Here is a 144,179-nt window from a genome sequence, read left to right as displayed (position 1 = left end):
TGTGGATTTAGAAACAGAATTCCATAACTGGATTATGCCAATTTCTAGATGAAAAAGATAGCTATGATATATATTGTGCAAGGCTAGAACTTAAACAGAACAGACTTTCTGATGAGAGCTACTGGTAAAAAATATTAGATTCCTCAAAACTGCCAAGAAAAATAAATACAGAAAATCGAATGCAAATTTCAAAGTTATTAAAAAGAAAATCTTTTGCATCAAGTTGTAGATGCACTGTAGACATTTGTACAATAACCGACTGGAATCTCTGAAGCAAATATCTTGCCTCATAAAGGCTGTCTCACAACTCCGGAATCTGGATTGATCAGATCCCCGCTGAGTTACATCTAAGGACTCAGATCCTTTGTAGTCAAACTAGCCTTAGTAGAATTCATCTGGGCTCATATAATTCTGTTCTCTGGTGGCTGCTTTCTCAATTTGTCTATAATCTTGTGCTTTGGAATCATCTCTGGCCTTGAGAGATCGTTAATGTCATCTTCCATTAAGCCAAAGGGAAAAAATCATGGGATATACAGAATATTGAACATAGGTTCTAGTCATGAACATTTTTTTTTCATATTTCCACTCTATATCTTCTAATATGCAAGGCACTGAGGAAAATGGTGCTGGCTGGCACAGTAAATCAGTAGTAGCGCTGTACGCTATCATGGGAAATCTGGGTATGGTTCCTGGACCCTGCTGCTACTCGCTGGGCCAGCAGAAGCAGAAGTATTTGTTTTTTCAACTTGCCTTTAACAGAATATTCCCTTTCCTTAGGTTTGGCTGTGCCGCCCCACATAAGATTTCCGCAGAGCGCCCAGAAACAGCATTTGTTTATAAATGGTGGAAGGGAAGGGGCTGCTTGTCCCAGGCAGGCTCAGTGGGACAGAGCAGAGATGAATGTGCTTCAGTCAGCCAGGATGAGCTGGAGGCATTCAGAGCACATTTCAGGGAAAGGAAATCTTACACTCACTAGATAAAAAAAAAAACATCAACTCCCCAAAACCGAGAATAATGAGCTAGAGGAGGAATGTGAGGGCAAAGTGCTTTCTGAGAAAAATAAGATTCAGAAAGAACTAGCAATGTGAATGTACTTCCTCAATGAAGATAAAGAATAGTTCTGCTGAAATCCATTGGCAACTTTAAAACTTGATTTGACCAGCACTCCATCAGTAGAGAACTGAAACTCAGATTTCAAAGCAAATTCAGACACTTCTGTTATTAGGGCATATGTAATGCATTAAAGAATATGTTTAGAAGCTTGAACTCAGATGTGTCTAAACAGGAGCAGATTCATGTAATGAGAAAAAATACTGCCTAATATTGGAATGTAGGAGGAAGAACCATGGGAAAGACGTGATCATGGAAACTGCTACGGCGGAAGTGACTTATACCATCAAGCTCTCCCCCTAGCATTTCGATGTTATCCCAGCTCCTGCTCTGCCAAGCCTGCTTTTGATGTCTTCATTGGGCCAACCATAAAAATGAGCCCACAGATGAGGAGAGGAGAACAATGGACACGATGTAAGCTGGGAGTTGCTCTGAGGAATGTAGTCTTTCACCGCCGTTCCCGCTCCTCCTCTACTACAGATTATGCCTATGCCCCCTGTTGATGACATGGTTGGGCCAACCATAAGAGCAGACCTTCTGCAAGAGATGGATTGCCCTCAAAGGAAAGATACCAGGGAGGTTCATCCCTTTGGATGCTCTTTCAGAAGTGACTGGGAGGGTGAGCAAGGGATTAGGAACATTTTTGTGGATTGAATTTGAATGGCATGTCAATTGTTCAAACCACTTTTGAATGGAGGCGTGGGAAGGAGATAGATTTTTCTTTTTGTATCTAATATTTATGCTATTGTATTTGATGTTTTCTTATTGTATTTATGTATATGTTACTGTAAACCACCCTGGCTCCCTTTTGAAGGACTTATTTTCCTTCCCTGTTGTAGTACTGCAGATCTTTCTAAAGCTATGACTTGCTGACTTTTTTGTTATTGCTCATCCTTAAAGATTAATGGTACTTGTCCCATGCTTTTTTAAGTGCTTGAGAAAGAAAGGCTATATTAAAAGATGACATTAGAGGATTTCAGTGCACCTGGAAATGTTCAGCATGAGGTTTGCGATTTACAGATCGCAGCTCCTGGAAGAGGACTCCAGGGATCACAGTGAGTGATCCTGGCTTTGACCTCCTCAGCCCCAGCTTCCAGAGGCTCCCATACCCCTTGCAGCAGAAGAAAACCGGAGTTGTGCACCTAATGGTGCATCCACCTCAAACTTCCTTACTATACTCTATCCATTTACCTTGCTATACCTTATCTGTTTACTAGACCTTATCTGTTTATTATTTGGTTTTATATGTTTTGATTTTACATGATAATTATGTTTGGTAGGAGTAATTTGTCACAGATTTTATACATAAGGAATCTAATTCAAAATAAGAATCAATAAGTGGGTTTTTAGGACGATATAGATAGATTAATTGTAGTATGTTGAGGGTCATTGCCAGACACATATAATATAAATCCATAGACTAAAGGTGATTTAGGTTAGCTTTACATCCTTGCTCCCTTAGAAATTTTAAATCAATAACAAATCAACAAAATTATGATACAGGAAGTAGTCCAGCAGTGAGAGGGAGGCTTTCCAGTCTTTTGCTCTGCGTGCTACATCTAAGAATATCTCCCAGCTGTGAGAAGTCATATGTGTGCGCCAAGTGCAAAGAGCTCCAAGCCTTCAGAGAATGAGTCCGATCTCTGGAGGCTAGAGTGGCAGACCTGGAGAAACTAAGGGAGATGGAGAGGTATATAAAGGAGACCTTCAGGGACATAGTAGAGAAGTCCTACCTCCAATTTGGTTGCCCCTGTGCTGCTTTGGAGGAGAAAGGTCACCTGGAAGGAGAGTATCAGATTGATGAGGCAGGAAGCAATACTGTAGCTAGGACCTACCCTCAAGATGATATAATATCCTCTCACACCAAGGATAGGTCTGTAGGAGCACATACCCAAGAGGGAAGGGTTAGGATGGCTATTACAGTTGGTGATTCAATTATTAGGAAGGTTGCTAGCTGGGTGGCTGGTGGACGTGAGGATCACTTGGTAACTTGCTTTCCTGATGCAAAGATAGCAGACTTCACACCTCACATAGCTAGGATCTTAGATAGTGCTTGGGGAGGAACCGGCTGTCTTGGTACATATGAATACCAATAACATAGGAACGTGCAGGAGGGAAGTTCTGGAAGCCAAATTTAGGGGTTTAGGTAGAAAGCTGAAATCCAGAACCTCCAGAGTAGCATTCTTAGAAATGCTCCCTATTCCAAGTGCAGGACCCCAGAGGCAGACAGAGCTCCAGAGTCTCAATGGTGCAAGGAAGAGGGTTTTAGATTTCTTAGGAACTGAGCTTCATTTTGGGGAAGGAGGGACCTTTTCCAAAAGGATGGACTCCACCTTAACCAGAATGAAACCAGGCTGTTGGCACTAACCTTTAAAAAGGAGATAGCACAGCTTTTAAACTAGATGATGGGAGAAGACTATGATTCAGAATGATGTATCTTTGAAGGATACTAAGAGAACAGGGAAAATAGGGCATCCCAGTGGAGAGGTTGCAATAAATGCCAAAGGGGACCAGGTGCCTTTAAGTAAAGTACAGAAAGATTTCAAATTACCCCTGTCAACTGTTGAACAAGTTGTTAATACAAACAAGAAACATACTTTGAAATGCCTATATACAAATGCTAGAAGTCTAAAAAATAAGATGGGAAAGTTAGAGTGTATAGCATTGGATGAAGAGGTAGATATAATTGGCAACTCAGAGATCTGGTGGAAGGAGGATAACCAATGGAACACTGTGATACCAGGGTACAAATTATATTGAAATGATAGGATTGTAGCGATGTGGACCTTTGCACTGAGGGGGAGTTGACGCAACCTGCAGGGAGGAGTCCTGCAGGTCCCCACCATTCGCAGGCAAAGAGTCGGAGCAGAAGCCTAGCTGGAGTTTCATCACTACCAGTCCACATTCCCCTTAGGTTGAGCACTCAGGTGCCGGGATCAGCTGGACTTAGGCACAGGTCTCCGGTAGATGAATCCGAGGCGGAGCAAGGGAGGCTGGACAAGAGCGGAGAAGAACAGTGTCAGGTGCAGGCTGAGGTCAGGACAGGTAGCAATCTGACGGAGTCATAACCAGGTGGAAGGTCAGGGCAGGCAGCAGTCAAACAAAGTCATAGGTCAGGAAGGTCGCACCGGAGAATCAGGCCAAGGAAGCGCTGGAACCAGGTCCTACCTGGATCCGGCAACCAGCTGGAAGCGAGGAGGACCAGGCAGGAACCATGATGAAAGCAGGAAGCAAAAGTCCGGAGGGACTGCCAGAAGAGCCTCAGTAGCAGGGTAGCCAGCAACACAGTGGCAAGGTACCTGGTTGCCAAGGTGCAGAGGAAAGAGAGAGCTGCATCATTGATGGAGTGCCGCCGACCGTTCCCGCCACTGGCCCTTTAAATGTGGGGGAAATAGCCACACGCATGCTTAAGGAGGTAGGGCCTAGGTGCTGGAAGGAGAGGAGTCCTGAGCAGCAGCCCCAATGTCCTGCCACATCAAGGAACTAGAGGCTGGAGTGGTGCCATGCAGTTCCCTGCCATGCTCCACAGAGACAGCCATGTTGGGCCTGCCGCAGGTAGGAAGAACACGGTGGCACGAGACCATGCAGCCGGGCCCAACAGGGAGGTAGGAGCGACGGGCTGTGGGGTTAGCCTGCGGACCGCCATGCATAACAAGGAAGGATCAAATTGATGGATGGGTGGCATAATATGTTAAAGAGAGCATTGAGTCAAACAGGATAAAAGCTCTGCAGGAAACAAAATGCAATGTTGAATCTTTATGAATAGAAATTCCATATGAAAAAGGGAAGAAAATAGTAATGGGGATGTATTACCATCCACCTGGCCAGAATAAACTAATAGACAAAGAAATGCTAAAAAAAAGTTAGGGAAGTTAACAAAATCAGCAGCACAGTAATAATGGGCGATTTCAATTACCCCAGTATTAATTGGGAGAATGTTACATCAGGACATTCTAGAGAAGTAAAGTTCCTAGATGAAATAAATGACTGCTTCATGGAGCAGCTGGTACAAAAACCAACAAGAGGGGAAACTATTTTAGACCTAGTTCTTAGTAGAACACAGGATTTGGTGCAAGAGGTTACAGTGTTGGAGCCACTTGGCAATAGTGATCACAACTGTTGCATGTGCCGGCCATGGCAGGCCCGCGGCCAGGCCCTCTTACCCTCTTCTGCCTGTTCCAGCATCTGGCTCCACTTCCCTTGTGGCTGTGGGCTGCCGCCTTTGACCTCGGGCCACCCCCGGTGCTCCTGTCTCCACAGCGAACACCTGTGCTCTGCGGTGGGCTTCCCCGTGTGGTCCGCGGAGAGATGCCACCAGCCCGCAACGCACTCCTCCCTAGGTGCGCGCGCGCCCATCTCCTTTCCTTTTAAAGAGTCTGTGGCGGGAAACCAACCTGCGGCCCTGGATGATGACATCACTGGGCTTCGGTATATAAGGCCGGGCCCAGCCTCAGTTATTTGCCTTTGCCTCAGGTCTCCATGCTGGACATGTACTTCGTTGCCTCCTCTGGTGATTTCCTCATGTTCCTGGTTCCTGTTCCTTCCGTGTTCCTGATCCTGGTTTCGTTACTTCTCCTAGTTCCTGTGCCTTGTGTTTACTTTACTTGATTTACGGACTGACTTCTCCTGGACCCGACCTCTGCTTTGCCTGACCACGTTATTGATCTTCTCCTGGACCCGACCTCTACTTTGCCCGACCACTACTGATCATCTCCTGGATCTGACCTCTGCTTTGCCCAACCATGCTACTGATCATCTCCTGGACCTGACCTCTGCTTTGCCCGACCACGTTATTGATCATTTCCTGGACCTGACCTTGCCTTGCCACTGCTTTTTGCTTGCAACCTGCCCTGACTTCCACCTGTTCTATGATGCCCCTACAGTCTCTACTCTGGACTTGGCCTTTCAGGCTTCAGCCTGCTTTTACCTGGGCACCTCCTGTCTGACTCTCGTTCCTTTTGGCGCTCGGGTCTCCGGGACTTTGCCTCGTCTAGTACAGACTCTCCATTACTACCGTTTCTGGCCCCTGGCTGACATCCTCCTCATCTACCAGAAGATCTTGGACAGAGGCCCACCTAACTCCAGCCAGCCTCAGCACCCAAGGGCTCAACCTGCGGGGAATGAGGGCTGATATTGGTGAAGCTCCAGCTGGCCTCCCTCAGTCAGCCAGCTCTACCTACCGATGGTGGGGACCCGTAGGGCCTCCCCTAAGGGTAGCGTCAACCCCACCTCGGCCCAAGGGTCCACCTCCTGCACAACAACAACATTATCAAATTTGACTTAATAACTAGAGGGAATGCAAAAATGAAGTCTACTATGATAGCATTTAACTTTCAAAAAGGTGACTATGATAAAATGAGGAAAATGGTTAGGAAAAAACTGAAAGGAGCAACAGTAAAGATTAAGAGTTTAGCTCAGGCATGAATGTTGTGTAAAAATACCATCTTAGAAGCCCAGAACAGATATATTCCACACATTAGAAAAGATAGAAAGAAGACTACACAACTACCAGCAAGGTTGAAAGATGAGGTAAGAGAGGCTATGATATCTAAAAGAACATCTTTAAAGAAATAGAAAAGGGATCTGAATGAAAAAACTGGAAACAGCATAAGCACTGGCAAGTCAGATGCAAAGCACTGATAAGGCAAAGAGAGAATTTGAAAAGAAACTTTCCATGGAAGCAAAAACTCATAATAAAAACCTTTTTCAGGTACATTCGAGGCAAAAAGCCTGCAAGAGAGTCAGTTGGACCATTAGATGATCAAGGGATAAAAGGAGCACTTAGGGATGACAAAGCCATAGCAGAGAGACTAAATTAATTCTTTGCTTCAGTATTCACTGAGAAAGATGTAAGAGATATGCCCATGCCAGAAATGATATTCAAAGGTGATGATTCAGAGGAACTGAAACAAATCTCAGTGAACCTGGAAGATGTACTAGGGCAAATTGATAAACTAAAGAGTAGAAACTAACCTGGACCAGGTGGTATACATCTCAGAGTGCTGAAAGAACTGAGAAATGAAATTGTGAACCTGCTATTGGAAATTTGTAAATTATCAATAATATCATTTATGATACCTGAAGACTGGAAGGTTGCCAATGTAATACAACTTTTTTAACAGGGATCAAGGGGTGATCCAGGAAATTACAGAACCGTGAAACTGACGTCTGTGCCAGGCAAAATGGTAGAAACTATCATAAAGAACAAAATTGTTGAACATATAGATTAGCATATTTAATGAGACAAAGCCAACATGGATTTAACCAAGGAAGTCTTACCACATAAATTTGCTACATTTTGAGGGTATAAATAAACATATGGATAAAGGTGAGCCGGTTGATTACAATATAACAATCATAAAATCAAGATAATACAAAATGACATATACAAAAACTTGACAAACAAAACATTACATTCATATAAATATACCTAAAAATAGCATTTAAATTACTTAAAAATAAAATAAAAATAATTTCCAGAAAGCATTTGACAAAGTCTCTCATGAGAGACTTCTTAGGAAATTAAAAATTCATGGAATAGAGAGCAGTGTCCTATTGTGGATTGCCTACTGGTTAAAAGATAGAAAATAGAAAGTAGGGGTAAATGGTACATTTTCCCAATGGAAAAAGAGGAATAGTGGAGTTCCCCAGGGATCTGTTCTGGGACCGATGCTTTTTAATATATTTATAAATTACCTGGAAATGAGAACAAATTAAGCGATCAAATTTGACAATGGTACAAAATTATTCAAAGTTGTCAAATCACAAGAGAATTTTGAGAAATTGCAAGAGAACATAGCAAAACTGGGAGACTGGGCATGCAAATGACAAATTAAATTTAATGTAGAAAAGTGCAAAGTGATGCACTTAGGGAAGAGTAACCCAATGATAGTTACAAAATGCAAGGTTCCACATTAAGAGTCACCACTCAGGAAAAGGATCTACATTGAAATCTTTTGTTCAGTGTGCAGCAGCAGCCAAGAAAGCAAATAGAATGCTAGGGATTATTAGGAAAGGAATAGAGAATAAAAAAGAGAATATCCTAATGCCTCTGTATCGCTCCATGGAGCGACCTCTTCTTGAGTATTGTGTTCATTTCTGGTCACCACATCTGAAGAAAGATATCACAAAATTAGAAAAGGTACAAAGAAGGGAAACTAAGATGATAAAGGGGATGGAACAATTCCCCTATGAAGAAAGGCTAAAGAAGTTAGGACTCTAGCTTGGAGAAGAGACGGCTGAGGGGAAATATGATAGAGGTCTATAAAATAATGAGTGGAATGGAACAAGTAAATGTTAATCTGTTGTTCACTCCTTCAAAAAGTACAAAGACCAGGGGACACACAATGAAGTTACTGGGTAATACATTTAAAAATAATGAGTAAATAATTTTTTACTCACTGCATAATTAAGCTCTGGAATTCATTGCCAGAGGATGTGGTGAAAGCTAATAGTATAGCTGAGTTTATAAAAGGTTTGGACAAGCTTCTGGAGGAAAAGTCCATTAACAATTATTAAGGAAGAGTTGCAGAAATCCACTGCTTATTCTTGGGATAAGCAGCTTGGAATCTTTCTACCCCTTGGGATCCTGCCAGGTACTTGTGACCTGGCTTGGCCACTGTTGGAAACAGGATACTGAACTTGATGGATCCTTAGTCTGCCCCACTATGGCAAGCCTTATGTTCTTATGTTCCAAATTGTTAGCTAATTTCTTTCAGATCACAGTCCATCTAAATCCCCGGATAGAAGCATATTCAGATTTATTTCAAAAAATGGAACCCATCTATACCATAGATTCTCTTTGATCCTGGGCTTCACCCTTGGTTTCCAGTCTCTAAGGAAATCTCTTTTCCACTTCCATGCATTTTTTAATTTAATACCACTTTATCTCCTCTTTCACCATCTCCACTGGGAGGCTATTTCATGCATCCTCCACTGTGAGGGGAAAAAAATATTATCTTATGTTACTACCCTCATGCTATGACTCCAAATTCTAGAACAGGATTTCTTTTCCACCAATACATGCTTGCTTGTAAAGCCCTTACTATGAATTCCACTTTGATGCACTAAGAAAAGTGAGATCCCTTTAAGGCTTCAACATATCTTGCAGCAGTCACTGGGGGCAGGATCAGTCAGACTAAAAACTGCACTCCAGATACGACTAGTGGAGGGGAGCACTGAAGATGTGTCCACGTGGGAGTGACCACACTAGAGCCTTTTCAAAGTCCCTGCTCTCTCTCTCTCTCTCTCATCTCTTTAGCCCTAGCATGCCTCTCACCTCCACCTCTCCCCTTTGAACCCCAATCCAGAACTTCAAATCTAGCTGGCACCCCACAAGCACCCCACAGCACGCTTCATCTCTCTCACACAGGCTCACAAGCATTGCTTTCTTTCCTCCCATACTTAAGCATTCTCTGCCGCCAGGCCTGCCTATTTTTGCCTCAAGTGGGGTGGGCTCCTCTCGCGGTCCACCAGCCATCCTGATCGTAGGCCACAAGTGGAATGGGGTTCCCTCACAGCCCACCAGACCTTGTATGTTTCTCGGCCGCAAGCAGGATGGGCTCTGCTCACGGCCCACCGGGCCTTGTTCTTTCTCAGCCGTGAAGGGGGCTGGGCCCCACTCGCGGCCCACTGGCCAGCCTGATCCTCAGCCGTGAGTGGGATGAGCTTCACTCACAGCCCTCCAGGACATCCTCCATATTCTAAGTGCACAATATAAATTCTGCAAGGGAGGAGAATTCTGTGCAGAATTTCCTTCCCTGTTGTAGTGCTGCAGATCTTCCTAGAGCTCTGACTTTTTTCTTATTGCTCATGCTTAAAGATCTATGGTACTCATCCCATGCTTTTTTTTAAGTACTTGAGAAAGAAAAGATATATTAAAAGATATCATTACCAGAGAATTTCAGTGCACCTAGAAATGTTCAGAGTGAGGTTTGTGATTTACAGATTAAATTGTCTACTAATTTCTTTCAGATCACAGTCCACCTAAATCTCCAGATAGAAGTGCATTCAGATTTCTTTTAAAAAATACACCCATCTATAGATCCTTCTTGCTCTTTGGTTTCACCCTTGGTTTCCAGTCTCCAAGGAATCTCTTTTCCTCTTCCATGCATTTTTTAATTCAATACCAGTTTATCTCCTCTAGGTGTAGTGACACACACACACACACACACACACAAACTGAGACGATAATCACTGAGCTGAGCAAATTATATGATTTCAAGAAGAATCTATCCCTAGCAGACTGTTCTATTTTATAAAAATGATGTTGCTCCATATAAATTTATACTACTGTGTAGATCTGTTTTTGTCTTATTGTCTCAGTAAAAACTTATTTGTTGCAATAATTTGTTAGCATTGTTCCCCAATTATTGCATGTTTAAAGGAGCAAGCACTCAGGAGTTATACTGAATGTGCTCTCCTGTTTGCAACCAAATCCCATCCTGAAGGACTCGGAGAAAAGTTAAGTTGCTGTATTTTGTTTCTTCCCTCCTCCTAATAGACCTCTCTATATATCTTCCTCTGAAAAACCTGAATTGTGGAAGGATAACTTGTCTTCTACATGCACAACAAGTATAACAATTTTCAAAGCAGTCTCTGCAGGTAAAAAGAAACTTACCCACGTAAATCAGCTATCTGAATATTGCCCTCTCTCGAGGCAGCTAAAAGTCCGTATGTTGTTCCACAATCTGCTGGCTTTTAGCTCCACTGAGAGAAGATATTCCTGGGGATATGACAGGGCAGGAGAAGTATTTATTTATTTATATTTTTTTTATAGTCCGCTTTTCAGCACTTCAAAGTGTACATCAAGGTGTACTACATTCAGGTACTATAAGTATTTCTCTATCCCCACAAGGCTTACAATCTAATTTTGTGCTTGATGCAACAGAGGGTAAAGAGAACATGTAGATGGCATTTTGAGATCTCCATGCATACTTTTCTAGTAAAATTCCAACCAGACCGCATGTATGGGGTACCCCATAGCAAATCTCGAAGAGGAAGTACACGTAAACTTTTGCTTTAATAATCGATTGCACACAGCAGCGGTGAGAGTCATCCTAGGAAATTTGGGAATGTAAAAAGAAAGCTTTTCAAACTTTCAATCCAATCCCAAGACATATCAGAAAATGTTCAAATCTTTTTAAGGAATTTTTTAATGCAAGTTTGGTATGGATGTAATGCTGTTATATGCACAGCAATTGAAAGCGTTTTGCCAAGATTGCATTGTAGATATCAAAGGAAAGGAGATGCACGCGCGCGCGCCTAGGAAGGAGTGCGGTGCAGGCCGGCGGCATCTCTCCGCGGACCACGCGGGGAAGCCCGCCGCGGAGACAGGAGCACCGGGGGTGGCCCGAGATCGAAGCCATTTTCAAAGCCCAGAAATGTATTTAAATGGGGGAAATGTGTCAAACGTTTTTAGGCCAGTATTGGTAGAAGATCAGTATTTATTATATTTCAATATTTATTTTATTTCATCTTATGGCAATAACCATGAATAGAAAGTTCACTGATAGCAATACTGGCAGCCAGTGTTCAAAACAAATTGCTAACAGAGCGACTTATGTCATAAGAGTGCACTAAGAAGATGTGCTCTAAAAATCTGTGGTAATGATAGGCCTAGCTCACAAGCACTATAGAAAGCATGCAGTAAAAAGTAGTTATGTGGATTCATTTCAAACAATATAAGAAATAATGACATGAAAAAAATGTTTTGTTTACTTTTTTCGTTTTAGTGCAACCAAAATGAAACGAAGGACTTCCCACCACCTCCAGAACTTTTACAAATTGTACCATCCCTCTACCAAGGGGGGGGGGGGGGCTGCACACAAACCTTTTCTACCCCCTCTATCCCCTTCCTAGGTTGGCATACACAGTATCTCTCTTCCTTCTCCTTCCCCAGCAATTCTACATTCCTGAGATTGAATCTTAATCTGGACGCTGTTCATGTATTACCAGTGATGTCTCTACACAATATATTTGGGGAGCAAGATAGGTATGGAAGGGGAAAAGCCAAAATGACATTTTCACACATCATACCCACCCCATTTTCACAGCATGTCATCGTCCCCATCAACTCTAAAATAGCTGTAAATACAATACAGGAAAAAATCTCAAGGGCCTTCTCTGCATCAAAATCCCCCAGTTAGTTTCATCCACTCAGTAGAACTACTATTAAAATGATTTTATAGCATCATTCAACCACTTATTCTATATGGAAGTGAAGTTTGGATTCTATACAGGATAGGACATAATCTCAGTATAAATCCTGTACCTCCAGTTCTAAAACACACATTCCACATTCCCCAGCAATGGAGTTAGGACATTTCCCCCTATAATTTACCATACAAAATAAGTTTATAATTGCTTGGCAACTTCAAAATGTACATTTTATGATTCTATGACATACTATATATGTGTATGTTTTGAGGTTGCTTGTGGGTAGGTAGCTATGTATGTGAATAGGGGCTGTGGGATAGGTGATCTGTAAGTGTGGGGGGTGCAGGAAGGGGGGGTGTTGAATGTGTGAAGGGGTGTTTAGGAGGGGCAGAGTTATAAAATATCCCACACTCTCTTATACCGTCTCCAATCCACCCGACAGCCATGATCGCTCTCCCCAATCTCACACTTTCTCTCTCCTCCATACCCCCTAACATACTCCACCAGATTCAGACGATAGTCAACACTGGACCCTGACTTTTATGGTTAGGGTACTGATATGCAGACATTAGGTAAAAAGCACAGGATTGCTTCCACGGCCAAGTCCAAAATCAAAACACATGTCTGAATTATCAAGACAATGGGTTATGGGTTTGACAGTTGCTTAGGTTTGATTATAAATATTACTACTTTAACATAAGACTTGGGGGTAACTTACATGGAGCGGCAGTTACTACCCTTGAGAGAAACATGGGGGTAACCTGCACGGAACAGCAGTTACTACTGTAAGAAATTTTCTGGGCAGACTGGATAGACCATTTGGTCTTGTTCTGCCGTCGTTACTACGTTACCACCCTCTATTTGCTCTCCCTCCCCCATACACACCCCAATTTACTCTTCCTCCCCACTGCTCACACACCCCAGTCACTCACCAATCCCCCATGATGTCTGTCCACACATTCACCACCCTCTCTCCCCCACTTACCCCTCATGAATTCTCCCCTCCTCATTCATTCCCATGCTCTCCATCCATCCTATCCCTGATGAAATCACACAGCAGACAGTGCAATTGGCAGTCAGAGAGAGAGACTTCAGGGCAGAAAGAGGTGGTGGCTAAGAGTCACACATCATGACAAGCCATGGCGCCTTTGGTTCTTGGCCATGGTTTCTCTGCTTCTTCACCTTTGGGACCTAGAGATCTCTGTTGGCAATTTTTTTCCTTTCTCGGGTTCCTCTTCTTTGGCCAGCAGTAACCAGACTCTCCACAAGGCGAGTTTGGAAGAGTTTTTGTCCTGTAGACAGATGGATGGGCATACGGACATTGAACCTTGTAATATAATTCTTTCCAATATGCCTCATGTTGGAAAGCATACAAATGCAAATTGGCTTATAACTGGTGTTTTCCATGGGCAATCAGCTTAGCTGAGTCCTGCTTCTAAAGTACCATGTTGGAGAGAGATTCTTGGACTGGCAAAACAAAGCCAGTCATGGTTAACTACATTCTAATTGAAGACAGATTTTGTTATTTTGCATTTCATGTTACTTTGTGGTCCTTGAATACTCTACATTTGGAAGTTCTTTTTAAGCAGGCTGAAGGTACCTGAGACAAATGGGACTATTTCTATATCTTTCTGATACATTTTCCTGCTCTGCAATTGCATCTCTTTACACTTGATGATCGTCATCTCACCTGTTGTTACTGACACTGCTGTGAGCAATGCCATTCTTGTGTTTTTCTCCTTTAATACTTTCGGTTTTCTAGCATTTATTTATCAACTTGTTTATTTGTTCAAATTTCATTGCCCACCTTTTCCACAAAGCCTGAGGCAGGGTACAATAGAAGTGATAATATACATTTCTGCAAAAATATACAATAATAAAAATGATACAAACCATAACTGCAAATTATAGCTGCAAAAAATCCAAATGACAATAGCAAATGATGCACATCAATGAACAACATAACTCCAAAAGTGACAAAACAAATCATAACAATCTGCTAACCATGCACAAAAATATTCAGGAATTAGCACATTTCCATAATAAAGATAGGGCAAGCAACCAAACCAACCCACAAGTCAAACATTTTATTGGCTGGTATGGGAATGTCCGATGTGATCACAAACTCTTAATTCTCAGCAGTTTTGCCAATCATATGAATGCATTGCTAATGAAACTGTCAGTACCAAACAACTATTCTTGACTGTGTTTGGCGATACAGAAGGAAGTTTGTTTTGGCAGAAGTACTAAAAAGAGCGCAGTACATCTGAGAGGCCTAGATTGTAGCTAACATATCCTCGCTTAAGAATGAGTTTCATTCCTGTCATGGTATGCAGAAAACCAAACCCAGTGGGAGATAGTAACCCGACCTTTCCCAGGAGTGAGTATTGGGGGGGGAAGCTCAGTATAAAGCAAACTCTTGCAAAACATTTGCAAACCTTTGCCTACCGTGATGTACAACCAATTTCTTTTTATCAAGGAACTCTCACCAGCTCTGCTTCACTGGATGATACATTCTTTGTTTTCAGAAAATAGTTTATCAAGGAGGTTCTAGGATTCCTTTGCAACATAGGATTGACTGTGTATGGGTTGATCTTTCATCTCTCCTTTAAAGCCTCCCTACCTCTATCTTCAGACAGGGCGTGGAAACTCAGGCATCTCTTATGCAAGATTCTAATGAAAAGAACAAAAGGTATGGAAATGAACTGGACCCCAGAATTTCTTCTCAGGCAGCAAAACAAATATGTCTGGGCCTCCATGAGGCAACTTTGGGCAACATCCTGTAGAGACTTAGTCCTATGCATCCATACCTCATAATTTTGTGGAGTACAGACATTACTGATTTATGCTATGAAATGTGGTCAATTTCTCACAGCACCCATACTGCAAAAGGCTTGATGGGAAACAGTGATCTTGTAATTACTGTGGCAGTACTACCTGCTATTAAGAACATAAGAATTTGCCATGCTGGGTCAGACCAAGGGTCCATCAAGCCCAGCATCCTGTTTCCAACAGAGGCCAAACCAGGCCACAAGAACCTGGCAATTACCCAAACACTAAGAAGATCCCATGCTACTGATGCAATTAATAGCAGAGGCCATTCCCTAAGTCAACTTGATTAATAGCAGTTAAAGGACTTCTCCAAGAACTTATCCAAACCTTTTTTGAACCCAGCTACACTAACTGCACTGATAGGCAGTTCTAGGACAATTAGGAGGGATCAGAGAGTGAGAGAGGTTTGTCTCTTAGTCCAGAGGCTAATATTGTTATTATAAACCTTTATATTTGTATTAAAAATGTTTAAATAGATTTAGCACAATTTAGTGACTTAGAATACAAAAATACTATGCAGTCAATTTGTTTGAATTCATCAGTAGTTCATTTTCCTCCTCCACTAGACATTGGCTGTTACTGTTCCCAGTCAGGAAGCTCTGTTCCAAGCCGCAGTAATGTAATGTTTGAAATTAGTTTGTATTCATGTCAAAAAGAAACTTATTCAAGACTGCTATCACAGTTCAAGCAAGATCATTCATCAAACTGCCTCCATTACTGCAGCTATCTTCAAAATCTATGGAAATTTGAACAACAGTAAAGCTATTGACATAAGAAAGGAAGGATCAAGTGATTACTTTTGATGTAGCTAATATGCTGGGGCATTTGACTCGCACCCTTCACAGCTGGCGCAGAACTTACAAGAATACTTCTGGGGAAGCTGCCGCTGTCCTTGTCCTGTTGGCAGTGGGATCACATAGGTGGCATAGCAGAACTATGACATAATATAGCATGCTGTCATGTTAATTAATGTGATCGATAGAACAAAACTAAGAGGCAAAGTTAAAAACAAAGTCAATTTTAGGCCCCTGTGTTTCGATTCGGAGAAAAGCTATCTTGTAATTTCTTCTTCTGCCAATGGCTTCTTCCGGAAAGAAAGCATCATTAGTGAAATGACATATAATCCTTATTAGCAATTGACTAAAGTTGCAATTCATTTGAGAACAAGAGCATTACAGATTTTCATCTGAGTAGCCGCCCTTAAATTAAGCAGCGGGAGCTAAAGTGCATACTTTCCTCACAGAGGACAAGCTTCCGATGTCACTGCACATTGAAACTGAAAAGATTAAAGGAGGATCTTTGACCCCAAAAATGTGAATGTTGATAACCTAAAGATATCAGCCCAGGAATGGCCAACCTCTGGCTTTGGGAGCCATATTTGACTCATGTGCAAAATGTGGTTCTCAGGCTCCTGTCCCCTGGCAACCGAGTACTACTGCAGAGAACAGGAGGAGAGGGGCTGGAGTAGGGAGCACACACAGCAGAGAAAAGCCATTCCTTTCCCTGCACCAAACCTTCCGTCCTCACAGAGCTGCCAATTGCAGCAGAAACAGGAAGGAGGGACTGGAGCAAGGAGCAGAGATTTTGCTGCCAGGAGGATGCTTCTCTGTTGTGATGTCCAGAGGGAAGATACTGACATGAACACTGATGAAGGCCCAGCAGATCACAATGTTCCCAGAACTTGGGATTTAGTCAACAACAGAGGAGAGGAGGGAATCACCCCGAGCTCCAGTTAGGCCAGGATGTTTTTGGTGAGAGAAAGAGGTTGAATGCTGAAAGGGAGTGAATGCTTGGGGGGGCGGGGTCAATGTGAAAAGCGGTGATTGTTCTGAGAGATGAGGGATGCAATTGCTTGAGGGAAGAATGGTGCAAGAGGGGATGAATGCTTCTAGGGAAGTGGCATGTTGGAAGAGCTGAAAAGGGAAATGATTGCTGGAAGGAAGTGTGAAGGAGTTTGAATGCTCTTGGATAGCACAAGGAGAAGCTGAATGCTATGGGGAGCATGAGGAAGAAGTGAAAGTAATTTTCTTCCCCATCTTCCTGAAGTCAGCAGGACTCTCCATGGTCATGCTTGTTATGTTTTGTAGGGTTTGGGTGGACCCTTGGACACTGTGACAGCTGACCATGCCCATGGGGGGAAGTCCCATGAGGGGCCATGAGGGGCCACAGGTCAGGCTCAGCTGACATACAAACACAGATTATATCTTTTATTAGACAATTTATGAAGCCACCAGAGGTGGCGGTAGTGAGTAGAAGATGGAGCCCGGCTGGGCTAGTATTCCTCAGGGCGCTGGTACAGCGGTTTCTCCAGTAGCAGTGCTGTAGGAAGAAGAACTGAGAAAATGAGTACATTGAGATATTCACAGAGTCCCCAGTATGGAGAAGCCCCGAGATAGGGAGAGCTGGCCCTTGAGGAGCGAGTACCAGATCCCTGGGCACAGAGACTCATTGGCAAGTACTCACGCATCAGTTCCACGTAGGAGATGGCACTGGCGCTGGAACGGAGGCAGGCCCTCGAGGAGCGAGTATCTGGTTCTAGGGAAACAGCTCTGAGGTGTAGATGGTAGTAGTACTCACAGATAGTGTCTGTAGTGAATTCTTCCAAGTAGAAGAGGAGATGGACCCAGGCAGCGAGTCAGGGAACATGGGCCCTCGAGGAGCAAGTACCGGTTCCTGATAGCGACATGAAAGAAGCAAAGAGGCCCCCGAGGAGTGGGTACCTCTTTAACAGCAAAGAGTCCAAATAGAAGTTGGAGGTAGAGTAGCTGGGTACGGAGAGCGCATCCCATCCATAGGAAATCCCTTGCTAACTCAAAGGCTAGCAATAAACAACAGACTTAAATATCCAGGCAGCGTGACATCAGCACAGGGGGACACCCCTGAGGTTCGTGCCATAGAGGAAATAAGAATGAGGGCCGCGAGGCGCGCACGCCCTAAGGTACCTGAGGAGCATGGCGGAAGGCAGCGCCCAAGCCGATCCGGGGACGCTGGAGAGGATGGTGGATGTGTTATGTTGGGGCCACCGAGCCCCCACCATAACACATCCTATACCTGTCTAGTGGGGGGTGAGGGATGTTATGCTGAGGCTGCTGAAAGACAGGTGGGGAGTGGGAGGATTGGGAGTGAGAGAGGTAGATATTGGACAGAGCATGGAAGAGAAGGAGATGCTGGTCAAAGACTGGTGGGCACAGGGTGGGGAATTTGAGAGAAAGGGACAGGCTGAAGGGAGGATTGAGAGAGAGGTGTGGATAGAATGGTATTAAAGAGAGGTTTCGAACAGGGTGGAGGTATTGAGAGAGATAAAGATAGTATTAGGGATGAGAGGAAAGGGGAACCCCATTGAGAACTCTCCCCCCCCCCCCCCCCCCCCCATTCTCCCATGCTGGGCCATTGCTGAACCCAATGGCAGAGTGGACAAGGGTTGCTTTTGGCACCCCTTTACCCTTTGGTTTTAGGTGATTTCAGACTCAGACTCAAAAGGCCAGTGACATGTTCCCTCAGCTTGATGCCATGGGCAGTTTTGCCCTATTTGCTACCCTTTCTAACAGCCCTGCCCCTCAAAATGAGAGGGGGGGAGCACTACTGTCTCTTGGCAACATGAGACACTTTGGTAGTGTACATTCTGATTCTTTGGCTCTTGGTGTGTGAAAGCCATGCACTAGCCAGTGAAAATATCAGCAAGGTGGTATTATATCACAAGTAAATCCATGGGAAAGTCCTCAAAGGAAACCTAGTCATAAAATATCCCCAGGCCTAGCCCAGACCATGTAGATTTGCTAGCTAATCTCTTTTTAATTTGTTGTATAAACACATACCAGTGTAGAGACCCCTAAGTCTTCACTAGATGGCCTTGGCTCATTGCCCTTGGCTTAGCCAGCATAGAGGGTCATACCCTTCCAACAGCACCTCCCCTGAAGATTTGAAGAGGTGGTGAGCTCCTGGTGCATGAAGGGGGGCTATGTCAGAGGAAAGCATGGTCAGTTTGGTTTGGATTTTGGAGAGTGAGGAGTTGTTTTTGTTAACTCTGTTTTGAGTTAAAGCCTTCTGGCTCACTTAAGTGCTTTGGAGAGAAAGATTCCTTCCATTGCATTCTTGGCCTGTTAGGATGCGCTTCCAGTTTTTGGCAAAAAGAAGTTTGAGGATTTTTAGATTTTTTTTGACTGAGGTGAGAACCTGGACCTATTGGAGTAAGGACATTCCCAAATTCAGGAAAGACAATCTGCTGTACCCCTTTCACTGTCAGGGAAGACTCGGTGGAGAATCATTCCTTCAGAGGAAGTTCTTGGACATTGAAAGTGTTTTTTTCACCTTTTGATTTGTGAGGAAGTCCTTTCTCACACTGAAGCTGGGTTTCTACAGCCTTGCTTCTTCCAAATTCAGACCTTTCCCAGAGAGGACCATCAGGAGGAGTTTGGAGTGATGGAGAGAAGAAACAATATCTTGGAGAGCCACCACTGGATCTCTACCCTTTGGAACACAGGACACAGCCAGGGGTTGAAGAACTGGACTATTGTCGATCTCAGGTATGATTTTTCAGGAATAAGGGGATCCTCCTCACACCTAGGATTACCCTGCCCAACTGGGATAACTTATCCACTCACTCCAGGAGAGGTAAGCTCTATCCCAGGAGCCAGTACCAAGGACATTTACACAGAGATAGGAGAGAGGAGTTCAGTGAAAGAAGCCAATCTGAGCAGAGATGGACTTTGGACCAGTTATTTCAAATTGATTGGACTTTATGTTTACTGAAGAAATCACAGAAAACTTTAATTTGGAACATCTAAATCTGTATTCTGTCTTCTCCCTGCAGCACCATCATGGCAAGAAAGGAAAGGGGATTCCACTTACATGCCTGGGCCCTGAAGGACATCCTTCACCCCACTAGAAAGGGGGCAGCAAGGACTGGTGACAGTGAACATTTTGGAGTTAGCCAGGGGTTGCATTGTTTGTTTTGATTTTTATGGCCCCCTCCAGATTCAACGTGCACTCTGAACTGGGGTTGCACCAGGATAGAATACCTAGAAAGCGATCCTACATCCTGCTATGGGTATTTCATTAAACCTGTTAATACCGGTAGATTTACGGACCTATAACCATGCCACCTTTTCTGAAATCTACATAAACAGTGCTCATTAACTCAAAAAGGTCTGTGAACAGTAACGTGTGCACTGTTTCATATAGAAATAAATGCTGTCAATAATCTACATAAATGAAGAGGTGCTGAAGACATGCACATCTGCAGAGGTGGAAAGTTCCCTGGTGCCTAAACAGGGATGATTTTCCAAAAGATAAATAAATGTACCGGAACAAAAGCTGATGGCATGGGGGGGGGGGGGAGAGGAGGCTGAAGGTGCCTGTGCAGACTTTCTCTTCCCCCCCCCCCCCCACAACATTGTTTCTCCACCACCCAACTTCCAGAGCACCAGCCTAGCCCCACCATTCTTGCTTCTCTTTCTCTCCCCCCCCCCCCCCCCCCGTTTTCTCTTCCCCCACCATCATTTCCCTTCATTTCTGCTCACTGCTTGGCCACAGCTGCTACCCCTCCCCCCACTCTTCTGCTCTTCCTTCAGGCAGTGAGGGCGATGCTTCCCGGCCACGCCATGGCCTGCTTTTTGTTCCTCCTCTTAAGGGGCAGTGCCTGTTTCCATGGCTGCCATGAGCCACTTTCGTCTTTTGGAGGGGGGGTGGTGCCGGCTCCTGGGACTGCCATTGGCCCAGTTTTCTCTTCAGGATTTGAGATGCAGCCATGATCATCAGCCTGCTCACTTTATACCATGTGTTCCCCAGATCGCGTTTGGCAGGCCATCGATAAGCTTCTGGGGTCAATGACGTGACATAAACTGGCACAAAATCACCACGGTGCCTAAAATTGGTGTCTGGTGTCTGCCCAGGCCTGGAAATTGCTGCCTAGTTGCAGCTGGGCCCTGGCTGGAAGTAAAGACGCCAAAGCTGAGTTTGCCTAGGAGAGGAGTCATTTCCCCTGCTGTTCGGTCCTGGCCAGAACACTCACTTCCATTGTGGTGGCTACCAGCAAAGAGCCACTTCCACTTCAGCGAGTCTTGGCCCAGGAGGACTTGCCTCCACTGTGGCAGGCCCAGGCAAAGAGCTGCTTTCATTATGGTGGGCCACCACCATCAGGGACCAGGTCTTCACCAGGAATGGAAACACCACTATAGTCAAGCCCCAAGCCGGAAGGATCTGTCGCTGATCTAGACCCATGAAGAGAGGCCACTGCTATTGCCAGTCCAGGAGAAAAGTAATGATGAGGTAAAAAGGCCAGAGAGAGAGAGAGAGGAAGGGATGGAGGAAAGAATAAAGACAACATTTTTAAAAGTGAAATAACCAAAATAAAGTGTTTAAAGTGAAGTTAGCATGTGGCACATTTAAAACTAATCGGAGAAAGTTCTTTTTTACTCAATGCACAATTAAACTCTGGAATTTGTTGCCAGAAGACGTGGTTAGTGCAGTTAGTGTAGCTGGGTTTAAAAAAGGATTGGATAAGTTCTTGGAGGAGAAGTCCATTACCTGCTTCTATTAATTAAGTTGATTTAGAAAATAGCCACTGCTATTACTAGCAACGGTAACATGGAATAGACTTAGTTTTTGGGTACTTGCCAGGTTCTTATGGCCTGGATTGGCCGCTGTTGGAAACAGGATGCTGGGCTTGATGGACCCTTGGTGTGACCCAGTATGGCATGTTCTTATGTTAACCCCCAAAAAATGAAAACAAAAAAACAAAAAAAACCAAAATACAAATATAAAGGGTAAAATGAATGAAAACAGAGTAAAAACACGCAAAAAAATGTTGAGTAGGGCAGGAGAGGAATTTTCCCATGGCTTCTAAAAGATTTTGGCTGGCACCAAGTTCTTAGAAAATTCTACCACCACTGCACATGCGAGCTGGCCACACGGTTTGTGGCCCACAACAAAATATCGATACAATGGTTTAATGACTGAACTGCTGCCCAGGTTCAGGTGTTCTCAAAGGTAGCGTGTTCTGGTCAGTGTTACTAGTTTGTCACAAGGACAGATCTTTGGTTTTGTTCGTCATTTTGTTAACAACTTATTCCATTCTTTGAGCACAGCAACTATTTTTATTTTGATGAAAATTGGATTATCCTTTATTTTGAATTGACTTAGGGGTTGATTCATCCATTTCGAGCCCTGAAGGAGGCAAACAATTTGGGTAGGTAGATAAATATATTATATTTGTTATCCAAAGTGGGAGCAGAAGCTGCACAAGAGCTGAACAGGGATGACAAGGGCAAAATGAGCATATAATAAGACATTTTGTGTCTGCCCTGCTTAGAACCACAGAATGTATTAGCTCCTTTATTTCCTTATGTAATGATCCTCATTATCCCTGACCAGATATGCAAAGTTGCTCAGCTGACATTGATCTATTAAAAAAAAAAAAGGCAGGGAGACCACACTGGGCATGTGCAGGCCATGATGCAACATACTCTAAGAGCAAAAAGCCAAAACCCCTATCCATATTCTGTCTCTACATTGTCTCATTTGCATACCCTCTGAAACAATTATTTACCTTGGCTCTATTGGAATCAATGGGAAAAACCTCAGCATTTGCATACACTGAAAAATGGTTTATAAAAGCCACAAAATAAATTGCCAATGCCTTAGCAAACTGCAGAGCATAAGAAACTGCCGGCATGCAAAACCAGCATGTGTCCAAATTAAAAAATAAATCCCACTTGTTCTTTATTCTGCATCTGTCCCCTCAAGAGCTATCCTCTCTAGTAAGGGAAAGCATTCACAGGACACCAGCCACTTTCCTTTACGCATATCATGCAATCCTTGACTCCTGCATTGCCATCTTGGCTTCATAATCTTGCCGTTCCCTTCCACACTGGGCCACTGGTCACTGAAGCTTCAGATCTCACACGCAAGGATCCATCACTACATCACCTTCCCTGCCCCCCACCCCAGGAGTCCTGTCATACTAGAGAGAGCTCTGCCTTCAGAGATCCCACTTCTGCAAGCACCCTGCCACCTTCTACAACAGTTACAGTCTGTCTCCTTACTGTCTCTTTAGAAGGAAACAGCCAGTGGGAATGTAAAACCATACCTCTAGCTAACAAACTGCCCTCCCAGTTGACACTATAGTTAGTGCTTGCTAACAGCCAGTTAGTGTGCTCTAAGTCCTATTAGGGCTCACTAACTCCGAAATTCGAAAACTTGTTAGTTAATGCACATTAAGTCTCATTAGTGCGCAATAAGCCTGTAAATCAGAAAATTATAGTTACTGGGCAGTAAGTCCCATTAGTGCGCACTAACACGAAATACAAAATTCCACGGAATTTCATCAATTTGTTTTCGTTTCGGGCTGCCCCCGAAACACGACGAAATAGACAATTTTGTTGCCATGGTCTATTTTGTTTAAAATGAATGCACATCCCTAGTTTCTTTAATAGTAATCTCAGCCAAAAACAAATTGGGTACTGGACCAGCCTGAGATCAGTCATTCCCTGTCAAAAGTTGGCCAGACGCCTCTGTGGGGTGGCAAGGCTCCATAGTACTGCACAGTCACTGCGGATCACAAAGTGGATGGCTACTAGTTCTTTCTCTATTGGGTGAAAATATTTCTAACCGAACGAGTCAGACTGTGACTTTAGTGATGATTTCCCCAGTCTGTTTATTTACAGGCGTAACAATAATGACAGAGTCCAATCCACAGGCAAGTCACAGTTCATGAATATTACATCTGTCATCTGAAGTAATAGCAGCATGACATGCACAGTTCTGGCAGCATTTATTCTGGCTGAAGCTAGCACAACCTCCTCGCACACCGCCATGGAGTTGACCAAAGTAATACAGCGGTGAGGCTTTTAAATCTCTGTCTCCATGAGCCGAAGTATTGTCAGGCTCCTGAAATGTACCAGCTCAAACACAGTTCTCTCAACAAGAAACAGAAGTTGCTCTTAAGCAGAGGAAAAACATCTCCTGGGTTGTACTGCTTCGTTCTTCTTGGGGCTCGCCGGAAACCCCAGTCTCGGAGTAGAGTGGAAAGCTGAATTTTGTCATGAACTCTAAGATCTCATCCAGGAAGGTGTTCCGTCTTCAGCTTCTCCTGCAGACTCCCACACAGAAAAGAATTAGGGACTTCTAGAGGCTTCGCGGGCACAACCACCAAAAAGAAACTATTCTGCCTGTTGCCCAGAGGAAGCCCCAGGAAGTGGAGCTGCCTGCTCGCCACTTGTATTACATTTTTTGTGGGACTGCGCAGTTTTCCCTGCTTTCAGCTTTTGCTGAGGTTCAGCCTCCACCCATTCAACTTTATTTCCAGGTTAGTGGGCATAACCAGGAGGGCCCAGCGGCTGGCCTTGAAGGGGCGCACTAAAGAGATAAGGCCCTCTGAGAGCCCCGTGCAGAGCCAGATTATTTTATCACTGATTGTCCGCGGTTGGTGTTTAACTTGCCATCCTGGGAGGGAGTGGGTTTTTCTGACTCCATGAGTTGTAATGTAGAGGGGATGATTCCAGTTCATATGGGTTTAGGGTGGGGTTTTTTCTTTCTTTTTACAACATTCTAGTAATAGTCATTATCCTCCTTCCCCCCCTCATTATAGTGTATGATCCTCATATAATCTATGCTTTCAAGAAGCTGAGTTTGTGGCCCCAAAGATATGGAATAATCTTCTACCAGAAGAGACACTAGGGTTCCCAACTTTTAACCGTCAAATTTCCGAACACTTGGAGATGCTGTTATGTATCTTCTCTGATGGTGTTTATGCACATGCAACTTTAATCGCCGTACGTCACTATCAGAAAAATACAGAAACATGGAATACAATAACAGATAAGCACCCAATCTGACTCCCAGTTTACTTCCTGCTACTATGCCATAGGCCCCAGTTAATCTCTGACATTCCCCTCGCTTTTTTTGCAATTAATGATCCTCTGTACCTGTCCCCTGCTTTCATGTTCAATATTAATATTATTATTATTATATTCATATTTCACTTTTCATGACTGGTCAGCTACTTCAAAGCGGATTACATTCAGGTACTGTAGGTATTTCCCTATCCCCAGATAACACACAACCTAAGGCCTCATTTACTAAGCAGTTTTTCCATAGACATAGAATGGGAGAAAAGCTTTAGTAAATCAGGGCCTGAGTTTGTACCTGAGGCAATGGAAGGGGAAGTGTTAAATGATCTACGCTGGCTTCCTAACAAAGAAAGCAGTTTCTAAACTGATGGTTATTACGCATAAATTGCTTTGCGGGGAACATCCTTGTGTGGCTGCTCGTGCCCTGAAGTGGTATTCTCCACAGCGAGCCTTACGATCTGCAGGTTTGCGTCAGCTTGCTGTCCCTGTTAGCCAAGATTATAGATTACAGCAGACTAAAGTGGGATCTTTTTCTTTTGCAGGGCCCATCATTTGGAATGGTCTTCCAACTGAGATCAGGCAGGAGAAGGACATAATAAAATTCAGGAAAAGAGTAAAAAGTTTGTTTTTTAAGGAATCTTCTCTGTAAATGTTTGTCATGTTTTATATATGAAAGTTTTAATTTGCATATGCTGTGTTGTGTATGTTTTTATTTGTAACCCACAAAGGACAACATAGTTGGATTTAGCAGGAATATAAGACATTTTTAATACATAAATAAAGTGACTTGCCTCTGCTACCTCCAGTGGGAGTTTGTTCCATGCATCTACCACCAAGAAATATTTTTTAATACTACTCATGATCTAAACCTTTTGAACTTCAAACCAGTTTTCAAATGTCTTTTTTCCAAAACGTATGCATTAATCAGCCCAGGATCCTCTGATAAAATTATGGACTGAAGTCTATGTAAGTGACACGCAATAAACTTATCCAACACTTAAAGGTGAATTTTGAAAGCGCAACCCGCTGGGAGATATGAGCACAACTTGGGCCGGCGTGCACAGAGCAGATTTTAAAAGCCACCTGAGTACGCATATATCTCCCGCTGCACACACAAGGAAAATGTTTCCAAAAGGGGGTGGGGCATGGGTGTGGTTTGGGCGGGGCACGGGTGTTCCTGTATTTCACCTTGAAATTACCACATTAATACTTTCCTGCACGCACGGGGGTCCCCTGCTACGTATACTTCAACTATGGATAATATGCAAGTTATAAAATAAAGACAAATAGACAGATCACTGGGGTTTTAAGGATCGGGACTAATAGGGGAAAAGGGTAGCTATTAAACTAGGGGGGGTTTGGAAGTCCTATTCCTTACCTGGGTGAACTGGGAATGAACTGGGAAAATTGGTAATGATGTCAGCATGAGTGCCTTTTAAAATCCCCTCACGTGGTAGAAGCAGCATTTGTACACACGTATGCATCCATTTAAAATTGAGCACACATATACGCACATCCAGGCTATTTTATAACATGCACGCATATATGCATGCATGATAAAAAATGACTGTGTCCCAGGACGTGGGCCACCGAACACATGCACATGTGTGCCCGCGCACCTGTTTAAAAGTTACTGTCCCTTTGAATACAGAGTAGCTACCAAAGGGGGAATAGGGATAAGGGAGGTTGGGTAAGTCTAGGCAAGAGGTTGAAGGTGGATGTGTTCCCCTACTTTTAGAATTATTTTAAATTTAATTATATTTTAAAGTGTTTTTTTAGTGTTTTAATTTTATACTTTAATATTATTTTTTAGACTAATATATTACTGAAAGAATGTAAAATTTAAATTGACAAGTTTCTCATATATACTTTTTGAATTTGCTACTGCAAACTCCATGAATGTAAACCGCCGTCACATGTATTTGAAAGCCGGTATATAAAGTTGAATAAATAAAATAAAATAAATAAATAAAAGCACACATTGTATTGCATAATTGCAGGGAAGGATTGGATGCTAACCTGAAACTGAAGGGTTAAAATCAGGATATTGCCAAACATTTTATCCCTCCCTGTTTTTTCCGTACACTATCCCAAATATCTGTTCACTCCAGAAGAAAATCAGGACAGCTGACAAACTTAACTAGATGATTTGACTTGTTTCCACAAACATCTTAAGACATGTTTATTTATACAAGCTTTTAGTTGATGGAGATTAAAAAGAGCATGCAATTTTTTAGAATCTTCATTTTTATTGTTTTTAGCTAGTTTTGCCATTGTTAGTCATTATTATTATTTTCAGTGCTGTGCTGTGTTTATTAACTTCTTTCTAAATTGCATTGCGATTTGTATGTAATGTGATCCATACATTTTTATAATAAATGAATAAGGCTTGCACAAAGCACACCGGTTCTCACCAAACTGTTGGACAAGGGCGTAAAGAAATTGCATATCCTATTATCAGGCCTGACTCAAAATTCAAGGGAGCACCTGGTCACATTGCACAAGGGAGCTACACTCCTTCTCTTAATGCTGCTGTCTGAAATCACCAAAGAGCACAGGATGCAAGTTAGTTGTGCTTAGGCAGCACAAACAAACTTGGCTCCTTTTAAATGCTGGTAATGCACTGTCCTGCTCATGTAATAAGGGCTAGAATGGAAGCCAAGACCAGCATTTGCCCAGCAACTCCTAGCCTCCATCTACCCACATTCCTGCAGCTTGGTGATCTAAGACCAATACTGAGATGAGAAGGACTATTCCGGGTGGGTAACTACTCAAAACATAAGCTGTACCTGTAGGACATAATCAAGGACACTTGTTTGATCAGGACTATGCCCACTCCAGTGGTCTTTGGGCTAATCCAAAATTCTCCGAGGTTGGTATCCAAATACAAACTCAAAAGGTGGGAATCCTGTCAAAAGTCTGGGGAATTTACTGCCTGCCAAACAGAAATGGGGTATAAACTTATCCCAATTTTTGTTATCTTCAGCTACAAACTTCAGGGCCTAAAGTATTTACTAAAGTGGGAATGATTAACTCCGGTCCTCAAGAGCCACACACAGGCCAGGTTTTCATGAAATCCAAAATGAATATGCATGGGATAGGTTTGCACGCAATGCCTCCATTGTATGCAAATCTATCTCATGCATATTAATTGTGGATATGCTGAAAACCTGGCCTGTTTGTGGCTCTCAAGGACTGGAGTTAACCACTCCTGTGCTAAAGGATTTCTCCAATTTCATGTCTATGTAAAAAATGCTTAGTAAAAATAAGGCTCTTCTTTAACACCCCCTTCAAGGTGTGGTTAAACCGCTCCACTAGACCATCTGCCCGAGCTGTGTATGGACCAGATTCCTCAGGAGATGGATATGCACAGCATTCTTTGGGCTGGCAAACCCACCTGAGCAAACATTTTCAATAGCTTGGAGGCTATGATTTTAGCCAATACTGACCACAATGGGAAGCCCAAAGGTAGCAAGTGATGAAATCCACTATCACCATCAAGAGCTGACCCAGTGAAGAGAACATTTTGCTGGGTTGAAACGTTTTGAGGTGTAATACCTTATTCTGTGCACCATATATCTGAGTTCCTGGAAGACAGAAAGAGTAGGGTTGATAAATGTGAAAGGTACAAATATCTGGCAAAGTGTTTTGAAAGTTGATTACTTATTTGCTATTTAGGTCAGACTCTGAACTGTTATCTATTAAAAAGTGGGACCAAATAGGGAGCTACAAAAAAATCCATTTACCTGTCCAGGTTCTGTCTTCTTTTCTTTCTGTTAATCTATTTTAGCCTTCAACATTAGGCAGAACAAAATAAAATTGTGTTGTATTGATTTCAGCAGCTGGTTCTTTAGTCATTTACACACATTCCATTCTCCTACCTACAAGGGAGTTTCTTTTTTTATTGTGTACCCTAGCTCCTCCCCTACCTGAGGGAAACACTTTGGCAGGATGGGATTTACCCATTATTTAAGTTACCCTGCAGAGGGATGGGATTGCTGGGAAAGATGGTAGGGGATTATCTCAGGTTCACAGGAGAACTGCTATAACGCTATTAACTCCTTGGTGCCGTTAATAGACAGGGAGCTCCTGTGTTGCTCTGAGGTGAAAGGTTCACCTAACGGTGTTAAACTAAACAGAGGACAGTGGGAAGAATTTTGGAAGATGAAGGGACCAAAGCTCTACCCCTTTGCTGCCCATGACCATGCCCCAAGAAGTAAAAGCAGCCCAAAGGGGGAAGACAAAGAAGTGCACACCAGAAAGAGGAAGAAGCTGATTTGGAGAGAAAGAGAGGAAGTACTGAACTCTGAAGGATCAAATACAAAGAAAGTGCTTGACTGATCGGATGAAACTGACCCAGGCCAGAACATCTGTCCAAAAGGACACAGAGACAACCAGAAGGTTGAATTTCACAATATACATACTAGTCCATATGTTTCCCTCCTTTTCAGGGAAGTGCAAGATTGGAATTATGCTTTTTTTTTTTTTTTTTTTTAATACTTTTCTTGAATACTAATGTGCAAAATTATAGCTTCCTGCCAGGTTTAAAAGTAAGATAGAGTTTATTTATTTATTTATTTATTTATTTATTTATTGATTGTTTTTGTTATACCGAGTTTCATGATAGGCATCACATCAACCCGGTTTACAAATAACAAGGAGTGTAAAGCATAACGTAACGTAAAAAAAAATATTTTCAATAAGAACCTTGAACTTTAAATACAGTGAATCAGAAAAAGGGAGAGGGAAAGTTACAAAAAAAAAAACAAGGAAAATAAACTTGGGATGGAAGGGGAGAAATTTATTTACATGGTTTTCTTCCTCATCCTTCATTAAAATAGATCCAGTGCAGAGTCCATAAAAATACCATCATAAAATTACAATAAAATACAATACAAATGACATAAATGATTAAAACAAATACACTAAAATGCTTAAATATTCCTTTCATACTTTTAAGAGTCAGAATTGAAAGCCCTACTAAAATACAATGGGGCTGATGCAATATCAACACGTAGAAAGCGGGCACTCAATGCATAGCGCCCACTTTCTTAATGCAAGCCCAACCACCTCTCCTGGGGCCCCGATGTCATGTGTAAATGACCTACTGCAGTAAAAAGGATGTGCTAGGGAAAATTGTGCGCCCATAGCACGTCCTTGACATTCGGTGCCTAGGAGACATGGCTGGGCACCCATGCCTGATCTGCCCTAAGCTCCCTGCCCCCAAGGTCTGACCCGAAAGACTAAGCGGTCCGGGTCAGATCCGGGGGGGGTTCAGTACCTGGAGGTCCTTAGGAAAGCCCTTTGAAAATTCAAATCTTCTCCATTCGGTAGCCAGGAACCCCTGCTGGAGAACCTCCTCCGGCAGGGCTGTTCCCTTACATGTGACAGTGAATGGGCCAATTGGCAATAAGTGAAGGAGTGAATAAATTAATATTAAGTGCCCAACACTTTAATATTTATTTATTCACTCCTTCAGTTATTGGTCCCTTGACTGTCATATGTCAGTGAAAGGACCAATTACCTTTCAGAAGGCTGTTCTGAAAGGGGATTGGTTCTTGTCACTGACAAATGTCAATGAAAAGGACCAATAGGGAACAACCCTGCCGGAGGAGGTTCTGTTCAGGTACTAAACCCCCTGGATCTGACCCGGACCACTTGGCCCATTGGGCCAGACCTTGGAAGTGGTCAGAACATTTTCTTTTAGTTTGTTTTTTGTTTTTTTTACCTAACTCCTTTTAGTTCCTCCGACTTAATATCATCACAATATTAAGTTGGAGGAAGTACAGAAAAGCAGTATTTTCTGCACAACTTTTTGGGGTGCTCAGAAATTAATACCTGCCTGGAGCATAAGGGGATTAGGTTGCACCTACACAACCCGCATCCAACTGCGGGTTAAACAGTGCGCTCGGCTGAGCACACTGTATTGCATCAGCCCCATATCTTTAATGTCTTCCTGAGAAGCTTTTTCTGCTCTCATTTCGGCTGGTAATATATTCCACATGGAAGAGCCTACATAATAAAAAGTTCTAGCTCATGTGCTTTGCAATCTATGGGGGTTATTTTCTAAAGCGTTATCGCGTGCATTAGGGCCCTAAAGCACACGATAAGGCCATATCGCATGCGAAAAGGGCCTTTTCGCATGTGATATAATGCAAATTAGGGGGAGGGGAGGAATCGGGGCAGGGAAGAGCAGAGTTGGCGCTGTCTTCGTTGCCGGCGATAATGTTACTAATATTATCATCGGCAGTAGCGTGCCAAATAGCTCCACCTTTCACAGTGGCGCTATTCAGTGCGAAAGCCGGCAGCCGGCGCACCACCGTGGTGCGAAGGCTGCAGGCTTTCACAGGCCCCCGCCCCCCGTTTTCGCAGGCCTATATTTGCTAGCTGCTGGCATTTCTAATAGATAAGTTCCTGAAGATCTTAAAAGGCGAGCTGGCTCATACCAACATCACACATGGGCTGCACCACATTTGTCTTCAGAAGGCATTAACTTATGTATGATGACCATCCTTCTGAAATCAGATCTCCATTTTACAGGAAGTCAATGTAATGAACATAAAACCAGCGTGATACAGTCATAAAATTTTACTCCACAATAATTAGCCTGCCTGCGGCATGGTGAACCAACTGTAGTGCTTGAAGCAACTTTAATAGGAACCCAACAAGCAAGCTACTGCAGTAGTCCAAGTTGCCCAGTATTAAAGCCTGCAATACAGACCTAAACAAGGCCCAAGGAAGGTAATACCTAAGTTATTTCAGCAATTTCACCTTATAGAAAGATATTTTTACCAGATGCTGAACATGAACTCTAAATGTCAACTTGGAATCCAGATATAAACCTAGATTCCAAATCTCAGTTAGTAGAGGCAAGGCATGGTTAATCATAAACAATACTTACAACATCATTTCTTAGAATGCATATCCCCACCCACAATATTTGTGTCTTCTGGACATTTAAGACGAGTCCATTATCGGCCAGACAAAGAGCAGAGCAGAGCAAGGTATCAGAGACTGGTGACCTGAACAGCCTGTTGTTTCCCACTGCAGAAGCTGTCCTCTCTACCCCGGCATCGAGGACCTGAGTAGGGAATAGACTTCCGGTCCAGACCCAGAGAGCGTGGGTTGCTGCATGTCCCGTATGGTGAGAAACTGTGGGCTCCATTCTCTCTTTAGTGGGTTTGGAAGTTAAGGCTTCTAGGACTTCATATGCAGGTCTCTACTAGAAGAGGGGTTATGCTAGCATTAATTAATTGTAATCTGATAAGCACCGGATATCAAGCATGCTTTTGTGACTATTGTTTTTATTATTTTCTGTTTCCCTAATTGCTTATGTGTCCTAATGAAGTATTAAGCTTAGCCCTGTGTAATTTAGAAATATAGCGTTATTCAGACAAACAGATTGGCGAATTCTCTAAGCAGATGAACAGGAAAGGTCACTGGTTAATAGGAGGTAAATAAAGGGAGATGGGGTTGGAAATCCTAACTCTTCTCCCTACTGTGCAGTAGACAGAGGAGATGGTTGGTGGTAGAGAGTGGACTTCATTTGCAAGGCACAGTTTGTGGTCCAAAGAGCTGCATGTGGCTTGTGAGATGCCAGTTGGCCACGTCTGCTGTTCTCTGTTTCCTCCAACCCCAAATGAATCTGCAGGGTTCCCAGTAACATAGGACTAATATAATAGCAATTTTTTTCCTATAGTGATCCCCTCTCCAAAACCAATCTAATTACCCTGAGTGAGGGATACAGGTATTAATTAGGGAAGTAGCATTCATCTCCATAGGGGGAATGGTATTGGTGCAGGCATGACTTCATAGGTGGCCAGCTTTAAAATCAACAAGCAGCAGACCAAGGGATTTTGCTCCAAGGACTTCTTTTTATTCAAACATAAAAACAAATTCAATAGTGATCAAAAAGGAAGTGGAACTGTGAAGGGGGGAGGGGAGAAGGAAGAGGGGACGGAGAGCGAGATCATGGCCATGCATGACTTGTCAGAGGAGGTGAAGTCAGGACCTTTCTCCCAAACCCTTCCTCTTCCTTACCCCAATGATCCTCCATTCCTAGCCCCCGCCAGTGTTCAACCTCCAGCCATCCTTCGCTCACCAGAACTGATTAACACAGCTGGTTCTGCTCCACTTCCTCAGATCCCAGAGGTGCGCAATAGCATAAGAGCCAGGGCTGAAGCATTGACGATTGGCATTACTGCTCACAAGCCACAAACTTGGGCTAATTCAACCCACTTTTGGAAATCGAATGGCTGCTTTAGGATCACAACTCTTCCCTCTCCCCTCCTGTTTCCTGAAGGAGGGGAGGGGGCAGAACAACAGGGGAAGAGTGGCTGCTCTCTGCTCTGTCTATTTTAGACTCATCCCCCTCTTCTCTGCAGGCTGCCGGGAGGGGAGGGCTGGAGCAGGACACCCATGCTGCTCTTCCTCATTCCAGGCTGTTCTCCCACAAATTAAGCCCTGATAGGGATAATTTAACAACAAGCATAGTTTGTGTTAGTGACGTCCATTTTTCATACAATTCACATTAAGCTTCAGAAACAATTTCTTCTAATACATAGGTGCAAAACCACATTCCACTAAGACAGTTACTCACTATGGCCCATCACTTCTCTGTCCCTACTGCCGACCCAGAGCAGCTGGTCCGCAGTATATTTGCTTTGTCCCAATGGAAAAAAAGAACTCAAGTGGTCCATATTGAGGAAGCCAGGGAATTGGAAAAATTGCCCGGGTAAGTTTATCCAGATATTCGGCAGAACATACCAGAGTAAGAGTTCCACTAAAATCCACCGAGCTGAAGTTACCTAGGGTAATCTTAACCAGGAAAATTTAGGACAGTGATTTTTCTGACTAAACTTACCCAGCTATGTTTATCCAGTTATGCTGAATGTTGGTGCTACCTGGATAAATATTAGCCATGCCCCCAGAACATCTCCTGCCCTGTCTCCTTTATCCTATATTTTATCCAGGTAATTACTTACCCAATAAAAATTTTGCCAGTGAGAGGGGGTGGGAAATTCAAATCTCGGGGTTTGTCTGGGTAACTCAAAAGTTACCAGAGCAAATCCTTCTGAATATCAACCTCTGAGTACTCTACAACTCTGGAAGACTCTTTCTTGGGTTGCACATTCACTTGCTATATCCCTTGGTTACTTCCCATGGTACACTGGTGGCTTCTCCCTGAAATGCTTCTCGGAAGAACCTATCAGCTGGAGATCCTCACTTCAGCTCCTTTTAACCTGCAGACCTGAGGGTCAGATTCCTTACTTCAGTATAGTGTGCTGCCACTTAACCTTCTGACTTGGCTAGCTCCTTTCTTTTCTGATTTGCAGAAAACTGCTGTTTTAGTCTCCAGACTACTTCTGGAAGCAAATCTTACCCACATCTCCTACTTCTGGGCGAGGTCTCCTCCTTCTAATCCCATAAACCAGGATCCTCACTCCTTCCCAGCCTAGAGAGCTTCTGCTCTCACAACCTCTAGAAGAAGCTTCTCTCCTCTCCATGGCTTACTACACCAGTGCAAACTCTGGATCCAGCCATTCTTCCTCTTTGCCCGGCAGACCAGTCCAGACAAGTGGTGGAGGCATGTGTGGGAAATATGCGCTTGCCAGCAAGCCATTTCATCAGGGTTAAACACTAACTTCCCTTCTCCCTGACCTTTGCCTGAATAAAAGCATCACTTGTGCTTAAGCCTCTCTGCCTAGGAGAGGATACCTGACTTCATGTATTTCTCTGGCCTATAATTAATCCTGTTAGCCTGAAAGAAGGGCTGGGTTTTCCCTAGTCAGAGGCAGGACAAAGTCAGGAGGTATAGATTTCAGCAGCCAATGATATGATCCGTGCACACCCCCTGAGCCAAAGCCAATGGTGTAATGACTCTTCTGTTGCTATGGGAAAGTAGCCAATCATGTAATGACACATCATCTGCCTTTGTATGAATGTACAATAAAAGGAAGAGGCTCGGGAGGACAAACCCTCTTTGCCTTCTCTCTTCCTGCCTGCCATGAAAGCTGTCTGATGTGCCTCTTCATTACTGCTATATCTGGTGACCCGCGACAGTGATGATAAACTCCATGCTTATTTCGGCTGGTCATAGCTTAAAGGTACGTACCGTTCAACAGATTTGCAATCGTTAATATTTTTAAAAAAAGTACTTCTTTGTAATTTTTAAAAGTATTTCTCAGCAAGTTTGTTCCCCACACTCGTAAGAATGGGTAATGATTTGACTGTACAGCAGCGGCTACATGCCAGAAAGCTGCAGCAAATCATCAATAATCATTATTTCATCACCAGAAGAAAAATAGCGCAAGTCAGCCTGGGGGACTTAGAAAAATTAATAAGTGAAATAGCTTGCCGTTGCCCTTGGTATTCGATGGAGTCTGGAACTCTAAATACCCAGGAATGGATCTCAATCGGCAATTATCTTCATACGGCTCCCAGAGCTCCCATAAAGCTAAGATTAATCTGGCAAAAATGTACAGAAGCCATCGAACGCACAGAAAAAAAAAGGTTTAAAAACAGCAGTTTCAAACCATGTGCCTTTAGAAGCAGGCAGACATACCCTTCCCCCATCTTCTCAGTCTTCCTCAGAGACAGCAAATTCTTTGTATCCTCAGCTCCCCATACCTACACCCAAAGCACAAGCAATTCACACCTTCCCCATTTCTTCAGAAAAGCAACCCTTGAGAACAATAGAGCCACCACCTGGCCTGGGTGGGGCGATTAGCATTGAATTTCAGCAGAAACTGCAGAAAGAAAACCTTACAGAAACAGAATTATTAGAAGGACTTCAAGCCTTCCCCATCACAGAAAAGAACCATGAACAAAGGGGGACAGAAAATGAAATAGAACATCTGGGGACACACAATCACATGGCTCCTGAGGCTTCCTCTGCATCCACCTCAGAGAAAAGACCCCAGGAAATAGAAAACACTGAGGTCAGAAAAACTAGCCTTCCTCCATCTTGCCTGCAACCCCCTTCCCCCACCACAAAGGGGATTAAAGAGCTGGGTGTGGCAGCAAGTGCCATGTGCAGTGACTATGCCCACAGGTCTTCAAAGAAATCAGCGTATAAGACCTTGGGCCAGGCAGCTGCACTCCTGTGTTACAAGCAAAGAAAATATCAATATGAAAAAAAGGATTTAATTAGACTCCTGCGTTACAAGCAAAGAAAATATCAATATGAAAAAAAGGATTTAATTAGACTCATGCGTTACAAGCAAAGAAAATATCACTATGAAAAAATTGATTTAATTATACACTTCAATGACCTCTTGCAGACCAGATTAGGCAAAGTAACTGTGCAGACAGTACAAGTTTGGAAAGAATGGTTTCTACTGGTCTTCGATGTTCAGTTGCAGAGGGACTGCATGCTTAAGGAGTAGTTTCTATTTGAAATTCAGTTAAAAAAAATCTGCATACTTTGAGAGTATTTTCCCCCACAAAGTGAATGCTGAACCTTATGTTACAAACTGTACTGAAATTTGAATAATATACTGTATAAATTACATGTGAAAATTTCCCTTTTGCAAAGTTAATTTGGCTCACATTTAAAATGACTCCATTTCTCTGAGATTTAAGTTTATAAGCAATTGCTTGAATTGCCAGCGCACAGATTTTTAAAAAAAATAGTGTTTGTCTGCAAAGAATCAGCCAGCCATTGTCTGTGATCAATTGTTAAACAATGCTATCTTCAAGTTCCTATTGACTGAAGGATTAACTCCTTGGGTGCAGTTCTTTTCTTTTGAGAAACACTGCTCCTCCCCCCCCTTTTTCTGTAACTCTTGCTAGCCACTCATGGGGGAGGGAGGGAGAACTTTTGAAAAGAGAAAAAAAAAAAAACTGGACTTAGTCCTGCAGTTTCTCTCTAGTTTATATATGTTATAACTCAGACAGACTAATAGTAGTTACAGTCACTTTAGCATGCAGCAGACAGAGCTGAGCAAACAGCTTGTTTAATTTCCTATTCTAATAATTATAAGAAGAAATTCTATTCTGATATTCCACATTGAATTTAAGCTCAGAGTATTATTGATTGCAACCTGGAACAATAGTTGCAATCTATAAAGTAATGATGGGGTCTCCACTAGGAGGCGCTATGTTATTCTACAAGTTATATTATATTATTGTTTTAATAATTCTGTTGTATAATAGTTTTTATTTTTCAGACCTACAGACCTTCTGTATTAAGGACACTTCAGTTTTATTTTCTTTTTCACAAAATTTATACAGAATTCTGAACCTTATAATTTTTACTGACAGAGGTTGCTACATATAAAGCAATCCCTCTCAAACCTTTTCTTGTAAATCCAAATTGATTTTATTAAATTGAATGATAGAATTGATTTCTTCAAGGTTAAAAAAGTAAGAAGTTCACTTTAATCCTTACCTTAGTAATTTTTTGCTGTATGCCAGTTTTTAATATTTTCCAGATTGACGCTGCCATGAAGAGATGTGAAGATGAACACTTTGCAGTTTATTTTCAAACATTTTTCTAACACATTTTGACTTTTGACTTTTGATCCTTGATCTAATTTTGTTTTTGATAACTTTTTGATAAGATTTTTAGCTCATATTATGTGTTATCTGTTGTCTGTCTTGATGCAAGAAATATTTGCAGGATGGATGAATATGTGTCAGTTTTGTGTAAATTAATATTTCCAGGATGAATGAATATGAATATATGTCAGTCTTGTGTAGCATATGTTTAATGTAATCTCTAATATACTTGTCATTTGATTCAGCTTACAGCAAATGACTTTTCCTTTAAACGATTAATTTACATTTATTGCTAATTTACTGAATGAAAATTGATCACTGCATAAAAAATTCTTGATAATGGGGCTACCCTCTGTCCTGAAAACTGATAATGGCTCTGCTTTCTGCAGCCATTCCTTTACATGAATTTTGTCAATAATTGAACATTAAATACTTACTTGGCATCCCCTACAACACCACAGGGCAAGCCATTGTGGAGAGAGCAAATCATACCCTCAAGAGCTCTTGAAAACAAAAACAAAAAGGGGGGATTGCCCCTGGATTTTCCCCTAAGAAGGACTGGCTGAACAAGAACAAAGTATTGTTTTAAATTACTTTAAATCATCCAAACATATCAAATTTAAGACCACAGCCATGAGTAATCATTATGGGACTAGGGTTAGTCACCCACAGCCATCAGTTTTGTATAGAATATGTAATGTCTGGTACGGTCCCGTTCCCTTAAAATGGGGAACGAGGATATGTTTCTCTGCTTGCTTCCACAGGTATCAAGCCGTGGAAAGATGGAAAGGTATCCAGGTCTACAGGACCCGATCCCCAACTTCTCCCTGAGCCTCCACAGCCCTCAGAAGGACAGAGACCGGACTCCTTGCAAAAAGCAGCACCACATGACCTGGGGACAGATCAAGGCCCTATCCAACCAATCTGCACAACTCTTAGAACAGCAAGGCCTTGAGAAAACTCCAGAGAACTTATTAGCCGCTTTTCTTGCCTGAATGCCAACTCATTAACAATTGTGTTCTGCATCCTCATCCTTTGCCTTATTTCTCCAGCTATGGCGATTTCAGAACAAGGACTCTGACAGGACAACATGTACATCCTCGAATCAGAACTTTTCACACCTGTTGTATCGAACAGACTGTTGGATCTGCGCACACATGCCAACCCAAACCTGCGGAGAACGACTGATGCATGCTGTACCATTTAACCTTACAGTATGGACTAATTATCCTTTACAGAGAGGTTTTCATTAACTCTCCAGTTAATATTACCATACTACACATCGGCAGCCGTATTCAAGAGACTGCCGCTCTTTGTTGGGACTATGATACAGGGGATGGGAAGGAAATTCAGGTGGGAAATATCCATATTGTAACTGAACTTTTGTATTAATCACTGAACACTTACATAATTATACCACACATATGTATGCAATTGGCAGATTTCAGGATGTGCAGTGGGAGACCCAAGCAGGTACAGAAAGTATAGAGGGGATGAAGGATTTACCCTTTGTAGTTATATAGCCCAAATGATAACCAATGACATGTCCACTAATCTGTTAGGAAACATATGGATGTTATGTGGGCATAGAGCATATATGTACATTTCCCCAAGATGGAAAGACAGATGCACTTTAGGCTACATCCTCCCCTCATACTATGCAGTCAAAAATTTACCCAAAGCAAGGCTCCGTAACAAAAGGGAGGCGATAAATAATCCCATAGAAAAGTATACAGAAACTCAGATAGCTAGAAGCCTGTTTCCCCCAATGGGGACAGCTATGAATTACAGAGACTTACACATCCTAGCTAACTGGACGACTGCCTTATTTAATCAGACAGTCCATGCATTAAAAGTACTCACAACAGAAGTTTCTCAGATTAGAGAAGTAGCATTACAGAACAGCTATACCTTAGAAACCATTTTAGCCTTAAAGGGTGGTGTTTGTGCATTAATTGGATCTCATTGCTGTGTGTACATATCAGACTATAAAGCAAACCTTACACATACCATAGAGCAGATAGAAACCATGGTTGCTGATGCACCATTTTCAGACAGAATACCAACTTCTCCATGGGACTGGCTATGGTCCTGACTCCCTGATATTTCTGGTCTCAAAAGGGTGATTTCTATTATAATGACCATAATTGTCTTAACTATCTGCCTGTGATGCTGTATTCAGTGCATACCCAACCCTCATATCCATATTGAAACCTTGCTCTCAGCCCGAATACAAAGATGTCTTGTAAGATGCCTAATAGGGAATCATGAGCCCTGCAGAGTTGGCACACCACCTGCACCAGCTCTGGGTGATATGGAGATTCAGGAGCTCATCGACAGCTGGCACACCACGTCGAATTATAGCTTTCTTCTCTCCATAAACCCTCTTCCCCTATTTCCAGCCCATACCAAGACATAACAGATTTCAGTAAGGGTCTAAAGCTTTACTGAGCTGCCTAAACAAAAACAGAAAGGGTGAGATGTGGGAAATATGCGCTTGCCAGCAAGCCATTTCATCAGGGTTAAACACTAACTTCCCTTCTCCCTGACCTTTGCCTGAATAAAAGCATCACTTGTGCTTAAGCCTCTCTGCCTAGGAGAGGATACCTGACTTCATGTATTTCTCTGGCCTATAATTAATCCTGTTAGCCTGAAAGAAGGGCTGGGTTTTCCCTAGTCAGAGGCAGGACAAAGTCAGGAGGTATAGATTTCAGCAGCCAATGATATGATCCGTGCACACCCCCTGAGCCAAAGCCAATGGTGTAATGACTCTTCTGTTGCTATGGGAAAGTAGCCAATCATGTAATGACACATCATCTGCCTTTGTATGAATGTACAATAAAAGGAAGAGGCTCGGGAGGACAAACCCTCTTTGCCTCTTTGCCTTCTCTCTTCCTGCCTGCCATGAAAGCTGTCTGATGTGCCTCTTCATTACTGCTATAGCAGGGAACCTGTTCCCTTTTCTCTGATGTCAGCCCATATATTCTGGGATAGCAGGGTATTATGGCAGCAGTTCTCTGCCTCCAGCTAGCTGGTGGCTGTGCTGGGAGAGGAGAAAAAAAAAGAGAAAAGGGAAAGGAAAAGATTCAATGGCAAAGGGCGAGCTGGTAAAACTGTTCTTTCCTCCCGAACTCCAGTTCCTATGTATTATATTCATGGTCTGCATAGTGCTGGGCTAAAAAAAAAGGAAGCGAGAGCAAGGCAACAAGAAAGAAAATGCTGCAGAAGAAGCGACTGGAAAAAAATTCCGTGGAGCAATGGCAGAGAGGGGTAGAAAATGCCTAATTTGCAAGAGCCGCAAGCTCAGCTCAATGGCAGGCTCCTTCTGTGTGCGGGGGAGGCAGCGGAGGCCTCCAGAGAGAAACAGGTATGACAGGAGTATCAGAGGTAGGAGGCCAGATCAGAGGGGGCAAACATGATCAATCCCGAGTCCTCCCTATCCAGAATATCTTGTGCAGCTAGAAACCAAAAAGAGGGTCAAATCTGGGGCTCTCCCCACAATAGCTTCTCCCAACTCACTTAGCTCAGTCATCTTAGTGACAGTCCTCAGCCAGGGGCCATGCAACATGGATCTAGCTCAAGTACCTAAACTCCGAGTGGTACATTTACTTAGGATTAAAAGTGAAATTGTATTTACACATGTGTAATAACATACATTCAGTAAAGTACTGGCAGGGAAAGGCTAAGAAAAATACATTTTAAGACATTAAACAAAGATGAAATATATTTTCCAAGACAAGGCAAATAAAATGGATTTCTGTAAACTGCTTATCCTAACAAACTCTGTTTTGTAAATCAGATGGATAGAATGACTCAGTGGATGGGCACAGGCCACTTTCATGTCTAGGCTGCAAATATAAATCAAGTAGTAAAAATAATATTGTTAATAGCTGATGACCATTTTATAATTTATTACAGGAAAAAAGTAATCTATGCGACATAAAGTAAGTTGATAGTTTCATTAAAATTCTTAGTTGACAGGCATCCACATTGATAACAAAAAAAAATAAACAAAATTGTTACAGTGCACACAAGTTGGCAACGTTTGTAAACGGTCTAATGACTGAGTGCCTACAGCAGAGGAATGACTTTACCATTCCTAAGGAGCATTGTATTATCCCTGTCTCAGCTCTGTGGCTGAATTGAAGAGGACTTTAATATTTTGTTTGGTTTAAGTGTAATTGAAGTTTTTATATTATGATTTATTATCTATTTTTTCTGTTTTTTATATATCGTTTTGTTTTCTTGTATTTGTGTTGTATGTTGTATTTACTGTTTTTCTAAATCAGCCTGGTGTCTCCATGAATGGGCAGTATATAAGCTGAAGATATTATAGATGTTTGACTGAGGGCTGGATTTGGAGGTATGCAACCTGTGCTGCCACATGGGATCCTGGCACAACCAGGGTAAAATTAGCCCAGGTGAGCAGAGATCACCGGCTGGTAGCAATTGGAAGAAAAATCAGCACAGGGCCTATGAGCCAGCAGGCACTTACAGGACCAGCAGGCAGCCCTACCCCTCATACTGGTTTCTCTGTTCCCGAAGGAGAAAGAAGTGGAGCCACTGCTGGGCCTCTGAACTCCGCTAGCTCATAGGCCCTGTGCTGATTTTTCTTTTTTCTTCCCATTCCCACCTTTACCGCCTTAAACATTTCTACTGGGCCTAAGACAAGGAGCAAGCAAATGAAGAGAGCAATGGGAATGAGGACCCACGAAAGAACCATTGGATGGAGTAGGAGGAAGAGCCCGCATCTTCAGAGAGGGCCCCCCCCTGGAATTTTTAGAGGGGGGGAGAATTCCTACCCCACATAGAGTGCCACTAAGTTTAGGGCTGGCCCTGGCTGGACCAGTCTCATTTCATAGAAATACATAAGAACATAAGAACATAAGAAATTGCCATGCTGGGTCAGACCAAGGGTCCATCAAGCCCAGCATCCTGTTTCTAACAGAGGCCAAAACCAGGCCACAAGAACCTGGCAATTACCCAAACACTAAGAAGAACCCATGCTACTGATGCAATTAATAGCAGTGGCTATTCCCTAAGTAAAATTGATTAATAGCCATTAATGGACTTCTCCTCCAAGAACTTATCCAAACCTTTTTTGAACCCAGCTACACTAACTGCACTAACCACATCCTCTGGCAACAAATTCCAGAGCTTTATTGTGCGTTGAGTGAAAAAGAATTTTCTCCGATTAGTCTTAAATGTGCTACTTGCTAACTTCATGGAATGCCCCCTAGTCCTTCTATTATTCGAAAGTGAAAATAACTGAGTCACATCTACTCGTTCAAGACCTCTCATGATCTTAAAGACCTCTATCATATCCCCCCTCAGCCGTCTCTTCTCCAAGCTGAACAGCCCTAACCTCTTCAGCTTTTCCTCATAGGGAAGCTGTTCCATCCCCTTTATCATTTTGGTTGCCCTTCTCTGTACCTTCTCCATCGCAACTATATCTTTTTTGAGATGCGGCGACCAGAATTGTACACAGTATTCAAGGTGTGGTCTCACCATGGAGCGATACAGAGGCATTATGACATTTTCCGTTCTATTAACCATTCCCTTCCTAATAATTCCTAACATTCTATTTGCTTTTTTGACTGCTGCAGCACACTGAGCTGTGGTAGATAAATACAAATGTTTCCTAAGTAGATGGCAGTACAGCAGGGCAATGAGATATTCATGCTGGAGACTACGTCTTAATTCTTCACTAACGAAACAGACTTGGGGTTCTACTTTCAAAAGTCAGCAAGACATTAGCTAAGCTCTGCACCACCAGCTGCTTGCACATTTATATTTTGCTATATACGCATATCCAGCATAGCTCTCTGCTTCAACGGCAGGGGAGAAGAAAAACTGATACTTCACGCATATCCAGCATAGCTCTCTGCTTCAACGGCAGGGGAGAAGAAAAACTGATACTTCATGCATATCCAGCATAGCTCTCTGCTTCAACGGCAGGGGAGAAGAAAAACTGATACTTCACCCTTATCCAGCATAGCTCTCTGCTTCAACGGCAGGGGAGAAGAAAAACTGATACTTCACGCATCTCCAGCATAGCTCTCTGCTTCAACAGCAGGGGAGAAGAAAAAAGGATTCTGCACTCACAAAGCGGGGAGTAGCTGGCTTGTTACGGTGGTTACTACCCCAAACCAAATAAGCCTGATACTTCACTTTCAATGCATATCCTGCTTCAACGGCAGGGGAGAAGAAAAACTGATACTTCACGTATATCCAGCATAGCTCTCTGCTTCAACGGCAGGGGAGAAGAAAAACTGATACTACACGCATATCCAGCATAGCTCCCTGCTTCAACGGCAGGGGAGAAGAAAACAACCAATAAGGGCTGAATAACACAGTCTGGGTAAAACAAATAAGCATGGGTGTAGCTTGCTTATTGCGGCGGTTACTTCCCCTACTACCCATAACTAATCAAGCTTGATATTTCACTTGGTTGCAGCTCCATCACTGCTCTCTACATTAATGGTGGGGGTGGAAGGGAAATAGAACCAAAGAGCTAAGAGAAACAGATAAGTATGAGAAAAAAATGTGAAGCTTGCTGGGCAGACTGGATGGGCCATTTGGTCTTCTTCTGCCGTCATTTCTATGTTTCTATGTTTCTATGTTTCTATATGCACAATTCTATTAGTGTGTGTGCCTGTTTCAACTTGTAAATTATGCAAGTGGCAATAAAAATTTGCAAAATACACAAGGTAAATGCATGGATTGGTCAATTATTCAATTGTACCTTTTGCACATTTTTTTCTAAAGACCCCCTTGACCTACTGCCATACCCAAACAGGTTAAAGTTTTTGATGATAATATGAATAATTTTGCTTGTCTTATTATACGCATCTTTTCACTTTCCTGTGAGCCTAGAAACAACGCCAACGCTCTGTAAACACCTTTACAGAAGACAAGGCCCCCTTGGGCTCCAAAGAGGCAATAACTCTTTAATTTATTTGTATGAAATTCAAGACTAGCAGCCTACCTGCAATGCTGTTTGTCGGCAGCTTTACAAGAAAGACTAATGCTGATTTCCAATTTTGGGACACAGGCTAATAATATTTTGTTGGAAAAATAAGTAATGTGAAAAAAATGAACTAGAAACGGCAAGGCTTAAGGATCCCGGGGATTCAGCAATTCATTCTCTCTCTTTCTTTGCACCTCTCTCTCCCCCCCCCCCCCCCCCCCTACTTTGGACGATGTTATTGTTTAATATGGCACCTTCCCAAGCAGCCAGACCAGGACAGTTCATTTTTCATTGGTTTGAGTGGAGCTTCTCCACCAATCAGTCATTTGTAAGCCTTCTACACTCTCAATGTTTCTGCATCTGCTTCACAACAAATCTCTCTCTGGGGGCTTTTTTTTTTCCCCCTCCTTGCCAGGGTAGGATCTGGAAAAAAAAAAAAAAAAAAAGAAACCTTGGCCAAGCTCAACAAAACCACTGCTGCGTAATAGCAGTCCTTTTGCACACACAGATGGTCAGTCAGGAGAATGAGAGCTTTATAAGGCTGAGAGCATGCTGGCCTTTGGAATCCTGTCCTCCTGGACCTCTGCAGGGGTTTTTCATCACCAGAGTGGATAATAAGTCTGTCAGGCACCTCATACACATCAAACAGTTATTTAGAAAGGAAACTACTACAGTTATTAAATTCACTCCACATTGAGGACGTTTATACAGTATGTTATGTTAAAAATACTTTTTATTACTATGCATGTCTATGTCAACAGAAATGGACTGAAGAGATTATACACACGCACACGTATATGGAGGGTAATTTTCTAATAGCCCAGACAGGGCAGACTTCTGACCTAGTTTTCAAAGTAGGCTTACGCTTTCCCCAGCTCTGCTCCCGGGAACCCTCTTTTCAGTGCATGTAAAAGTAGGTGTGAAATCGCTTGCATGCGCACTTTTATACACATAACCATCGGGATCATTTTCAAAAACTCATTTATGTAAGTAAATGCTTTGAAAATTAGCCCCATAATGTTTGCCCATTAGAAGATGGCTGCAGTCTTATCTCTAAATAACTAACAGGGTCATTTATCAAATTGCCCAACGCCCACAATAAGGCCATAACTCAAGCAATAAGTAATACATTGCAAGATGCGCATGCACATTTTTTAAATTTAGTCAAAAGGAAGGAGTTTATGAAAATGAGGGGTGGTTAATGTTGCATGCAATAGTGTAATGTACGATTTAATGCTGGAAATAACTACACTTTTTTTCCTGGCATTATGCCTGTCTTGGGTGAGAGTGAGGGAGGGAGGGAGAGAGAGAGCGCGAGCACCTCTGGGGTGGCATATATATTAGTCAACTATTCATACCACTGTAGGAGGTAACACAAGGTGGGGTTTAGGTAGTGGTCTAGGGTTTGGGGGCAGTTTTACATACACAATCAGAGGTACAAACAGCACAGTACGCATCAGTGAAGATTTGATGTGATTTGGAGTGAGGAAAGTACACAAAGATGTGATTTGATAGCAGTTAGGAAGAGAGTGCATCAAACTAGGTCAAGAGTACAATGTGCAAATCTCATCTTTGTGTACCTTTCCTCACTCCAACTCACATCAAATATTCACTAATATGTATTCTGCTGTTTGTACCTCTGATTGTGCATGTAAAACTGCCCTCCAAATCCTAGACCACTATCTATACCCCACCTTGTGTTACCTCCTACAGTGGTATGAATAGTTCCTCTCTCTCGAGCTGAGCAGTTCCTAATGAGGAACGAACAGCGTTTATCAACTTGAAATGATAGAAGCACGCCATAGAGCAGAGTCTTTGAGACCTGAGAGAGCGTACAAAAAGAACGGACACATGCTCCCCTGATGAAGAAAGGACACCTTTTTGAAACACAGCTGTGTTGGGAGATAAGTCTTATATCATATTATAATCAGTCTGGTGTTTTCATGAACAGTTTTCAGTTAGAGATATAAATGACATTATTCTTTACCTACTAAGATATAAGGTTTAAGTGACACACTTCGATCATTCAAAAGCCTTTATAGGCAGAACTCATCAGTATGGTATTGACGTTTTCATGAACAATTTCTAAATAGAGATACCTTTTCATTGACTAGGTTACAAGATTCAAAGTGCTTAACAATAAGAACTTATTGGAAAACCTTTTATGGGCACCACCTAGAGAAAGGGTGAAGATTAATAGTTTTTAATGAAAAAAGATTAAAAAATAATAATAAAAAAATCTTTGCATAAAATAAATTGAGTTGGAGGGAGGTAAGTTAATGATTATATTTAAAGAAGAAGCAAGGCCGTGGAGGCATGCATTCAAGTATATGAAACTTACCTTTCCCCGCATTAAAATATTTCTCAAAAATATCGAGTTTGAACATTAATTTAAGATGTATAAGAATGACAACAAGAAGATGAGATTACTATTGGGAAACACAGATTAAACAAGTTGTTTGGTCTCATCTTAGTGGAGATTTTCAATCATTCACCTTCTTTAAATTTTAATGCTTTCAAAAATATTTTTGTAAATTTTTTTGTAAATGTTGCTTTATCTTTAAAATAGTCCTCCAGTCATGAAAAGACAGTCTCTTGAAGAATAGCCCTATTGGGCTATTTTATGTAAAAGCAAAATTCTTCAAGAGTCTGTCTTTTCATGACTGGAGGACTATTTTAAAGATAAAGCAAAAAAATTTACAAAAATATTTTTGAAAGCATTAAAATTTAAAGAAGGTGAATGATTGAAAAGACCAGTTGGTGTCTTTGAAAACAGTCACACAACGTCAGGCTTACTGACACCTTCTTAAGCTACTATATAAAAAATTGCTTGAGTTCCACTTTGTTATTTTTTGTTTTTGGTTGCGGTGGTTAACTAATGACTCCCTTTTGATAAGAGACTTCAATTACCCCAATATTGACTGGGTAAATGTATCATCGGGACACGCTAGAGAGATAAAGTTCCTGGATGGAACAAATGATAGCTTTATGGAGCAATTGGTTCAGGAACCAATAAGAGAGTGAGCAATTTTAGATCTAATTCTCAGTGGAGCACAAGATTTGGTGAGAGAGGTAATGGTGGTGGAGCCACTTGGCAATAGTGATCATAATATGATCAAATTTGAATTGTGACTGGAAGGGGGACAGTAAGCAAATCCACGGCTCTCGTGCTAAACTTTCAAAAGGAAAACTTTGATAAAATGAGAAAAATAGAAAAAAACTGAAAGGAGCAGCTACAAAAGTAAAAAGTGTGCAAGAGGCGTGGTCATCGTTAAAAAAAATACCATCCTAGAAGCACAATCCAGATGTATTCCACGCATTAAGAAAGGTGGAAAGCAGGCAAAACGATCACCGGCATGGTTAAAAGGGGAGGTGAAAGAAGCTATTTTAGCCAAAAGATCTTCATTCAAAAATTGGAAGAAGGATCCAACAGAGGAAAATAAGAAAATGCATAAACGTTGGCAAGTTAAATGTAAGACATTGATAAGACAAGCTAAGAGAGAATTTGGAAAGAAGTTGGCCATAGAGGCAAAAACTCACAGTAAAAACTTTTTTAAATATATCCGAAGCAGAAAGCCTGTGAGGGAGTCAGTTGGCCCGTTAGATGATCGAGGGGTTAAAGGGGCACTTAGAGAAGATAAGGCCATCGCGGAAAGATTAAATGATTTCTTTTCTTCGGTGTTTACTGAAGAGGATGTTGGGGAGGTACCCGTACTGGAGAAGGTTTTCATGGGTAATGATTCAGATGGACTGAAACAAATCACGGTGAATCTAGAAGATGTGGTAGACCTGACTGATAAACTGGACAGTAGTAAATTACCTGGACCAGATGGTATACACCCCAGAGTTCTGAAGGAACTAAAAAATTAAATTTCAGACCTATTAGTAAAAATTTGTAACCTATAATTAAAATCATCCATTGTACCTGAAGACTGGAGGATAGCTAATGTAACACCCATATTTAAAAAGGGCTCCAGGGGAGATCCAGGAAATTACAGACCGGTTAGCCTGACTTCAGTGCCAGGAAAAATAGTGGAAAGTGTTCTAAACATCAAAATCACAGAACATATAGAAAGACATGGTTTAATGGAACAAAGCCAGCATGGCTTTACCCAAGGCAAGTCTTGCCTCACAAATCTGCTTCACTTTTTTGAAGGAGTTAATAAACATGTGGATAAAGGTGAACCGGTAGATGTAATGTACTTGGATTTTCAGAAGGCATTTGACAAAGTTCCTCATGAGAGGCTTCTAGGAAAAGTAAAAAGTTATGGGAGAAGATCCAAGATGGCGCCTTGCTAGCAGGACGTGCAAGAGGTGAGCTCCCGAGCTGAAAGTTTTTTCCGCAAAAAAAATGCCTCATACTAAAAGAAAAGCGAGAATCAGGGTAGAGACCCCGACAGCCCAGACTCTCGCTTCAACTCAGCTATCGATTGGGAACTTCTTCTTGCCAAGCGGCGTTAATACCCCGGGAGAAGCGGCCGTTGTGAGCGCTGACGGTGAGCAAACGCCGACGCCACCAGGCCCAGACATCTCGTTGAGCCCCGGGGCTCCCTCTAAACCTTTGCCTCCCGGACTCATCACGCTCTCGGACTTGGGAACGGGAGTCAGGCCGGAGTTGCCAGGCTTACCAGACTCCTTCGAGGGAAGTCCGATGAGAGAGGAGGTGAGCCCAAAGAACGGAGGGGATGGACGCCCTCTGACTTCAACACCGGAGGAAGGCAAAGGACGTGCAGAGGCCTCAGGAGAGAGGCATGGAGCCTGCACGGAGAGAACAGTGAGTCAAAATTATTTTCAAGCGTTTCACAAACGTCCAGCATTACTTTGGAAAATGTATGGGCAGCCCTTGTTGATTTAAAATCATCTATTGAGATAACAAATAAAACGCTGATAGAAATGCAGAATCGCGTTACCCAGATTGATCCGATATTATCAGCGCATAAAGAAAAGCTCCAAGCCCTTGAAAATCGGGTGGAAATTGTTGAAAAAGCCCAGGTCGGGTTGATATACGGAGATAATGCAAACTCTAGGAAAATTGAGACACTGGAAAATCAAGCCAGATACAAAAATCTCAGGATATTAAACTTTCCTAGTATTAGATTGATATCCACTCATGAGATGTATAAAAAATATATATCAGAAGTTCTAATGTTAACCCCAACAGAAACACCAATAATGGAGAAGATTTTCTTTATAAGTCAAAGAAAAATGGAAAAGAAAGATCAAGAGGTGGAAATAGAAGAAAAACAGCAAGAAATGGAAAATATCACTGCATTTCTCGAACAGAGTATGACTGACCAAGTAGAACAACGGGGAACGTTATGTGTGAAATTCGCAAACATAGCTGATAGAGATAAAATATTGAGGTTATCTCTTAAAAATAGAGATAAAAAGTTTCTGGGCCAGAAAGTCTGGACATACCCTGACATAACCAAAACCACACAAATACGTAGGAAGAAATTTCTTTCAATGGGCCAAGAAGTGAAAACTCTTGGTGCTCAGTTTATGGTTTACTACCCCAGTAAATGTGTGGTTAAATTCCAAAGTGAGAGGTTTGTGTTTTTAGAACCGCTTGAATTACGAAAGTTTATTGATGCAAAATTACCTAGTGCTTGCTGAGATCAGTTATAGGGTATAGTTTAAATACACTGCTTACCTGCTATTGTTTTAGTTAAAAAATGCTTTGAATTTGCTCAAACTACATCTTGGATCTCCTATTACTTTATAAATGGAGTTAGTTTATGTTTTGTTCCAAACTATATTATCTCTTTGGAAAAGTTTGTATTATATATATTTCCTTGGTTAAAGAGTATAGTATAGTGTATGAATGGAAAATTTCCTGTATTATTATTTTTACCCAATCTGTGACATGCGGTATTGCTGTCTTGTATTTTGAAATGCATAATAAAATAAATAAATAAATAAAAAAAAGTCATGGGATAGGTGGCGATGTCCTTTTGTGGATTACAAACTGGCTAAAAGACAGGAAACAGAGAGTAGGAATAAATGGACAATTTTCTCAGTGGAAGGGAGTGGGCAGTGGAGTGCCTCAGGGATCTGTACTGGGACCCTTACTTTTCAATATATTTATAAATGATCTGGAAAGAAATACGATGAGTGAGGTAATCAAATTTGCAGATGATACAAAATTGTTCAGAGTAGTTAAATCACAAGCAGATTGTGATAAATTGCAGGAAGACCTTGTGAGGCTGGAAAATTGGGCATCTAAATGGCAGATGAAATTGAATGTGGACAAGTGCAAGGTGATGCATATAGGGAAAAATAACCCATGCTATAGTTACATAATGTTAGGTTCCATATTAGGTGCTACTACTCAAGAAAGAGATCTAGGCGTCATAGTGGATAACACATTGAAATCATTAGTTCAGTGTGCTGCGGCAGTCAAAAAAACAAACAGAATGTTGGGAATTATTAGAAAGCAAATGGTGAATAAAACGAAAAATGTCATAATGCCTCTGTATCGCTCCATGGTGAGACCACACCTTGAATATTGTGTATAATTCTGGTCGCCGCATCTCAAAAAAGATATAATTGAAATGGAGAAGGTACAGAGAAGGGCTACCAAAATGATAAAGGGAATGGAACAGCTCCCCTATGAGGAAAGACTAAAGAGGTTAGGACTTTTCAGCTTGGAGAAGAGACAGCTGAGGAGGGATATGATAGAGGTGTTTAAAATCATGAGAGGTCTAGAATGGGTAGATGTGAATCGTTTTTTTACTCTTTCGGATAATAGAAAGACTAGGGGGCACTCCATGAAGTTAGCATGGGGCACATTTAAAACTAATCGGAGAAAGTTCTTTTTTACTCAACGCACAATTAAACTCTGGAATTTGTTGCCAGAGGATGTGGTTAGTGCAGTTAGTATAGCTGTGTTTAAAAAAGGATTGGATAAGTTCTTGGAGGAGAAGTCCATTACCTGCTATAATTAAGTTGACTTAGATAATAACCACCGCTATTACTAGCAACGGTAACATGGAATAGGCTTAGTTTTTGGGTACTTGCCAGGTTCTTATGGCCTGGATTGGCCACTGTTGGAAACAGGATGTTGGGCTTGATGGACCCTTGGTCTGACCCAGTATGGCATGTTCTTATGGCCCTCAGTCTATTTAGTTAACAGTTTACGGCTTCTCCTCCAAAAACTTGTCCTAACCTTTTTTAAACCCAGCTATACTAACTGCCTTAACCTCATTCTCCAGTAATGAATTCCAGAGCTTAAATGTGCATTGAGTGAAAAAGAATTTTCTCCAATTTGTTTTGAATGTGCTAATCACTAACTTCAAGGAGTGTCCTCAAGTCTTTGTGAGGTCCATATTCAGTAGGTCAGTTAGAGGACAAGTTATCCGGTTAAAGTTAGCTGGATAACTTGTCCCATATATTCAGCCAGCCTAAAGTTATCTAGCTACAGCTGGATAACAAAAATCCTAACTGTCTATGTTTGAATATAGCTGGCTAGATTTTTTAGATCTCCAGCCTTGTGTGGCCAGATAAAGTGCTACTTAAATAGATATCTTTAAAAGATATGTGGCTAAGTATCTCTGTTACTACCAAACAAACTAATGGATCAGAGGGCCAATTCTCTCCCTTCCCCCCCTCCAAAAAGAAAAGTATGACACAAAGGCCCTATCAGGCTGCACTCTCCTAACCGGCCCTCCAAAACCTTTTTCAAGATTTATGAAGTGCCCAGTGTTGTATGCCAGGCCCCGGTCCCAATTCTCACTTAAACACAAGATTGGGCTGCCTCCCTCGCTTACCCCCCACCCACTCACAAAGAAGAATCATGGAGCCTGCCCCCCAATCCCCCTGCCCTTACCCATCCCCCCCCCCCCCCCATACCTTTTTTTCTGAGCTGGGAGCGAGGGCCTCTCTGCCTTGACCCCAGCACCTCCAGCACTGCTCTGACTGTTGCAATCTGCTAGAAGCAATTTTAAATAAATAAATAAATAAATAAATTCATCCCATCTTTAAAAAATATACTGCCATGGGCTGGCCCTGTGGTTATGCTTTTGTTGTGGGGAATCTGAGTTCATATCCTTCTTTTGACAGGGCCAGTCAGGGAATCATTTTCTAACCATCTTTCACCCTAGGATGTACCTTTTGTCTGCTCAATTTGATTATGAGTTCCCCTGTATGAAAAAAAAGAGTCAAAGGCTTTGTTGAAACTGATGTAGATCTCATTGACTGCTCTCTAATTTCCTAATCACCCAGTCAAAAAAAAAGCCCATCAGAGTTATTTGCCATAACTTCTTCCAGTAGATTCATACTGCCTCAGATCCTGTAATCTTTGGGCTTCAAAATATTCTACTATCCTTTCAGCTAGTAATGCCATGAATTTGCTTACAACCGAGGTTAATCCACTTTGCCTCCTCCCTAATCCCTCGCTGTCAGTCTCCTCTCTACTCCGGCTTTTGTGGAGAGGGACCATGTCTGTCTCCATCAGATCAGCCTGAACCAGTCCTGTCTCCAACAAGTTGTTTAAACCCTTGTTGTCAGCACAACCCTAAATTCTGTTAATAGCCAAGGGCGTGTCCTGTCTGGCCACCTTTCCTTGTCTAGTCTGGCTTTTGCTAGCTCCATCCAGAACGTCTCTCCCATTAGTGGGCTGAGGTTTACTTTATTTCTATTTGTGCTCCTGCCACTTATCCACATTCCCTCCCCATCTCAATTTTCCTTGTTACATGTAACTGCTATTTCCGCACTATTGTTCAAGTTTAAGTTTATTTTGCACTCCTGTTTCATGTGAACCAGCATGATGGGACTATTGTCTTGAATGTTGGTATATAAAAAACTTAAATAATTAAATAAATAAATAAATAAATAAATAAATAAATAAATAAATCTCCTGGCAATAAAGGATTTATTTGTAATTTATGCTTTTTCCCCTGTCCCCTTGCATACTCAGTATGCCTCCCTTTCACCTCTCAGCGTTAATGTCCCTCCCCTGCACTTACCTCTTTCATTGGCGTATCTTCAGCAATGACTGCCTCCGTGTTTTACTGCCTTTCTCCATTTTCACTTGCATTCTTCTCATTGCCTTCCCTGCATCCCTCTGCCTTTCTGTTTAGGACAAGGCCAGGATCTTTACGTTCACTTCCCTCAGTGTAACCACCACTCTTTAATGAGGTAGCCTCATTAAAGATGTTCTTTACCAGCTTTTAACCCAGCAATTTGCATTTGACTAGAAATTTGATCATTTTATAGCTGGGCTTTTCTCCTCTAAAATTATAAATGAATAAGAAAAATAGAATTTAGCAATGGGTTTATCCAATGGCTGCTAAGAAAGCACAATAGGAACGTTTTGGCTTTCAGCAGTGTTTCGTCATTGTACTGCGTCCTCTGTTGTTCCTCCTCAGCATATTTGCAATGCCGCAAATCAAATAAATATGGAGCACAGACGAACTAAAGCCCAAGCATCACTGTACGCTGTAGCTAGAACAGGCCAGCAGTTTTATAATTTTATTTATACATTAATGTGAGACTTTGAAAGAACAGAGCTCAGGTAGAAAAAAAAAAGTTATGTTTTTTGGAGAAATTTAAGCACAAGGTTAATTGAAAAGATAAGAAAATGTTGACATCATATGAAATGCCTGTTTAACTCAGGACGATGGGAATTCTTCACCCTATGGAACAATATTGTGGGATAGATCTATTAATGCTAAACTAGGAAGAACATTTTTTAAAAAATGAGTTTCTTGAAATTTATTGTATTCAGATCTGAGGAAAAACGATTCTTGTAAGTTCATAGTCCAGGAGACAACTGGAGACAAGGCTTGCTCCACTGTTCCTGATAAACTCATTTTATTAGAATAAAAGCATAAAAGAAAGAATGTGGCATCATCCACCAAATCTGGAAAACACAATCTCTTTTTTGGGTCCTCTACATTCCAAGCATTTATCTTTGTATTTTGGTATAAATGATCTGTTTTCAGACTAGAAAGACAAACGTCAGTCATTTTACCATGAATCTGCACCTCCTCATGCTTCCAGCTGTTTTTCAGATCAGGCAAATTTTGACCCATTTCATTCTTTCATCTCAAGCAAAGTTATTTCCAGCCCTGAGGAGGATTTGGATTTTTTTTTTTTAATAAATCTGAACCTTCTGGTGGGAAGCCATTATCAAGGATATTTAGGTTGGCTGCATCTTAAAGGTTCCATTCCTGAGCCCCATTGAGTGACAGGAAATAAATGGAATCCAATCAGGAGGCATTTGGATTGCCTTAAATGTTATGAAAACATAGAGATGCAGCTCAGGAAATCAGCTTTGCCATCTTGTAGCTGCCCATTGCAACTCAGCCAAGCATCAACTCATGCCATCTTTCATTCTAACCTCAAAAGGCAAAACACTGAAACCAGCGTAAGCCTCTCTTTGCTAGGTTGATCATATCCTACTTGCCAATGGAAAGAGTCTGCATTCGATTTGCAATATCCTTTTATGTCTTGGTCGTAAATTAAGGAATAGACTCCCTTTCAAATCATTTACACTAAAATTCAAGAATTCTGTGAAAGCTGTATTTCAATTAACTACTACCTACTGTATGTGCTACTGCTTAAGCCCAAAATACATACAGATATTAAATGGCTCTTGCCCTCCACCCTAGAATAAATAAGTAAAAAGCTATTACTTCTATATTTATCACTCTGCCAAGCAACACAATCTCTTTCTGTCCTCCCTGGTGAGTCTTGTGTGCGAAAATTCAAACGTTACATCTTTCTGCTGGAAAATGTAATTATACAGGTCTCATTAAACCAATCAATGACATAACTTGGGCAAGCCGTAGCTTCCGTACATCCCACCCCTCCCACCCCTCCCCGCCCTTAACCCCTGACCACAAAGATGTAAAGTAAGGTAAACAATTCTCTTTTATTGAGTGGAAGGAAACGGCCACAGCCAATCGACATTAGCTTAAACATCAACAACCAGCAATAATTTGAACAAGCTTAACATTCGCAGATAAGGCTGGCCTATGCCCCCACCGGTAAAACTACATGCTATTACCCACCCCTCCATTTGTTTGAGGCGGCAGACCTCCAGCCTTCCGCTCCGTGAAGGTGGTACACCAACCATTGGCAACCCGCTCCGTGAATGCCACTGTGGCCACTGCCGCTCCGGGCAGTGTGCTGCCACCTCATCCTACCCCTGGCCTTGCGGGCCACGCTTCTTTATTTATTTTTGCCAGGCCTTCATTGGGCCACCCCCAGACCGGCCATCATCTCGGTCTGTGCCATGCTTTGCGTATAGCCATCCCCAAGCGTTCCCCCTATGCAGAATCATTGGTGCTCAGCTCCTCCCCTTCCCCTTCCCCATCCCCCGACACCAAACACATCCCCCTATGCAATGAAACATTCCCCTATGCACCAGTGAGGGCCCTGCATCCGCTTGTTTTAGGCTGTGACAAATCCCCCCCCCCCCCCCCCCCCAACCCATGCCCTTTTGCGCTGAGGGGTGGTGGGAGGGTTGCTTTCCAGTCCTCTGTCGGCTAATGTGCCAACACTCCCTATCCCACCCCCTAATGTACCTTAGCTCAGAGACGCCTCCCTGTCTCATTGGCTCCTGGCAAGGGTTTAAATCGGCCAGGGTACCTCATTGGCCACCCATCCCCCCGCCCAGTCCCGGCTCCCCATTGGCTGCCAGTTCCCCCGCCCCCCTCTGCTCTGGCTGCAGCACACCTGCCCAGTTATGAGGCCCCTGCCTCGAGAGGCTGAGCCTCCTTAAAGGTAAGAACGATCTTTAAGCATTCAAAAGCTGAAAGTATATCTTTAAGAAAAGCTTCACTATGTGTTGCCTTTGCAGTGTTCAAAAGCACACATACCAAACAGGAATAATCATTCCTTTATTAATTAATGTCACAGATAAGGCATTCTTTTTTAGATTTAATTCCTTAAAGTACTCCTTTGCATTAGAGTCACAAATTTTAATTTAATTTAACCAGCTTTTCCAAAGGTTGCTCAAGGCAGCTTACTTGAATTCAGGTACAATAAGTCCCTACCCTAAAGAGCTTATGATCTAAGTAGGTGCCTGTGACATCAGAAGATAAAGTGATTTGCCCAAAGTCAAAAGGAATATTAGTGGGGGAAGCAAGATTTGAATCCTGGCTTCCCTGCTTCTCAGCCAATTGCTTTAACCACTAGGCCACGCCTACCTCACGTGCTTTGGACTCCTTTGGTTATATATCGGCTATGATGCCTCCACCAATATCATAAACATTGAATAGACCAACTAGTCATAAGTATGAATCATTTCTGATGCTCTTCCAAACATGATTGCTCTCAAGTGCTGTGGATTACTGCAGAGTAGCAGTTTAGGAAAAGTTATTAGCAATGAATTAACCATCAAAAAAAAAAAAAGGTGACATGACACAGGTGCTCATTTATTTATTTATTTATTTATTTTTGACATTTGCATGACCTCCTCCCTAGGGCACCTCACAGGAGCAAGCTTGAAAAGCAAGGTTGAAGTTAATAAAGGTAGGGGAGACAGAGAAACAGAAATGAAGTCATAAAAGCAAGGCGTTAGATATCGAGAGATGCAGTTTTGAAAAAAGTGGGCTTCTAACAGGGAGGAAGGAGCATTTTGGACTTCGGGGGAGGGGGACGGGGACGGGGCAGTTTGTTCCAAACAGAAAGGGCTAAGAGGGAGAAGGCACAGACACAGGAGGCGGTCTGCTTGGTGGAAGGGATGCTGAAGAGGGTGCACCACCAGGAGGAAAAAGAACAAGGGGCAGAATGGTACTGAAGGAAAGTAGACGGGTAGGCTGGGGGCCAGACCATGTGTACAATTATAGCTAAAAACTCAGTACCTTGAAGAGGAGCTTGCTATGAAGCCAGTGAAGAGAGACTATAACCGTGGAAACAGGGGAGTGATGGGACTGGCAATGTAAAGGTCAAGAGGCAGGAGTACTGGGAGTGGGCCATCAGTACAGTGTGGGCCATCCAAAGTTATGAAAATGATAACCTGAAGGGGAAAAAACAAAATCCTTTGAAATACGTTAAGAGCTGCGGTACAGCTTCTTATACTCTAAACAAGAAATCACCCCACACGCCATCAACGAAGGCCTTTTGCCTTTCGTTCGAAGCAAAGAGCGAGGAAACAACTCAAGAGTGCCCTGGATCGCTGCTAAAAACAAATCCTGGGTTTCCTTTTACTCCCCCCTCCCCTTCTTCCTGAAAGCATTAATGAAGCTGGCGACCTTTGACCTCTTCGTTGGGACAGAGAGCCAACCAGATTGACAGCTCTAATATCCCGGCAGCCCAAAGCCATGTTTGCGGACTGCTATAATGTGAGAACACACCGTGCGAGTCAGACCCTAAATCCCCCCACCCACGAGACTGGGTGGATTAAGTTTAACTAGCCTCTGACATTAAAAAGTCCACTCCTCTTGTCTTGATGCTAAAGGGCAAGAGAGGTCATTTGAACTAAATTACCTATTTAGGTTTATTAGGCCTTTGTCATTTTCCACCCGTTCTCACTCTCCCTTCTTTATAGTGGTTATTTGTTTCGCAGGCCACTTGAGGGAGGGGGGCTTACATTTAATTTCAGTAACCTGATGTCTTGCATTTCAGTAGCAAAAGGGTCAAAACGCTTTGCATTTCTGGAGCTATTTTAGGTAAAACTCTCATCACAGATTAAATTCATAATCTGTGGTTTTACGGCCAAGCTAGGGGCATTCGACGCAAGTTCCAAGTGTAACTTTCTTCAGTGCTTGAGAATCCAAAGAGATTTCGGGGTGATGCATTCTCTTATGCTACTAAAAGTAAAATCTATGGTGCGGAAGGAAGGCTTTAGTCCTCAATGTGGAGGAATTTAGAGATTTTATTTCTGCCCAAAACTACCAAAAATAAGATAGTGGTAGCAAGTGACTTTCCAAGGTATCTGCATTTATTTCCTTAAAAAAAAAAGAAAATCTATTATCCGATTTCTAAAATCAGAAAAATCCTTGCAAATTTGGGCACCTGGAAATATTTGACTTCCAAAATTTCACATTTAACTTAACCCATAGAAAGCAGAAAGTTCTTGAAATTGAAAACGATTCCTAAGTAAAACATCTGCACAATTGTTGACGCACAGGAGAGGACAGAGATTATTACATAAAAAGAAGTTTGAGACTAGGAGGCCAATGGACAGACGTGCATCTGTATTCACAAACATGATATCATGCAAAAGAACAGTAAGTATTTCTGAACTTTAACACTATTTACTGCTTTTACATGTGCAATTTTGCATTTACAAAAAGCCTGGCAAAAATATGCCAGATTGCAAAGGAGCTGAAGAATCATACAAATCAGCTCATTAGCAATTCTGCATATAGCTAAACTACACACGGAAAATCATGCAAGTTGGCGATTTTCTGTGAAACTTAACGACACCTTAGGGAGTTGTGGTTCCATTTTTCTGCAATAAAGTTCAGCACAAGAAAATCACTGCAAATCTCATTTGCATGTCCGGGCAATTTTAAGGTTGGTCACCTAAGTGCAAAGTCTGCAGATACTTTTTACCTATGGACTTTGCATCAGTTTTAAAAATGAAAGCAGGATCTAATTTGCGAGGGTAGTTTTTCTGGGAAATCTCTGCATATTTTTTGAAAATGCAGCAGTATGGGGTAGATTTTCAAAGGGTTATGCACGTAACTTAAGTGTGTAACCCCGAAAACCTGCCCCTGCGCGCGCCGAGACTATTTTACATAGGCTCAGTGGTGCACGTAAGCCCCAGGACACGCGTATGTCCCGGGGCTTTGAAAAAGGGGTGGGAAGGGGGCAAGGTCATGGGCGGGCGCTGGTCCAGGGACGTGGGCGTGGCACTGGTCCCGTGGCGGTCTGGGGTGGGACCGAGGCCTCCGGCACAGTGGTTGTGCCGGAGGTTTAGCGCCGGCAGCCGGCCAGCGCACACAAGTTACACCTGCCTCAGGCAGGCGTAAATACTGCAACAAAGGTAGGGGGGGATTTAGATAGGGCTGGGGGACAGGTTAGATGGGGAAGGGAGGAGAAGGTGGGGGGCGGAAGGAAAGTTCCCTCCGAGGCTGTTCTGATTTCGGAGCGGCCTCGGAGGGAACAGGGAAAGCCATCGGGGCTCCCCTAGGGCCCGGCGCGCGCAAGGTGCACAAGTGTGCACCCCCTTGCGTGCGCCGACCCTGGATTTTATAACATGCGCGCGGCTGCACACGCATGTTATAAAATCGGGCGTAGATTTGTGTGCGCCGGGTTGCACGCACACAAATCTGTGCCCGCGTGCATGTTATAAAATCTGGCCCTATGTGCATAATTCCAACTCCCTCCCCTACACCAGCTCTAGAAACGCCTCATTTCCCTGCAGGTTAAAGTATACACATTGCAGCCCTACATGTATAGTTTTACTCATATATAAAGGAGGAAATTTTCCAAAAGTACTTTTTACCCACAGAAAAGGCTTTGAAAATTGTCCTCTATGTAACTAGCCTGGTATCACAAGACACATTTGTCACAGTACTGGGATATTCCTGCGATCTTTGGTAAAGTTTGGTATGACTGAATCATGGCGGGTCCGTTTCAATAAAGAATTTATACTAGGCCGGCCAGACGACTCAGGCTCTGGTTGAAATCTGCTGTCTATCAGGACCAGCTGTGGTCAGATGCTGCGCAGAGGCAAATGCACTTGATCCCAAGGAGAGAGGGAAAACCAATGCTGCTACAGTGGGGGCCACTGCTAGCCATATCAAGCAACTCAGAGATGGTTCTAGAAGACACATGCCTCCAGCCCTCAAATTCCCTGCGCTACAAAGGCATGCCATTTAGGTTATAGCAGGGGAGAGGGAAGGGTTAACGAAAGGGATAAAAAGAAATTAACACTCCAGTGCACACTCAGAAAATATCTCAAAACAAACTAAGGGTATACAATGGAAAAATGTAGTTTTGTTTTTCATTTCAAGTTTCGTTATTTTTCATGTGTTGCTTATTTTGTTTCATTTATCCATAATAAAAACAAAAAAACCATGTCTGTTCCAGGGCCCCAGCCAACCAGGAAAAATTAATTACTCCCTCATCCTCCTCCCCTATCCCAGAGCCCTCTAACCCCTCCTTACCCATCTGTGGGTCACATGGCACCATTTTGAAAAACAGCAGCAAGCAGCTTTTCTTCAAACTGTAACAAGTGAAAAATGAATACAATTTAATTTGTTTTTCTTTTGTTTTGTTTCGAAAACAAAATAGGATATTTTGTTGAACTTTCTTATTTCATTTCAAATGAAAGCACATCCCTAAAAAAAACAAAATCAAAATAGTAATAGAACCTTGCATCAGTCATAGATAGGTAAATTTGCCAAATGGGCTCCTGTCAAAGGTTAATCCAATCTTGGCTTTACCCCAATGCAATTACAAAAGTGGCAGGACCCAAATTAGCTAGAAATCTATAAGCACTTTGACAGAGTGACCCTGTTTTCCCCCCCTTTAAACCTGTGTGGGATCAGGCATGGAGCCTGATCCACCTTAATCCAACAGAGGGAGAGCGCTCTGTGGTGGGACCCTGCTGGGACAGAGAGAGTCCTGTGGGAGGGATCAGCTAGGGAGCATAAGAGGGTAAGCCCAGCTGGGTTCAGGAAGTCCCTATGCCTCCAGGAGGAAGGCAGCTCCTGTAAAGTCCAAACCAGAAGGGTAAGCGTATACACTGACCAGAAGCAAGGCAGTCTACAGCCCGTGTGTGTGTAAGTGAATACTGCTAAGGTAGGCAGTCCACTGTTAAAGTATTGTGTTTGCTAAATACAGTTTATCTACATTAGAAAGGCTAGAGTCAGTGTGGCTCTCTATCTCCAGCCAGAGAAACACTGCTCAGTCTCCCACAGCACCAAACAACAGAAAATATAACATAAAATCATAAAATAAATATAGCTCTGCATTCACTGAGATGTAATCGTGCCAACTGCAAGTGTAATCATGTCATGGCCAGTGAATAATTATCTCATATCTTTTTTATGTCAAATAATCTCCTCAAAATCCAGTGTGCAAAAACTCCCAATCAACATCTCTCTAGAACCAAACTACCTCACTTTCTGGAAAAATAGCAAAGGCATGGTTATTTAACCAGCCCTTCCCTCAATTAGCTCACGAGGAAGAACAAAGTTTCCATACCCCTGGTCTTTATGTTAACTAGTATTTCCATTAATATACTTGTGTAACCCCTGTGTCAAGGGGCCAAATTCCTAGCTCTGGGGAGCAGTGGAGTAACTCACCCAGGGTGGGGCATACTTTCTCTGAGGGGGCTGGCAAGAAACACAGTCCATAAAGTCCAATGTCCACACTTCACTTGTGCTCCAAAAAGTAAATAATTTATTGTAAAATGTAAAAGACAAAGGGAGAAAACCAGCCTCTTGAAATCACATTTCATTGTCTTATTATTATTTACATCAGTTGTCATCTTGGTCAGATCACCAAGATCACAATTCAGCCCTTTACATTTCCCATGTGCTTCACTTGGAACTCCAGAACCCCTAGGGTTCTATGCTGTCCTCACACAATGTTCTCCTCTGGGGCAGTCTCTCTCACTTCTTTCACCCCACACTCTCACTCAACCAGTCTCTTCTTTAGGAGACCCTTAGGGGGTCCTGATGGTATTTCTTCTCTGACCATTCTACTCACGCTTCCGGAGCAGCTCCATGGTTTGTACACTCCCAGTCCTTTAGGACAGTGTCAGTTCCAAACCCTGTGATGAAATAACCAGCTCCAACATTCCCTAGGTCCAGCCTGTCTGCCATCGCCACAGTTCTTGCATCCAAATTCCAAACTTTGTCTTAATCAGTGAGGGCTTGTAATCCACACACTTGTACTTCTGTTCATCTCTAGGCTGTTGGAAATACCAGGCATTCCTCTTTTCACATCTCAGTTTGTAATCCACAACTTGTCTCTCCGCTCAATCTCAACCCACATTGTAGATCTTTTGTTGCACTTCTAGATATTTTTCCTCTTGGCATGCACCCTCCAGAGCCTCCTGTCCTGACTCCTTCCGCAGATAACCAGCCCTTTGTCCATATGCACACACTTTTTTTATATTGCACACAACTCTCATAACCATTGGCTAGCAGTCACACTTACTATTCACCAAACAGGCACACTCCTATTGGGGTCATCCCTTGAACCATCATTTGGAATTTTCCCCATTATAAAGAATGTTAAACTTTTAACCATTTAGAAAAGAATCACACAATACCAACCCCTTAGAGAAAGGGCTATCCATAGGTCTCTTCCTACTAGCTATCCTCTTTTAATATTTACTCTCTCAGATAATAGAAGGACCAGGGTGCACTCCATGAAGTTAGCAAGTAGCTCATTTAAAACAAATCAAAGGAGAAAATGAACTTTGGCCCTTTTTTCATGAGATGGTTATCTAAATTATATGACTCTCCCCAAGCTTGTGTCAAAGTAAACGGAGCATACTCTGATATGTTTCCCAGAGAGAGGGGAACAAGACAGGGATGCCCATTATCGCCACTATTATTTGCATTATTTTTAGAACCTTTGGCTATAAAAATCCACTCCTCCCTGTCCATAACAGGTATTGAAATGGGAGGCATAGATTACAAGATGTCTTTCTTTATTCGCCGACGACATCTTATTTACATTATTAAACCCGCTACACTCTCTTGCAAGAGCAGTGGATATATTAGCGGAATTCAGTTCAGTCTCTGGTTTTAAACTGAACCTTGACAAATCAGAGATTTTAAATGTCTCCTTACATCCCGAACAAATAGCTGAGCTAAAGCAGAGATTTCCCTTTAAATGGGCCACTCATAAAATAAAATCTTTAGGTGTTCTAATTAGCAAAAAAGTTGAGGAATTATTTCATTTAAATTATGCACCACTCACCTCTAAAATCTTTACTGATTTAGACAAATAGTCCAGAACTCAGTTAACTTGGAAGGGTAGAATAGCTGCAGTCAAGATGAGCATTCTCCCAAAATTCCTTTATCTATTTCAGACACTCCCAATTCATATATTTACTGCTGCACTTAAAAGCTGGCAAAAATAGCTGGTTGCTTTCATCTGGAAAAAGAAGCCCCCAGAGTAGGGAGAGGCATTCTATATAGTCACTAGAGATGTGAATCGTGTCCTCGATCGTCTTAACGATCGATTTCGGCTGGGAGGGGGAGGGAATCGTATCGTTGCCGTTTGGGTGTTTAGAATATCGTGAAAATCGTTAAAATCGTGAACCGGCACACTAAAACCCCCTAAAACCCACCCCCGACCCTTTAAATTAAATCCCCCACCCCCAAATGCCTTAAATTACCCTGGGGTCCAGCGGCGGTCCATAGCTAAATCGGGGGAAGGGGGAGGGCAGGAAAACCGGCACACTAAATCCCCCTAAAACCCACCCCCGACCCTTTAAATTAAATCCCCCCCCCCAAATGCCTTAAAGTACCGTGGGGTCCAGCGGCGGTCCGAAACGGGCCGAAAACCGGCACACTAAATCCCCCTAAAACCCACCCCGACCCTTTAAATTAAATCCCCCCCCCCCGAACCCCCCCAAATGCCTTAAAGTACCCTGGGGTCCAGCGGCGGTCCGAAACGGGCTCCTGCTGTTGAAGCGTGTTGTCTTCAGCCGGCGCCATTTTGCAAAATGGCCGCCGCAAAATGGCAGCGGCCATATTGCAAAATGGCGCCGGCTGAAGACAACACGCTTCAACAGCAGGAGCCCGTTTCGGACCGCCGCTGGACCCCAGGGTACTTTAAGGCATTTGGGGGGGTTCGGGAGGGGGGGGATTTAATTTAAAGGGTCGGGGGTGGGTTTTAGGGGGATTTAGTGTGCCGGTTTTCGGCCCGTTTCGGACCGCCGCTGGACCCCAGGGTACTTTAAGGCATTTGGGGGAGGATTTAATTTAAAGGGTCGGGGGTGGGTTTTAGGGGGATTTAGTGTGCCGGTTTTCCTGCCCTCCCCCTTCCCCCGATTTAGCTATGGACCGCCGCTGGACCCCAGGGTAATTTAAGGCATTTGGGGGGGTTCGGGAGGGTGGGGGATTTAATTTAAAGGGTCGGGGGTGGGTTTTAGGGGGTTTTAGTGTGCCGGTTTTCCTGCCCTCCCCCTTCCCCCGATTTACGATTTTTTGACGATAAATCAGGGGAATTGGTATTGTATCGTGGCCCTAACAATTTTTGACGATTTAAAATATATCGGACGATATTTTAAATCGTCAAAAAACGATTCACATCCCTAATAGTCACAAATTGCGGGAAGGTTTGGGAGTCCTGCATTTGGGATGGTATTTTGCGGCAGCACAAATCTGGGCAATCATAGATTGGAACAAAAAAGGAGAGCAGAAACGATGGGTAGATACTGAACAAACTATAGCAGGCAAAATGCCACTGTGGGCAACAACCTAGCAGCCGCAAAATACCTGGATATCCAGCAGTACAGTATCTCCAACCTTGGAAACCACAATGAAAGTATGGAAACAGTGGTGAATTAAATTGATGGGTAATAGGCAGCAATAAGCCGACAATCACTCAGCAGTGCATGGTTCGGAGAGAGGTATCTTCAAAGGATACTAATGATGCATTAGAATTAGGGCATCCTGACAGTGAGGTTCCAATAATAAGAAAAGTAGTCCAAGTGCCTGTAACTAAAAACTCACCTGAGCTAAAAAAAATTCTAACTTATCCCTATCAATTAAAAAGCAGAATGAAAATACAAACAAAATACAAACTTTGAAATGTTTGTATGCCAATGCCAGAAGTCTAAGAAGTAAGATGGGAGAATTAGAATGTATAGCAGTGAATGATGACATAGACTTAATTGGCATCTCGGAGACATGGTGGAAAGAGGATAACCAATGGGACAGTGCTATACTGGGGTACAAATTATATCGCAATGCCAGAGAGGAGCACCCGGGAGGAGGTGTGGCGCTTTACGTCCAGGCTGGCATGAGACTAAATACAAAATTGAATCTTTATGGGTAGAAATCCCTTGTGTGTCAGGGAAGACTATTGTGATAGGAGTATACTACCGTCCACCTGGTCAAGATGGTGAGACGGACAGTGAAATGCTAAGAGAAATTAGGGAAGCTAACCAAATTGGTAGTGCGGTAATAATGGGAGACTTCAATTACCCCAAATTTGACTGGGTAAATAAATCATCGGGACATGCTAGAGAGATAACGTTCCTGGATGGAATAAATGATAGCTTTATGGAGCAATTGGAACCGACGAGAGAGGGAGCAATTTTAGATCTAATTCTCAGTGGAGCACAGGACTTGGTGAGAGAGGTAACGGTGGTGGGGCCGTTTGGCAATAGTGATCATAATATGATCAAATTTGAATTAATGACTGAAAGGGGGACAGTGTGCAAATCCACGGCTCTCGTGCTAAACTTTCAAAAGGGAAACTTTGATAAAATGAGAAAAATTGTTAGAAAAAAAATGAAAGGAGCAGCTATTCTGAATATAAACACGGTCCTATTTCCAGAAAATTTGTTGCTGAATGTACCCATGGACTTCCCCAAAGCTGATTGGTTATTAGCACATCAAATCCTAACAGCAGCTAGCTGCGTGATAGCAGCACACTGGAAAAAATCTGAGGCACCACTCACCAGTATGCTTTTAGCTAAAGTGGATCAGATGTGCGAGCTTTACAAACTTACAGCACACAAACATAAACTCATTAAGTTCTCTGAGATTTGGCTTCCGTACCAAACGTGGAGGAAGAGATCATCACCTGACGTATGATTTAGTCTAATCGCCTGTCTATACGGTAACTCCCATAGACCCATTATTGTACTACATACCTCAGACTTCTCCAAAGTGGACAACTTGAATGACACTTTATGTTACATGATTTATGCATTCTTATATAACCTTAGGGGCGGATTTTCAGAGCCCTGCTCACCTAAATCCGCCCAAAACCGGGCGGATTTAGGCGAGTAGGGCCCTGCGCGCCGGTGAGCCTATTTTACATAGGCCTACCGGCGCGCGCAGAGCCCCGGGACTCGCGTAAGTCCCGGGGTTCTCCGAGGGGGGCGTGTTGGGGGCGTGTCGGGGGGGCGGGCCCGGTCGTTGCGGCATTTCGGGGGCATGTCGGCAGCATTTTGGGGCGGGTACGGGGGCGTGGCTACGGCCCGGGGCGGTCCGGGGGCGTGACCGCGCCCTCCGTACCCGCCCCCAGGTCGCGGCCCGGCGCGCAAGAGGCCCGCTGGCGCGCGGGGATTTACTTCTCCCTCCGGGAGGTGTAAATCCCCGGAGAAAGGTAAGGGGGGGGTGTAGACAGGGCCGGGCGGGTGGGTTAGATAGAGGAAGGGAGGGGAAGATGAGGGGAGGGCGTTAGAGGATTCCCTCCAAGGCCGCTCCGATTTCGGAGCGGCCTTGGAGGGAACGGGGGCAGGCAGCGCGGCTCGGCGCGCGCCGGCTATACAGAATTCATAGCCTTGCGCGCGCCAATCCAGGATTTTAGTGGATACGCGCGGCTCCGCACGTATCTACTAAAATCCAGCGTACTTTTGCTTGCGCCTGATGCGCCAGCAAAAGTACGCCTATTCGCGTTTTTTGAAAATCTACCCCTATATGTTTATATCTGTTTCACATATCATGCAGTATATGTGCCAAAAAATTTATCATCTCAAAAGTTATGTGAAAGTTGGATTATGTATTATGTTTTTGATGGTTAATAAAATACTATTCGCAAAAAAAAAAAAAAATCAAAGAATTTTTTTTTTATTCAGCACGTAGTTAAGCTCTGGAATTCATTGCCAGAGTATGTGGTTACAGCAGTTAGTGTAACTGGGTTTAAAAAAAGGTTTGGATAAGTTCCTAGAGGAAAAATCCATAAACTGCTATTATGGACTTGGATTGGCCACCTTTGGAAACAGGATACTGGGCTTGATGGACCCTTTGTCTGACCAGTATCATATGTTCTTATGTTACCTTAGAAAAGTGGTTCCCAACCCTGTCCTGGGGACCCCCCATCCAGTCGGGTTTTCAGGATATCCATAATGAATATGCATGAGAGAAAATTTGCATGCACTGCCTCCATAACATGCACATTTTCTCTCATGCATATTCATTGTGGATATCCTGAAAACCCGACTGGCTGGGGGGTCCCCAGGTCAGGGTTGGGAACCACTGCCTTAGAATGACCTCTTTGAACCAGAACATTTCCATTATAAAGTATAGGACAACCTTTTGAACTTCTCCATTAACCATAACTCAGTAACTTGAAAAGATAAGGCAGCTAAGTAGCATTGTTCTCACTTAAGAAGATGAGTTATCAGTAGCCCAAACCCCTTCTACCTCCACCAAAGCTAACGCTAAGGCCCTGTGAGGCATTGCTCTTCTAACCCCCCTGCCTCCTACACACACACACACACACACACTCACCTTTTTAAACATTTAAGTTGTGCCTGCATTAAACCCCGGTCCCAATTTTAACATAAATATGGGATCTGGTCACTTCCCCCTTCCCTCCCCCCACAAGGACAAATCAGGCCACCTGCCCCCCCATCCCCTGGACCCTCCCTGTCTCCCCCTAAACCTTGTTTATGCTAGCCAGGAGCGAGATACCCTCTGTCCCGCTCCCGGCGCCTCCAGCACTGCTCTGAAGAGAACGTTCATGTCTTTTACCCTGATTGGTCATTGTTAGCTGTTGTTTGCATGTTTTGAACTTCCTAATTGAACTTGTTCTGTTCTGCTTTCCTTTCTCTTTGTGCATTTCCCCCTTTCTATTGGTCCTTTGACCCAAGGCAGCCTGGGACAGTTTGCGCCCTTGTGAGATTTTTCAATTGGGAAAGGCTCTTCGCCAGCTAGCAGCTCCAGCTGAATCCTTTACTCACAAATCTGCTGATCAACGCATTGTCTTTTACCAGCTTGAGCTCTAGCTTCTATTACAGCTGCAGTTTGCTTCTTCTAAACTAAAGCTTCCAGAGAATATTTATCACAGCTGTGACAGTCTCCAGCGACTGTGCGGCTATCTTTTATTCTACCTCAAGTGACTGCTGTGTAGGTCTTCATTTTAATTAATGTTTGGTAATCAAGAACTGAGTCTATCTGGTATCTGAAGCTGGGACGAAAAGGTTAACCAGCTGTTTAAGAAGGCATAATGTGTTTTGGGGACAGCATAACGGTCACTGTAATGATGACTACATGAAAGAAGGAAAGGGGTTAAAAATTTAGAGAAAAAAACCCCATGTAGTTGCAAATGAAATCTTATGGTGCCTAGCCTCCATGAAGACTGGTTCTGATTGAACTGAAAGGCCAAAGGAGCAGGAAGAAACTCCCAGCTCATATAAAAAAAAATGGCAAAGTAAGAGGAAATAAAATATTTTTGGATAGGGTCAAAGATGAGAGTTTGATATAGCAAGAAATCCTCATTTTCCCAAGCTAAGCAAGTTTTCTATAGTGTCAAACGTATACCCATTGACAGGAATGGGAGCTGAGCAGTTGTGGCAGTGTGGAGTTATCCTTGCCTTAACCAGGTGTAAATATAGTCAAGTCCGAGTCAAAAGGATCTATCCCGAGAGGCAAGACTGTGGGAAAAGTGGAGGGTATTAATGGAGTATCCACTCCAGCATATCCCAAATATCAAGCTACAGGTCATTCCAGATCTCTTTGGTTTTAGATGAATGTCTGCTTTTAAGATATTTGATCTTTGTTTTTCTTTCCTGACAGTTAACCTCCAGAGGCAAGAACTGACTTGCATAAATTGAATTCATCATGTTTAGCCTTACTAGAAACGTCCACAACACTCATTGTTGACTTTAGTCTTAATAAGCCCTTGTATCCATCTGAGTACATTTTCAAAAAGAGTTCCGCATGAAAAAAAAAGTACAAGCAAACATAAGTAGCATGTAGTCATGTATACACTATTTATCAATGTTGAAAGTGCATGCATAACTATTTTTGGTTTCACATCTAGGGACATTCTAGGGTGGGATCAAGGAGTACACTCAGTAGTTGCTATTTTATATGAGATATACACATATAAATTATAAAACGTATTTGTACAATTTTACACCTGATAATTGACTAGCATAAGTGACATCAGTCTTGTCTGTTGTCTGCTATTTTTGGGTGGGAGGCCTGGGTGAACTGGTAGGGTTCAGGGTGAACTACTAGAAAGTGAACTGGAAATGAACTGGGTGACCTGATGGCTGGATCAGTGAATTGGTGATTTCAAGTAGACCTACAAGTATTTTCAAAGCGGTATACACACATATTTTATAAAATACATGCCTCTACCTATAAATCAGGGTTATTATGCGTGCATGTTATACACGCTTGAGATACATATTCAAAAGCCATTTAGAAGGATAATGGGAAATTTATCTGTCTAAATTGCTTAGCCGCACATTTAAAAGTCTTATCCAGCTAAATTCTAGCCAGATAACGAATTATCTGGCTAGAATTTAGCCTGGTAAGTCAGGGCCATTCCTGGGGTGGGAGGTAGGTATTCCAGGGAGAAGCAGAGCTAGCCATTTAACTGGCTAACTCTAGATGCACCATAGGGCAAGTCTAACGTTAGACAGATATCTGGCTAATTCTAACTTATCTGGGTATATTCTGCGAGTGGCTGCATGGCTGAATATCCCTGTTAAGTTAGCCGGATATGTGTATCCAGCTAACTTAAGCAACTCAGCGGATAAATACTTACCCTGCTTGTATTTATAAAATCAGTAGAGAAATTAATCATTTTCTTGCCTTGGAAATATTCACACATACTGAAATATACGCGCAAACTTTCAAAGCAAAAATACTAGGATGACTTCCATTATCTGAGATAACGATATGCAGACATAAGGGAAAAAGCACAGGTCTGCTTCTACAGCCAAGTCCTAAAGAAAAGGAAGAAAGAATGCTTGGGGGTAATTTGCTAGTGCGGCGGATACTACCCTTAACAAATAAGCCTTAATAGTTTTGATGCAACTCCAAAACTGCTCTCGTCTTCAACGGCAGGGGAATTGGATTTAAAGCGACCAATGAGGACCCCGACTTTTATGGTCTGGGGTTCTGATAAGCATGGGGGTAACCTGCACAGAGGAGCAGTTACTACCCTTAACAGAAGGCATGGATTGCTACCTTTAACCAATGAGTCTTGATACTTTTGATGTAACTGCTACATCGCTTTCTGCTTCAAAGGAAAGAGGTGGGGATGGAGGGAAAGAGGAATTTGGATTCAGAGACAACCAACATGAGCCATGACTTGTTTACAGTCTAGAGTACTGATGAGCAGGCATTAAGGAAAAAAACACAGGACTGCTTCTACGGCCAAGTCCGTAAGCAAAGCACGTCAAGCAGCACTGACTGATGCATGGGGGTAACCTGCACGGCGCGGCAGATACTACAATGGGAAGCTTGCTGGGCAGACTGGTCCTTTTCTACCATTGTTTCTATGTAAACCTCCAAACTTCTGCTTATGCACGCAAATGCAGTACTACAGACAGGTTTAAAACTTAGGCTCTTGTTATTAATTGATGGGAATATCTAGTTTATTTCAATATCTCTATAAAGAGCTTCAGTTGGATCCAGAGCTCAAGGTGGGCCTCTCCACCCTGCTTTCTAAAAAAACAAGAAAACCTCTCTTTCTGAGTGTAATTCCTCATGCCAAATTCCTACTTTACACGTATCAGTGTGATTTATCCACAGGGTTCTGATAAGGATCAGCACAGCACTGTCCCTATTTACTTGGAGTCATAATTTTGTGTGAGGTTAAACAAAAGGGACTTTCAAAAACAAGCACAGGTATCTTCCTAGAAATTAAATAACAGTAAGAGAATAAAGGGTAGATCTGATTCCCTACTGAAACTGTATGCAAGCATGCCTAACCAACACAGTAACATAGTAAATGTTAGCAGAAAAAGGCCCAGGTAGTCCATCCATACTGCTCAGCAAGTTCTTTTTTTTTTTTTCCTATGGTAGTAACTGCAGCTCTGTGCAGGTTACCCCAGTTATCATAGTCTACTACTCCCCCTCTTATGCAGCGTGACAATCTTCCCACTTTCAGTGGCTGAGTTACATTTGTACTATAGTTAGATGTTTTAAAGTTGATGTCACTGGGTGTTCACAAAAAGGAGCAGTATAAAGAAATATTCTCCTTTTTTTAGGGCACCTTACCAGGACTAAGGGGATTATTCCCACCAAAAGAGTCCATCAGGGGTAGAGGGGAAAGTCAGAGTTTTAAGATGAAGTAAATCAGGTGGAATAACCAGCAATGTATAAACAATTTTTAAAATTTAATGCATGAAAGCTAAATAGTAACACATAAATTATTTCAAATAAAATAGATAATTTACGCTATAAGAAACAATTTTTTTAATCTATTATAATTATTTATTTATTAGCTTTTATATACCGACATTCGTGGGTACATCGTGCCAGTTTACAATATAACTGAAGGAGGAAAATACAAAAAATGAGGGTGGGGGGAGGGGTGCAGCTAGGAAGAGAGAAGGGGAGAGAGAAGAGAGGGAAAATCAGGAAGAGGAGAATAGGAAGTACCTGATGGAAAATCAACCAAAGAACATAATAGGGTAGATTTTAAAAGCCCTGCGCGCCGGCGGGCCTATTTTGAATAGCACAAAGCCCCGGGACGCGCATAAGTCCCAGGGCTTTGCTTAGGGGGCATGTCGGGGGCGTGTCGGGGGGCATGTTGGGGTGATGTGGTTTTCGGGGCGTGTCCGGAGACGTGTCCAGGGTGTGACGGCGGTCCAGGGCGGGGCTGAGTGCTCAGGCACATTGGCCTGTGTTGGGGCAGGGAGCCGGCGACAGGTGTAACTCGACGAAATAAGGTAAGGGAGGGGGATTTAGTTAGGGCTGGGGGAGGGTTAGATAGGGGAAGGGAGGGAAAGGTGGGGAGGGACAAAAAAAAGTTCCCTCCGAGGCCGCTCCGATTTCGGAGCGGCCTCGGAGGAAACGGAGGCAGGCTGCACGGCTCAGCGCGTGCAGGCTGCAGATTTTGCACAGCCTTGCGTGCGCCGACCCCGGATTTTAAAAGATACGGGCGTACTTTTTTAAAATCTGCCCCAATATGTAACATTGCAAATTATACACTCAAAAAGGGACTGTGTATAACATTATACACTGTGGATAACCTTATACACTATATATAAATTATACACTCCAAAAAGCACTATATACAATAATATACATTATCTTTAACTAGTACATACAGAAGACACTATATATGACATTACAAATTATATGTTCAGAAAGGCAACTATATATAGTCTAGCAGGGGTTGCTATTGGGAAGGTAGGGTTTAAGGACAGGGGAAAGAGGTATATATCGGGTATAAAAGGGGGTAAATAAGGAGGTGCAGGGATATGAGAGACAAATCGGAGTATAATTAAAGGAATAAAGGGAAGGCTATAAGTACGGGAATGACAGGGCTCTTTCTCTGAAGAAGTAGAGGGAGCAGTCAGGGTAGGCCATTTTAAAGAGCCATGTTTTAACCCCTGTTTTGAATTTCCGAACGCATGGTTCTAGTCGGAGCTCAAGTGGCATAGTGTTCCAGAGGGAGGGGCCTGCAAAGGATAGGGCTCTTTCCCTGGTGGAAGCGTGGTGAGCACATTTAAGGGAAGGGGAGTGGAGGGTTCCTGAGAGTGCGGTTCTAGTAGGACGACTGGAGAAGCGGAATCGAAGAGCATCCTCAAGCCAGGATACATATATCCCCAAGCCAGGATACATATAATACATATGAAAAAAGAACTCTATGCTTTCCTCTTCTCTATATTTCTAAGTCCTATCACTACCGGAGCTTAGAGCAGAATACATCAAAGTCCCAAGCTTCTACTCAAGCTCACAGTCAGATAAGTATTAGCTGAATTTAGGGAGGTTCTTATTTCAGCTAATATACTTGTCTCTGTTATATGACTCACAGAATTGATTCTTTGTGTTGTTCTTCTGTCTCCCTAGTTAATAACAACTGAACAAATATGGACTTTGTAGCACTCCTGATAAGGTTGCGTCTCTTTCCTTTGTCTGTCTCTCTTGGTTTGTCTTTTTTTTTTTCTATTTCTTTTACTTTTCTTTCACTTCATTCTTTCAGTTTCCTTACTGTTGTCTGTCGTTGCTGATGGTGTTCGTGTTGGTGTCAGCATGTGCTCACACGGGTAGATTTCAAAAGGACTGTACATGCACCCATAAACGTGCCGCGCAAGATACAAGCTATTTTATAAAGTATACACGTAAGGGTGACATTTTTTTTTTATTTATGCATTTTTCAAATTCAAACATTAGTTTAATGAATACAGATATTGTAACTCTATAAAACAAGTAATAATCAACCCCAAATTGTATTATCTAATATTCTATAGTAATCACAGGAATGAAGATGAAACAAAGCAGTATTGAGGACAAATAAGGAGGACATCATTTCCCCTTATATGAAACAATTGAAAATTAAGAGTTTACATCTGGTTTAACTTCGTCATTGGCACTGATCCCATAGCAACAGTGTCTCGGGTGTGGGAATCACGGAGGAAGCACGGAGCTGTGATAATTCAAAGAATACATATTTTTTATTTAGGTAGACTATTTCACATTTACAAGGAAATTTTAATAACATTTTACCCCCCTTTGCTTCCACCTCTGATCTTAACTCAAGAAACTTCCTTCTCCTTTCTTGCGTCATCCTTGAGAAATCAGGATAAATCCATATTTTGTCTGCATGAAATGTTGCCATACGCTTCCACATGTAAAGTCGAAACACCGCCTCTCGATCAGAGGCAAAGGAAAAGGAGACATGTAATATGGATCTATTTGATATTACAGTGTCCAGGGTAGATTCAATTATTTCTGTCAAATTCAATAAATCTTCTCCTGGCTTGCTTCCTGATGGAATATTACCTCTTAAAGGCACATAATAGATTTTAGAGACAGCAGGTATTGCTTGCTGTGGCATTTTCAAAGTTTGTAAGAGGTGTTCCTTAAACATATTGGGGCAGATCTTCAAACCTGCGCGTGGGCGTAGATCTGTTCGCGCATGATATAAAATCCAGGGTCGGCACGCACAAGGGGGTGCACAATTGTGCAACTTGCACACGCCAAGCCGCACAGGCTTCCTCTGTTCCCTCCAAGTCCACTTCGAAATCAGAGCGGCCTCGGAGGGAACTTTCCTTCTGCCCCCACCTTCCCCTCCCTTCCCCTATCTAACCCGCCCCCCACCCTACCTAACCCCCCCCCCCTACCATTATCGTTGAAGTTACGCCTGCCTCTGGGCAGGCGTAACGGTACAGCGGCTGTTCCGGAGGCCTCGGTCCCGCCCCTGGAACACCCCGGGCCGGCACCCCGCCCACAGCCCCACCCCCAGAACGCCCATTTTTCGAAACACTGGGACATACGCGTGGCCCGGGGCTTGCGCGCGCGCCGAGCCTATGCAAAATAGGCTCAGCGCATGCAGGGGCAGATTTTCTCGGGTTACACGCGTAGCTTTTGAAAATCTGCCCCATTATATGGCGATATTAGATCATGTTTTGGGAAATTTAATATTCTGAGATTTCGATATTTTAACAAATTTTCTATCGCTTCAAACTTCTTATCGTATAATATGTCAGCTCTTGTAAATCTTTGTTGCCAACTTTCCATGTTTCCCATTCTCTTTTCCATCTGCTCCATTTTAATATCAGTTTTGGAAAGAGAAGCCTCAATATTAATGAAACGTTGTTTAGAATCCACTGTTACTTTTGTTAAATTTACAATTGCCGTCTCTAAAGATTTTATAGCTATCCAAAGAGAATCTAATGCAATCTTTGCTGGCTTATCAAAGTGTAAAAAACTGCTCTCTGCATGGCCGGATTCCAACTCTCCCACTGTAGCCTGGGTTCCTCCTCTCTTCTCCTCTATTTCTGTTTGTACTTTAAGAAAATCTGTAGGAATCTGGTGAGGCAGAGGAGGAGTACTCGGGGCCCCGGGGCTCAAAGATATTTTGGCCAGAAGGGCTGATAACCCACTCTATACCAGCACCTTCAGCGGCCATCTCCTCTGGTTTCAACCCAGATGTCGGCGTGAAAAAAGCAGGGATCCGAGGCTGAGAAGGCTCCGATAGAGGAGATGATGTCACCATCTCCCTTACTTTCACCTTCCATTTAGTATGAGGCATCCTGTTATTCAAATTTAGTAAGAAAAAAGGAAAAAGCCAGCGAATTGCTCTTTTTCACTCCTTCTCTCAATTCAAACCTCTACCTTCCTGAATGGAGGCCTCCGATAGAGAGGAATAGAAAAAAACAAAAAAGAGAAATAACACACTTTCCTGAAGTATGAAGTCCTTTTCCGAATTCCAAATTGAAGAAAAAGTCCAACAAAGCCGCACGCCCCTTTGGGGTGCGTGGTTTCGGCAATGCGCCAGGGGCGACTACGCGCTGCAGGGGGGCCGGTTTTAGATGGTCCTACCAGTCCCGCCCTGATGATGTCGGCATCACAGAAATAGTCGCTGTAGCCTTGTCGGGGGCCGAGAGGCTCCTCCTCACCCCAGGACGACCTCAGTTGAAACAGGTAAAGTTGAAAACCCACACTTCCTCTCTCCTCCACCTCTTAGAAGTGCCGCAGGGGGGCCGGTTTTAGATGGTCCTACTTGTCCCGCCCTGATGACGTTGGCTTCATGGAAATAGTCGCTGTTGCCTTGTTGGGGGCCGAGAAGCTCCTCCTCACCCCAGGACGACCTCAGTTGAAACAGTTAAAGTTGAAAACCAGCACTTCCTCTCTCTTCCACTCTTAGAAGTGCCATAGGGGGATAGGTTTTAGATGGTTCTATCGGTCCCGCCCTGATGACATCAGCATCGTGGAAATAGTCACTGTAGCCTTGTCGTAGGCCGAAAGGCTCTTCCTCACCCCAGGACGACCTCAGCTGAAACAGGTAAAGTTGAAAACCCGCACTTCCTCTCCTTTACAAAGGCAAACTGGGAGGGAACAGGGAAATAGGCCCTAATGTGTGGCTGCGCACATCTACTAAAATCCCCCACTTACATGCACGAGACGGCATTCGCGCTTTGATATAAAATCGGTGCATCCATATGTGTGCATGGCTCTTAAAATCTACCTTTGAAAAATACTCTTCATGTGTATATGTCTGGAGAGAGAGAGAGAGCCTCTTTATAGGGCTCAGCCTGACATTCGATACGTGCACCACTGTAAGGGGGCACTGATTTGGGGTGAGTTTTCAGAAGGTGGGTTCGAGTTTGGGGGTCGGTGTTACAGAAACATTCAGAGGTATTCATTGTAAAATTGACATCATTAAAGAATTTTAGTCCTAAGTGATGAAAAGGAGTTGATTTATACAATGCAGCTAGCAGAGACTGCAGTGTACAAATCAACTCCTCTTGTTGTAATTTTCATCGCTTCTAAGTTCTAAAATTCTTTAATGATGTTAATTTTACAATGAATTTCTCTGAATGTTTCTGTAACACACCTCCTCCCAAACCCCAACCCACTTTCCAAAAACTCACCCTGAATCAAAGTTTCCCCCTTACAGTGGTGCATATATTGAGTGTCAGGCTGAGCTCTATAAAGAGACTCTCATTCTCTCTCTCTCTCTCTCCCTCTCCCTCCCTCCCATTAGGGATTATGTGCATCAGTGCTGAATTAATCTGTCCCTTTTCCAGATACATAGATTAGTAGTTCACTCCTAATAACTATCACTTTTTAATAAACTCAAAAAGAAAGTCTACCTCCCTGTACCATCCCAGTCTTCCACAGCCTAAAGTATGGAGTTTACTGAGTAACTATTTCAAAAAACAAAATGTTTATTTAAGAAATGTATTTACCGCAAATCAAAATGACTAAGCAGTTTACAATAAACATTCATAGCGCATAATTAAAACATAAACATGACACATTTAAAACATAAAGGGGTAGATTTTATAACATGCTCGTGTGGCATACATGTGCGCACGCTACCCGGCACGCGCATATCTACACCCGATTTTATAACTTGCATGCGCAGGTGAACTTGAATGTTCAGCCCCAATCTCAAGTTCCTGCCCCTGTAACAGCTCCTGAGCTGTTTCTGCAAGAGGCAAACGCTCAGCTCTTCCCCAGCCTCAGAAAGAGCCCCCTGATCATTTCTGTTCCTGAAAGGGGCCCAAAAGCAGCAGAGGAAAATGCATGCACGGAGCTTCTGCTCAGGTCCCCCAGTAACATTTGAGGGACGCTTGCGTCCATTTCTCCCAGGAGGAGTGGGGGAATTAGAAGAAGAGAATGCCAGCAAGAATAGCTTTACAAGGCTATGATGAGGAGAATTATCAGATGCTCAACTCACAAGCCTTCTCACTTTTAATGATTTTAAACTTCCAAACCTCTTCGACTTAATGCTTGTACATAATGTTATCTCATGTTCGCACTAGTACATAATATAACAACCCTTAATTCTATGTTGAAAACTCAGCTAAGTGCTCTTCCTCTCGGTACATCCCTCAAATCCCTCCTCACAACGTACCCAACCCCCCACCCAACACCCCACCCCCCCCCACCACAAACCCACCCCCCCCCCCCCCCCCCCCCCCCCCCCCCTTCCCAGTTTAACATCAGTTTCACTGTAAAGCCATGTTGGCTGCATTCTTGTTTTATAGAAACCGATGTGATGTGTCTAACAAATGTCAGTATATAAAAATATTAAATAAATAAATAGATTTGTGCTTTTACCTGTTCTAATACTGCCGCACTAGCGAAGCTGTATCCACATAACCCCAGATATGGCTTCTGAATTTCCTGAGTCACCATGGTAGTCTTAGTTTTTCTGGGATACTTCGGCTGGTCCATTAAATTTAGGGGTGAACGGATGCTACCATTTGTTATAAAACAATTTTGTTCTTATTGCAGACGTCTGAAAGTGGTTTTTTCATTAGTAAAAATAATTTCCCAGTCCATCAAAATCTATATACGCCATTTCTATTTTAAAAGCCACTTTTTTGGCTGGTGGGAGACATTTACCATTGTCATTTAAAATTTGCAATTTTCATTTCCGAATCAATGCCTGGATTGGAGTCCTAAGAGTCCTTTGTGGGGCCCTTACAAAGTCTCACAAATCCACTTCTTCAATTCAGGAGTTCCTCCAATCCTCAAAGTTCCAACAAAGCCATGTGCCCCTTTGGCACGCGTGGCTTCGGCAGCGCGCCGGTGGCTCCTGCGCGCCGCAGGAGGGGCCAATTTTATTGGGCTTCCGAGACCCTTTAGTGATGTCACCAGCGTGACCCCACTCAGTGTCAGGGTCAGGGCAACATCCTCTCCCTCAAATGGTTCCAGAGGCAAAGAATTTAAAGGTAATAGTAGCAGTTCTTTCAGTTCTCCTCTCTCCTTTCCCCGAAGGTTTTACTGCAGGAGGGGCCGATTTTATAGGGCTTCTGGGACCCTTTAGTGACATCATCAGCATGACCCTACTCAGCATCAGGGTCAGAGCAACATCCTCTCCGTCAAATGGTTCCAGAGGCAAATAATTTAAAGGTAATAGTAGCAGTTCCTTTGGTTCTCCTCTTTCCTCTCTCCTCTCCTTTGTAAGTAACAATATTACTTTTAACTTCTCTCTCCTCAAGCCCCCCAATCCAGGGATTTAAAAGAATTAAAATATAGAGATCCATATGGAAGGAGATCCATATGGAAGGAGAATTTGAAATTGTTTTATGGTGACCACAATAAGATATGCTGCATACTAAAAGAAAGGCGCGGTTAAGGGAGATTCAAACATCGACTCCCTACATCTACAGGCTGAAACCATCTTTTTAAGCCCCGGCGCTCCTACAACTCCCTCCCCACCATGCATAAAATTTAAAAAATCTTGCTGGCCCTCTTATGTTGGATGAGGGTACAGAGGGCATAAATAATACCTTAAAAGAAGTTTTGAGGAGTGGAGACCTTCCCACTGGGGGTAGGAAGGAAACCAGGATTAAACCAGAGATTATTCTACATCAAAAGTCATCAGAGGTCACTATGGACACATTATGGTCTTCAAGTAAATCATTGAAACTGGCAATAATTAAACTATTTTATTTATTTATTTATATTCTTTTATATACCGAAGTATAGCTGAGTGCCTTCACCCTGGTTTACAGTGAAACAACTTCATACAGAGAACGAGTTATAAGTTGAAAGCAATTACAGATAATATACATATAACATCTCGGCAACTAACTCAGAATACTACCAATTTTCAACAGAGAATATTAAATGTGGAAAATACAGTTTCTATATGTAATAATAAAGTGGTCTTAAGTGAAGAAAGGTTGGAAAAGATAGAAACAATGCAAAAAACCTTGGTTAAATCTGAAGTAATCAATGAAAAGAAATTAGAATTTCTTGAGAACTCTTTAAGATATTCTAATCTTAGGTTTCTGAATTTTCCTATGCAGAATTTAACAACTGCTGCTGAAATGTTTAAGGAATATTTGCAATATATTTAAAAAAATGCCAAATCAATCATTACCGGCTTTAGCGAAAGCTTATTACCTACCTTTAAGATCTAATAGAGAAAATCAATCTGGAAATTTGCAACCAGAGGTGCCCATTAACGTGACTGAGGTAATAGAAACATCAATTGACACTGACATACCTACTAGGGGTACACTTCTTGTATCTTTTCTGTTCTCAGCTGAGAGAGATACTGTTCTCCAATTATTTCTCAGGCATCATCTTGAGAGGTTTCACGGACAACAGGTATGGATATATCCAGACCTCTCGAGGACAACCCAATTAAGAAGGAAAGAGTTTTTGAAGTTAAAACCCGAAATTCTTGCAAGGGGGGCTGGATTCATGCTGAAAATCCCCTGTAGGTGTGAATTAAAATATTTAGAACAGAAATGTGTTTTATGAGATATCCCAATTACAATCTTTCCTGGATTCTCATCCCCCCAAGTGTGGGAATTGGTTAAAGAGCAATATAAAAGGTCCTAGCTGTCTATCTATGAATACAATGAGAAAAGTGTTTAACTTTTTTCTATAAATGAGATTCCTTTAAATCGCTCATGTAAAAAATTGTTTTTCCCTGGTAATGCCTTGAGAAAATACAGAGAATGATCATTATTATTTTTGAAATATTTGTAATTATATTAGATTATTACAATATCTTTATACAAATATAATGTTTTGTCATTGTTTTAAAAAAAAAAAAAATTCCCTGGGTTCCAGGGCTTTTAGGCAGGGGAGATTAACTGCAAATTAAGCAGGATTCCCATCAGGGCTGGCATTGATTTTAGAAGTCACTCTGGAGATCAAACGGTAGGGACGGTCAGGTGGCTCGGGTCCCCTTACCTGGCTACCATCTTTAATTCACTCTTGTTTTCACCACCTCGTCTGGGAGGTAGCAAAACAAAAAAATATATATATGAACACCTGGGACCTTTCTCATCAGTGCTTTCGCATGGCGTGTGTTTACATCATGCTACCATTATAACATAAAGGGGGCAATAAGCAAACTGCCCGTGTTGGTGCAAACCCCACAGGAACTTTATACCCACAGGATTTGCACCAATAATCAAAGCTAAACTATGTAGGAAGCTTTGTTTTGATTATTGCCTCCATAAAAAATACCTGCAGAGATTTGCGCCTGCTTTCTCTTGCAGATAATTTTCCCTGTAAACATCCTTGGGCGCCCAACTATCTTGGGCACTGTCACGTGGGTAGCCAGATGGTAAGGCTATTGGGGTTTCCGCTTTTAAAGATGCTATGGAGATAGTTTGCACACCAGAGTGTCTTTACCAGAAAATAAGTCAAAATAGAACAATGATTTCAGAGGCACTTTTAGAATTAAATTAAAGGATTTTATTTTGCTGGCAAATGGATAATTTTCTAGGTTCTTCACCTCTAGAAACAAGTGTAATTATTAAACAAACAAACCTTTCAATAATGTCAATAATTTCAATAATAAATCATTTATATCTGATGCACAAAGGAAAACAATTTTTCATATGTGACTCACTCTAATTCTTAACAACGTCAGGTTCGTGATAGAGCAATATCAATTGCCGGCCCGAAGCTCTGGAACACATTACCTGTTCAGATAAGACTTCAAACAGAAAGTACAAAATTCAAGGCAGAACTTAAGACATGGCTTTTTAATTGTGCATACGCGGACGCAAATAGCTAATGACCTTTCCGTTCACTGTATTAGAAATTGAATGATTCTTCATCTTTTATATTTTTATAATTATTTTGTAATAGCTCCTGTCTTATTTTTATGATGTTATCTTTATATTAATTTTAATTATTTACTATTTATAATTATTTATGTACTCTTAATGGTTTATTGTATTTTCACTGCTTCCCTGTTATTTTATTGTAAACTGTTGTGAAGGTTCCTGACTGATGCGACAGTATATGAAACCAATAAACTAGAACTAAACTAGAACTAGAATAAAAATTGGTTCCTGTACAAAGATTGCTTCTTAATGAGAACAAATGTTGAATTTCAACTTTAATTCAAGAAATCTGATTCTTTGTATTAACTTGTTATTTATTTAATTTATTTAATTTATTTATTTAAAAATATTTCTATACCGTCTTTACAAACAGTGTTTAATCAAAACGGTTTACAAATATCAAATAAAAATAAAGATAAAAACTAATAAAACTAAAGGTAAGGATTACTTAAGGATAATTTAGTTATAAAAGATATAAAAATTACAAAAATTATTCATTAATATAAAGTAAAAATTAAAATAAAATAGGTAATTTAAACAAATCAGTAAACAAGTGAAAGAATCGAGATCAGGTGCCAAAGCTGGGAATATGATGCATTATTTGGTGGGTGGTATATGAAATGCAATTTGAAATAAATGTGTTTTTAATGATTTTTTGAATTGTTTGGAGTTGGATATGGATCTGATGGAGTCTGGTAATGAATTCCATAAAATGGGACCTATAACTGAAAAAGCTCTTTTTCTGGTGATGTCTAAACGGGCTTGTCGAGGTGATGGAATATCAAGAAGATTTTTGTCTAGTGATCTTAGGTGTCTGGTTGGTTTGTAAATGCGGAGGATGGAGCATAAAGTAACTGAGTTAGGGGTATGAATAAGAGAGTGTATAATGGATAGAATTTTAAACTGTATTCTATATTTGACTGGTAACCAATGTAAAGATTGAAGTATTGGGGTGATATGATTTTTTTTGAAGAATTTGTTAGGATACATGCTGCTGCATTTTGGATTAATTGAAGTGAATGAAGTGTGTTTTCTGGGAGACCTATGTATAGAGAATTACAGTAATCCAGTCCGGAGAAGATGAGTGATTGAAGAATAGTCCGAAAGTCATGAAAGAAAAGTAGGGGACGTAGACGTTTTAAGAGTTGAAGTTTGTAGAAGGAATTCCTAGTTAGTACAGATATATGTTGTTTTAAAGAAAGGTCTGTATTGATAGTTATGCCTAAGTTTTTTGCGGATTTTGATATGGGGATAGTTGTTCCATTGAATATAAGTTGAGAGGGGGGGCCTATAGATGAATCAGTTATTGATGAAAGATGAACTATTTCTGTTTTATTTGGATTTAATTTCAAATGGTTGTGGGAAAGCCAGGTATCGATGGTTGTGAGATATAATGATAATAAAGATAATGTATGGGACCAGGAGATGTTATATGGCACCATGAATTGTATATCGTCAGCATAGATTTTGAATTTTATGTTTAATGAGGCTAGTATGTGACAGAGAGGTAACAGATAGATATTGAAAAGAATAGGAGATAGAGAAGAACCCTGTGGAACACCTGATGCAATGGAGTATGTATCGGAGGAATGATTATTTATAGTAACTTGTTGAATACGGTCAGTTAGAAATGAGATGAACCAATGTAATACAGTGCCTGTAATACCTATAGATTTAAGAATGGAAATAAGGATTTGGTGATCAATGGTATCAAATGCTGCTGATATATCTAAGAAAACGATAATGTGATCTATGTAAGAGTCAAAAGCCCGAAATATAGAATCAAAAGAAGTCAGAAGAAGAGTCTCAGTGGAGTGGCCTTTACGAAATCCATGTTGATTTGTATGCTCTTTAGGCAATTCTGGAATTCTCCTGGTAAATATTAACAACTTTTATCTTTAATCTGTTTTAACTCAATGACTTTGACTTCTTGTGTGTTCATGTGTGTTGCACTAGTGCATTTTACCAAAATTGTGTCACAGTTCGTTGGTGCGCACTTAGGGGTAGATTTTAAAAGGTTGCAAGCGAGCGTACATGTGCGCACACTACCCAGCTTGTGATCGAGGAATAGCTCATGCTGCTTGATGGTGCAGACTGGACCTGATCTACCACTCTTGACCAAGAAGTCTCAGGATACTTAGGGGCGGATTTTAAAAGGCCCCAGCGCCGGCACGCCTATTTTGCATAGGCCGCCGGCGCGCTTAAAGCCCCGGGACGCGCGTAAGTCCCGGGGCTTTCGAAAAGGGGAGGGAGGAGATGTGTCCGGGGGCGTTCCCGAAACGACGCGACGTTTCGGGGGCGTGCCGCGGCATTTCGGGGGCGGGCCCGGGGGCGTGGCGCCGGCTCGGGGTCGTGGTCCAAAGGTAGTGAGGGGGTTTAGATAGGGCCAGGGGGTGGGTTAGGTAGGGGAAGGGATAGGAAGGTGGGGGGAGGGCGAAGAAAAGTTCCCTCCGAGGCCGCTCCGAAATCGGAGCGGCCTCGGAGGGAACAGGCAGGACGCGCTGGGCTCGGCGCGCACAGATTGCACAAATGTGCACCCCCTTGCACGCGCCGACCCCGGATTTTATAAGATACGCGCGGCTACGTGCGTATCTTATAAAATTGCCATACTGGATCAGAACATAAGAAATCCGACCCCGGATTTTATAAGATACACGCGGCTACGCGAGTATCTTATAAAATCCAGCGCTCTTTTGTTTGCGCCTGGTGTGCGAACAAAAGTACACGATCGCGCAATTTTTTAAAATCTACCCCTGTAATTCTAATCCTTTTCTGAGATAACGTAGTAGGTGAACCATTGTAAGAACATAAGAAATTGCCATACTGGATCAGACCAAGGGTCCATCAAGCCCAGCATCCTGTTTCCAACAGTGGCCAAACAAGGCTACAAATAGGTGGCAACTACCCAAACACTAAGGGGCAGATTTTTAAAAAATACGTGAGTGCGTACTTTTGTTCGCGCACCAGGCGCACCAGGCGCACCAGGCGCTGGATTTTATAAGATACGCGCGGCTACGTGCGTATCTTATAAAATCCAGCGCCTGGTGCGCCTGGTGCGCCTGGTGCGCGAACAAAAGTACGCACTCACGTATTTTTTAAAAATCTGCCCCTTAGTGTTTGGGTAGTTGCCACCTATTTGTAGCCTTGTTTGGCCACTGTTGGAAACAGGATGCTGGGCTTGATGGACCCTTGGTCTGATCCAGTATGGCAATTTCTTATGTTCTTACAATGGTTCACCTACTACGTTATCTCAGAAAAGGATTAGAATTACAGGGGTAGATTTTAAAAAATTGCGCGATCGCGTACTTTTGTTCGCACACCAGGCGCAAACAAAAGAGCGCTGGATTTTATAAGATACTCGCGTAGCCGCGTGTATCTTATAAAATCCGGGGTCGGCGCGCGCAAGGGGGTGCACATTTATGCAACCTGCGCGCGCCGAGCCCAGCGCGCGCTGCCTGTTCCCTCCAAGGCCGCTCCGATTTCAGAGGGAACTTTCCTTCGCCCTCCCCCCACCTTCCCCTCCCTTCCCCTCCCTTCCCCTGCCTAACCCCCCCTCCCCCGGCCCTATCTAAACCCCCACGGAGCGGGGCTGCTGGCACCGGCCAGCAGCCCCGCTCCGTGTTCCGGTCCCGGGGGCTGGTCTGGAGGCCGCGGCCACACCCCTGGAACACCCCCGGGCTGAAACCATGCCCGCGTCGCCGCCCCCGAACCGCCGCGTCACGCGTGTCGCCGCCCCCGAAACGCCGCGTCATTTTAGATGCACCCCCGACACGCCCCTTTTAGAAAGCCCCTGGACTTACGCACGTCCCGGGGCTTTACGCGCGCCGGCGGCCTATGCAGAATAGGTGCACCGGCGCGCGAGTGCCCTGCGCGCGTAAATCCAGAAGGATTTACGCGCGCAGGGCTTTTAAAATCTGCCCCACAATGAGCACACTTTCACACACTGTCTCAAACATCTCTGCTTGCCTGCAGCTTCTAACACACAGCTCTCTCTGTAGTTTCCACATGCTTTCTCTTAAACTGTAACACACATATCCCTGCCTCAGGCTCCATGTGCATTCTCTGCAATTTCTAACACAACCCTGCTTCAGATTTCCAGCAAAGCAGTTCTCCCTGCAGCCTCCAGGCACACAGATCTGCCTCAGTCTCTAGCACATAGCTGTCTCTGCCTCAGGCTCCAGTCAACTCTCTTGACAGTCTACACATGCATTCTGAGAAAATCCTCAGAAAGATCCTTACTCCTCTGAAGCCTCTTCATGAAATAGTTCGCATCTACTTTAACAAACCTTCTTATCCATCAAGAAACCTTTTAAAAACAACTTGACTAAGGAACACAGCTTTCAAAAGAATTTTTAATATGTTCAAAACATTCTTTTAAGGCAAATTAGTTCTTAAATCGTTCTGTGCTTGGCCTCAACTCAGTGTTATTATGTAGATCCATCTGCCTTGCATAGACCCTGGGATGGGCTAGTATTACCATGGCATTGGGATGGCAAAGAGTCTTTTTTTTTCTCTCTCTCATAGCTGGAAAATGAAACCAATAAGAAAACTCTACTTGCACAGTTCTAAATCACACCAAACTTTCAGGTTAGCTTCTGAATAAATGTAACAGTAGTCCTGTGTATGTTCATGACCATATTAGCTATTTTAGCATTTTTACAGCTAATTGTATTTTTAACAAACACAAAAAATTTTTCCAAAACCAAGGGTTAAATCCATATTTATATGATCTCACCTAGTAACCACTACCACCAAACTCCAGTTCCTGACAGGTTTTAGTCACCTTTAAAACTTTGATTTTCCTACAGGCACTGTGTAGGCAGCCTCTCGCTGACACCACTGTCCCAAGTCTGTGAGAATCCCTTGGCCTATACTGTAATCATGTTGGGGCTTTAATTACAGCCCTGACACTGTCTGCTAGTTTAAGCTGGCAGAGGCAGCATTCCCAGCACTGCTGCTGCAATGTGGCACCAGCCACGCCAAGTGGCATTCATCCACTCAACAATTTATTGCAGCACCTCTGGGCTCTTTCTGGCTGCCGGGAGCTTCCCAGGCTCCTGTGGCCTCAGCAAAAATAAGGCAGGTATTTTTAATTTTAATTTTATTTACCCCATTTATATTTTCCCCGGCTGACTGAAATATTGTCCCGACATTTACCTCAAACATCTCTTATTAAAAGGTACAAATGGCATCCTATACCTTAAGACCCCAACCATGTATGTTTGCAAATCAATTCCGTAGAGAAATTATTGTTCCTTAATTGGAACCACAAACAATGAGAAAAGAATTTCTCTGAAATTCAGTCTTCAGAGAAATTTTACATAAGTCAAATTAGCTCTTTCCATTACTAGATTAGTCCTCCCTATTTGGGATATGAAGTAAACAACTTCAATTCAGTAAATAATATAATTCTCACTTAGAAATGTAATACTACATTAATTATTGTATTGTATAAGTTATTTATTGTAACTTCTTGTTCTTTAACCCCCAGTTACTTCATCCAAGTTTATTCTCCTGTTCGATGTAATTGCACTCCGTCTTGCTTGTTTTAATGTTATAATGTAAACCGAATTGATATGTAACATTTGCTACATGAATTTCGGTATATAAAAATGTTAAATAAATAAATAAATAAATAAATAATTTTCCTTTATTTTCCCGTTGAGATCTACGGGAAATCCAGTTTCACTTTCCTCAATGCTAGCAACATCATCTCCATATCTTAATAGGAATTCATCATTTGTAGAAATGACTTCTGTTTCTTTTTCAGTGTCTGTTTCCTCTATTAACAGAAACAATATGTCTCTGTCTGCAGGATCCTCTATTTATTTATCTATTTTCTCAGTTGTCTCTTCTTCTATATCCAATACAGACATTCATAACAACTTAATATGATCTCAGTGTACTGTTTTGGAAATACCTTTCCTTTCAGATTTTATTATTACAGTATTCTCTTTAGACTTTATTTTCTCTATGACATAAATACTTTCACCCCATAGATAATCAGTCTTGCCCCTTCTCATGAATCTTCTGTTTCTCAGCAACAACCTATCTACAATCTGAAGTATCTGGTCTTTTGCTCGATGATCGTAGCATCTTTTCCTGGTGTTGCTCTTTCAAAGATCTGTTTGTGCTGCTGTTTCTCAAGCTTTATTTAGTCTGTAATGGTGATCCCTTACCCATGCATCCAGATTAGGAATGTCTTGCTCTTCTTCATCAGTAGGATTGTAAAAATCAGTGAGAAGTCTAGGGTCTCTACCAAACATTAAATAATGTGGAGAATATCCAGTTGATTCCCTCGCAGGCTTTCTGCTTCAGATATATTTTTTAAAGTTTTTATTATGAGTTTTTCCCTCTATGGCCAACTTCTTTTCAAATTCTCTCTTAGCCCGTCTTATCAATGCCAATGCTTGTGCTTTATCCTATTTTCTTCTGGTGGATCCTTCTTCCAGTTTTTGAATGAAGATCTTTTAGCTAAAATAGCCTCTTTCACCTCACTTTTTAGTCCAGCCTCTCCCCACCAGGGAATGTCTCTGAACAACATAGGCAAAATTACCATCATTATAAGAATGATGCGGGTAACTTTTCCAACCCCAATTTGCACAGGCTAAAATACTTTTTTTCTTACCTGTGAAAATGGGTTTGAAACTTGCTCTCTAAAAAAAAAAAAAGATTCTTCAAAAATGACATTAAAACAGTTTAGATGTCAAGTATGCCATTGTTATATTCTTTTCAGTACATACCTATTGTGCATATGTAAACATAGTCACAAGCACCTATTTAGTTGTGTTTTTTTTGCACTCACGTGAATCTCAAAATGTTATCTTTGATACATCATATAAACTTGTCAGCTGTCTCCATTCCTCCTGGTCAGACTGATCCAGGACAGATTTAACTCCCCTCATCTCCCCTTTGCAGGCGTGGGCTTAACATAAGAACATAAGATCCACCACACTGGGTCAGACCACGTGTCCATCAAGCCCAATATCCTGTTTCCAGGTCACATGTAGATAGATTCCATGGTGCTTATTAAGCCCAGGCATAATTTATGGCTTTCTCTAAGACCACCTGGCTAATAACACTATCTGACTTTAGCACATCCACCAGCAATGAATTCCAAAGCTTAATTGTGCACTGAGTAAAAATATATTTGTAACCCTACCCCAGTGCGCCTGTCCGGCACGGATGGGTACACAAACATATTTATTGCTCTTCGGGGCTGGAATCTCTCACCAGCTACTGCTCTCACATGTACTTCCTCTCCCAGTGCCAAATCCTTTGTAGGGGGGGAGGTAAACTTCCAGGGCCCGATGTAACAGGGTGACTTCTTTACACATTCCCTGATGTGTGACGTTTCCCCTGAGGAGGAGGGTGGTCCCTGACGTGAGTGCAGTGAGTGCAAAATAAATACTCTGGAGTCACTTTGGAAGTGTCCAAAATAAAAGTCCTGATGGTTAAAGTGCAGCAGCACAGAATTCTTTCCTCCAGTTATTACAGTCTCTCTCCCCTACCTATGCAGGACTCACTTGTATCAGGACATGGGAAAACAGCCACTCTCTTAGGTTAAGATGACGTGGAGCTCCCAGATGAGCAGGGTCTTTTAAGCTGGACAAAACCCTTTCCAAACCATCAAAAAATGGTACAGAGGCTATGGCACAGAGATTGAATCCTCTCCTTCTCTCCCCAGGGTGTGGATCACCAGATGAGTGTTCCCAATGACGTTGCTTTCCTTTACTCATCGTTAGCAGATCTTCTGGATCTCCTTCATTTCTACACAGTCTCTTTAGTTCTCTCACAGGATCCTTGATGATAAGAAGGATCCTCTTTGAAACAAGCAGCTCTCTTGCTTCAGACAAGAAGGAAAGGGGCAGCCAATCTTCTTCCTGGATCTTCTAACTCAAAATGTTCTTTCCCTCAAAAGGAACAGAATCTAAACAGCGAAGTCCCCCTCCTCACAGCAGGTCACCGCCACTTCAGGGGCTTGTCTTCCCTATTCCTGGGTGACCCACACACACACAGGGTTCCCCACTCCCTGTATACAAGACAGGCCCAGGTGACCAGTGAAGCTCCTTAATAAAAATCTCAGAATCCCTAAAATTATATCCAGAGGGGATCTTAACCGGCCAGGTGGTGGACTTGAAAAAGAAATCCCTCCTGGCCCTGGTCAGGACCCACAGGCTGGGCTAGCCTGCTTTTGCTGACTGGGCCTGGAAAAACAACAAATGTGAAACCTCTCTACACCTCTAGCTCTCTGATAATCTAAAGATTACTGCCTCCAGAGCTCACTATGGAGAGCTCCTAAATAGAATCTCAGGGGGCGGCCATTCCAGACCCCTCAAAGAGAGGCACTGCATTTGACTGGAACCTCCCTCTACTCTAACCTATTCTCTCTCTAGCTAAAACAAGGGCTCACCCAGGTCTTATTGGTGAGTCCCCGTCACATATTTTTTTCTGATTTGTTTTAAATGTGCTACTTAGTAATTTCATGTAGCTTCCGCTACTCTTTCATTTGTTGAAAGAGTAAATAACTAATTTGCATTTATCTGTTCCACTGCAATAATGATTTTATAGACCTCTGTCATATCTCCCCTCAGCAATATCTTCTCTAAGTTGAAAAGCCCTAACCTCTACTCTTTCCTCAAAGGAGAAGTTCCATCCAATTTATCATCTTGGTATCCCTTCTCTGTATCTTTTCTAGTTCTGCTACATCATTTTTGAAATACAGCGACCAGAATTATATACAATACTATAGCACTACAAAAGAATTATAAGAACATAATAATTGCCATTATAAGAACATAAGAATTGCCAATCCAGCTCACAAGTATCTGGAAAGATAAAGAGTAAATAGATCCCATGCTTCTATCACGCAGTGATAAGTAGTGGCTATTCCCTAAATCTACTTGATTAATAGCAGGTTATGGATTTCTCCTCCAAGAACTTGTCCAAAATTTTTTAAACACAGCTACTCTAATTTCCTTAACCATATCTTCTTACAATGATTTCCAGAGCTTAATTGAGTGAAAAATAATTTTCTCTGATTTGTTTTGAATGTGCTGCTTACTAACTTCAAGGAGTGTCCCTTAGTCTTTGTTTGTTTTCTTTGAAAGAGCAAATAACCGATTTAAATTTATCTGTTCTATTCCACTCATGATTTTATAGACTTTTATTATATCATCCTTCAGTCATCTCTTTTCCAAGCTGAACAGCCAAAACCTCAGGAAAAGCCATTTCATCCCTTTAGCATTTTGTTCGCCCTTCCCTGTACCTTTTCCCATGCAACTATATCATTTTTTAGATGTGGCGACTAGATCTGCACTCAGTAGTCCAGTGCAGCCTTACCATAAAGTGATACAGATGCATTATGACATTCTCCATTATATTCTCCATTCCTTTCCTAATAATCCCTAACATTGTTTGCCTTTTTGACCGCCACTGCACACTAAGCTGAGGATTTCAAAATATTTTCCACTATGATACCTAGATCCTTGGCCTGGGTAGTAAATCCTAATATGGAACCTAACATCGTGTAACTATAATTGGGTTACTTTTCCCCATGTGCATCACTTTGAACTTATCCACATTAAATTTCATCTGCATTTGAATGCCCAATCTTCCAGTCTCACAAGATCCTCCTGCAATTTTTCACAATCCACTTGTGATTTAACAACTCTGAATAATTTTGTGTCATCTGCAAATGTGATCACCTCACTCGTTGTTCCTCTTTCCAAAACATTTATAAATATATTAAAAAGCACTGGTCCCAGAACAGATCCCTGAGGCTCTCCACTGTTTTCCCTTCTCCACTGAGAAAACTGACCATTATTTTTCCCTATGAGCATCATTTTGCATTTGTCCACATTAAATTTTATCTGCCATTTGTATGTCCAGTCTCCCAGTCTTGTAAGGTCCTCCTGCAATTTCCCACAATCTGCTTGAGATTTAAAAACTTGGAATAATTTTGTGTCATCTACGAATCTGATTACTTCCCTCATCTCCTTTTCTAGATCATTTATGAATATGATAAGCAGCCCAGTACAGATCTCTAGGGCACTCCACTCCATTGAGAAAACTGACCATTTAGTCCTACTCTCTGTTTCCTGTCTCAGCTATCTAGCCTGCCCATCTTCAATTCGGTTTCTTTTTACCTAGCAATTCTTCCATAGGCCCAACCAATTCATTTTCAAAACTCTCAGCATCTACATGCTGACTGTGGGGACTGACTGCTTCCGGCAGGTTCCAGTGAATGATATAATAGTAATAAGAGGCGAGGCCTTGCTATGTCTTGGCTGAGTAACTTGTTGTTCATACGCAATTTTAGTTCTCCAGTCAGGGCAAAATTAATAACATTGTATACTCCCCATTTTAGAAGGAGACTCCTTTCTTTTTTTTTTCAAATAATGTGTTTTTCTGTCACCCTGATCTAATTATATATTTCAATGAGAGATTAAAATAGCTTCCTTTCTCTCTCACTAAATCTCCCTCGCTCTTTACAGCTTGCAGGTATTGTCGTACATGAGTATGTGAGCTGCAGGCAAGCGCTGCTAACAGAACTCCTTTAGCCACAGAATGGATAATTCAGACCCTTTTGGTCTGCAAATATGGTCCTAGTAAAGACTTTACATGCCAGGAAAGTCCTAATCACCCCGTTCCAGTACCAAAGGCCCCTCTCTGCGAGCAACACATGCCAACCAAAGAGGTTTCAAGCAGCCCCACAGAGTTTGCCATCTAATGTGTAAGTATTATCTGTTGCAACCACTCAGTCTGTCTTAAAGCAAATTTCCCAGGTTCAGGGAAATATCCTGAATTTTAAACCAAGTCAATTGTGAACAGCTCTGAGCGGCAACCCGGAACGCCAGTGCCTGTTACATACAAAGTTATACAGGTAGTGCCGACAGATGATTTGAATTTCAAGTTCAAGGCCAGAATAGGTCTGCTATCTACTTATTCTTCCAGATGTATTTTAATTTTATCTGTGATACCTTCAGACTCCTCTACAGTCTGTAGAGCACAGAGAAAAAGCACCTGTTAGAAATCAGTCAACTGAAAAGAGGCTTGTGGAAATTTGAGGTGGGAGGTTACAAACATTATCTGTCTCCTTCAGCACAAACATCCTCGGCTTGTGATAGAAAATGAAGAAACATGATCTACTGGGTGCAAGTCAGCACTTTTGTTGTAGCAAAGTATCGCATAACCCACTGTCACAAAATTGGCTTGCAAAGTGAGCATTTGACTTTAGTCTGCAATTGTCTTAGTTTCATGCTTCATTATTACAAAAAAGTACACTGTTTAGACAAATTAGATTTCAATGCATCTTTATATACATATGATCCTAAACTAACAATACGCTGTCTATGTTCAGCACTGAAAATGTACTTTAAGTTCTATGAATAATACCAGTAAAACAAATTGCAGTCCAATCCAGCATGAAGATTTTGTACCATGTTTTTTTTCAGTCTTTCCCCTTGAACCCTCTGCCCCCCTGGCCAAAAGCACTCCCTCAAGTTTGAAAACTGAAATAGTCTCATGTCCCCCCAATTGCCTAGCTCCAACGTTTGGGTGAGCTAGGTCCAGCCATTCAAAAGGGTGGACACATGCACAAAAACAGAAACTGCAACACCCACAGACATCAGTACAATCTGATAAGCCGCTCTTCATATCAAACTCTCTATAGCAGTGGTTCTCAACCCTGTCCTGGGGACCCCCCCCAGCCAGTCGGGTTTTCAGGATATCCACAATGAATACGCATGAGAGAAAATTTGCATGCACTGCCTCCATTGTAGATATCCTGAAAACCCAGCTGTCTGGGGGGGGTCCCCAGGACAGGATTGGGAACCATTGCTCTATGGCATAGCATTGAACAATACAACCTCAAACTCCTCCAACTTTTACAAAGCATGGCAGCTAGATTTTGGTAGGGGCCAAATCCATCGACCATGTTATGCCAATATTTTGTCAGTTAGATAGACTCCTGGTTGAGAGTGGAATAATATTTAAAACACTGGGAAAAAGTGGTGGACTGTGGTCTTTCTCTAAGAGGCTGAAACCAGGCTAGCTTTCTGTTTAGTACCAAGTAAAACATCGGGGAAGCTCCCCAAGAGAGAGAGAGAACTTTCACACACTGCAGTGCTCATCTATTTGGTTTGTCATCTAGCCAGCTCCACTATCAAGAGGGACTTCTTCATTTTCTTTCCCAGTACCTGCCAGCAAGGGTTTATGCTTGACTTCAGCTGCAAGGCTGAAGCAGTTAAGTTGAAATACTGAATTTGTGACAAAAGGCAAGGAAATAAACCTTCTCCCTCCTCTAAGATACTTTCTGTGCAAAGTTTAGATTACTTAACTCAGTCTCTTAGGGTGGTCCAGCCATGTGCTCTTGGCCTGGATATCTCTGGAAAGGAAGTCTCTCAGTCTCTCAGCTCAGGCTCCTCTGTCCCTTGTTGGGATTTTACATGTAGCTTGGCTATGAAGCAAGAACAGATGTCTGTCTCTCTATTTCCTCAGAGCGCAGACTTCTGTCTCTCCCTCTCAATAAATAGCTCTTCATTAGAAAAACTGATTGCAGGGCTGCCAGATGCACTCCTCTCTTCCTACCTCAACTCCTGCCCCCCCCACACACACACACACACACAGAGCCAGACAAATTTTGCCTTTTCTACCTTAAATAGTCTCCCAACATTCCTTTGGCTTCCTCCTCTGCTGTCTATGTAGTGCTGCGTTCTGGACAGGCTAAACAGTACAGCTCTTTTCCCAACTTATTAGCACTGTGAGTGCTGGATGCTTGCTCTTTCAGAACATTTGTCATTCACTGGAGGTCAAAAAGGGGGTTTTGACATATTTTTTTATGCCTTCATCTTGGCTGCGACTGTTTGCAGTCTCTGCAGGATAGAAAACCCTTTTTTGACAGGTCCAAAACACATCACTTAGATGTAGCTCAGTCTACATTGAAGGGCTCCAATACATGATAAGCCTGTGGGGGCAGAAACCTGGTTTATAGTAGCTTGCTACACATGTAAACCAGTTAGTCAGTGTAATTATAGAAGAAAGTAGTAGCTCAGATATGAATGTTATCATCCATCTAGGAACCAATGACCTCACTAGAAATGGTATTCATGCAATAAAAAAAAAGATATCCAAAATTTAGGGAAGAAGATTAGATAAATGGCAAAGACATTTGCCTTTTCAGAAGTATTACCTTTTCATGGATAGGGAAAGGAAAGGCTGAGCCATATAGATAATGTCAATTCCTGATTCATAACCTGGTGTAAAGAATGTAGTTTTGGATACTTTGGAAGCTGGGGCTGTGTATGAAGCAATAAAAGGCTATATGGTAAGGATGGCCTACATTTGTCGGTTCATTTAATATAAATTCGTACGATCATTGTGCAAGCAGCCTAATTATATCAAATTAAGACTGCATTTTTAGACTGCACATTTCTATATTTTTTGTGTATTTTTGTAATCCAATGCCCTTAAAAACTGAGTAAAGGGTGGATCATTATATAAAAAATGTAAAATCTCAAATAGGCCAAAATTCAATAATGGAAATACATAACTCAGTCCTTAAAATTTCACCCCAACACAGTGCCTTGTTTCATCGTGTTCTGCCACACCAAATTTTCATTAAAAGTCGCTAAAAAATGGAAGAAAAGACATTGTGTTTAAAGGAGAAATGGAAGTGATATCATATAATGTAATCATCAAAAAGTATACAGATGAAAATAGAAATTCACGCATGAAATCTCATATAAGGAAGTACCATTCAAGTAATTCATTTTAAACCAGCTGGCAATACTCTTCCCAAAGAAAAATTTAAAAATTTATTGTTAGGATTCGTGGGTTTCATGGACCCTTGGCCCGAGGTGGAGGTTGATGCTACCTGAGGGGTAGGGCTCCACAAGTCCTCACCGTCGGGAGGCGAGTCCAGCTGCAGCAGGGACAGGACTGTAGTTCAGTAGAGTGAGAACATCCTGGGACACTGCCACATGATCACAGGTACCTGCATTGAGATATATTGTGAGGCGCCCTGAGGAGCGGGACGGAGAGGCACAGTTCAAAGGAGTCACAGTACTTAGGCAGGACTGAAGATACGATGTACCAGAGAAGGAACCTCCAAAGCAGATGTGTGCTAGGCAGGCCCTGAGGAGCGGGGAGCGTGGAGACAGGATCTCTGAAGGAGTGATGCAGGGACTGTCCCGAGGGGCAGGACAGTGTAGCAACAGAGTTTCTGGTGTGATGACAAAGGGGCTGCCCTGAGGAGTGGGGAAGCACAAAGTGAAGTCTCTGATGTAGTGACGTAGGCTGAGGAGCGGGGAGCATAGAGTAAAGCCACTGGTGTAAGACGTCGAGGCAGCCCCGAGGAGCGGGGAAGCATAGAGTCAAAGTCTCCAGTGTGGTAAGGTAGAGACTGCCCCGAGGAGTGGGGAAGCATAGAGATGGGATCTCTGAAAGGCAGTGCTGAGGCTACCCCGAGTTGCAGGGAAGCAAATCGGCAGGATGTCTGGTGAGGAGCGCAGGATCTACCCCGAGGAGCGGGGAAGCCTAGAGACCAGGTCTCCCGAAGGAAGCGCAAGCAGGCCCCGGAGGAGTAGGTACCAGAGCCAGAGTCTAGATCAGCAGGTGGAGATCCAAGTCAGGAAGCACGGGTCTGGAGAGACAGGAACAAGCACCAGTGAGGCGAAGGAACTCGTTGCCAAATCAGTTTGCATAGGCCAAAGAAGGTGCTTAAATATCCCAAAGTAATGATGTCATCAGTCAGGGACGACCCAGAGTCGGAGCATGGGCCAGCGGTGTCCCAGCCGCCATGTACAGGAAGGAGGACCAGGAACAGTGCGGCAACAATGGGTAGCCAAAGCAGCATGGCAGGATGTGAGTTGGGTTGGCCACGGCCGCCCGCAGCTGACAGTCATAACAGTCATAACATTTATCCCCACTCCATATTGAAGGACGAACACATTCAAATACTACCCATTTTAGGTCTGCAAAGATATGTTGGTGTTGGAGACAATGGGAAACAATAGGTGCAGACCATTTAGAAGTCCACAAACAACTTCTATACTCAATGAGATATGCCAGAATACAATGTTTGGTGCATCCTATATAAAACAAGTTGCATGGGCATTGGATAATATAAACAATGCCTGATCACAAACAGTGAGACTACTAAGAGAAATAATGCATTCTACAGTTTTGCTACACATAGAACAATGGCCAGAAGCCCTTTGTCCCCTTTCCGTTGTGGGGACTACACGATCCTCATCAGGAAGGGAAGAATGGGCCACCCTGTTTCTGATGTTACTGCTGTGGGAAAAGGCAACCTGCGCAAACGTCTGAAAAACATGGTGAAGAGCCAATATATGCCAGTGTTTTGGGTTTTTTTAAAATACCAATGAAGCTATGAACATGGCTTTTACGGCATAAAACACGTCAAGTCCTGGTGCTTCTCTTTAGGTTTATACTGCAAGAGAAGAGACTGATTAGTAAAAAAGGCTCTTTTATAAGCCTTCCTGGTCACTGACCAAGGATATCCATAGGAGAAAAACCAGTGAACTATGTCAATGGCTTGTAACTTGTACTCTCCTACACACAAGCAAAGGTGTCTCAGTCGCAGGAACTGACTCACTGGAAGGCTGTTCTTAAGATTAGAAGGATGACAACTGCTGTACGTTAATAGATTGTTCCAGTCAGTGTCTTTGTGAAATAATGTGGTGAAAATTCTGGATCCTTGCTTAACAATAAGAATATCGTTATGGTTCATTTTTTGGAGTTGATTTCTTTTCATTCATTTGTTTAACTTCTACAAAAGTTACTATTATTATTATAGTTTATGATGGTTTTATATGTCCTGTTACAGAATAAAAGTGATTATATTAAAAAAAAAAAAAAAAAGAATATCCAAATAAGCAATCTGTGTACGGCCATAATGGATAAAAAAAAACAACTTCAAGTTAGTATCCAAACCATTCAACCAAAAATGGAACTGTAAAAATGTAGCTTCATCAGCCAGCAAAAAACCATCGGGGGACAGTACCCCCGATGCAATACAAGATGAAACATGGCACTGTTGTGTTCATGGACCTTTGGGCTGAGGCAGGATTGGCGCAACCTGCAGGGAGCAGCCCTGCAGGTTCCCACTGTCAGCAGGCAGACCCAGACAAAGCAGAGGCCCAGCTGGAGCTTCGCCTCTACCAGCCCTCGTTGAACCTTTGGGTGCCGAGGCTAGCAAGTCTTAGGTGGGGGCCTCTGCTGATGGTGGAGAGGTTCATCCTAGGGTAGCAGGTCAAAGCAGATGGAGGACAGGCATTTCTGGAGGCAGGCAGTGGTCAGTGGCAGGCAGCAGTCAAGTGTATCCGAGATCAGGCCGAGGTCACACCAGCTATCTATCCAAAAGGAAAAAAGGGACAGCAGGGCAGGAAGACAAGGAGAAGAACAGGCAGGCAACGAGGGAGAGGCTGAAGAACTGAAGACAAGGATGCTGGAACTGAAGAACTGAAGAAAAGGATGCTGGAAGCTACTCAGAGTAGTGGGACCTGTTGCTGAGGCAATGAAGTGGAAGACAAAAGGCCTCTTATTAGCCAGGCTGCATGAGAACATCAGAGCATACCGTGGGACTTTTCCTGCCATGGGCTCTTTAAATATCACAGCGTAGGGTGCGCCTAAGGGGCAGCATGGCAGTAGGGAGTCAGCAGCGTCCTGCCGCAAGGTAGGCCTGTGACATATTGCCAAGAAGAGGAGCAGCACCCTGCCGCACAGAGTGCTGGTGGAGTCGCCGCATCTGGGACCCAGCCCAAGAAGTGAAGGTGGCAGTTTCAGAGTTAGCCCATGGACCACCAAACACAACAGGCCCCATAATTGTGATGAAATATTAAGGACTGAGTTAAATATTTCCATCATTGAATTTTGACCTATTGGAGACTTTAAATTCTTTTTACTGCTTTACTCAGTTTTTAAGTGCATTGGATTACAAAAATGCACAAAAAATATATATAGTAATATGGACCTTATTCTAGAAACGTAGTCTTAATTTGATATCATTAGGCTGCTTACACAATGGTCATACAAAATTACATTAATTAAACTTTTAAAGTTTTCCAGGAAAATCTTTTGTATTGGTTATTCTGTTTTTCCCAGTTTATTATGGATTTGGGGCTTTTTGAGTGATCTAAATGTGTTGGTGACAGGAAAGAAGTTGCTAAGTGAGAAATTCAGATCATACATTATCAGGCATTTAAAATAGAGAGTGGGGGTCGCAGGAAGTGGCCCAGGAAATTGCCATGTCACCCCCAAGTGATACAGGAAGTGGGAGGAGAAAACAACAAAATCAATCAGCTCAAAAAAAGCAGAAAGGTTGCTTAGCAGGTGCAGCATAACAAGGGAGAAAATTTGGAAAGCTATGACCACAAATGCTCATAGTCTGGGCAATAAAATCCCAATCCTGCAGGACCTAATGGTGGAGGCAGACTTGGACATTGTTGCTGTCACAGAGACCTGGTTCACTGAGTCTCGTGACTGGAATACGGCCATCCAGGGAAATAGCTTGATAAGTAAGAACAGAGAGGACAGAAAAGGGGGAGGAGTAGCTCTTTATGTCAAAAAAGAATAGCCAAGCAACTGAAATGCAAGGGAATGTGGGGGTAGGGAAGAAGTATCATGGGCAGACCTGAAAAAAGAAGATGGGGGCATCCATTTATATTGGTGTGGCTTACAGGCCTCCGACTCAAACAGAAGAACTGGACAGAGATCTGGTCAAAGACATCCAAAAGGTAGGAAAGAAGGGAGAAGTTATGCTTGTTGGAGATTTTACTTTCCTGGATGTGGACTGGAGTATCACTACTGCTGAATTTACAAGAAGTAGAGAGATAGTGGATGCCCTTCAAGGGGCTCTGCTTAAACAAATGGTAATGGAATCAAGGAGGGAGAGTGTGATACTCGAGCCAGTGCTCACAAATGGGGCTGGGTAGTTGCCCACCTGGGTACAAGTGATCATCAAACAGTTTGATATCACAAATAGGATACAGATCGATCACACGAATATCCAAGTGTTGAATTTAAAAAATATGGACGTTGACAAAATGGGCATGTACCTGGAGGAAGACCTAGATGATTGGGAGAAAATGGGGGAGGTAGAACAACAGTGGGCCAAATTGAAAGGAGCTATTACAAAGGCAATAAATCATATGTTAGAAAAGTAAACAGAAGGAAAAGGAAAAAAAAACCAATCTTGTTCTCTAAGAAGGTGCCTGAAAAAATAAAGGCAAAAAGAACAGCGTTCAAGAAGTACAAATGATCCCAAAATGAAGAGCACAGGGATGAATACCTGGTGAAACTGAGGGAGAGGAAGAAAGTAATCAGGAAAGCCAAAGAAAGGATTGCCAAAGAGGTACGGCGAGGTGACAAAACATTTTTCAGATATTTCACAGAATGCAGGAAAACCAGAGGTGGTATAGTAAAATTGGAAGGTGACAAGGAGCAATTTGTGGAAAAAGACGAAGAAATAGCAGAAATATTAAACAAATACTTGGAGAAGGGCCATTGCTGATTGACAAGACCATGGATGGGAGCGGAGTAGATGTAATTCCATTTACAGAAGAGAATGCATGGGAAGAGTTAGGAAACCTGAAAGTGGACAAGGCCATAGGGCCGGATGAGCTACATCCTAGGATACTATGGGAGTTTGGAGCAGGGCGGCTCAAAGTAATCTGCTGCCTGAGGTGAAGGGTGAGATGCCCCCCCCCCCCAAGGTGTGGCCCAGTGCAAATCAGTGAAAGAGGAAGGGGAGGGGTCCCCTTAGAGTTTGGCCTTTTTGGTGATTTGAAATGTTGGGGAAGAGGGAGGTTGGGTCAAGATTCCCAGAGGAGCAGCAGAGAGTCAGTTCTAATATTTCTAAGAAGCTGGTAATCCTATTGTATTCCCAAGGACCTTACCACCTGCAGCCCACTATTCTCCAGCATCTATGTCCTGGAGAAGTAGGAAATGGGTGATGGTGAGAGTCTGAGTGCGATGTACTCTCTTGTATTTGTATTTATTAAAATATATTAATCGCTTAACACAAAATAGGTCTAAGAGATTTGCAGTAAAACACATAAAATTAATTAATAACATCACATACATAATAAAAAACATAACAATAAATAAAGATCATCCAATGACGGCACAGGGTAACCATAACATTGTTAAGGAGGCAGCAACCTTCAGAGGGAGTCAGAATTTTACAATAATTGTCAGATAGACAAACATCATCTGAACAGCATCTGTTAACGTAGGACTAGCCATAGGCCTGCTGTAACAGGAAACTTTTCAGTTGGCATCTGAATTTTTTTAAGTTATCTTGTATACGAAGATTGTAAGGTAATGAGTTCCACAAAGACGGAGCTGCTACTGAGAAAGTTGTTTCTCGAGTTGAGGATAAACGAGCAAGACCTACAGAAGGTATGTCTAATAATCCGCGTTGAGAGATTCTTAAATCACGGGTTGGCTTATATATTTTATTTATTTATTTATTTAATCATTTTTATATACCGGCATTCATTGTGGACATCGAGTCAGTTTACAGTAAACAGGTTAAGTTTGGAAAGTCACATTTTAACAGGGGAGTCAAAACTGGGAGAGGGGATAACGATAGGCAGCTAAGAAAAGACAGGGTAAACAAACAAGGTTCCTTGTTATCTTTAACAAGGAACAAAGTATTAGACCAGGAAGGAGAATCAGGACTAAGCAGTTTAAATGTGGTCATGGCAATTTTATACCAAATGCGTTCAAACATTGGCAACCATTTTAGACTATGTAGAGTAGGTGTAATATGATCAAAGCATTTTGTATTTGATATGAGTCTGGCAGCTGCATTTAGTTGCATTTAGTTGCAATGGTTGCAATAATCTACATGAGGAAAAATAATAGCACGTACGACAGTGTGGAAATCAGAATTATAAAGCAAATGGCGTAATCCAGAAATTAAACGTAATTTATAAAAACCCGTTTTGATAGTTGCTTTAATTTGAGGTTTAAATGATAACGTCGCGTCAAGAATGACGCCAAAACTTTTGATAGGATTATTGAGCAAAAAAGATAAATTGTCAAAAATAATTGTATCATTTTGAGGATCAGAGTGAGGTCGATGTAGCAAGAGAAACTCAGTTTTACCTGTATTGAATGATAGTTTATTCTGGTGTTGCCACTGTTTTATGGCTGACAAACATAATTGAAGATGATCTAATGGATTTTGCAAGGGGTTTGTACTTTAATGAAGAACTCTATATCATCGATGTAAGGGTCAATGCAAGGGTATTAGGTGACCTAGGCAAACCTTCAGTTTTGTTTCCCACCCCTTCCCATATACAATTAAAAATCATGCATTAATAATAGTTTACAGGAAAAATAACATTCAATGTACAGTCTTATGAGGTAAAACATCATTTATAGCTTATATAAATTTATATTTACTACTGGGCTGCCAATCACATAACCATGCAAAAAAAGAAAATTGGAACCCATATGGTATTAGGCCTATTTTAACAAGTGTTGGGTGTGGGCTTGCCCTCAGAAAGCCATGAGTAAACTGAACTACAATTACAAAATAAGAAACCTCCCATACCAAAACAGCACTTACTATTGACACTCACAGTAGCAACCATACCTATGAAAAGATAACGCTGCAAATATTACACCAAGCCCTAAAACAATTAGGAAAACAGAACAAGCAAAGCTGTTATAGATCCCTAAACAGAAATTTCATGCTAGCAGAATACCTCACCTCAGTTACATATGCACAACACAGACAGTCCATCATTACATACAGAGTAAAGAGATAATAAAGTATAAATAGAAACATGTGGACAAAAACTGAACTGGAAACCAAACAAGCCAGACTCCGTATGCAATGCAATAATGGAAAAACAGAAACATCACCATTCCTCATTAAACATCAAACATAAAATCAAGAAATACAAAATATCAAACATAATAGTAAAACCAAACTCATAAAATGACTAAATATGAGAGAGAATCCAAGATGGCATACTAGCACGGAGCTTGAGTGTCTTTTTTTCCTTTGCTGAATTTCCCCTTTCAATGCCGCATTCAGCTTGGAAACAGAGGGCGAGAGAGTGGGAAGCCTCTGCCGCTCTCCCCTTAATCCCTCCTATCAGTCCAATGGATACCCACGTCCGAAGAGGAGCTTTTGCCTTTCTTCCGGGAGTTGGTTCGCTGGAGGTGAATCGGGGGGAAGAGGAGCCTGACCACCTCCTTGAGCTGTCAACATCTCTGTCCCCAGAGGAGCGGCTTGCCCCTGGGAACCTGGCAGAAGCACAACAGCAGTCCCAGCAGCGAGACCGGCAGCTGCTGGAGGAAGTGGGCAGCAAACGTTCGAGTGCTGAGCCTGGGGGACTGCAGGAGGATGTTTCAGCATTTCAAAAAATCATCGTAGGAACAGGGGAGGTTGCTGGCAGTGCTACAGCTCAGCAGGATCGAGCAGATCGGGCTGATTCCCTACAATTTCATCCAGTGGAACTGGTAAGACCAGCTATGTTCAGCTTAGAGACTATATGGGAAGCTATTCAGACTGTGAATACAAACATAATGGTCCAAATTAATCCTCTTATTGGGAATGCCAAGATTGTGGAGTCTCAAAAGTGGAGAAAGAATGCAATGAAAATAAAAAAATGTTGGAAATTCTTACAATAAGATCTGAAAGTACTGTTGCTTTACAACAAGCTTTAACTAAAGAAAACCAGTCTTTCCAATTTAGGAAGAAATCTTCGATGTATTAACTTTCCTAAATTACCACACGTTCTTCCTATAGAAATGTGGAAAAGGTACCTACTGGAAATACTTAAAATCACCGAACAGACTCTCCCTTTAGTCTCAAGGGTATTTTATATTCCGCTCTTTAAGAAGAGTCCCTTGGATAAAGATGGCATGCAAGTCTTAACTCCAATAGAAACCTCAAAGCTGGACATCTCGGCTCTACTTGAAATATCTGAAGAGAATCTGGCTATACCAACTACACTAATTGTTTCTTTCCTGCTCGAATCAGACAGAGAATGGGTTTTGAAGAAGTATTTCAAACATCGGATGGAGCCCTTTCTAAATAATAGAGTACAATTATTTCCTGATTTGGCTAGGCCCACGCAGACGAGAAGGCATCAATTCCTCATAATGAAACCCCGAGTTTTAGAACCATGGGGGGTTTTCCTGCTTAAGTTTCCTTGTAAATGTGTGGTCAAAATGCTAAGGGCTTCTTATATTTTTTACTAGCCCTCTCAGTTATCATCTTTTCTGTCTGATAAACCAGGAATTCCCCCTTCATCCTCACCTGTTTAAAAAGCTGAACACATATGTTAGCAACTAAGCCGCAAAAAGAAAAATGTATAAAAGCTATCCTCAGAGCTAGTTTTTTCCTTATTTAGAATTGTAGTATATTATTCCACTGAGGTGTATTATTGGATCCTCTCATAAGTGGACTTTAGAAACATATATCCTGCTTATTGTCTTGAGTTAAATATTTTCTTTTGAATTGTATTAGTTATTTCTGTTGGATATATGTATTGCACTTCAAGATGTTTTCTTGGAATGTAATTTATGAAAATTCATAAATAAAGAATTTAAAAAAAAAGACTAAATATTTCAAAACAGCTGATGAATAGAATATACAGTGATTACAAACATAGAGCATTGTTTTTTAATTTTCCAGACATCAATAAAATATTTTGAAATAGCAGACATATCAAATACCCAAAAATTAGAACTAAGCTAAAACAAATCCCCTGCTCTCCATACCTAGGAATTTTAGATTCCAGTCACTCTGAGATTGTCATGGATTAGTCAGGGGTAGGAGGTATGCATAAACTTTCTCCTCTCCCTCATATATACACACTCTCTAATACACATGTTCATTCTCACACAAACTTCCTTAAATTCTCTCTCATGTACATGCTCACTGGCTCACATACTCTCTCTCTAAGATGTGCTCACTATGTTACAAACTCTCTCACACTCGCTCACACACATGCTCACAGGCTCATTCGCTCTCATGCACATGCTCACTGACTTACTGGCTCACACAAGTTTACTGACTCAGTCTTGATCACACACATGCTCACTGTCTCAATCACTCTCTTTTATGCTCACACACAAGCCTATCAGTCTAAATAGTCCATCTGCTCACACATGTTCATTGGCTCACTCATTCTCTCTCGTCTTCTGTTAAGGGTAGTAATTGCTACTCCATGCAGGTTACCCCCATGCTTATCAGTTCCCCAGACCATAAAAGTCAGGGCCCTCATTGGTTGATGTCTGAATCTAACTCCCCTTTTCCCCCTGCCATTGAAGCAGAGAGCAATATTGCAGTTGCATCAAAAGTATCAAGGTTTATTGGTTAAGGGTAGTAATCGCCGCTCCAGCAAATTACTCCCATGCACCCTTTTCTTCATTTCTATCCTTCATTTCTGTCCACAATCCAATAGGAGCACTGAGAAGAGAGGATCACCTTGCTGGTGGCTGAAAGGAATCAGTAAGTTTTGCTTGGGAATTTTCTTTTTTTATTGGGGAGAAGTAAACTATTGGGTATATTATTTAGTGTGTTTGTGCTTTTAATAGTCAGTAAGGCAGCTAATAAACAGCAGTAGAGTGTTTATTTTTAAAGTCAGTCAGTAAGGCAGCTAATAAGCAGATGTTATTGTGTTTGTATATTAAAAAAGAAGAAAAAAAGGTAGCCAGAAGCTAGAAATAAGCTAGGAGCAGTATATCCCTAAGTAGAAAGGTTGAAAAGTTCAGTTACTTACTTTGGAAAGGTGTTAAGGACCTGTGATTTGGTTTGATTAGGTACCAACATTTGTTAATCAAGACAGCAGTGAGTCACTCAGGCTGACTAACTGAAGTGATAAAGTTGTGTAATTGATTTGATCAGGTACCATCATTTGTTAGTTCACAAATAATATACCCATGTTTACAATTAAATATTTCAATTTTATTCCTTAATTATTTAAAACACATAAAGCATACCCTATTGTATCAAAACATTCATACCTCATTCATTCATCTAAACATCATACAATGTTAAAATTTGACAATACAATACTGTTACACTTTAACATCCAATACAAATATATTGCAACAGTCCCTAATTACAATGTAAACAATTTATTTCACAAACATTTTTGCAACAAGAGTTGCTGTTCTTTAATGTTCCCTAAACTTATATGGCTTACAATTCACTACTTATTTAACAGGTATCCCTTTTTGACCTAATTTAACAAATATCCCTTTTAAACTAATATTCCTTATTGATCTTGTTTAACAAATGTCCCGACAGGAAGCTCCTGTTTCACCCGTTGGTTTCTTCAGGAGATTTATTCATATGCTTACATCCAACGACTTCCATATAATGTCTTCTTAGACATACAACTCCACTTCCAAATCAAAGTTATTGGGGAACCCATATTTCAATCCTTACTTAGTATCCTCCATTTCCAATTCCTCTTAAGTAATTGTTCATTTCATTTTTGCCATCTCTTTTTTCTGAAAAACATTTCGTATTGTCTACACTTTGCTCACATATCCATGCCAAAAATTGTTTTCACCGAGCCATTCTAATTACTTCCATTTTCAACAAATACCACAACGATTTACCCTCCTTCCATCGGCGAAACAACGCCGCGACTGCTGAAAAGTCCTAACCTCTTTAGTCTTTCCTCGTAGGGGAGCTGTTCCATTCCCCTTGTCATTTTGGTCGCCCTTCTCTGTACCTTCTCCATCGCAACTATATCTTTTTTGAGATGCAGTGACCAGAATTGTACACAGTGTTCAAGGTGCAGTCTCACCATGGAGCAACACAGAGGCATTATGACATTTTCCGTTTTATTCACCACTCCCTTACTAATAATTCCCAACATTCTGTTTGCTTTTTTGACTGCCGCAGCACACTGAACCGATGATGTCAATGTGTTATCCACTATGACGCCTAGATCTCTTTAAGAACATAAGAACATAAGAAATTGCCATGCTGGGTCAGACCAAGGGTCCATCAAGCCCAGCATCCTGTTTCCAACAGAGGCCAAAACCAGGCCACAAGAACCTGGCAATTACCCAAACACTAAGAAGAACCCATGCTACTGATGCAGTTAATAGCAGTAGCTATTCCCTAAGTATAATTGATTAATAGCCATTAATTGACTTCTCTTCCAAGAACTTATCCAAACCTTTTTTGAACCCAGCTACACTAACTGCACTAACCACATCCTCTGGCAACAAATTCCAGAGCTTTATTGTGCGTTGAGTGAAAAAGAATTTTCTCCGATTAGTCTTAAATGTGCTACTTGCTAACCGTCTTCCCAGCGGGTACCACATGAGTGGCTACAAGAACCACTCTCCCGGGGTCAATGATATGACTGGGTTCGTCTGGCACATCCTGAGGGGAGAAGGATCGCAACAAGGCATCAGCCCGAGTGTTCTTCTCTCCTGGACGATACTTCAAAAGGAAGTCAAATCTGTTAAAGAACAGGGACCATCTGGCTTGACGGTGATTGAGTCGTTGAGCAGGTCTGAGGTACTCCAAATTCTTGTGATCAGTGTACACTTCTATTTGATGTTGTGCGCCTTCTAGCCAAGGACACCACTCCTCAAAGGCCAGCTTGATTGCAAGTAACTCTTTGTCTCCGATTCCATAATTTCTTTTGGCAGGCGAGAACCGCCTTGAGAAGAAGGAGCAAGGATGGAGCACATTAGATTCACTATACTGGCTTAAAACTGCCCCCATGCCAACGTCTGATGCGTCAACCTCAACGATGAATGGGCGATGTGGGTCAGAAAGGCTGATATGGCTTCTGGAGACCAGTTGGTGGGATTGGCTCCCTTTTTGGTCATAGCAGTTAGAGGGACTGTCAATGATGAGTAGTTTTTTATAAAGGAACGATAGTAATTGGTGAAGACCAAGAAGCAGTGCAGTGCCTTCAGGCCTGTATGTTGGGGCCATTCCCGAATACTTTCTAATCTCTTGGGGTCCATCTGAAATCCATTCTTAGAAACAATGTAACCCAGGAAGGGTACAGACTCCTTGTGGAATTCATACTTTTCAAGCTTTGCGTATAGGTGGTACTCACACAGGCGTCTTAAAATTTTCTTGATATCCTCCTGATGAGTTTGCAGATCTTGAGAGAAGATCAGTATATTATCGAGATATACTACTACGCATTGATATAGTAAGACCCGTAAAATGTCGTTCATCATATTTTGAAAGTCTGCAGGTGTGTTACTCATACCGAAGGGCATGAGGAGATATTCGAAGTGTCCATCGTGGGTGTTAAAAGCAGTCTTCCATTCGTCTCCATCGCGAATACGCACCAAGTTGTAAGCTCCTTTAAAGTCCAGTTTGGAGAATATCTTGGCTCCTTGGAGCCTGTCGAACAGTTCAGATATTAAGGGCAGGGGATACCAGTCCTTGATGGTAATCTTATTCAGACCCCTGTAATCGATGCAGGGACATAAGATGCCATCTTTGTTCCCTACAAAAAAGAAGCCTGCACCAGCAGGGGATTTGGAAGGTCTGATGAATCCCTTCTTTGTATGTAGGCAGACATAGCCTTATTCTCAGCTACAGAAAGAAGGTAAACTCTTCCTTTGGGAGGTTCCGAAGGGAGTTTCAGGTTTATAGCGCAGTCAAAAACCCTGTGCGGTGGAAGTATATCTGCTGCTTGTTTTGAGAAAACATCCTGGAAAGAGGCATATTGTGGAGGAAAGCCAGATAACGATGGTGTAGTGGGCATGCACATGAGTGAGGCACCAACCATGACAGTCAGGCCCCCACCGGGTCAATTCCAACGTGGCCCAATTAAATTGTGGCATATGATCTTGTAGCCAAGGCAGTCCAAGTACTACCGGGAGCATGGCCTTTTCCAATACGAGAAATGAGATGGATTCAGAGTGTAGAGCTCCGGTGCGCAAGGTGCTTAAAGAAATTTCTCCAGGAAGTGGTTCCCCATGGATAGAGGACAATAGCAATGGCTTAGCTATTGGTGTGATAGGAATCCGCAGATGTTCTACTAAGCGTTTCAAAATAAAATTACCTCCAGCTCCAGAGTCAATGAGAGCGAGAGTCTGAAATTCAAGACCTCTGCAGAGCAGAGAGACTGGTAAAGATAATGGAGGAGTAGGAGAGGTGAGCCCTAGGAGAAGTCCTCCTGCAAATCCTAGGCCTGTCAGTTTAAGAACATAAGAAATTGCCATGCTGGGTCAGACCAAGGGTCCATCAAGCCCAGCATCCTGTTTCCAACAGAGGCCAAACCAGGCCACAAGAACCTGGCAATTACCCAAACACTAAGAAGATCCCCTGCTACTGATGCAATTAATAGCAGTGGCTATTCCCTAAGTAAATTTGATTAATAGCCGTTAATGGACTTCTCCTCCAAGAACTTATCCAAACCTTTTTTGAACCCAGCTACACTAACTGCAGTAACCACATCCTCTGTCAACAAATTCCAGAGCTTTATTGTGTGTTGAGTGAAAAAGAATTTTCGTCGATTAGTCTTAAATGTGCTACTTGCTAACTTCATGGAATGCCCCCTGGTCCTTCTATTATTCGAAAGTGTAAATAACCGATTCACATCTACTCGTTCAAGACCTCTCATGATCTTAAAGACCTCTATCATATCCACCCTCAGGCGTCTCTTCTCCAAGCTGAACAGCCCTAACCAGCCTTTCCTCATAGGGGAGCTGTTCCATCCCCTTTATCATTTTGGTTGCCCTTCTCTGTACCTTCTCCATCGCAACTATATCTTTTTTTAGATGCGGCGACCAGAATTGTACACAGTATTCCAGGTGCGGTCTCACCATGGAGCGATATAGAGGCATTATGACATTTTCCGTTGTATTAACCATTCCCTTCCTAATAATTCCTAACATTCTGTTTGCTTTTTTGACTGCTGCAGCACACTGAGCTGACGATTTTGTCATTCACAGGAGAGTACACATGGGTTTTGATGTACTTTTATATTCCTTCACCTTGGTTGTGATGATTTGCAGTCTCTGCAGGATTGAAAGCCCCTTTTTGACAGGTCCAAAACACATCACTCAGATCCAGATGCAGCTCAGTCCACATTCTAAGACTCCAACATATGATAAGGTCATGAGGCAGGAACCAGGTTTGTAGTAGCTTGCTATACATAAAACATCAGTCATAATATTAAAAACATACTAATAGAATAAATATGTCAAAACAGCTGACAAACATCCAAAAATTTAAAAAGTACATAAATTTGTTATAATATTTCCAAAACACCAATAAAATATTTCAAAAGAGCAGATAAATAATAACCCCCAAAATTTAAAATAATGGAATTAAAAACTCTCTAATTCTCCATATGATACAATAAATAAATAAATACCTGAGATCTTCTGATTTCCATTCACCCAAAGATTGTCATGGATTTGGGGGAAGGGGCCTGCACAAATGTTATCCTCTTTTTCTCCACTTCACATACATAGGTGCTCTCTCTTTCTCATACAATTGCTCACACACACATAGGCTTTGTCTCTCATACACACACTAAGGTCTCTCTCTCATACACACGCAAGCGCTTTCTTTCATGCACACATGCAGACTCTCTCTCACTCTCATGCACATGCAAGCTCTCACAGGTACACAAAGGTACTCTCTCTCTCTTGCACACATATGCAGGTTGTCATATTCACGCAGGCATTCTTTCATACACACGCAGGCGCTTTCTCTCTTACATGTAAATGCAGGTGCTCTCTCTCATATACAGGCAAGTTGTCTCGTATACACATGCAGGATCTCATATGCACATACTGACACTCACTTTCATACACACAAACAGGCTTTCTCTTTCACACACACATACACAGTCATTATTCTAAAGATTTTCTTTATTCATAAGTAATATACATAGTATCTGTGACAAAAGCAACATGAAAAGAATGTGCTGGAAAATGGCTAGTACACCATGGAAAGTTACTGCGATATGTGAAAGTCTGCCAAAGGCCAATGTCAAAATTCAAGCCTAGCTGTAGGTTAATCCTGTATGTTGCTAGCAGTGGCATATTGAAAGATAAGTAATTGCTTGATTTGGAATATTAATATTACTACCCTTAATATAAGGCTTGGGGGTAATAGCATGGAGTCGCAGGTACTACCCTTAACATGGAGATAACCATAAGAAACATTCTGGGCAAACTGGATGGACCAGATGGTCTTTTTCTGCTGTCATTACTATATTACTATGAATTTGCACATAGCTACTTAGAGAAATGCTTCCTTATAGTAACCAGTTAAAGAAATGTTTTGCTAAATGACTTAGTCATTGGTGTAAAGATTAGAGCTGTCAATCTATTTAGATCCTGGTATCAGTGAGCAATCTTTGAGAGATCTGTTCTTGTTCCATTGCATGGTAATCTGTTATTCTCTCTCCATAAGATGTATCTTATTCTTTTATTATTTGCTGTTCTGAATAAAAGGATTTTTTTTCCGCAAGCTGTCTAAGCATTTTATTTCAGCCCATAACAGCATCCCATCCAGCCCCATCGCATTATCTACTTAGCAACTCACGAATTCACTTTTCTGAAAATTGATTGATGATTACGGTATTTTGGTTCATTGATCATTTCATGAGCAGCTCAGTTTCTTTCATTAGTTATAGAATGAAAAAAAAAAAGTATTTGTTCATTCATTACATTTGTTTTTTGTTTTAGTTTGAAATCAATGGGGGAAGGCCTCTTTGACTTCACCATAAATGAAAGACTAGGGCCTATTAGCGAGGCCCAGACCCAACACCAGGATGCAACCCAAGGCCATATCCTGTCACTGAGGCCTAAGCCCAGATCCAATGCCGGGGCGTTGAGGCCAGAGCCTAGGCTGGGCTTTCTTGATCCAGAGACTACAAATCATAGGAGGACATGCCGCAGTGAAGTTATTGTGGCACCTTCCTCTAGAGCAGACAGTGTCACCCACTCTTCTCAACCCTCAAAACCTCCAGTACCACATCACGGCCCACTCTTTTCCACTGAATGCCACATGCGTGATTATCTATCAGTTGGTAAGATGTTGTACGTGTGCACTCAGTGCAAAGAGCTCATAGCCCTCACAGAATAAGTCCAATCTCTGGAGTCTAGAGTGGCTGGGGCTTGGGCTGATGGTAATCAGGCTGTGCTATGGCTTGGGGGAAGGGCTCATCCAGGAGGACAGGCTGTACTGGGGCTGTGCTGAGGCTTCTGGGGAGCGAGTGCAAGCTATTCTGGGGCTCCAACTGAGCTACAGGGGTGGACGGCTGTTCTGAGGATGGAGGGGAGGGAAATAAATAAGCGCATCCAGGAAGTTTCCATGGGTGGTTCTCCTGCTTCTGGGGCTGGGGCTTAGGGTATAACCTGGGCTGGGGCTGAGGGTGGGGACTGTGCTGCCCTTGAGACTATGAGGGAAAAGGGCATGTTGTGATGGTGCTGAGTAAGTTATACCAGGGTTAGAGCATGAGGGCAGGCTGTGCTGGGGGTATAGTAATTCATAGAGTCCACCAGAGAATTTCCATGGGTGTCAGCTAGTTTCTTTTAATTTTGTTTAGAGCTAATTTTGCACTTATTTGTCTAAGGTCACAAACAAATACAGTTAAACACAGATATACAAAAAAAACAACCCTTTTAGTTTATGAAAAGTGGTTTTGTATCTATTAAGTATGTATTCTATAAAGAGCCCTGTTGCTTTGGCTACTAAAAATAATTACTTGAAGGATTTGCTATGGTATTACTAATTAATCTCCCTGTACTTTATGTAATTGTTCAGTTTTCACAAATGTCTAAATTGATCTAAATTACTGTTTCTCTGCCAACCAATGTCAAGCTATTCTGTGTAGTCCAAACCTCTTATTAGTAGGTTGATCTTTAAAGTTAGAATGGGAAGGGGGGGGGGGTTTATAATACCCAGCAAACAAAAACGCAATGTAAAAATCCCTTTTTCAAAAATAAACCAAACAAACAAAATTTTAAAAAATTATCTTCCCTTCAAAATAAGAATTCAGCAGTTGAAAATCAAGCTAGAAAAATTACCTGTGTTGTAATTGAGCTCCTCCAAGATTTCAGATCTTTCTTTGCTTGGCTGACTTATATACAGAACTCAGGCCCTGATATAATTAACACTAACAAAGGTAACAAGCTGTTTTCAACTCCCAAGGCTTTGAATAAACCTTTCCTTTAAACTACTAAATCTAAAGGCAGAAGAGAATAAAACCTACAGCAAGGCAGCCCTTTCCTTTCTACCTTCCTCCTCCCTCTACTAAAAGGAAGGGAGACTGAATTGGAAATGAGAAGGAAGAATAGAGTGAAAAAAGGACTGAGGAGCAAATTGGAAAGGGTGGAGGAAGAGAGGAGTAGAAATCAGGGTACATGCTGGAGTGGAAATATGCTTGCTTGCCCTGGGCAATAATGCGCCTAATAACGGCTCTGAATGAAATTGTTTTTAAGAGCTTTTAATACTATAGAAAGATTTAAGAGAAGGATTTCTTTAATAAAACTGTTTAGTAAGAAGAACCGCTCAAGCAAGAAATGCTATTTCAATATTGTTTGGAATGTATTGTTGTGATTGAGGGACCTCTAGTGGGCACCAAGGAATTCCTTTCAAAAGGACAAAAATAAATTTGCAACTACTGGAGTTGAGGGTTGCAGTTCATTGTTTAGACATTATATTGTGAATTTTAAAAGAGTTGCGCACGTAAAAATGAGCACGTGCGTGTAGCGCTTATTAGTATTAGTGCTATGTTATGACAATCAAACCTACCATGCAGGAATGGTGCGCAAATAAAATTGCTCATATAAAAAAGGGGCGGGCTAGGGGCATTCCAGGTCACTACCAACATTTATGCGTACAAGGGGCTATTTTAAAAACTGCAAATTTGACACGCTTATGGCTCTTACCTGCGCATATTTACACCTGCTAATTATCAGGTGTAAGTCAGAATATAATTATGGGTAAATACTGACTGAGTGAAGGGTCTGGGTAAACTGGAGAGAGTGCAGGTTGAAGAATCAGGGGTTCTTGATGACCTAGAGATAGACTGGGAAAACTGGTGGACTAATTGGTAAAACTGGTAATTTCCTTCATGCATGCACATTATGAAATGTGATAATTTTCATGCATAACAGCCAAGTGCTATGGAAAGTACACAAGTTACATTTCCTCAAGCACAAATATGTGTGCAAAGCAGATATCCACTACTTATCCAGATAAGTCTTAAAAATTGCTAAATAGCCGGATAAATAAGATAGCCGGATAAGTCTTCAAATGCTAGTTATCCATCTATCTTACTTCTATGCCTATGTAGCACTTTTCTTTTACTTACCTCACTATTTAACTTAGCCAGATAAGTCACCACAGCACTACTTAGCTATATATTTGTTACCACTAAAATCAAAACTTATGTGGCTGTTTAAAATACATGTCGCATATTTTCTGATGTGCAAACATGTTGTTTGTAGACTTGTGTGTATTATATAAAATGCGTGTCTAGGTAATCTTTGGTCTCCCTAATTATGTAAACGCTAAATCACGCTTACAAGTTATCATGAGGACGGCTCCTTGCCTCCCTCCTATTCTCTCTTGTATATTGTACTCTATCTTCGTTCTCCCTTTCTTATTTCCTACTCCCAGTTAAGGCATCCTTGTTATAATGTAACTTTATACTCCTTCAAATTGTCTCTTGTTGATTGGTTGGTTATAGTTTCTGCTTAGTTCGATGTAAACCGAGTTGATTTGATTTGTATCAAGAAAGTCGGTATATAAAAGCCTTTATTAATAATAATAATAATAATAATAATAATAATAAAAGGAGTGTACCAATTGATTGGGGAGGTTCTGTGTAGAAATTAGTGAGAGAGGTTTGGCTTTTGCTCCCCCTTGTGGGAACAGCAGAACGTATGTCCTAGCTGTTTATCATCCCAAAGCAGCATCTATCTTGTGGATTTTTAGTTACCATTTCAAGCTAACAGGAGCCCTTTCTCTCCTGCTTGCTAGCTTTTCCTAATTTATGGGAAAAGGACTAAGGAGTTTTCCCATTAAGGAGTCAGCCACCCGTTGACTAGTCTATCCAGTTTTTAAGCTTGCTTTGGACTCTTTTAAGCCAATTTTGAGAATTCCCTTTGAGAGCCAGTCCCCCTTGTTGCAGTGGATTGGGACGTCCCTATATTCGAGGTTGGATTTGGGGTAAGGAAAAGTAACATAGCAACATATTAATGACAGCAGAAATGGACCAAATGGTCCATCCAGTCTGCCCAGAAAGTTTCCTATGATAGTAACAGCCACTCCATGCAGGTTACCCCAAGCTTCCCTTGAATAACATTCAGTTTGTCATTGCATCTCACATTAGGAGCCTTGGTGTATGGTTGGATTCAAATTTATCATTTCATGAACATGTTACGTCAGTAATTAAGAATGTTTTTTTTAATTTAATTTTATTGATTTCAAAATTAGTTACAAAGCATTAACATCTTTGTATAGAAATAAAAGAAACAAAGAACAACAGAAAAAAACATGAAGAAAATATATATATATTTATACAGTCCACAAATCAAATGAAAGGGGAGGAATATTTTAAGGAACCCAACAATGGAAACATTAAAATAGAAAACAAAAACAGAAAGGGCAATAGCATGTCAGTCCTATCCCTGATATGCTTAAGATATAGTACTCTCTAAGGGAGAGGAGGTGGATAACACTCTTTTTTGAGAATCCAGAAACAATTTAAGTTGTTCAGGAACAAAAAATATAAATATATCATTATTTAACTTAATGATACATTTACAGGGATACCTTAATTGAAAAGATTCTCCAAGGGACTGGGATTCCTGGCGCAATATCAGGAAAGCCTTTTCTCCTGTCTTGAGTGGCTTTTGCTAAGTCGGGAACAATTTCAACAAACTGACCCATGAAATTGACTCCCATATTTTGGAAATATTACGCATAACTAAACCTAGATCCTGCTCATATATAAATGAGACCAACAGTGTAGCTCTTTCAAAGATCTCCGTAGTAGAAGATTCTAGGAACTCCGTTAAGTTCTCAAAATCCACTTGGTGTTGCACCTCAGCCTCTCTTGATCTTGAAAATGGAAGAAAATATACTTTGTTGAATGAGGGAATATCTTCTGAAGGAATTTTAAGTATCTCAGTCATATATTTATGAAGTGTAACACGAGACTGCTCTCCCATTATCCTAGGAAAGTTCAGAAGTCTTAAGTTTAGACGTCTTAGACGATTTTCAACAAATTCAACTTTCCTATTTAAAGCCATACGTTCCTGAATTATTAATGACTGCACATTCTGGGCATCTTTCACTTTTTCTTCAGATTCTGGATCCTGTTTGAGTGATCTGTAAATTGGAAGTTATGTTCCAGTGTCAGAGCGTCCAGCTTTAGAGATAACTGAGTTATTTAAGAAGAACAACCCTGAAATGCAGGGCCCAATGGAGCCACTATTTCCCAAAGAAAGTCTAATGTACCACGGCTGGCTTAGGAGGTGGGGGTAACAAAGGCAGATGATCCGAAGTCAGAGCTGATACCAGAGAAGGCTGCACATTCAATTTTGAATTCAAAATAAGCTCACTTCTACCAGAATGGACAAGGCAGGGAGTAGCAGTGACGGCCTCCAAACCCACATTCGCTGTCATCAGAGTTGGAAGTCCGACCGTGTCCTCCGCGGCAGCTCCCTCAGTAGCAGGTCCCACACTAACCAAAGTCGGGCCTGCAAGCACCGTATCCGGAGGGAGGGAGGGATAAAATGCCGATGGTGTCCTTAAGGCCAGGGGGCTTAAGGAATCTCCCTAGATGAAGCGGAGGCTCCTCTTCCAAGTCCATCAGTAGGGACCGCCACTCCCAATGGGTAGGTTGTAGCGAGTTCACGGATGGTACGCTGCCCGGGGGGGGAGAGAGGATGCCAGAGCTCCGGGCGAGGTGAACTAAAACTACCGATTTGCCACCATCTTGACGCCTCCCCAAGAATGTTTTTTTAAACTGAGGTTACTTCATGGTCTAAAAACTTGCTTGAACCAAGTGATTTTAGGTTAGTGGTTCAAGCATCAATATTTCCCACCATCAATTACTGCAATGTCATATACCTCAAACTTCCTGAATCAACTATGAAACCCCTTCAGCTTCTTCTTAATTCAACTGCATGTCTAATTAGCGGAGTTAAATGCTGTGCCCACATAACCCCTACTTTAATAGAATTTCAATGGCTTTCAGTACATTTCAGATTTCATTCAAAAATATTAGCTATGACTCATAAACTATTAATTAGTTCATCTTTTCCTTGGGCTAATTCATTGCTGCGTATTTATCAACCATCGAGGAGCCTCAAGAAAGAGGCACGCTCGTGGTTCCCTCAATTAAAACAGCTAGACTAACATCTACATGAAAATGTGCCTTTTCAGTAGCTGCACCTAATTTATGGAACTCCATACCCACATCTTTGAGACTGGAAGAATGTCCCAAGAAATTTAAAATTGCTTTAAAGTTACTTTCCTGAAGCAAGCATTTAATTAAGAGGTGTCCAGATATATTTAATAGCGACTACGGTTTCATGCATGTAGCATAGCTGCAGGGAGCAATTTGGCTCAAGTCATCAGCCCTATAAGCCTTCTTGATTTGGCAGGTATTTTGTCTTATTTTAAGCTGGTTAAGAATGTCTGGTGATGATTTTAGATTGTTTTATGTTATTTGTTATTTTATTTGTTACTTGTAATTATTGTGTATGTTATTATGTAAATCGCTGTCGGGCGGATTTTCAAAGCCCTGCTCGCGTAAATCCGCGAGCAGGGCGCGCGCCGGCTGCCCAAAATCGGCAGCCTTGCGCGCGCCGATTCAGGATTTTAGAATCCAGTGTACTTTTATTTGCGCCTGCTGCGCAAACAAAAGTACGCGATCGCGCAGTTTTTCAAAATCTACCCCTTAGAGCTCAAGCACAAAGCTATCAAAAAAATTGTAATAAACAAACTAACAAGGGTAGCAACTGCTGCTCCATGCAGCTATCCCCAAGCCTTATGATAACCCAATAAGATATACTGCTAGCAGCATTTTTACTGGGTGATGATTCTTCTTGAAAATTCTGACAGTGCTGCTTGACATGCTTTGCTTATGGACTTGACCGTAGAAGCAGTCCTGTGTATTTCTCCTTTATGTCTGTGTTCTCCAGACCATAAAAGTCAGGGCCCATGTTGGTTGTCTCTGAATCCAGTCCCTCTCTCTCTCCTTCAGAGGAGAAACCTGACAGTGACTTGATACAGAGGAAGTATATTTTGAAGTTCCTGTCTTTTTGCACTATCTCCTCGGTTTGGATGCAAGGAAGATTTATTCCACCCTTTCTACTTCTTGCTTGATTTTTCCCCTTTTTGGATTCAAAGACTATTTTTGATCCACTTGGAGCTGATGGCCTTTGGTACTCGGGACTCAGTGGAGTCTTCCATTCTATAAGAAACAGAGGTGTGGAGGAATTTCAACTGGAGGAGGGGATCTCATCAAAGGACACTAAAGGAAGGAGCCGAAAGGATACAAAGTCAAGATCTTTGTTGCTGCTATATGGACTATTAGCTAAAGGAAGAATAAGGTGCCCACCCAGTGCTGCCTAAGGAATTAACCGTCTCAAGAGGATTTAGGAAGAGAAAAAATCTGGGACTAAGTTTCTGATAAATTATTCTGACCCCCATCAATGGGAAGAGCTGGGGAAATAAATCAGGAGTTAAATGAAGACTGATGTAACTTCAATTCTGATAAATCTGAGATAATTGAAGTACTTGGGAGAAGAGAAGGAAATTAAGGATTAAAGAAGTGTTTCCAGTAAAAGCAGGGACTTTACTAACAAAGTGGGTCACAAGTTCATTAAACTTTTCTGCTGTCTTAATATTTATTGTCTTCAACCAAGAACTGAATTGAAGACGTAAATATTATTCAGTCTTCTAGTCAACCACCAGTAAAGAAGTTGCAGACCACCATTCTTCCCCTGTCTGTTTATTGGATGCAGAGACGGTATTTATTATCAGCGCTGTGTATAAACTTGGAGAAAGGCTGGTCTTGCAAAGAGCAGGGTAGAAGTACGATGGTTCATTCCCGCACTGGAATCCTGGGACTCAGAGAGTAAAATTATCTGCTGGGGTGAAGGCGAGCTTGAGAGACGGTGAAGTAGTGTTGTGCACAAAGGGTCCATCTCTTTTCTTTTTCCTCGGTGTCCCAGGTGCAAGTAAAAAAAGGATCCATCCTATACAGGGATTCCACGTGTGAATGCATGTGCGCATCCATATGACTGCATATATGTGCACGTTCGCGCATGGTACTTTGTGGTAATGGTAAAGAATGCCTTAAGGTATGGCTGTATCTCTCCATCCATCTCTCTGTCTGCAAATCTGTCTAAACATAAGTTGGCTGGCAAAGTGACTAAACAGCACAGACATGCAGGCAGGACCGAGAGAAGCACAGAGGCAGATTATGCTTATGCAGACCATGGAAATGATAGATGCAAGGCTGAGGTCACAGAACAGGAATTAGCCCGGAGGAAGATAATTAAAGGTATTTGCAACTGCATTCAGCCGTGATATAACAGCATTTACAAAAGAAACACTTTTGGAATTGGAACGTCTTTTCAACAACTTGTTGTTTTCTACTTTTGATTTTCAGTGTTCTATCAATAAAACAGCTAATGTACTAAGCCACATTAAAACCAGCCTTTACCTCACTTTAATGAATGATTTTAACACAGGTGTGTTATCTCCTGCAAAACACTACATTAAAAGCTTGATGTATTAACACAGTGTTTTGTGACTTATAATGTTGATGTGTAACTTTCGGTGGTAACACATTGGCATTACCAGCAGCAGCTATCACAAGGCCCATTGTAAGCTGCAATCTGCCTCACACATCCACCCATCCCTGGACTGAAGAATAAGGCCTTTCTGGGCTGCATGAAACCCACTCCCCCCATCCATATTTCCCTTCTTCAAGAACATCCTTGCCTATTCTCAAGAGCAGATCTCCTGCTTGGGTACTCTCCTATTTCACCATGCAAAATGGCATGAGCTAACCTCCTGCTGTTCTTTGGTTCAGAGGGGAAGTAGTTGCTGTGGTGAGACAGCCTATAAGACCTTATTATTCACTCTAGGGTGGGAAGGGACATTACAATTCACATCGGACAATGCAGAAACTTAACTGCACTTTGCATTACTGAGTGGTTAGTGAAAATGGATTCGCATTTAACCTCATTTTAATTGTAACCCTTGCTTCATTTCGTAGACTGAATAATGGGCTGCACAAGTCCCAGGGCTTAAGTTCATCATCCTGGATCTCTCATCTTTCTCTTGTTCATTAGACTTACAGCCCTGGATGCTGGGCTTCTACCAGCGGGGTGGCCCTAGGTGCCGTGGTGGGGATTCTGTATATTGTCATTCACTCTGAAACACTCTTCCAATACAGTTCTGAGGGTACTCACATAGGAAAGGGGTCTCAATAAGTTGAATCACTTGGAGAAACACAGCCAGCAGTCCAGTGGTGGTGTTGAACAAAAAATAGGTTTACTGCAACTTAATAAAACAGAATCCATGCCAGAATTTAAAGAATCATTAACATAAAAAGAATAACAACTCCTAAGGTTGCAGTTTCATTGTCCATAGTGCTTCTCCCCTTAACTCTTCTCCTCTGATCTGAATCAAATGTCAAATATGCTTTCCCCTTGAAAGGTGGGAAAATTCTTATCTCTCAAAATCGTAAATAAGAGGTAAAAATAGAAAAACCCTTCTTACTTCAAAACTGGATGCAAAACTTCTAAGCCAGTAGCCTCTGTCCCTCTATTAACTTGTCACAGAGGTGAAATAACTGGAAATCCAGCCCTTCCAACAAGGGTATACTGGCCTTCCTATTGGGAACTGGTCAAGATCACAAAAAATCCCAGTCTAGTCACAAATTGGTGAACTGTGAGACGTACCAGGAACTCCACTTCCAAAAATCACCTTCCTCAGTTCCAAACACTCTAACTTCTAGGTCAAGATGAATCTCCTCCTAGGCATGTTCACTCAGTATATAAAGGGCAAGACCAATCCCAAAAGGAGGCTAGACAAAAGATAAGGGAGGATTCAAAAATGCAAAAATTCCCAACAAAATTGTCAAAAGAGAAATGTTTAATGAAGGTTACGAAGCCACCGTCACATAATATTAATGAGTCATTGTGTATGCACTTACATATTGCACAACTTGTTAATATTTTTATTGCATTAGTCCACTTTAACTTAGAATTAATATGGACTAATACAAAGTACATTAATGCTAACCCAACAGTAGCATATATTAAAGACATATTAATGCATGTTTAATGCATATTACTGCTGTGTTAACCATGATGCACTTTAGTATATTGGCTCCTAAAAGTGTATTCAAAGACTTGGAAAGGCATTTAGATTTAAAAAATTAAAAAATTCCTCCATGTCTCTAAGGCCTAGATTTATCAAAATGTAGTAAATATTGCATGCGATAGGAAAAGGGGCATGTTTTATGGTAATAGCCTATTTATCACAATGTGTGGTATCTTAGCACATATTACTGCAAAGTGTGTTAACTTTTTGCACTAATACCTACATAATTGCATTTCTCTACCTGCAAAGTGCTCATTTCACCACGGGGGGGGAGGGAGAGAGAGAGAGAGAGAGAGAGAGAGAGAGAGAGAGAGACTGGCCATAATGTTATCCCCAGAGGTAGGTATTTGTATCCCTATGTTAGGCCCACCGAGTAACTTGAGGTGGGGTTTAGGTATGAGTATAGGGGGTTTGGGGCCACCTTGACATTCTATGTGACACGTACGAACACAACAGTGGTCTCTTGTGAAGATCTGATGGCCTTCAGAGTGAGGAAACTCACTCCAAGATGAGATTTGGGCAATATTCTCTCCATCAAGCTAGGTTGAGAGAACACTGCACTCCGAAGGTCATCAAATCTTCACAAGAGACCACTGTTCTGTTTGTACGTGTCACATAGAATGTCAAGGTGGCCCCTACACTCATACCTAAATCCCACCTCGAGTTACTAGGTGGGCCTACCATAGGGATATAAATACCTACCTCTGGGGATGACATCATGGCCAGGTTCTCTCTCTCTCTCTCTCTCTCACAAAAATGGTCCTCCCAGTGTTCATATGCAGGAAATACAAGTCTGACACAATTCAGATAATGTTATCGCAATGTGCACTAACTTAGCTCTTTGCATAGCTAATTATTGCAATAAACTGAATTTTTGCATAAACCACGCCCCTTTTGCTATCGCATGCGGTACTTACCGCATTTTGATAAATCTAGGCCATTGACGGGTGCTATTTGTTTTTAAATGGAATGCATTTAGTGTGTGTGTGAGATAGATTTTAATTGTCTAGATAGGTGGTGAAGTATAAATTGTTTAAATAAATGTATAAAAATTATATTATAAAGTATACATTTTCTCTGTGTGTATTGTTGACTAAGATAGGCAGAGAAATTTTGTGATTCTACCCTTTACATTGTGCTACCGAAGAAAGAGGAGGCACGGTGGGGCCACAGAAAATACCATCTTGTCATGGCCCAAAGATTGAAGTTGCTCAGTGAGGCTGCAGCTCAAAGAAAAATGGGACTGCAACGGAGCCCATTCCATCACGACCCTAAGAAAGAGAAGGGCTGCAGCCTAAAGGAAAAGGAGGTCCGGCAGGGCTGCAGCAGGAGAGGGAGGCTCTGAGATTGTATGAATGTCATGTATGCCTGGGATAGATCCCGTGTGTGAGAGAGAGAGAGGAAGAGAGTGAGAGCCTATATGCATATATGTATGTTTGTCAGAATGTGAGAGTCTGTATACATGTGCAGATGTGTGAGAGAGCCTGCATGCATGTGTAAGTGTGTGGGTGTGTGAGAAAGCTTGTGTGTAAGTGTAAATGAATGCAAAACTTGGTCTACCCCAAGATAAGTAACAACTCTCCTACAATCTCATCCTGTCTAACGTTCATACTCCTATTACTGAATGTTCAATCTCTGTCAAAAAAATCCCACTAATAAATGATCTTTTAGAGGATTTAATTCCATCTAGTTTCTGCAATTCTGAAACCTAGCCCAATGATCCTAAATCAAATTGATTATCCCAACTACGATGTTTTTCACTTCCCCAGACCTAAGCGTAAAGGTGGGGGTCTACTAATAATCAGTAAAAAAGAACTCAAACTTAAACCTTATAAAGTAGAGATGACCTCTCCCTAAGAGGTAGAAATACTAAAATCACCACAACTAAATTTAGGAATGGTCTATTGCCCCCCTGGAACATTTCAAAAGACTGCTCACCACTAAAGAATTATTCACCAAAGCATTTCCTTCACCTGACACTGCTAGAATCTACTTACATGTAGACAGAACACCTAAAACTGTTACGACTGGGCACAGGTCTCATGTTGTGAACACCACTATGAGGAGTGTCTCGGGGTGGAGAGAGACAGTAGTGTCTAGTACTGGCTGGTGCAGGCAGGAATGAGAGAACCCTATGGTAATTCTGAAGGTGGAATGGACAGATGGAGTATAACACAGGCTGGCAATATCTGATACTAGATGCATGGAAGTATGGGTGAGCTTTAGTACTGGATCAGCATGAAGGTATGTATGAGAGTGACTGCAAGTAAAAGTGAACTGGAACTGGAACTGGGTGCTGGTAAGGCTGAATACTGAAAGCATGCAGGTAAGGGTGAAACTGACTGGAGGTATATGTGATTAGACTGAGGGAACCTAAGGAGACAAGACAGACAGACAACCCAGGACAACCCTACACTGGACATGAAACACATAAACCTGAAGGCAACAAGGCAAGAAGGAGACCCGAAGGTCTAACACAAGGCCAGACAAGGCAGAGACCCTAAGGCCACACATACACACAGCGAGGAATGGCAGAAGGCCCCGAAGGCCACACACACACACACCGCAAAGCAGAAGGCCCGTAGACCACACGCACACAGTAATACTGAGGGCCCGAAGGCTACACACACACGGCAGGACTGAGGGCCCGAAGGCCACACACACACACGGCAGAACTGAGGGCCCGAAGGCCACACACACACAGCTGGACTGAGGGCCCGAAGGCCACACACACACGGCGGGGCTGAGGGCCCGAAAGCCACACACAGATGGCAGGGCAGAGGGCCCGTAGGCCACACACAGCAGGCAGAAGGCCCGTAGGCCACACACAGAGTAAGCAAGGCAAGACAATGCAGGGTAGAAGGCCCAAAGGCCAAACACAGAGTAAGCAAGGCAAGGCAATGCAGGGTAGAAGGCCCGAAGACCATACACAGAGTAGGCAAGGCAACGCAGGATAGAAGGCTCGAAGGCCAAACACAGAGTAGGCAAGGCAAGGCAACGCAGGGTAGAAGGCCCAAAGGCCATACACAGAGTAAGCAAGGAAGGCTAGAGCAGGGAGCCCAGGCGAGCTCGATGCTGAAGCCCCGATGGAACTGCTAGACAGGGTTATAAAGGAAAGTCTGGGGTATAGAGTAGACAGGAAGGAAGGAGTGGGCCAGCCAGAAGAACATGCTTGTGGGGGACCTCTGGTGGTGAGGCGGCTGCATAGCAGCCATAGCCATAACAAAAACTACAGCAAGTGAAATCTTTTTAGATGCAATGGAAGCAATGGGATGGTCACAAGTCGTAACAAACCCCCATTCATAAAGCTGGACATATCCTTGACCTAATATTTGCCAATCACAAAAATTGTATCATCAAAACATCCCACAGAATTTTGCCCTGGTCTGCCCATCAATTATAAAAGCAAATTTAACCCTCCTCAACACAAAACAAACAAATTTAAAGAACAATCAAACTTTCACCTTTCAGAAAAAAGATTGAACCTGAAGTACTTGAAAAATCAATTAAAAATAAGCTAATTGATTTTAATCAAGCCAATGCCTCCTCAGCTTTTGACTCTTAGGATAAAATCATCAATCAGATAGCAGATACCCTAAGCCCAGTGCAGATAAAGACATTCCAAAAAGAATGGAATAGCTCAAAACAAAAGAAACCACAGAACAGCGAAGAGCTTAGATGCACTAAACAGACGCTGAGAAAAACAGAGAAACAATGGCGAGATTTAATTCTAAATTACTCTTCAAAACCATCAAAAATGTAATCAAGGACCCATTTTCCTCCATCTCAAGTAACTACTACTTTTCAAAGAATTGCTGCAACAAATTTGCGACTTCTTTGTTAGAAAAAATCAATAGGCTAAAAACACAATTCTCCACTTTCTTGCCAACAAAAGAAACTGAAGAAAAACATGAGGCAAAATGGAATACATTCGACATGGTATCTAAACTCGAAATCAACCAAATCATTACAAAAATTAAGCCTGCTATCCAACCACTGGACCCAATCCCAGCAAGTTCCATAAAAATAGTACACAATGTAATAACTCCAACAATCACAGCCATAATTAACCACTCACTATCAGAAGCAGTGTTTAAACCAATCCAAAAAAATACATCTGGCAAAATTGACAATTGGGACAACTATCGACCAATATCCAACTTGCCTGATATCGCAAGGGTCCTAGAAAAAGCAGTGTTATCTAATTAGAAAACCACCTAGAAGACAATAATATTCTATATCCAAACCAATTCAGGTTCAGAAAAAAATCATTCCAACAGAAACTATACTCATTTCTTTAATGGACCCTGTACTACAAAGGTTTGACAATAATGAATCTTACATACTGGTACTAATTGACTTAACAGCAGCCTTCGACACTGTGGACCATACCCTGTTATGCCATCAGTTGAGAAAAATTAGAATAGTCAGAAATGTTCTCAAATGGTTCTCTTCCTTCCTAGCAGATAGGACATTCCAAGTCAAACTGGACAATCACACATCTGACACCTTCCCAATCGATACTGGAATCCCCCAAGGTTCAGCACTCTAGGCAGCACTATTCAACATTTACATGCTGCCTCTGTGTAGATTACTAGGAGAACTAGGAATCAATTTCTTCTTACACACAGATAACATACAGTTCTACATTCCATTCGCCAAATCATTTGAAAAAACTGTTTCAACACTATCAACATACATAAAAGCAGATCAAGAACATTCTCAACTGAAACTAACTCCAAACAAAAAAAAACCTGAAATCATGTGGTTAAGGAAAAACTCCTACATTGTCAAACCACCACCGCTTGACCTGAGTAATTTCAACATCACACTCTCTGATCAAGTATGGGACCTAGGAATACAGATCGATGAGAACTTGACAATGAAAAAACACATAAACAAATTAATAAAATCAGGTCAGAGGCAGGCGGAGTTCAATCAGGGTCACGGTCCAGGCTGTGGTCAAGACAGGCAGGCAGAGAATAATCAGCATCAAAGCCAGTCCAACAACTGAAAGCAGAAGATGATCTCGTTTTGTAGATAGCAACAAAAAATAAAATGAGATTAGTCGTCTATGATGAAGGGATTCCTTTATTGAGAGTACAAAACTTAAAATAAAATTGCCCTTGCCCGACTCAGGCCGAGTTTCGCCCTAATACTGGGCTGCGTCAGGGGCTGTAAAACAATAAAATATAAAATCCATAAATATAAATGAAGATAGTTAATGACACATATACTAATAAAATAATGTAAGAACATATATTCCATAGTAACACCAATACAATGCATATAAAAATCATAAAAAATATAAGACGCACTCCCAGAAAAGACAAGATAGTGAAAGAAAGTGATAAAGCAAGAAGAAGGAGAGAAAAAGCAAAAAAAAAAAAAAAACTTTTAAATAATTTGTATTACCTGATGGGTTAAAATCAAAGTGAACAAACATCAAGGTCACAGTGCTCCTGTAATGACTCTATTATGATTGATTTCTCTGATGGTTGATATTATAACCAAAGCAAAAAATGAATAAATAACACAATATACTCTGACAAAACAACACTTTTAACATTCAGAAATCTGCAACCTCCAAAGTAAGGGCTGGATTTTCAAAAGGTTACATGCGCCGGGCCTATTTTCAAAAGGCCCAGCGACGTGCAAGCCCCGGGACGCGTGTAAGTCCCGGGGCTTGCAAAAAGGGGCAGGGAGGGGGCGGGGCAGGGTGGTCCGGGGGACGGAGGAGGGTCAGAGGCTCCTGGCACAGTGGCCATTTACCGCTGTGTCAGGTATCGCTCGCCAGCAGTTGGCCGGCGCAAGCAACTTATTTCAGCCCCAGGGCTGAAGTAAGTTTTAAAACAAAAGAAAAAAAAAAGAAAAAGGGAAGGGAAGGGAAGGTGGGGTGGAGGAGTAGGGAAGTTCCCTTCAAGGCCGCTCCGATTTCGGAGCAGCCTGGGAGAGAACCGGGAAAGGCAGCGCAGCTTAGCGCGGACTTGGCACGTGCAAGGTGCACAACGGTGCACCCCCTTGCACGCATCGACCCCCGATTTTATAAAATCGGGGGTACATGTGTGCGCGCCGGGTTGCGCACGTACGTCTGAAAATCTACCCCTAAGTGAATTGCCAAGTATACTGCGGCACTATTTTTCGATAGTGTGGAGCAATATATTTTGTCTTGTACATTGAGCTATGGTGATAAAATGTTATGGTTACTTATGCTACTGTTTGAGGGGAGTTGTGGTGAGCAATACATTTTGAAGGAAAAATGGTACAGCACTTTCCTTTAAGACTATCAGGGTTGTCCTGGAAAGTGTTACCATCCTTAAGTCTAACTAAGAATGTGTAAACAGGTCAAAAGCAGAGTTGAACCAGGCCGCGTTTGATCAAAAATATATGGATTCATTGTGAGGAACTTTTTTTTTTTTTTTTTGCTGTGAATCTCGGCAAAATCTGTTCAAATCCATAGCAGAGCCATGTAAATGAATTGGTCCATGAAAATCTGAAGCAGACCGCATGGACGGCAGTGGATTTTTCCCACAGCTTGCCCTTTCAAAAAAATTTTTGAAAAAGCTTTGCTAATTAAACCGAGCTCAAGAATTTTGCTGAATTATCAAATTGGTTTGTAAACCTCAAAAAGTTTGTATGGATATGAATGTAATGGGCCAAATTTTAAAAGGTGCGCACGGGCCCGATTTTATAACATGCGCGCAAGGGGGTGCACAATTGTGCAACTTGCACGCCCCAAGCCGCACAGCCTTCCTTCATTCCCTCTGCCTCCCCCCACCTTCCCCTCCCTTCCCCTACCTAACCCGCCCCCCCCCAGCCCTACCTAGAACCCCCCCTTACCATTGTTGGATAAGTTGTGCGCACCAGCTGACGGCCGGCCCGCAATGCTGGGCACAGCAGAAAATGGCCGCTGTGCCTGGAGGCTCCAACTACACCCCCACCCTGCCCCCTGGACTGCCCCAGACCACCCAAGCCCCGCCCCTTTTTGCAAGCCCCGGGACATACGCGCGTCCCGGGGCTTGCGCGCAGGGGCAGATTTTCTCGGGTTACGTGCGTATGTTACGCTCGTAGCCTTTGAAAATCTGCCCCAATATTATTGGCATCTTCAAGCTGGTAAGAAGTTTCAAATACTGCAATATTCAATGACACCAGTTTGATCAAGGGTGCAGAGTACCAGAATTACATAATGGGCATGGACAAATTGTGCCTTATATTGAAGGGAAGGGGTTGACTTTGGTTTTGTAGCTCTCAAATTTTCATGAATTTATTTCTGGTTTTGAAAAAGAACCCACATATACTTTCATTTTACATTTATTTCACCATTTAATACTTTTTAAATAATAGCATCAACTGTTGTGGATGGGCTGAGTACCCGATCATCAGAAGAGAGCATGAGCCCTTGAGCCACAGCACAACCCCAGGGCAAAGCTCCAAGGTACACACCGTGGGTAGGCAAGCGCATCTGGGCACGGGCTAGACAAGGCTTGGAGCACTGGAGCACTCGGAGACTTGGAACACTTGGAGACTCCGCTGAACCTGCACGTACAGGAGTGAGACCCAGTAACGCAATGCTGGTCTCTGGGGTAGCCCTCTGGCCACTCGAAAGCCCTTGTGGACCAGCCACTTGGGAACAACTTGTACATCAGGACAGATGGAGGTCGAGGACAGAAGATGACTCTGGAAACAAGGACTAGATGACGGCACTGAAGATAGACGAAGGCACTGAAGACTTGGGACTTAAACGAAGACTCAGGTTCAGGACTCAGGTTCAGGTTTCTAGTTTCTAGTTTATTAGATTTTATATACCGTCGTATCAGAATATCCATCACGACAGTTTACAAGATTCAGACTCAGACACAGGTTCAGGTTTAGGATTCACACTCAGGTTCAGGATTCAGGTTCAGATTCTGGTAGAGTCCTGCGCCATTGCAAGCCCTACACAACCTGAGAGCTGGTCATGGACCAAGGCAAAACAGGCTCTGGGCTTGAGACTTGGACATGGACAGAAGCTGGACAAGGAACTCCGAAGACCAGGATCAAGATTTGGGGACTCAGGATCAGGAACTCAGGACCAGGGATGGGACCCCGGCGTTTAAAAGCAAGGGACTTCCGGAGACTTAACCAGCGAAGAAGGCAGGCCTTGTACCACTAGGCACCATATACAACCCGTGGGCTTGTCGTGGACCATGACGCTGATACGCCTGGAAGAGTGGATGATAGAGAAGACCAGAAAGGCAGAACTTGAAGATGAGAACTGGAACTTCAGAAACTTAACATCAGGACCAAGACACAGGGACCGTCGAGAGACCAGGAACATGGAACGAAGAACATAAAGGCCTTGAAGAAGTAATGACTGGAACAGGAAGAATTCCAGGAGCGAGAAGCTGGAACTGGAACTCCAGGAGCAAGCAACTCCTTTCACAGGCAATCAGGTATTGGCAGAGAAGCCATTTATAGGGCTGCAGGCATGACAAGGTGAAGACGTCATCAGGAAGGACCACGGAGCTTTTCCCATCGCAGGCCCTTTAAATTGGACAGAGAGGCGCATGGGCAGGCCTAGAGAAGAACGCCAGCAGGAGCAGAATGGAAGTTGGCGACCCTCATGCCGTGAGGCAGCAGTGGCAGCGTCTCATCACCACAATAGAAGACTGGCAGAGCAACGCTGAGCCACATGCGGCGTGCCCCTGTACTGCGGGTCAGGGCGTCAGTGTCAGCGGTGGCAAGGTGGAAGGAAAGAGGTGCATGGCATCGGGAGGTGAGTGAACTGTTTGCAGGCCTGTCCCGCGGGCGCTAAGTGCAACATCGATTTCCTATCATAATTACTATTTCTTGTTTTTCCTGACTTTTTAATTTACATTTTTACCTGCCTTCTTCCTGTTTATGAACTGTAGATTGGACTTGTACTCTGTCTGACTCCTTTTGTCTTTAGTGGGGGTTTGTTTTTTTTTTGGGGGGGGGGGTTTGCATGCCATTACTTCCAGCTTACCTGGCGTTCTGACTCTACCTTTCTGGTGTACAGCACAAAATAGCACCAACAGAGGAGGGAGAACCGATTTTCTGTCTTGTCATAGCAGGACAAAATTGTCACCTGAGATTTTGGCCAAAAGTCCATGCCTCCAGATTTGCAGATCATTCATTTTCCCAGGATTTCAGAAACTTCATTGGCCTGTTTTGAGATTGAGTTTACCTGAACTCTGAATTCAATCTTACACAAATGAAGCCAGGTCAGATTACTGACCATGGCTTTATCTTCTCTTTATTATGACGTACAAGAGTTGTAGGTAAACTTAAAATCTGACACTTTCTTAATTGTTTGAAATAAAGATAATTTAGAAAACCTTCGAATGAAAGAAATGGAAATATCAAGGATCTTTCATAAAATGTTGATATGCAAATTCATTTGGATATTTAAAATCCTTTCAGTTTGATCAATTTACTGTGTTAGTATTTGTAAAGCTTGATAAAAATTGAAAGGTCAGGCTATACGGATATGCTTCGATAGGACTGCCTGTGGTGTGACACAAATATGTACTTATGTAGTGTCCATAGCTCAGGAGAAACTTGTCAACAGCTCAGTAGGAGTCTCAGAAATGTGTACTATTTCACTGAGTACTATCCCAAGAGATTCCAGCATAGACACTGAAGGAACAGGCTAAGAAGTGGGATTGCTTTCTCCCATTTTAAAAAAGATTTACCTGTTTACTAGAAGGAGATTAGAATATAAAGTATTAATGAAAAGGCAGCCTGAATCACATGAATGTAAAAACAGGTTGAAAATATTAGAAACTGTGACACTGGCAATATGTTAATCTTCACAGGATATTGATTGATAGATGTGAGAAAGTAATGTACCCAGCATGTGGGACCAGCATTTTTGTTCCCTTCCTATGAAATCTGAACTTGTCCAAGCATTGACCCAAGCTTTGATCCTGTTGGGTTTCCTGTGTTGACCTATCCTTGATCTGAGTTCATGTAACATGCAAAATTATTGTATTATGGCATTAAATTTATGATGCATCCTTGAGAAGTCCAGCATGGGATCGTTCTGAAAATGATCCAGCCTTCTTTATACAATGATCAGGAGCCCAATTTTCCAATCTATCCCTATTAGTGTGTCTGCACTCTGTAACCTTGAAAATCATGACAGCATTAGGCTCCAACAGGTTAAAATGCACAACCCAGACCTAAATAACTCTGAAATGGCAGACTAAAGGTGTCAACTAATGATGGCTTTTAAAAATAAATTGGAGAGTTCCAAAGAAGAAAGGTATTTATTTAGATTTGCAGAGTTTTTCTAGGAACATTATTTCTTTGGTATTAACTACATGAAATGGTAATTTAACACAGAAGACCACAGAACATTTTTAAAGCAATATTATTTGTTTATGGGGTATGTTATTGGGAAAATGTCATCTTTGGACATTGCTAACATATTCATATAATAAAGGCAAAAAAATTATAAGATTTCCTTGGGTGTTTATAGAAATAAAATGTTTTATACTCTGGACTTCAAACATCATTAAAATATCTAATTTCATGCAGTGTGACCAATTATCATCTATTTCCATCCCCAAATTGTGAATATGTCAGACTTCTAATTCACTTCCTATACTTTTTTCTGTCACCCAAATCTGTAAGTAATTTAACCCTTGTTTTTACAGAAACATTCCATTTGTTTACACTAGAGACAAATTTCCTTCAATTTAAGCAATTCTATTGATTAAATAATGGCTTTCTTCCTTATTTAATGACAATTGTAGCCTCATATCATGACATAAAAAGAGATAAGTGAATGACATAAAAGAGAAATGTGAATGTCATCCATATACGTGTTATGGAATAGACGGGTTGTCAGGCCTAACTCTTATTACCTTCAAAGTAGGACCTTTCTAATAGGCATTTCAGATCCACGTTAATATAACTAAAACTGAGCATTGGAAGAAGGGCTGTTAAATAAGTCACTAAAAGGTCAACAACAAATTGAACTACAATCAAACCTTAGTCAGGCAAAATTTATGAAATAGGCATAATCTGTTCTGGTTTGTTTGGGGTTTTTTTGTCCTTGAGATCAAATAGAGAGGGGGACCATAAAAGAAATACAGGTTGATTGCAACCTCAGTCTTTCTTTTAGACTGTAAGAAATTGGTTACTGCATAGTGACCACACCAGTACTATAAGGTACATTATGATTGGTTGTTGTAATGTGCATTAAAGCTCTGGACACTACAATCCAAAGAAAGCTAAAATGTAGGCTTTTTTAATTAATCCTGTGAACCTTGAATGATTTATAGTGTTAATAGTACCCTTTTGAAAGGGCATTTACCTAAGATAATCTGCCATGAGCTTACATGCATATAGTTTAAGGTAATTACAACAAAATAGTTCAATCAGATTACAAATAATCCATTATCAAAAAAGTTTATATCAAATATATTACCCAATCATCCTGATATGGACTGATGTAGTAAAGCTTAATAGTTCAACTCCACCATAATTTTATTGATTTATTTCGATTTCTTAACTGCTGTTCCATAAAGATGCTCAAGGCAGAATAGCAATCATAGTACAAATAATACAATATCAAGCAACCATTCTTGAAAACATCATAAGCAACATAAATCAAAGAAGAAACAAACAAATCAACCATATTCCTGGTTTGTGTTACTGATAATGTATAACTTATCATTACAATCTATTATTGTACCTGAGGACTGGAGGGTGATAATAATCTGGATTTAAGTAATTAAATAAGAATTAAATAATTGAATGATAAAATTAATGAAACAGTTTTACCCAAGAGAAAGGAATGTATTTGTCTTTACTAATACGCAAACACAATTATGAGTAAGAGAAACAGAAGCAGTTTGTGTAGGAGAGCTATCTCCAGCTCAAGGCCTAGTATACCAGATAACAGTACTTTCACATCATTAGTTTAGGTAAAGGTTCAAGTGATGCCGTCAGTAATTCTCCACTCCAAGAAGGGGGGCCATCCCATAGAAACTGTCAGCATAATTTTTGTATATAAGGATATGATGTTTAACTAAGAAGCTGAGCAGACTTTGATACGTCACCGTTAGACGCTCTAAGTAACTCCCAGGAAAACTATCTTTCCTGAAATTCTTCTTCTGACTTTTACTTTGCTTTACTATAATAAAGAGTATTATTGAGAAGTATAAAGACTGCAAGTGTTTTCTATAGTAAATTAAGGTTAAGTGCCAGCCTTCTTTGAATTCTCTGTGAGCGTGAGGTCCACAGATAATGATTTGAACTCCCTGCAAAAAGCAGGTAATGATACCTTTGAAATCTCAGAGTATCGCAGCGTAGTCAGGCAAAGCAGAGGTCTGGGTCTGGAGATAGGCAATGGCAACGTCAGGCAAAGCAAAGTCAAAAACCGTGTAATCAATCCAAAGCATAGGCAGGGCAGGAACAAAGAGACAGGAGCCAGGAACAACGAGGAACAGGAACATAGGGTGAGACGAATCTCTAAGTAGCAATGAGTACTCGACTAGCGAGGAGGCCTGTTGCATAGACAACGCTAGGGAGCGGAGCCTGCACTTAAATACTGTGGACATCATCATCCGGGGCTGCGGCTAGGTTCCCATCGTGGTCCCTACTTAAGGATCAGCGACGCGCGCCTAGGGAGGGACACAGCACGAGTAGTAGCGTCTCTCCACAGGCCACATGGAGAGGCCCGACGAGCAGTGGCAGTAGCAGGGGGGGAATTCCGGGGACTGTGACAGAGCCAGAGGCACTGGGGGAGGGCCGAGGATGGAGCTGGCAGCCCACCACCGCCAGCGAGGAGGAACCAGAGGCTGGAGTCCCTGTGGAAAGGTGAGGGGGCCATGCCTCGGGTCTGCTGCAGACGGCACGCGTAACAGGTACAGATAAGTGTAAAAACAAAGAATCAATAAGCATTCATTATCATCCATAAAGATAATAAAATAAACAAAAAACAGTATTACAGTAATTGTATTAATATTAGTCCCTAGTTTAAGAGCTTTACCATAGAAACCATAAAAGCCAAGATAGCATTTATATTACTATCCCTAACATAGTTACACAATTTGGTCATTGCTCTCCTCTGTTTGAGAAGTAGTTCTCAAATCAATAAATCTTTTTAAATGGCCAAGGTTGAAAAAAGATCTGTTGTCATTAAACTTAATAAAATATTTGCAAGGATACCTAAGAAATATCTCAGCACCCAAGGCAGTTCATACCCTCATTCATGTGCAGCCCTTGTCCTAGTCAGCTTTTGGGCACAGAGGCACACAGGGAGGGTCGCAGACCACACAAGGCCCCATAATCTCCTGGGATTCCCACAATGAGAAGTGGTATACTTTCCCTAGCATACTTGTTAGGATTTAGATAGTGTGTGGGCCCTATGCCGAGATGAGAGATGGAACTGCCCACAGGGAGGAGCCCCATGAGCCTCACCGTCGGGAGGTGAGTTCTCAGTGACGTCAGACACAGTATCAGTCTAAAGTCCATAGAGTAGATGATGATCTGCAGAGCGAGGTACACAGATGATGTCTTCAGAATAGATGGTAGTGGCCCGCGGGGCAGGGACACCGAAGAAGGTCCTCAGCTGAGTTGGCAGTGGTCCGCAGAGCGGGGTACACCGATGAGGTCCTTAGTGGAGGTGGTAATGGTCCGCGAAGCGGGGTACACCGGAGAAGGTCCTCAGTAGTGATGATAGCGGTCAGCAGAGCAGGACACACTGATAATGTCCTTGCTAGAGATGGTAATGGCCCGCGGAGCGGGGTACTCACGGTGAAGGATCTCTGTAGAGATGATAGTGATCCACAGAGCAGGAAGCACCAGTGAGGTCCTAAGTAGGGTTAGTAGTGGTCCGCGAAGTGGGGTATACCAGAGGAATCCTCGGTAGAACAGGAAGTAGGCCAAGGAGCGGGGTACTCACAGAAAGAGTAGCGAAGGTTCCAGGGAAGCCCCAGGGAGTGGGGCAGGCAGAAGTCCCAGGCGGTAGGCCCTCCGAGGAGCAGATAGCCAAGACGAGGAGAGGGCCCCCGAGGTACCCTAGACATCTATGCCTGGAAGCAGGAACTGGAAAGCAGGTCCGCTGAGAGCGAGGTGGAATTAGCAAGAAGGGTTCTCTTTGCCAAGTCGTCCATAGGCAGGGCCAGCTGGCTTAAATATCCTGGAGGGATGATGTCACCCGGAGGGGACACCCCGTGGTTCCTACCACAACGGCTTTAAGACTGGCCCGTGCGCGCATGCGCCTAAGGTCTTCTGATGACAATATGGCGGTCGGCGGTGTCCATGCCGCCCCGGAGGCCTGGGATTGGTAGACAGGCCATCGGCAACTGGCGGAGGCTGCCAGTCTACCCCACAGAGTCAGGAAAGCAAAGAAAGAGGTGAGCAAGAGTGGTCGCAGCCGTCTGCGACCAATGGGCGTAACAATACTGATATACTAACTTCAAACCAGGGTCAGAACCTGGTTAAGACCCCTGACACACAATAAGGGCACTCAGACCAGCTGAAGCCATTGCTACCATTTCTGAAAAGGGTAGAATTACTTTTAAGGGGCAGGGTTGGGCACACTATATATCTCCCAGTCCGAATACATGTATAATGCATGTTTTAAGATGAAGATTGTCAGTTTATCATGACAGTCACTTGATGTATATGCTAATAATTGCTGTATGGTATTTGATGATAGCAGCTATATTCCAGAGTGGCTTCAAAATGAAGGAATGCAAAATTAGGAATAGGAGAATTTTCTCTTCCTATAACTCAGGTTTTCCATTGCAAGAGATGGTTAGATGAGTTACGGTGCCTTAGCTAAACCTATTAAAGAAATATATTTTCCTCCTCTCTTTCTTTTTCTGTCTCACAAACACACACATGCACACCTTATTCTTATTAGCTGAGAAACAGATGGATAGGTACAACATATTCGGTTTCTCATAATGAAGAAAGGGCTTAAAATATTGAAAGATTCAGGAGGAAAGATTTAATGACCATCTGTCAATGGGGATTTTAAAAAGAACTCCCCGTGCACTCTTTTTTAGCATTCTTTACTATATGAAACTTTTAAGAAAGTGCTATAATAAAGCACACTACCCTAACTCTGAAAATATATCTCCCAGTCTGCTTACTCTCACTCCAACCAGAAATCTGCTTTAAGGCAAATCTTCAGTGAGATGCAAGGAGTAGGGGACTAGCTCCCCTTTCAGTATTCTTCACTGTCTTGGTCCTCTCAAACTCAGGATCTTCCTTGGACCCCAAGAAATGTCCCTCCTTCTAGAAGGCCTGGGGGCACCAGACCTCGAGCTTCAGCATCTTCCCAGGATGGAAGAGCAGACAAAGGAACATGAGCCAAAATGGGCTTATAAGTTTTGTTAAATCCACTCCTATATGAGACACCTCCCAGCAGGGAGTGTCTTGGAACTCTATTCCAAGTTCTCCCCAAATTTTAGCCAACATGACCCCCATTTAGCATGTGGAAATTCATATGACCCCAGACAATGACCAAAATAAATTAGCAGGAGGGAGGAGCGGGCACAAAAAAATTTAAAAAAAAATGTCACTAGCTTCTCACGCTCACAGATGAGAGCTGTCATATGGCTGAGTTTGAGTAAGAGGAAAAGATGCGGTGAGTTGGAATTTTTTGTGCAGGTGTGTGTGGTTTTGTGTGATATTTATTTTTATACATACTTTTTACTATTTTTTAAATTTTAGATTGAGAGCAGCAATCCCCTGATGCAGGCAGCAAACGTTGCCGAAATGTTGGCAGTGTCGGGTACCTTTCAAAATTAGACTTGTTGCCATCTTATAAATAACTCAAAACGTGGTTATTTAAATCAGCGTTTCCAGAACTGCCAGGGTAGCCTACCAACTCACAGTAGCTCGTCCCATGGCACCCAGCAAGCATTGTATATTGTATTAAGTTAACTCTGCATCTGTTAATCCCTCTTGATCTATGCTCACTTACTCTTCAGACTAATTCCATGCCTTTTGTATCTCATTTATTAAGGCTTTGTACCTCATTTATTTATTAATTTGGTTCGTCTTTGGTGCAATCATAGCCCATCCTATTTAATGTTATCTATGCAAAGTATATTCTATTTAACGCTCTCATGCGAAGTTATTGTTCCACGGTAAACTGGTTTGATTTGTATTCTATACAAGAAGATCGGTATATAAAAGCTAAAAATAAATAAATAAATCTTTTTCCCAGCAGAATTTTCTAAGTACAGGATTTCCTGTTAGAGAAACTGAGTGGTGTTGCTGTTGAACAACTCAAAAGGGAGTGGAGTACCTGAGCCAAACTATATGAAGTCGTTGGCTCCCGCTACATGAGACATCGCGGCCCCTTTGAAAAAAAAAAAAAAAAAAAGACCGTGTGTTTAGGAAGAACGGAAGAGTCCGTGAACTAGTTAGAAGAAGGAGGCACTGCGCCGGAGATGCACTGTGAAATCTGAGAAGCAGGCAGATATGCAACGGACTCTTACATGAATATCGATTTGGTAACCATGTAATAGTTTATGTTGGCAGTTTTTCCAAATTGTTAGATTCTAAAAAAAATATATATCTTTTTGAAGCACATGCTCAGCCATCTTTTCATTTTGGAAACAGCAATCAGCAAAGGTAGACTGTAGCGGTACGCTGGGCTTTTAGTAGCATTATGAACTGAACACCAAACTTTTTTGCCACACCGTTCAGCCTATCTTTTATTGCAATTTTCTTTTATAAAAAAAAAACAAACAAACACATTGAACTGTGGTCTTTTGTATTTTGGGATTTTTTTGGTTTTGTTTTTTGTTTCATGTTAGTTGTGCTGTGATGTCATATGAATGGGGGGGGGGGGGGAGGTGTACCATGAGGGTTCTATGTTGGTCTTGTTTTTAATGTTGTTTGCATTGTATTAATTGAGGGAAAGGTAGTGATGAACAGTTCCTTAACTGTACAATAAGGTTTGTTACATGGAAACTAAATAGTGTAGTATTTAAATATAGATGATCTATAAATATTTAATAAAGATTAATCTGATTGAACTGTGGGATTTATAAGCCATTTTGGATACTCTTCTATATCATTGTCTATGTTTTCGATATTGAAGACAGTGAAAAAAGTGGTTTTTTTCATTGTGTTTTTCTTGACTGTTACAAAAAGTTAACAAATAGAAAAAAGTATACAGTGTTAAACTGTGGGGTGTGAATGAGCAACATAGGGGCAGATTTTAAAAGATTTACGCGCGTAGGGGGGTTACGCACGCCGAGCCTATTTTGCATAGAGACAGGCGCAACTTATGCAATAAAGGTTAGGGGGGGTTTAAGTAGGGCGGGGGGGCGGGTTAGGTAGGGGAAGGGAGGAGAAAATGGGGGGGAGCGGAAGGAAAGTTCCCTTCAAGGCCGCTCCGATTTCAGAGCGGCCTCAGAGGGAACAGGGAAAGCCATTGGGGCTCCCCTAGGGCTCAGCATGCGCAAGGTGCACAAGTGTGTACCCCCTTGTGCGCGCCGACCCTGGATTTTATAACATGCACATGGCTGTATGCACATGTTATAAAATTGGGCGTACATTTGTGCGCTGGGTTGCGCGCAAAAATGTACACCCGCACGTACCTCTTAAAATCTGGCCCATAGTTTTTTTCAGTTCTTCCCTTTATCTAGGGCTATTTAATTATCATTTTTTTTAAATTAAACACAGTTTACCACAACCCGTCAGAGAAACACACTGAGGGAGCTCACATATCTCAGGGAGGAGGAATAGCCTAGTGGTTAGAGCAGTGGGCTATGAATCAGGAGACCAGGGTTCAAGTCCTGCTGTCACTCCTTGTGACCTTGGGCAAGTCACTTTACCCTCCATTGCCTCAGGTACAAAACTTAGATTGTAAGCCCTCTGGGGATAGAGAAATACCTACAGTACCTGAATGTAAACTGATATGATATCTCAGATCAAAATGTTGGTATATAAATAAATGTCATAGTCTGCACAAGATTTGCCAGTGTAGGGAAATAGACACTCGTTGTGAGTTGTTTAAAAAATAGGTAGAAGGAAAAGGTCATCAGGACAAAGATAAATTTGTGCACTCACCAACACTAGTGGTACTGTCAACCCAACACAAGTTATAAAGAGAGAGAATTTAACAACAGATATGAAGAAAAGGGAGACATATATATTAGAGATGTGAATCGGGTTCCGATTCGCATGTGGTTTATTTTTCATCGGGCCCAATCGCAGTTTTGTTTATCGGCTGCACCCCAGCCGATAAACAAAAAACCCACCCCAACCCTTTAAAACTAATCCCTTTGCTTCCCCCACCCTCCCGACCCCCCCAAAAACATTTTACAGTTACCTGGTGGTCCAGTGGGGGTCCCAGGAGCGATCTTCCGCTCTTGGGCCATTAGCTGCCACTAATAAAAATGGTGCCGATGGCCTTTGCCCTTACCATGTGACAGGGTATCCGTGCCATTGGCCGGCCCCTGTCACATGGAGGGAGCACTGGATGGCCGGCACCATCTTTAAAAATGGTGTGGGAAGGAGGTTCTGGAAGCCAAATTTAGGTAGAAAGTTGAAATCCAGAGACCTCTAGGTTAGCATTCTTGGAAATGCTCCCCAGACTCCAGAGGCAGGCAGAACCCTGGAGTCTCAATGCATGGATGAAACAATGGTGCAGGGAAGAGGGCTTTAGATTTGGTAAGAACTGGGCAACAGGAAGCCTGTGAGGGAGTCAGGGGGAAACATGCCACTTAGGGAAGACAAAACCATAGCGGAAAGACTAAATTAATTATTTGCTTCAGAGTTTGAGGATGATGTTGAGGAGATACTCATGCCAGAAATGGTATTTAATGGTAATGATTCATAGGAGCTTAAACATTACAAATCACGGTGAACCTGGAAGATGTAATAGGGCAAATTGACTATTAAAGAGTGGCAAATCACTGAACAGGATAGGATCCATCCCAGAGTTCTGAGAGAACTCAGAAATGGAATTGCAGACCTATTATTACTAATTTGTACCTAAAATCATTAAAATCATCTATTGTACCTAAAGCTGGAGGGTGAGCCAGGAAAAATGGTAGAAGTAGTGCACACTTCATGGCATGAGGGCAGGCTGAATGATAGAGAACAATTCTGGATTCATACTTTGAACACTGTTCAACCAAAGGGATTCAGTATTGAAATAGAAGAGTATTCGCTGGTATAAATAACATGGGGGTTTTGATGTGTATCTTTTTTACTCTCTGCAACTAACAATGCATGGCCAATTGTTATTTTGCTGATTGGTTCACATCCACTTAAGTAATGTCGATAGTTTTACGGTTCTTTTACAAAAACAGCTGAAAAATGAAAAAGAGGTTGTTTCCTGAACAGAATTAGCATTCTTCAGAAGAAGCCAGAAAAATGTGATTTTTGTTATTGGAAGATAAGGCTCCCCTGAGACAGGACTTCAGTTGTGAAACAGGGAACATGTTAGTTTTGCTCTACTTTTAAGAAGATAAGTAAGACAGCATCCACTTGATATATAAGAGATAGATATTGAACTTCATATCATCCTAAGTAAAGCAGTTTTCAAAAGTTTCATGTTTATAAAACAGAATTGTGATTGGTACTAGAGAGGAACATTTAAGTCGTTTTTATTTGCATTTGTAAAAAAAGATATGAATGAAAAAAAGATATAATAGACTTAAGCAGACTGATGATTTAAAAACGCAGATAAATAATAGTGTGCACAGAGAATTGTTGCAGTATGAGCATACATATTGCATCTTTTTTTAGATTAATAAAGATTCGTATGAGCATACATATTGCATCTTTTTTTAGATTAATAAAGATTCAGCGGTTTTTGTAGAAATAAATGTTTTGTGAAGAAGATTAGTTTTGAGACCATATTAAAACAATTTGTAACAGAGAAATTTGGAGAAAACTTTGGATGTTTGAACTCTGATTTGTGGACCAATTTATTAAAAGGCATCTAACAATCAAAGGTTCACAAACAAAATAAAACAGAAATAATCTCCCAATAATTATTAAACAGAGCAGACACACTGCCACCATCTATAAAGACCCAAAACCCAAAGTAGAACCCTTTAAACATAACCAGAATTATCGAACTAAGGGAAATTCCTCCCTACAGATCTTAGCATAGTAGATGGTCTATAAATCATTAAGACTGAACTGATGCAAATCAGGATATTGCCATTCAAGGCTAGAAGTCCTGACTCTATAGCCTGCACTCATCCAACCCTACTGGCTTTAATTAATTATGAAGTGTCTTATTTTATTATCAATAAAATATATAGGAGAGAAAATAAGACAAAGTAAATATCTATGATTTCTATCAATATCCACAATCAAAGTCTATGGTGCCTGGTTTAAAATTTTGATTTGTTTGATCTATTGCAAAATCTGTTGTTAGTACAGAACTACACATCACCTACATCTATTGAGCAGTTTAATTTCTACTCAAGTAATATCTTTCTTCTGTTTCTTTTCGGAGATCTGTATTTTGTGATGACATGCTTCCATTTTGAAATTAAGTGCTAGCAGATGTTCCTCCTGTGGCATGAGGCACACAGGAAATCAAACCACAATGTTTTGGATACTGTTTTGCAAGACACTATATTTTTCATATCCATGTGGTAGAATTCTATGCTGACCCCATTATATATTAAACAAAAAAAAAAAGCTGCCTGGAGTGCACCGTTGGAAAAGAAAATAAATGTTCATATAATACTTGATGATAAAGCTTTCACGAATAGCAATCTCTTTAATAAAAAATAATATAAATAATAGTTCAGATGGGAAAAAGATAGTGTTTCAGGTCTTAGTTCTATTTTCTAACACACTAACATCATTATTTATTTATTTAAAACATTTCTAGGCTGCCTAAAAGTATGCGATAATCATTCCATGATAATTTGTGGGTCAGTAATACTCCACTAGCTTTATGTGGTAGTTTTTAGTATTGTTTTCTATTGTGTAGCCATGCCTCCTTTTGTGGTGCTTTATCCTAGACTAGGGGTGTCACAGGTCCATACAGAGAGGAAGATTTCTCTTCCTGGGCCCCTGACATTGTCTATCACCACCTCTGTGATGATTTCACAATTAAACTCAAAACTCTCCAGAAGGTGCCAAATAGTGTAGAACAATAGCAGGGAAGCCAAAATCAAAACAACTGGGAGAAACCAGGAGGAACAAAGGAGTCCCTCAATTCCCTAGTAAGGCAAAAAGGAGTGAACTGGTAGAAAAAAAAAACACTCTTGAGTCCGTAATAGGTGTCCAAATGACATATCCTTTACTGTAACTTGCAAAGGGTGATCAGGCCACAATACCAAAAATCAAAAACAGCATCAGAATTATGATGGCAATGAATATTACTGTCAATTTGTCCTTCTTAGGTGTTAGCTCTCTTCTCACTTCCCTTACTCCAGAGCTTCCCAAACTGTGGGTCGGGACCCCAAACGGGGTCACAAAACCTCTAGCCAGGGTCACAAGTGCCTCAAAGGACAGTCCTCTCCAGACATCACCAGCAGCAGTCGAGGAAATGAGCATGGGATCTCTGAGCTAGCAGGCACTCTCGGGTCCTGCAATGGTCCCGCCCTCGCTTGAGTTTCCGCGTTAACAGGAAGCCATGTGTGAGGAGGGACTGGGGCCACTGCAGAGTCTGTGAGCTTTTACTGGCTCACAGATCCTGTGCTGACTTTCATTACTAATGCTCCTGCCAGTTGCAGATCAACATCAGGCATTGGACCAGCCATTGGGGAAGAGTAGGCAGCGTGTGCACAGGTCCGTACAGGTTGTCACTTCTCTATCCTCTCCCATCGCTGAACTTACCTAAGAGAAAAATGATGCCCCTGTCATTAACCTTCCCTCTCTTCCCATTAGCTGTCACCCACTTATCGCCTGAGGCCCAAAGGAAAATGTTGCTGCTGATTCTAGTCAAGGGGATGTGTGGATTGGGGCTGTTTGAAGGGAGGGATCAGATACAGGAAGGATTTGAGGGTTGGATCAGTGGGAGAGGGATTGGCTATGGAAGGTGAGAGAGGGGATGCAAGAGAGGAGCTAGGGGTGAGAGTATCAACTGTGGAGGTATGGGAGAAAAGAGAGAGGAAGGGGATGACAGATGATCAATTGGGGTTACAAAAATGGCTTGGAGGTGAGAGAAGTTCAGTGGGGAGGATGTAAAAAGCTGGAGCGGGTGAGCGAGCGGCTGAGAAGGGGAGAGGAACTGGGGGATGTAAGAGGGGATCAGCTGGAGGGGCAGAGGTTGAGAGGCCCTCTGGAGGGGGATGGAGGTTGAGAGATGGGATCAGTTGGAGTGCAGGAATGGTGAGTGGAGGGATTATTGGATGCGAACTACACTCTCGCTAATTAGGTTTGGTGTCCTCTGGGGTCGTGTGAATTTTCAAGTGCTAAAATGAGGTCACATTGGCTAAATGTTTGGGAAGTCCTGCCTTACACCATTATCCACGAAGAAAAAGTTCTCACCAAGTCATGATGGGTAACTGAAATGGGGTTCCAGCATAAGGTCAATTAAAACGTAGAAGAAAATCCCCAGACATAAAAACTGCAGGGTAACAGTCCCCAAGTACAAAAACATCCAGAACTCAACTTTGGTCAAACTCTTAAATTTCTTTCTCAATTGGGAAAATTCTCAGTAGGGGTTAGCCCCTTGAGTCCTCATCTCAAAATATCTCAATTTCTTCTTCCCCTTGTTTCTTCAGGTCGCTCAGGCAACAATTCTTTGAATTCTAATATATGTCTCTGTGCAGGATTATTTAGCTCTGAGACATGCATGAAACCACTAGATAGGCAGCATGATATATACCTAGGGCTTCTGATCTTAAGTTTTAACCGATAAACCCGGACAAAACACCCCTGATGTAAAAAATCAAATAAGGGTTTTATTCGATAAACACTGGAAAAACACCACTTCCCCCAGAACTTTCTTTATTGTCTACCTTGGATCCCCTGCTTTGCTTCTCTGCTTTTTCCACACTAATGACTCTTCCACTGCACAAATGTAAGTATCTGATTCAACTGGAAAAGGCACCTAACAATAGTACAAGTTCTGCAAAAACGCCAGTTTTTGGCACTCCTAGAGAACCCCTAATTAGCTGGAAAGTAAACACTTAAATTTACAATTTATGAATACCTATTAATATCAGCCGCCCTATATATACTGTATAGAGGGCTGTCTATTGTGAATTAATAAAACTTCTTAAGTCCCCAAATTCCTTAATTTACCTATATTATTAATTAGTATTATTTAGGGTTTTAACAAAAAGTAACTGAACTCCTCCATCTCTGTGCACTCACTTCTGCAAAATTCCTCCTGGCCAAATATCTGCCTAC

The sequence above is a fragment of the Rhinatrema bivittatum genome, chromosome 3 (genome assembly GCF_901001135.1).
Source record: "Rhinatrema bivittatum chromosome 3, aRhiBiv1.1, whole genome shotgun sequence".
Lineage (NCBI taxonomy): Eukaryota > Metazoa > Chordata > Amphibia > Gymnophiona > Rhinatrematidae > Rhinatrema > Rhinatrema bivittatum.
This window is presented reverse-complemented; position numbering follows the sequence as displayed.